The sequence below is a fragment of the Carassius gibelio genome, chromosome B21 (genome assembly GCF_023724105.1).
Source record: "Carassius gibelio isolate Cgi1373 ecotype wild population from Czech Republic chromosome B21, carGib1.2-hapl.c, whole genome shotgun sequence".
NCBI classification, from domain to species: Eukaryota; Metazoa; Chordata; class Actinopteri; order Cypriniformes; family Cyprinidae; genus Carassius; species Carassius gibelio.
Window position 1 is genome coordinate 20770610 of NC_068416.1, and position 144179 is coordinate 20914788.

General features: G+C 36.8%; 9 protein-coding genes across 26 annotated transcripts in view; all 9 read left to right on the top strand.

Moving 5' to 3' along the window:
- The first annotated feature begins 1775 nt into the window (after positions 1-1775).
- On the top strand, positions 1776-22420 carry LOC127985865 (serine/threonine-protein kinase ULK1). 5 transcript variants are annotated; one of them, XM_052588065.1, is made up of 29 exons: positions 1790-2051; positions 2164-2421; positions 2785-2877; positions 2974-3015; positions 7280-7312; positions 7770-7806; positions 9584-9757; positions 10527-10600; positions 10708-10809; positions 10951-11009; positions 11094-11176; positions 11297-11347; positions 11962-12050; positions 12670-12838; positions 12973-13033; positions 13494-13583; positions 15591-15725; positions 16351-16493; positions 16609-16686; positions 16908-17137; positions 17718-17860; positions 18048-18163; positions 18323-18445; positions 18539-18711; positions 18803-18981; positions 19118-19236; positions 19419-19576; positions 19683-19818; positions 19908-22420. In XM_052588065.1, the coding sequence occupies exons 2-29, from the start codon at positions 2332-2334 to the stop codon at positions 19961-19963; spliced, it is 3036 nt and encodes a 1011-aa protein (XP_052444025.1). In that variant the 5' UTR covers positions 1790-2051; positions 2164-2331; the 3' UTR covers positions 19964-22420. The 5 variants fall into 5 exon arrangements, with proteins under 5 accessions (XP_052444026.1, XP_052444029.1, XP_052444025.1 ...); XM_052588066.1 differs by having other exon boundaries at positions 1776-2421; XM_052588069.1 differs by having other exon boundaries at positions 1789-2421; positions 15594-15725; positions 18542-18711.
- A 472-nt stretch (positions 22421-22892) lies between these two features.
- pus1 (pseudouridine synthase 1) lies at positions 22893-25904 on the top strand. 2 transcript variants are annotated; one of them, XM_052588389.1, is made up of 7 exons: positions 22893-22988; positions 23086-23215; positions 23283-23512; positions 23591-23728; positions 24458-24560; positions 24941-25626; positions 25750-25904. In XM_052588389.1, exons 2-7 carry the CDS (start codon positions 23146-23148, stop codon positions 25780-25782), a joined length of 1260 nt encoding a protein of 419 aa, XP_052444349.1. In that variant the 5' UTR covers positions 22893-22988; positions 23086-23145; the 3' UTR covers positions 25783-25904. The 2 variants fall into 2 exon arrangements, with proteins under 2 accessions (XP_052444349.1, XP_052444350.1); XM_052588390.1 differs by having other exon boundaries at positions 23329-23512.
- A 574-nt stretch (positions 25905-26478) lies between these two features.
- On the top strand, positions 26479-30831 carry LOC127986150 (nucleolar complex protein 4 homolog). The gene is made up of 15 exons (XM_052588388.1): positions 26479-26648; positions 26753-26873; positions 27131-27237; positions 27722-27829; positions 27915-28064; positions 28155-28257; positions 28343-28377; positions 28449-28499; positions 28602-28713; positions 28800-28860; positions 28949-29059; positions 29178-29341; positions 30222-30304; positions 30400-30513; positions 30608-30831. Exons 1-15 carry the CDS (start codon positions 26508-26510, stop codon positions 30722-30724), a joined length of 1578 nt encoding a protein of 525 aa, XP_052444348.1. The 5' UTR covers positions 26479-26507; the 3' UTR covers positions 30725-30831.
- A 309-nt stretch (positions 30832-31140) lies between these two features.
- Positions 31141-32509, top strand: phpt1 (phosphohistidine phosphatase 1). Its single transcript, XM_052588391.1, has 3 exons — positions 31141-31403; positions 31814-31941; positions 32023-32509. Exons 1-3 carry the CDS (start codon positions 31259-31261, stop codon positions 32113-32115), a joined length of 366 nt encoding a protein of 121 aa, XP_052444351.1. The 5' UTR covers positions 31141-31258; the 3' UTR covers positions 32116-32509.
- Positions 32510-32654: 145 nt separating this feature from the next.
- On the top strand, positions 32655-45541 carry mamdc4 (MAM domain containing 4). Its single transcript, XM_052588387.1, has 27 exons — positions 32655-33181; positions 34296-34648; positions 35436-35561; positions 35643-35876; positions 36281-36406; positions 36535-36696; positions 37264-37364; positions 37492-37647; positions 37752-37842; positions 37983-38099; positions 38896-38994; positions 39090-39227; positions 39315-39454; positions 39561-39663; positions 39770-39874; positions 39983-40114; positions 40255-40382; positions 40593-40806; positions 41441-41578; positions 41658-41782; positions 41896-41986; positions 42164-42313; positions 42410-42535; positions 42989-43113; positions 43208-43307; positions 43461-43648; positions 44889-45541. The coding sequence occupies exons 2-27, from the start codon at positions 34507-34509 to the stop codon at positions 44922-44924; spliced, it is 3393 nt and encodes a 1130-aa protein (XP_052444347.1). The 5' UTR covers positions 32655-33181; positions 34296-34506; the 3' UTR covers positions 44925-45541.
- Positions 45542-50106: 4565 nt separating this feature from the next.
- LOC127986183 (glutamine synthetase-like) lies at positions 50107-54294 on the top strand. The gene is made up of 7 exons (XM_052588436.1): positions 50107-50244; positions 50654-50852; positions 50941-51102; positions 51544-51690; positions 51824-51951; positions 52027-52226; positions 52584-54294. Exons 2-7 carry the CDS (start codon positions 50684-50686, stop codon positions 52894-52896), a joined length of 1119 nt encoding a protein of 372 aa, XP_052444396.1. The 5' UTR covers positions 50107-50244; positions 50654-50683; the 3' UTR covers positions 52897-54294.
- A 1384-nt stretch (positions 54295-55678) lies between these two features.
- LOC127985910 (arrestin domain-containing protein 1) lies at positions 55679-88591 on the top strand. Of its 2 annotated transcripts, XM_052588116.1 has the most exons (9): positions 55790-55898; positions 63416-64389; positions 74616-74726; positions 82729-82779; positions 83529-83683; positions 83777-83959; positions 84104-84280; positions 85269-85734; positions 86097-88591. In XM_052588116.1, the coding sequence occupies exons 3-9, from the start codon at positions 74678-74680 to the stop codon at positions 86162-86164; spliced, it is 1149 nt and encodes a 382-aa protein (XP_052444076.1). In that variant the 5' UTR covers positions 55790-55898; positions 63416-64389; positions 74616-74677; the 3' UTR covers positions 86165-88591. The 2 variants fall into 2 exon arrangements, with proteins under 2 accessions (XP_052444075.1, XP_052444076.1); XM_052588115.1 differs by lacking the exon at positions 63416-64389 and having other exon boundaries at positions 55679-55898.
- Positions 88592-90738: 2147 nt separating this feature from the next.
- Positions 90739-124705, top strand: LOC127985727 (histone-lysine N-methyltransferase EHMT1). Of its 12 annotated transcripts, none has more exons than XM_052587803.1 (27): positions 90739-90806; positions 109649-109736; positions 110185-110675; positions 110846-111008; positions 112181-112344; positions 112559-112711; positions 112903-112977; positions 113148-113259; positions 113375-113512; positions 114127-114272; positions 114749-114892; positions 115070-115296; positions 115417-115611; positions 115723-115805; positions 115889-115995; positions 116211-116333; positions 116439-116540; positions 117193-117297; positions 117419-117573; positions 119043-119210; positions 119325-119469; positions 119639-119716; positions 120336-120451; positions 120746-120832; positions 120935-121013; positions 122594-122769; positions 122923-124705. In XM_052587803.1, the coding sequence occupies exons 1-27, from the start codon at positions 90786-90788 to the stop codon at positions 123104-123106; spliced, it is 3825 nt and encodes a 1274-aa protein (XP_052443763.1). In that variant the 5' UTR covers positions 90739-90785; the 3' UTR covers positions 123107-124705. The 12 variants fall into 12 exon arrangements, with proteins under 12 accessions (XP_052443763.1, XP_052443767.1, XP_052443762.1 ...); XM_052587807.1 differs by having other exon boundaries at positions 112208-112344; XM_052587802.1 differs by lacking the exon at positions 90739-90806 and adding an exon at positions 98246-98287.
- A 4575-nt stretch (positions 124706-129280) lies between these two features.
- LOC127985726 (voltage-dependent N-type calcium channel subunit alpha-1B-like) overlaps positions 129281-144179 on the top strand; it is a 105250-nt gene continuing 90351 nt past the window's right edge. The window contains exons 1-3 of the mRNA XM_052587797.1: positions 129281-129550; positions 132138-132243; positions 135085-135224. Of these exons, the coding sequence (XP_052443757.1) occupies positions 129297-129550; positions 132138-132243; positions 135085-135224 (500 nt within the window). The 5' untranslated portion in view covers positions 129281-129296. The remainder of the gene's footprint in view (positions 129551-132137; positions 132244-135084; positions 135225-144179) is intronic.

Sequence of the window (144179 nt, forward strand, 5' to 3'; positions counted from 1 at the left end):
CTGGCGTCTATAACATGGATTTCCATCTTGTTCAGGTGAAGTCTTTTTGATGCAAAGTGACTGATCATGAAAGACCCTCGAGTACAAAAATTTGACCGGACTGGGTCCCTAAACGTGAACAAACAGGGCTGTTGTTGAGATCAGGAGCAACAAGAATAAAAGGAACCGACACACAAGCAATTTTATGGCTTTCACCATTATGAAGTACTGCCAGCACTTGCCTTTCCACTCCATGAAGGGCAAGGGCCAAGCATATCAGATTCAAAACATGAAAGAGTTTTAAGTAACCTTGTTGAAATGGGTCACAATGCAGGATGCTACATGCTCTCAGCTAGATCTTCCAAATGACTCGTCCCCAGACCAATTCCAGCTGCCAAGCTTTTGCATTGAAGAAGTTGTTGTCCCCAAGGCTTTGAGTTTTTTGCAAGCCTGCAGCACCCTCTTGTGGTTTAACAAAAAAAGGAGTAGATTAAGGAGTAGATTATGATTGAGGCATTATGCTCACCAATACTGCATTTATTTGATCAGAAATAAAGCAAAACAGTAAAATTGTTAAATACTATTATGATTTAAGATAACAGTTTTCTATATTAATGATTTTTAAAATGAAATTTATACCTGTGATGGTAAAGCTGATTTTTCAGCAGCGTTATATTCTTCAGTGTCATGTTTATATGAAATCTGCAAATTTTGGAACAGTGTAAAAGCCATTATTTGCATTATTAAATGTGTTTTCTCCAAATAAAAGTATTAATTTCTTTAAAATTGAATGATTACCATATTCACGTTTTTTTTCCATAGTTATTTCCATTTTTATGTTGTATGCTTGCTGAGATGCTTACCTTCTAGTGAAGCAAAATACTTATCCTTGACTGTGTATTCAGTTTTCATCTTTGCAGTGAATGTACTTTCCAGGTAGAGTAAAAAAATGAAGACTACAAAGGTCATTTCTTTAAACTGCCCATTAACAGAGTCTATCTTACTGCTAAAATTGTAAACAAATATTCAGCAAATAGCCTCTATATATGTTTGTAGTATTGTATGGGTCAAAATTTTATTTTTTTTCTTTTATGCCCAACATCATTAGGATATTAAGTAAAGATCATGTTCTGAATATATTTTTTAAATTTCCTATTTTAAATATTTATATATATAAACATAATTTTTTATTAGTAATATGTGTTGCTAAGAGCTTTAAATTGGACAACTTTAAAGGCTATTTTCTCAATATTTAGATAAGTCTCATATGAGCGGTTTTAAAATTAAATCTTTTAAACAATGATGTCTCCACTTTAAACTATGCACTAAAAACTCTACAATTTACATAAAGCAGCATTAGCTGTTGTTTTATTTAATTTTTTTGCCCCTACATTTTTCTTTTGCCGTCTGTCTACGTTAGTATTTTCATGTCCGGCCAATCATTTTGCTATTCCATACTACTCCACACGATGGCACCTGAAGTACGCTATTCTGCAGAATAAAGTATTTCATGCCCAACGTTATAGTGTTACTGTTGATTTGACTTTTTTTTTCCAGTGAAAATTTAAAAAGCTGGAAAGTTTTACGTTAATGGATGATTTACTGATGATCTAGCCTATAATGCCGACTAAATTCCACTAACATAACAACCTGATTCTCTTGCAGTCTACTTTTTGATATTAATATAAATACAAAATTATTTACATCTCATTAATTCATTTCACTTAATTTCATGTGCGTTTGCTTTTTGTTTATTTTTGTGTTGCGTTACATTGACGCGAACGTGACATCGCTTCGTTGACGTCAACACCGATCCTGGGTGAAACGGTAGTGCGCATGCGCGGCGCTGCAGACCTCGACTAAACAGAGGTCTTTGTTGAGACAAACAGACAAATCTTGCGCGAGCTTTTTAGATATCTCAGGTATATTTAGTAAAAAGACAAGCGAGTTATATACAATCGCGACTCTGCGAGCCTGATGTACACACGAACGCGAGGATATTAGCACAGCTGACAACATCTCTGCTAACAACATCGGATGTACACAAACAAACCCATCGCTAGCGTTTTAAGGTGGTATTTTTTAGCATAGCTCGATTTTCTTTATTTTCCCACCACGACAGGTGGTTTGTCGGCATGGGGAAGTGTCATAATTAAAAGGAATAGATCTCCTCTTCACCTCCAGGATATCATGAAAGAGGAGAGGGGTATTTGTAAAGAAAGGCTGCCCATGGCACGCAGAAGTGGGGTTCAACTTTCCAGCAGCCTGGTCCAGACAGAGGAGAAGAGGGAAGCAGAAAGAGGTTATTTGTGGGCCTGCTTTAGTTCACATAAATAATCAAGGTGCAGGGAGATGGAGACTGTCGGGAAATTCGAATTCAGCAGGAAGGACCTCGTAGGACACGGTGCCTTCGCTGTGGTATTCAAAGGCAGGCATCGAGAGGTGAGAAAATATCATTTTAAAAAAGTATATTGCAAAATTTCCGTCTGCATGCAGTGGTGTCATTGTGCCTTATGTATACATACTGGTTGCAGAACTGGCATACCACCTTAAAGACCTCTAGCACAACAGATGGAGGCTAGAATAAAAGATTAAATGTCTAGTATTATAGATAGATACGCATTAAAACCCATTACATATAATTACATACATTTTCAAGCTTTTAATGTGTCATTTTAGTTTTTAGAGATGACTTCTAATCAGAGATTGTGAAACAACAGATCTGTGTCTATGGTCAGATATGTTAAATACAATGTAGACTGCAAAATGATTATGGTTAACAGCTAAAATCATTGTATTTTTCAGAAGCATGATTGGGAAGTTGCCGTCAAATGCATAAACAAGAAGAATCTGGCCAAATCTCAGACTCTTCTGGGGAAAGAGATAAAGATATTGAAGGTACATTTTGGTTGTCTTGGCTGGCAATGCACTGCGTTTCCATTACATAATAATAAAGCATTTGTGTGGAAATGAATTCTTATTTGTTTTCTTTAGGAACTGAAACATGAGAACATTGTTGCATTGCATGACTTCCAGGTTGGTTGATCTGTACATTACAGTTTTTAATGCAGTTGTCTAGAGAAAGTGGTTTTGTTACAACCTTACTTTTACTATTATACTATACTATTAAATACAAATATTGTAGTTGTTATAATGGGCTAAAGAGGGTTTGAATGTATGTTTTACCTCCCCAAGGCTGTATCATGACTTCCTTTGCATTGATTGGTTAAAAACAGTCACATGTTCTTCTATTGACATGACATGTGCACTTGTTTTAAATGGCTCTGTTGCATGGCATTGTGGGTACTGGAGTCTTGGTTACACATTTACATTTTATTATACATTTAGATCTAAAAATTACAATGATTTTATTGTGGAATGCTGAAAATGCTAAAAATGTGCAGTATAAGATGCTAACACTTTTTTTTTTTTTAATACCAGGAAGAGATATTGTTTACTCACTCGATTCAGCATTCAGGGTTCATTGGCACTTAGTAAAAGCCTTTCTTACAACGGTGCAAGTGAAACCAGTATAGCCAGACTGGTGAAATGGTTTTATTGAAGAGTTGACACGTTTTTTAAACACCTGGGTTCTCTGTATTTGCACTGCGCTGGGGTCATCTTGAGGTTAATGTGTCAGGCGTGTTTTATTGGTCTAAGTTCAAGCCAGTGGGAGTAAAAAAGACATGCTACTCGGACTTCTAACCAGTTGTAAATTATGTAAATGTTTGTTACTCACTACTGGAATTATTACCATAATCATTTGATTGACAATAGTTAATTCCCATGTTATTATAAATAGGTATAAATTATTATTATTAAATAATTTAAAATAAATTAATCAATAATAACAATTAATTATTATTAATAAGCCAAAACTTTTATTACATTTTGTTTGTTTGTTTTTATTATTAAAGGGTTAGTATGAAATTAAATTAACATTTCTGATCCTCATTTTGTTCATAACCCATAAGAGACCCAAAAATGAGTAGAATTTAACAGTTGTAAATTATATGATTTGTCTCTTAATACAATGTTTGTTACTCACAACTGGAATTATTACCATAATCATTTGATTGACAATAGTTAATTCCCATGTTATTAAAAATAGGATGAAAAAAAATAATAATAATTAATACCATGTAACTGAAGGATTTCCATATAAATGCAGTTTACATAGTACCATTGTACTTTTTTTTACAGTTTACATTTACAGTTTATACTGAGGTTTGATGTTGCTTTTGTCTCCACGTTATGTCAATTTGGTGAAAGAAGACTCACACTCTGGTGTTGCTTTCAAAAGGTACAGCTCAAGTGTCTCGGCACATTTCCACCACATGCTGACCTCTTCTCACATCTCCTGAATAGTCACACCACTTTCTACTGTGGTGTTGGCTGTCTGTGAATTGAATGCCATTGAAGTTTGAGTAGTTCTTGCACTATCCTGGAGAGAAGAGCCTGTGAGCTGCTTGGCTCCTTGCCACATGTGACAAAACTTGTGCTTTTTTGTGCAAGATGAACCTTGCAAGAGTTAATCTGGTCATCTTTTCCTTGCAAAAACAAAAACAAGATTTTGAGCACTGCTTATTTTTAGTGAATCAGGTTTATAACCACTTTAAAAAATAAAAGTAATGATTCCATCAAGAAACTTTAACATCCATGGGAACTTCTCATTTAAAAAAGGTTCTTTAGTTTGTAAAAATGTTCTTCACACTAAGAGTAAAAAACTGGTTCTTTTTAGAACTGTTCACTCAAAGGTTTGTTGGGGAACCAAAATTGGTTCTTCTATGGCATCTCTGCAAAAAAAACTAAAACTTTACATATAACTGTGTAAAAATAGGTTCTCAACAGGTTGAGTAACAGTTTAGGTCAAATATAACATTTAAAATATAACGGTTGTGTTGGAAGTGGGATGAGCAATAAAGTAATCGTGTAGTCATCTCAGAACCAGTTTAGTAGGGTCCCCACTGCGCCTGTGGTAGAATCCAACATCAGCAGATCTCATGGGTCTGCTGTGTTCATAAGCAAAGCTCACTTTATCACCCACATGAACATCAATCATCCAGGCACCAAACTGTCTGAGTGATGTTGGGCCTGTTGGATTTTCCCAACTGAATGGCCAAGCTCGTTCAAGCGCTAGTTGTCATTAAACAGTGATGTTTGGCTTAGTTTCAGTCTGGCTGCACAGTCGGTTAGAGTCTATCTTCAGTGGCATAAAGTAAAACTTCAGCAACGCTGAGTCAGCAGCATATGCCAGTCACAGATCAGTCTATTCGGCTCATTGGTTGAGGCGACCATGGCGAGGGGGGAGGTCATCTGTTGCTAAGTGATAAGGACGTTCTAAGTGGGCTACTCTGTATTTTTTCGAGAGGCCTCGGCCATGGGCTCGGGAAATAACAGGATTATGGTGCCATAAAAGCTAACTCAATAGCAAACGCAACCTGTGCTGTAGGACTGATAGTGATTGTCTGAATAGTTGAATATTTTACACTTTGGCCACTTCGAAGAAGCCTATCATGCATTTGGTTTGATTATTCAGTTCACATGTACGGAAGACAGTTCTGTACTAATAGCTAGTGTGTGTTTATAAAGTATTAGTTAATTATTTCCCTAAAGCTTATAGACTAGCATTGCTGCTTTGTAGTTGTCTGTTTAAGAATCAACAGGTTCAAAAGCATTTTGTATTTGTTGATTTTTCTATTGGTATGATACTTAAAGGAATAGTTCGTCCCGACTCCCAAAAGTGAAAATTGTTATCATTTATTTGTTCCATGCCTGCATGTATGGTTCTTTTTTTTCTGTGGAAAAAGCTTATTTACTTATATATGTATATATATATATATGTATGTATTTTGAAAAATGAATTTTGTCTCAATCAAAGACAGTAGTCACCTGAAATGTGTTATGCAGAAGAACATTTTTATAGTTAATAATTTTTTTAGATTATTCTTATGTTCTTTTATATATATATATATATATATATATATATATATATATATATACATATATATATACATATATATATACATATATATATACATATATATACATATATATATATATATATATATACATATATATATATATATATATATATATATACATATATATATATATATATATACATATATATATAGTGTACTGAGTAAATAAGCTTTCCATTGATGTATGGTTTGTGTCAGAAAAACACCTTTAAATTTGTCCAAATGAAGTTCTTAGCAATGCATATTACTTAACAAAAATGTAGTTTTTTATATTTTTAAGGTAGGAATTTTACAAAATATCTTCATGGAACTTGATCTTTACTTAATGATTGATTTTTTCTCTTATGCCAAAAATCATTAGAATATTTTGACCCATACAATGTATTTTTGGCTATTGCTACAAATATAGAATTAATTAAATATATAAATAAAGTTGTGCATGTTTATTGTTTTACATTCAGATCTGTCAATATCACTCAGTCTGGGTAATCTGATCTTTCGAATGATTTCATAACACACACATGAAATCTTAGAGAGGTCAAATTTTTTACAATGAATATCAAATTGCTGTACATGACAGAATTTTTGACAATTACATTAATTTGTTATATTACTAAATGTTTACTACTGTAAACTTTTTTTTATTATCTTTAAAAAAAAAAAGAAAAAAAAAACTTCCAGTCTGTAAATTTGCTAATGTTTGCCAGTATATGACAATAAAAATAAGCCAAAATTTCTATATTGGTTAACCTCTACTCAGTTCAATATTACATTTTGGCAGGTAATTTGTGAGCATGCTCTAGATTCACTCAAACCAGAGCAACTGCAAAGTAACACCCTGGGAATCACCCACAACACCCGAGCATAGTGTTTAGCACCACTCACATTTCACATTATCAGCAGTATTTATACTCTCTTGTGTCTGACTGAGGTTCAATAGTGTGCGCTGTGGCTGCCTTGAATAGAAATCTGTCACACCACTGCACAGTTTGCACATTGATCTTTGAAAATGTACAATGCTAACGAAGCCTATGACCTTTGCCCTCCCCCTGGCCTTTATTAGCCCATTATGACCCAGTGCAGAAAAAACACACTCACGCCATATGTGGATTAGTGTTTTACAATGCACTCAAATAAGCTGTTAACACTAGTTCCACTGCCCTCTGTAAACATGTTCCCACACATGATATGTTATGCACAGAATCTTTTGAATATATATTAAAGAACATGAATTAATTTGCTGCTCTGGCCACCTGTCTGTCTCAGTTTTGAATCTAATTACTTCTGTGTTTTTTTTTGTTTTTTTTTCTTTCTAGGAAACGGCAAGCTCTGTGTATCTAGTGATGGAGGTAAGTGGGCCTGTTTTCCCAGTGTCTTTTGTTGTTGATCTTGTCTGTCCTGTACCTGGTAATGCTTGCAATTAGCCATGCCCTGGGGCCAATGGAAGACAGCTGCAGTAGTTAATAACAACACCATTAGACAGAAACAGACTTTAAATCCGGTTGTTTTGTTTGACATGAGGAGGATTTGTAAAATCTTTCCCATTGCTATGAGACTCAGCCTCCTGTAGATGCCTTTCTATGGGGCTTTCAATGGGGCCACTGGGAAGCCCATCAGTGGTGCACAAAGGATAACAGGATAGGAAATAACAGCCCATCTTTTCTGAGTGAAGAGTTTTAATATGCATCTGAATTGTCTCTCTCTGTGAAGTGAACTAAGCCCCATTCAGATGCAGCTTTTGTCATTCAGCATTGTGTGGTGCTGTTATTCATAATAAAAAGATCAATGTTCTTTCTTTAACTGCAGTACTGCAATGGGGGAGATCTGGCTGACTACTTGCACTGTAAGTGGTACATTTAATTTATCATGCTTTGACCCTTTTTTTGTTTTTGTTTTTTTATTTGCTCTCTAGATTCTCAACACACCAGCCTTCTTTATTAAATTATGTGTTCACTCTTAATAATACATCATTTGAATTTGATTGGAGTAAAATTCTGCTTTGATAAAGTAGGGATGTTCGACTTGGCTTTAATTACTAAGGTTTTTTGCAGATTTTGTTTGCGTGATATAAAAAGTGATATCAGTTTATATCAAAAGCATGCAAAACCAAGCTCAGGAAGTTAGGCCAGAAGGGTTTAGGGTTTTGTGTGTTTGTGTATGAATGTTTTGTTAAAAGCGGGTCTGAGGAAGCTGCAACTGTTGACTGTAGGGTGTGAGCTTGTTTTCAGAGGAAGCAGTTGCTCTGAAAGTCCAGACACAACCGTTTTCTTTCTTATGGAATCTTGACATGAGAAAAAAAGAAGGCGAATCTCTACAGCATATTGCTTTGCTTGTATATGCAGTAGTATTTGAATTTATAGACGTTAGCTATGCAGTGCTTTCTTAGCACTATAAAAGGATTGCAGGTTGAATTTGCATTTGATTTGCCTGTAAAATTTGTAACTGGTTACAATATGTTACATAAACTGTAAAAATAGTGTAGTTAAGTCAAGGCCAGGTGACTTAATAGAAAACATTATCTCTGTGCTTTTTGATGGTATTCTATTTAGGAATTTGATCTGAAATTACTTAAATGGTTAAATACTTATTGTGAATGGGAAGACATAAATTCATTAACAATCTAGTTAAATGTCAAGATGCACTACCATTGAAAAGATTGGGGTCAGTTAGGCTAGATGTATTTTAAAAATAAATGAATAGTTAATTCAGCAAGGATGCATTCAATTATATTTGACATTTTAAAATGTTAAAAAAAAGTCTATATTTCAAACGAATAATTTTTCTTTGAACTTTGGTCATACTATGAATAGAGAAAAATGTATCATTTTCCCCAAAAAATATTAAGCAGCACAGCTGTGTTCAGCATTTGATAATACTAAGTACCACATTTTTCGGACTATAAGTCGCGCCTGAGTATAAGTCGCATCAGTCCATAAATAGGTCATGATGAGGAAAAAAAACATATAAGTCTCTCTGGACTATAAGTCGCATTTATTTAGAACCAAGAACCAAGAGAAAACATTACCGTCTGCAGCCGCGAGAGGGCGCTCTATGTCTTCAGTGTAGACTACAGGAGCACTGAGCAGCATAGAGCTCCCTCTGGTGGCTGGAGACGGTAATGTTTTCTATTGGTTCATGTCTCTTAGTTAATTTCTCTTTGTTCATGTCAAATTAATTTTTATAAATAAATCGCACCTGACAATAAGTCGCAGGACCAGCCAAACTATGAAAAAAAAGTGCCGGAAAATACGGTAATGTTTCTTGAGCATTATCTGAGTATGATTTCTGAAGGATCACATGACACTGGAAGACTGGAGTAACTGATACTAGCTAGTACAGTAATAAATTGCTTTTTAAAATATATTCAATATTAAAGTTATTTTAAATTGTAGTATTTCACTGTAATTTTAAGCATAAAAACAAAACAAATCAAACATTTGAACAGTATTGTTTATTGCCCACACTGTTAAATTACATTTAACTATTTTAATTTATGTCAACTGTAATAATGCTGCTTTGTTTTGTATCTCCAGCAAAATCGTATTAATATATTGTAAACATTCAATAGCTATATATTGCCCAGCCCCAGTGAACTCATCTTTACTCTAATGCTCTTTTAGCTAAGGGCACTTTAAGTGAAGACACCATCCGAGTATTCCTGCAGCAGATCGCGGGGGCCATGAGGGTCCTTCAGGCCAAGGGGATCATCCACAGAGACCTGAAACCCCAGAACATCCTGTTGTCCCTTCCTGCAGGCCGAAAGTCCAACTCCAATAACACTTGCATCAAGATAGGTGTGTGAGCCAGTGCCAGTGTTTTTTCTTCTAGTTTATCGTTTATACATTTTCAACTTTCAGAGCATTAGAAACTGTAGATACTGTGTCCATATGCTTAAGCAAGTCTGGCTTTTGCTAACCAAGCCTTATTTTTAACATTCTGTTTGTGTTCTGCTTAAAGAAAACGCCACTGATTTTCCATATTCCACTATGTTCTTCCCTCAACTTAGACGAGTTGATACATACCGCTCCCGTCTCAGTGCATATGATAATATATACATATTTAAACGTGCAAAAAATATAAAAATGTATACAAAAACAAATTAGAACATGAGTCATAATGAAGTCTGTTACAATAAAGAAGGATTAATATGCTTTTAATTTATACATTTAAGTTATTTTACGTTTGTTTACTTTATTTCTGTATCTGAAAACTGTTTAACCTACCTAAAAAGCACTTTTTATTTAATATGTATCTTTGTTCTGTTGTGTTTATGTAGGCCTGTTGAATGTTAAATGGATCCAATCCATGTTCATTAGAAATTATTTGATGATGCAGCAATAAAACTTAATGCAGGTGTTTTTGAACTGATTTAAAATATGATTAAAATACTATCTATTTTGATGGCAAAATTCAAATAAGAGAGGAAGTGGCAAATATCGGTAACAGAATAGACCAATAAGTGTTTGTTAAAATTTAAGTACTCTCTTTTATCTACACCTGTTTTGCCATTACCCATAGTCCACCAGCACAGCAGTTTGTAAAATCTTCTTTTGGTCTCCTCAGCTGACTTTGGCTTTGCACGGTACCTGCAGAACAACATGATGGCCGCCACACTCTGTGGATCCCCCATGTACATGGTACAAAATTTTTACATTTCCTTTTCAGACTTATCATATACATGTGCATCATTGTGATTATTCTCATTATATCTCATTTATTGTAACTCTGAAATGCTATTCGCCAGGCACCTGAGGTTATTATGTCACAGACCTATGATGCCAAGGCTGACCTGTGGAGTATAGGGACCATTGTGTTTCAGTGCCTGACTGGGAAAGCTCCATTTCAGGTTTTTACCATTCTAATTATAGTTTATTATATAGATGACGTCACTTTCAAGTCTGAGATATTACGGCATTAGGAAGAAAGCAATAATATAAAAAGTACTTGTTTTGCGATGTTAAGTTTGTTGTGATTGTCCATCCTTCAGGCCAGCAGTCCCCAGGACCTCAGATTGTTTTATGAGAAAAATAAAACTCTTAGCCCAAAGTATGTCCATTTCTTATTGATTCTGATAGTTAATGATACTTTTCAGATTAGTTTGGGAGTACAGATTCTGCTTTTTCTCTACAGCATTCCCAGAGAAACTTCCAGCCATCTCAGACACCTGCTGCTTGGCCTCCTGCAGAGGAACCATAAGGACCGTATGGACTTTGGTCAGTATCCTGAGTGTCTATGTCCACTATATGACGAGGCGATGTTTGCTATTTATAAGTTTAGTTTTGGCAATCATGCATTCTTCTTAAGCTGATTGTGAAATATTTGTGTTTTTATAGATGAATTCTTCAGGCACCCTTTCTTGGAGGCAAGCTCATCTATGAAGAAGTGTGAGTTATTGCACTGCCATTTAAAACTGTGTTTTGACCATTTTAAATGATCAGTAATGCTTAATCTTTAGAAAACGATTATTGTTAAATTAAATATTATTTAAGCTGTTTTATTTATTTTTTTCGGTTTTGCATCCTTGCTACTAAAATTTGTTTAATACCATGATTATTTTCTATTAATATTAAATAAACAGACTTTTTTCTAAACTTTGTAAATGAAAAAAAATGAATCCGTGTATATCAAAAAAAATGTAACTGTTAAAGCATAATTAATTAGAATAATTGCAACACCAGAATGTTAATTTAAGTCAGTAGGGGTAACACAATTGGGACTAAATGTTGGCTTGTAATTTCCATTTCACATTAAATAAACAAAAATATTAATGAATAGTTTTTTCATACAGGATGCCATAACATGGTCATAATGTGAGAATACATTTTTTGTGTTTTGGGTGTTTATTTATTTATTGGGTTACTAAATAGAGGAGACAGCTAAATATGATTTAACTCATTATTTGAGTTTTACTCCAGTGATTTGAATATAAACTAATTAGAAAGCAAAAATATATGATTGTCATTGTATTTCTGGAAATGTGTGTCTGTGTTCTTCACAGCTGCTCCAGTGACCGTGACTTGCTTTCCTAATTCAGCCTCTGCAAGCTCATGCAGCAGTTCGTCGACCTCACACCTGGCCTCTCCTCCTGTAAGTGTGTGTGTGTGTGTGTGTTCATGTCCATGTTCAGTGGTGATTCATTGTGTCAGCTGCACTAATAAATGTTGGAGTGTCAGGAGTTTGTCACAGACATGAAGATAAATAAGCACAGCAGCCAGCTGCCTTCTCAAACAAAGATGCACTTTCTTAACATTTTATGGTGGCTTGTAACCAATCCGTGATAGGAGCCACATGTTAATCAGCTCTGTGTTTTGTGGTATTTTATGGGTCTCATGGTATCAGAATGCTTTATAGAGGTCAGGGCTTTAACAGCAAAGAAATCATCTTCATCTTCAATCTTCATTTCAGTTATCATCAATTTAAATATTAATTGATTTAAAAAAAGCTTTTTTTTTTAGCATTTGCCTAAAGAAGAATACATACACTACTATTGCTGACGAACAATAAATGATATTTAAGTATATTCCATCAAGAGTATTATAATGTTTATATTTTTGTAAATATATGCTGTCTCAAATTGCCTTTTTAAAAAAGGCTATTTTTATGATCTCGTGTTCAGAAATGATACCTGGTTTTAGCTGGACTGGATATTAATGATTCAGCCAGGACTATGTCACTCTCAGAACTCATTCTCTTTTATATTTTGTAGCAATCCCTTGCAGAAATCCAGCAGGTCCGTGCAAAGGCGTTAGCCTCCCCTACCCAGGATTCTCCAGGATTCCTGCTGAAGGACTCGGGAGGTGGCGGAGGCGGCAGCAGTAGCAAGAACTCGTCTTGTGACACTGATGATTTTGTCATGGTTCCAGCTCATTTCCCCAGTAAGCCTGCGAGAACTTTGTCCTGCCAGCTATTATATTTCTTTTCTTTCTCCTCATTTAACAAACATTGTTACCGTCCTGTTAAAGTGGGATCTCTGGGCATTTATCATCTTTTTTCCCCTCTGTCTTTTTAGGTGAGCTTACCTGTGAGATGCCGACAGGAAAGGTTCTCCAGGACAGTCTGATGTATAGTGGGTAAGAGCTCACTTCAACTGTTCACAGAACCCACAAAATCTCTTTCCTGCTTGACTATAAAAGTTAATCTATAATACAAATTTAAAAACCAGGTTTGATTCCTGGGGCATTTTTTAATTCTTTGAGTAATAGAAAGTTCATTAGAATAGCATTTATTTGAAATAAAAACTTAACATTATAAATCACTCTTGATTAGTTCTGAAAAAAAGAGAACAATTTTCTTTCTTGGCAAAAAAACAAACAAACTTTGGAATGGTAATATATAAAATAAGAAACTGCACACACTTGGCATATTATTTATGGTTGGTTGTAAAGCCTGTACGGCTTGCATAATTAAATCTTCAGTTTGATACACTTCAATGGAGTAAATTTCCCTCACTAATTAACCATGCTTACATATTCTATAGTATCATTTTGCATGAATCCACTGCTAATGTTCTCCATCTCTCTCCTGCTTTAGGAGTTCTCTTCTGGCGTCTGGAGGTCAATGCAGTCAAGGAAAAACCCCGCCACGTTCTCCCTCCTACAGCAGCTCTCCAGGACCCAGCGGGTAAGAACACAGTCGGATGAAAAATGACTAACAAAATGACCTTTTCATGTCAGGGCATTTCAGCTGTTTTCTTCTAAGCAAACAGGATGAGTCATGATAGGTGTCCAGTCTTTTTTTTTTTTTACTTTTTACTTTTTACTTTTTGTATATTTATTTAAGTTTACATTTATTTATTTTATTTGTATCTATTTTTTATATAAATGTTTATTTAATTTGTTTATGTTTTAGTTGGTGCTTTAATTGGTGTATTGAAAGATTCAGAGAACCCACCAGTGCATTTAGAAAAATATGTAGTTTTGCACATCCCTACATGCAAGTTACGAGTAGAAACGAGTGTTGGGCCATATGGTCATTTTTCAAATCGTCATATCGTCAGCCTGTGGGATCGACGATACACGATATTATCGTGCATGGGTGGAGCAAGAGAGAGACTCTTTGTTCTTGTCATAGCATAACTATTTGGTGAACTATGGAATCACCAATAATTGAAAATATATACTTTCAAATACACTGATAAACTAATGATAAATATATAAAAATACCGTATTTAAAACAGCTAGTTCATATCGCGCATCCTGTGACAAATGTGCTGCATCTGCGAACGTAAGTTATCAGTCAAAATTATTCTGCAAAATCAGTCAACGGTGAAGATCAATAGAAGATTTCTTTTAAGTCCAACAGTTTAACACTAATATTGGACATAAATGAACACGTTAAATATAAAGTATTCAAAACCGGTAAGTTGATATATTTGGAGTAAAGTTGAATTGAACTGCATCAGTCATACAGCGCTCCGGACCGCGCACCTCATGACGAGACCGACTTACCACCACAGAAACAAGAATGAGATGCATACTAACATAACTGTGACATTAAACTCAGTTAGTGAGGGCTGGTTTAAAATATTGCACATATATAGGCCATTCACATTACATGTTAAAATGCATTGAAATACCTTATATCTGCAGACGATGTACATCTGTTTGTGGATGGAGACTTTGTAACGGCCAAAATTATGCATTTTGCATGCATCACATTATAGTGTGGTGTGTCCTTTAGGAGACTGATCACCTAACTTATAATGCACACTATGTGGTGATGACGTAGAAAGACTACATGAGAACCACTATGGATGATAAGTTCGGTCTTTACTTTATTTGTAACGCCAAGAAAGTGTTAATCTCTCATATATGAGAAGAGTGCGTTGCTGTATACCAGCAGTTAAATGTGTGGGACACCAACTCCTTGTTTTCTCTCTTTCATTTCATGGATTTAATGAGTTATCCGAGTCAAAGCGTTACATCTTCACCTACAGGCTCTAATCCTCTTATGAGCGCACACGCGGGCGAGCGTGTGTGTGTGTGTGTGTGTGAAATGTGGTGCTGAAATGAAATAGCTGGGCATTTTGATGGCCAAATTATTATAGGCCGCCTAATAAAAACAAGAATAGTTTTTATTATAATTTAATACATTAATAGGAGAATGAGCCTAATATCGACAGAGAGATCTGCTTCCGTCGATATCTCTGACTATCGTCGATACACGATACTATCGTCTATCAGCACAGGCCTTTTTAGGTCACAGTTTCTACATGTAGCAGCAAGACATAGAATGATTTTTCCTGTCTAGTAGCAAAGGCTAATCTTTTCACTCTTTGGTTTCTGGGTCATTGAAGTTCAGAGCTTTTGCCACAAGGGAAATGAGTCCTAGATTGGCTTGAGGATTGCATCTTTGATGGGCACAGATCGTCCTGTTGTCCTTCATTATTAAACACAGCCCATGAAACCCGCAGCCTCGCACAATAGGCAGTCATAGATCTCTCCCAGCCTCTGCTTCTCTCCAGAAATGAGATCTAAAATTATTTTATCTTATCGATCGGGTGCTAGAAGATACTGATGTTTGTGCTTTTGTGTTTTCCCTTTTTTCTGTCTGTTTCTCTTTCTATTTGTTCATTTGCTCCATATCTTTGGTCCTCCCTCTGTTTTTTTATTTCCACCTCATTCTTAGCAGGCCGAGTGAGATTTCTGGGAGTAACTATGGCAACTATGGGCAGTCCGTACCCATTCCAGTCCCCTCACAGATTCACAACTACCAGCGCATGGAGCAAAACCTCCAGTTCCCAGGTCAAGAGGGCTCTCCACAGTGAGTGAAAGACATTCCTGGTATTTCCTCCTTGAAATTCACTTGGCCATGCTCCACAAAAGTTGATTTGGAATGACAAAAAGAGGCATTGACTGAATTTTAATTCAAAGAAGGTCAACACTTTTACACAACAGAGGCATTTCTTGGGTGTAACACAAGTTTTGCCAAATGTAAAATAATATTCTTCTCAAGCGAAAAGATGTATTCCTCTAAACTTCTATATACTCAATGTTCTTTAAGTTCAGTGCTGTTAATTGAGCAATTAAAACTTAATTTAACCCTTAATTTTGCCAAACTGTATCACAATTTTTTTTAATGTAAATAGTTTTTGATAGTATTGTTACAACATGGTCTGTAAAACGGAAGTTAATTTATTAAAAATAATTAAATAAAATTTTCTAGAAATATTTTTTGTTTGTATTATAAAGTGGTAATTCATACCGAAAATTTTAAAATATTAAATACAAATAAAGTAGTACATGCTTTTCCTTGAATTTCTGTTTCCTTATTCAAATTTGAATTGTTTTGCATCTAACTTTTATTCAGTTCAGTTGGCAAATGTTGATTTAATTTTCTTCTCTTTTCTCTCTTTCTTTTCTTCCTTCCTTCTGTCTTTCTTTGGCAGGTATGGCACGGTCCAGAGATGTGGTAGCGGGAGCTTTCTGGCTAGTGGAAGGACAGGGCCTTCACCTCCTCAGTCTGGTTCTGCTCTCACTTCCCGCAGGCTGTCTACAGGAGGCGCGAAACCCTTCCAGCTCTCTCCACAGGGTGAGGGATGCTTTCTTTTGACCTAGTCATGTCACTAGCTAAAGATGATTTAAGAACCCTTGTGCTTCTTTACTTACTCTGTCTGTCCTTCTCTACTTTGCTTTCGTTTCGAAAGTGGGCACAATTCCTGAGTTGCCAGGCCAAGTTTGCCCAACAACTGCAGAAATGGGTCACAGGGGCTCTCGGGGTGGAGGTAAAATCATTTTTCCTCTGTTTGCATACTATTTTGTCATTTTTTTTAAATGGCTTGACAGTATTTCGTAGCCTAATTACTTTCCCTTTGGTAAATATTGTGCATGTCAAAAAAGTTGGGAAACAATTGCTTTCAGCTCTTCCCAGAATGTGAATGTTATTCATTAGGGTTTTTTTTTTTTTTTTGGATGACTCCTTTTGAACCCCTTCCTGTCTGTTTAGAAACCAAGGCTCGGCCACAGCAGCAGGGTCTGGGCACTCGGCTCAACAGTGCCCCCTGTTTGCTGGAGGCGGCTGGTGGGTGCAGGCAGAAGATCAGGAAGCAGCATTCAGACCCGGTGGTGGCCCCTCAGGGAAACATGATGCCCTTTAGGACCATGCACTCTTCACCCAGGCTCAGTGAACTTATGCAACGCAACCCCCTACCAACCATCCTGGGTTCTCCTTCCAGAGTAAGATTTCATGTCGGTTTGTATGTCCATGAGCTCTCAGTATAAACTCTTGATGAAAGTTGGGGGTTTCCAAGATTTTTTGTTTTATATATTTTTGAAAGAAGTCACTTATGCTCTCAAAGGCTGTATTTATTTGAAACAGTAAAAACAGTAATATTGTGCAATATTTTATTTTATTTTTATTTTATTTTTTTGCTGGTTTGCATTAATATATATTAAAATGTAATTTATTTTTGTTAAATGTTTTTCATCATCATTACTCTAGTCTTCGGGGTCACTTCTGATCCTTCAGAAATCATTCTAATGTGCTGATTTGGTGCACAAGAAAGATTTCTTATATTTAGCTTTTTTATTTTTTCATTTAAGGATTCTTTCAATAGGCAGGTTAAAATGAAATTAAAATGTTTTGTAACATTATACATGTCTTTATTGCCATTTTTGACTAATTTAATGCATTCTTGCTGAATAAATCACTTTTTTTATCTTCTTGATCCCAGATTTTTTAAATGCTGTTGTGAATACTATCTGATCAATGAAAACAAATAATGTACAAAAAAGTCCTCTTCTTTCTCCATCCCAGGCCATGCCCCCGTTTGAGTTTCCCAAGCCCCGGAGTTCCCCGAACATGGTCACGTTTCTGACCCACCAGGGCCTCAGACCAGCTCAGGGAGAGGCTAGTTTGTCACCTGCCTACCAGCCTGAGGAGAAGAAGGGCTTTAGGAGGTAAGAAAAAAAGAATTGGATGGATATTGAAGCTAGTCAGCTCTTCTAGTTTTGGAACGGAACCCTGGACTCAAGCTGATACAACCCTCGCTGTCCTTTGCATTACTTTCTCCTTTTATTTATTTATTTTTTCTCTTTTTTGCTTTCTCTATTATAATCTTCTTCACTCTTTTTCTTGTCGGGGCAGGTCTCAGAGTGCTAGCCGCCTATCTGATGTGCTGCTGATGGCAGCGTTTGGGGGGCAGCGAGGAGAAAGAGGCAGCATGGAGAATCTCAACACTGACAGAGCCATAGACATCACAGGTGATCTTGTTGACAAATGTATTAAATTTATAAATGTTTAAATTAACCTTTTTTATCATTTTAATATATTTTAGAATGTGAATGTGATTTTGTCAGCCGTAACTCCAGTCTTTAATAAGGTATATACAATGTAACACAGTCTTGTTGTTCCGCTCACAGCGCCACCTGGTGGTGGAGGCTTCGTGGTGGGCTCAGGTAGCCCTGCTCGAGTGGTGTTTACCGTTGGATCTCCTCCCAGTGGAGGAACACCTCCTCAGAGTTCTCGCACAAGGAAGTACTCAGGTGAGTTATATGTCCCCTCCAGTTTTGATTCTATTTAGATTTAACATGGATCCTCCGTTGTAATGCTGACCCAAGCCCCTCAATGTCTCACAGCAGGCTCTTCAAGCTCCATTAGTCCTATAGGGTCCCTCACCAGCCGCTACCCACAGACAGGCATTTGTATGGATGGCTATGAGGGGCCCTCAAGTCCCCGCTATGGGTTTACTGACCCCATCTCAGCCGTGACTTTTGAAGCCCCTGAACTACCAGAGGAGACCCTAATGGAGGTAAGCACTAAATTAGTGCATTACTTTTTGATAGGATCATGTTAGCAAGTTTATGTTTGAGTTCAACGCCACACTTCTCTCTCCACCGCAGCAAGAACACACGGAGACTCTGCGCAGGCTCAGGTTCATGCTGGACTTTGCTCGCTGTATGGTGGAGGTGGCAGGAGCCCGGGGTGGAGAGGATGCCCGGGCCGATCTCTCTTCCACCAGCCTGCTCCAGCAGCAAAGCCTGGTTGCCGACCAGATCAGCTCTCTGAGCCGAGAGTGGAGGTGAGAAGATCTCTCTAGCAATGGATCACAGTTGCTGTTTGTGCTATACATGTTAACAGCAGAAGGACAGTGTCACTAGTGTTGTCAAAAATCATTAAAACAGAAATGAAGACTTGCGTGTGCATTTATTTTACAGTTATGCTGAGCAGTTGGTGCTTTACATGAAGATTGCAGAGCTTCTGTCATCTTCTCTACAAACAGCCATGGAAGGCATCAAGCAGGGAAAACTCTACCCCTCGACCACCGTCAAACAAGGTCAGCAAACAAACCTGGTGTAGATACACTGACGCACAGTGTTTTATAGAGCTAAAATATAGTAGAATTGCATTGTCCAATGCACAAATACTTGATACTAACAGTAGTTTTCATGCAAGTCAATAAAAACGTCCATAAAGTGGAACTGAGGAGGTTTTTCATCATGATATTTTGTCTTTCAGTGGTGAGGAGGCTGAATGACCTGTATAAGTCCAGCGTGATGTCGTGCCGTTCTCTGAGCGCTCAGCTGGAGCGATTCTTCTCCCGTAAACACAAACTCATGGACCACATCAACAGCATCACCGCAGAGAGACTCCTTTTCAGCCACACTGTACAGATGGTAAGAAAACCATTGGGAAATTACGACTTCCAGGCTTTTTTCTGTCGTGAATTGTTGGCTTTAAACAGTTGCTCAAGTGTTTTTAAGAAGTGGCCTGGTTTTACAGGTGCAGACGGCTGCTCTAGATGAGATGTTTCATCAAGGGGAAGCATCAATTCAGCGCTACCATAAGGCCTTGCTGCTTATGGAGGGTCTGTCTCTGCTCTTCACAGATCAGGCTGACATCCTCAGCGTTAGCAAGTGTGAGTAATACAATAGACTTCAGCATGCTTTAACGTTTAAGATGTCACTTTAAGATCATTCGCATAACCAGTATGATATTTCTCTGTAGGTAAGCAATGCATCGAACGCCGTCTCAGCGCCTTGCAGTCGGGTCTCTGTGTGTAAAACCTCTCCACCATGCAGCTGTTACACCATCAAGATTCCCGTTTCTCCCTCATGCAATCTTTTTCCAGTGCTGTGGGGGAGTGAACAGCCCTCTGATTGGACCACGTTAACCTGATTGACAGCTGATGTCATTATGGTGGAGAGATGCGAAGATTTGGATGTGTTGCCGCTTCACATCATCACAAACACAGAAGGACAGAATAACACCTGTGACCTGTATCAACAATTATTCTCTCACTGAGTTTAAAGTGTAGTATAAACATGTTGCTCAATGCACTTGTTGGCTCACATAGGATTTGGTTGCATGTTATAAATGGGTTGTGCAATCTTAGATGAGGTTTATCCACTCCAGAACATCAGTTTCTTAGAGTTTCCTTAGTTTTGTAGTCAGGGACCTGGCCATTCACTACATTAACTAGCAGAGAGACGTTATAGAACACGATTAAGATGATTATAAGTGATTTAATAGTGTATTTGGGAGTGCTTTGTGTGATTGAAGTTAAAGTCATTTTGTTTGGTTGGTTGGTTTAATTCCAAATGTCCAGTTAGAAGTAGATACACTCTTTGGATGAATGTTGCGATCTGTGCACCATTTGAATGTTATAAGAGGCCCAAATACTCCCTCACTGGGGAGTTCAATCAGAAATTCAATGACCAAATTACAAGCCATTCAAAAAAGTGTTAGTTTTGCCAATTACTTAATAGACATTGTCATTGTTCCTGAGAAGGAAACTGTATAAAGCCAGCTAAATCATTTGTAGCACTTTAGTGAATGTTTACCAAGTAAGAGCATGTCAAGTCCCTGTTTCCTCCTTAAAATGTCTAGGAAATTATTATTGTGGCCTGTTCAGTTTCTTCTTTTTTTAAAAGCTATTATTGTGTTTTTATTTTGGTTTTGGCAATCATTTGTCTGAATGTAGGTGTTTTTTTTTTTTTTTTTTGCATTAGGGCAAGACAGAAATTTGCTGCGCAATTACAGAGGATTTTAGTTGTTATTCGGTCTAAATATTATGCCAAAAAATCTTTAGTGAATTTTTCTAGATTAGATAAAGGCGGTGTTAATGTCAGCCCGCTCAATATTGGTTGCCGTTGGCATCAAAAACTGCTGAATTTTTAAGGAACTCTTGATTATACCGAATCACATGTGTGCCCTGATGATCAGTCCTGTTCCTGATTTAGATTAAACTGGGACTTTAATGGCCATTTTTAGTGTTTTTTGTTTTGTTTTGTTTTTGTTTTTTTGAGGACAGAATGTACTTCCTTTTGGGTTGTGCATGCATGGTTGTTGCTGTTGCTGATGTGAGCTGTGTATAATCTGAAGCAGGTATTTAAAGAACAGATCTTAAGATAGTAGTCAATTCTAGATTGCACTGTTTGAAGACTCTTTTGTTAGGTAAGCAGAAGACATTCAAAATCGAACGGACCATTTAGTGTGAACACCACATTTCCTTACTTTCTTTGTAGAGTTATATAGTGAGTGCTTTTTAGCCTTATTTCAACTGTGTTGTACATGAAAAAAAATATTTAAAACATTTTTAAAATGTGCCTTTAAAGAAAAAAAGCAAAAACTGAAACACTGAAAAAAAATTATTTCTTTTTCTTTTTTTTGTACATTGTCAGAGTTGTGTTTCGATTGGTTGAATTTGACTGGGTTGGGATGCAGTGAGATTGATTTCGTTTTGCTTCACTTTTTAATGTGTGTGTGAATGTATTTGTGTGTTTAAATATCATACATACTAGATTTCTTTGAATAAACTGAAGTGCGGTGTCATGATAGTGAGACATAAGCTATTATTTCTGTTTTCAGTTCCAAAGGCCAGTTGCCATCAAAGTAACATGCATTTTTTGCTGTCATACATACCAGTTCAATTGCAGTTTTAACAACTTTGTTAAAAAAGCAATAGCATTTTTTTTTCTCTGATTATGCTGCATTAAATGTATTTCTTGTGCTTATTAAAAGGCATAAAATAAAAATTGTGTTAAATCCATCAACTGCTAAATGACCATTGGATGTATCGTGACACTTATAATCGCTGTTTACCGCATGAAGTGTTTGGTCATCTGATTTAAGCATCACTTTGTCATTAATCTACAGACACTAAAACTTGCAATATGTGAGCTCAGCAGTTCTGCATCACTACACTGATGTCTGACGTCCTCATTTTGTTCTCCAGTAATAAAGACATACATGTGTTTCACCTTGATCTTTCAGTATCGTGTAAATCTGAATTGTAAATTATCGCTTTAAAACTTGTACATTTAACAAACGCATGGAGATTTGCTTTACGTCACCCTCTCCCCACCAAAGATATGAACCTTCTTAGTTGTGACTGTTGATAAACATTTACAGTTGTTTGTTCTGTAAAAAGCCTTGTATACACTCTTTCATGTCTATATAGTGTGTAACTTTTTGCTTTAAACAGTACAACACCAATAAAAGAGAAAAGCTGAAATAAATGTCTTTGTTTTTACCTCCTTTTAGGTTTTTCTTTTTGCTTTTTTTTTTTTTAGCTGTAGTCCGATAAATATTTACAATTAATAGTGAAATATTTAATTTCATTTTAGAAGAAATGAATTAATGATTATATTTTTTATTAAAGATAATTGGAACGTTATCACAGTTATATTTATTAAAAGGAATATATAAGTATGATTAACTGTAAATCAGGGTTATTATAGTTAAAAATAAAAATAAAATCATGAAAAATCACTTAACTAAAACTAAATTAATTCAAAATGAATATGAACCACGGACATAAAAAGGACAAAACACAACAAAATAACTAAAACCTTAAGTAAAATGAAACTTTTAAATATAAAAATAAAAATTCTAAGTATTTCAGATTCAAAATATTAATAAAAACCTGTTAGATGAAGGTTGTAAAAGCATGGTCCCCTTCTTGTTAACTTTTTATAAAAAACCTGGCAACCCGATTTAGGTCTCGCGATATTCGGCGAGATGTGAAAGTTCAGCCACTCCACGTGGGTGTATGCATGGTACAGGGGAAGTAAATAAGTCGTTGAGGTAAATTATACTGATTATACTGCTGTCATAAATACATGAAAATTTTGTTTTCTAAATTAATTTAACTTATTGTAAAAAATGTCTGTTAATGTAACAGAAGTCCAGTCGGTTTTGTTCAAAAGATATTGCTGAGACCCTCACTGAAGAGTGTGGGGACATGCTGAGGTGCTGTCGGATCATTCATTTTTTATCGAGTCACACATTTATTCCAGCTCTCGTAAGCAAGGGTGAGTTTCTTAACCATGCATTATGCTGCAAATTAACAGATTCAGCGCTAACTGAAACGATTTTCAGGGTGGCCTGATCCTAAATTAAAATTCCGTGGATTTTGCATGTCCAGCAAGATGACTGAGGATTCATCAGACGCCCAAATCAAAGCGTTGAAGAGACCAGCAAATGACACGCGCACTGACACTGAGTCTGAAGACAAGAGGCTGAAAACAGACCAGGATGAAAGGAAATACCCCAAGAAAAAGGTGGCCCTGCTGATGGCATATTCAGGCAAAGGGTATTATGGGATGCAGGTTAGTTCTGATGATACAGCACAGTGATTTATATATTGCTGTTCTGCCCAAGCATTAATACTTGTCCGGTGCATCCAGAGAAATGCAAAGAACTCTCAGTTCAGAACCATTGAGGACGAACTGGTCACTGCTCTTGTGGGAGCAGGATGTATTCCAGAGGGCCATGGAGATGACATGAAGAAAATGTCTTTCCAGCGGTGTGCACGAACAGATAAGGTGAATATTTTAACCTGATGCTCAATTGTAAAAAAAAAAAAAAAAAAAAAAGAATATATAAATAATTTTATTTTATTACAGTGAGGGCTGTTATAGGCAATTAAAAATACAATGAAACCAGAAAACATTCAAACCAAAAACATTTTATAACATTTGAAATAAAATATGAATCATAATTATATATATATATATATATATATATATATATATATATATATATATATATAGTGCTGTCAAATGATTAATTTCCATAATTCCATTATTCTTCCAAAATAAAATACTAATTTGTTTACATAATATGTGTGTGTATACTGTGTATATTTATTGTGTATATATAAATACAACCACATGCACGGATGTATTTAAGAAATATGTTATGTTATATTATTATATATATAATAAAATATAAGAATATGTAAATGTATAAATGTAAATATTTTCAAAATATATACTGTATGTGTGTGTATTTATATATATACATAATATACATAATACACATACATATTATATAATGTAAACCTATTTTGGATGTGATTAATCATTTGATAGCACTTATGTGTTTGTGTGTGTGTGTGTGTGTGTGTGTGTATGTGTATATATATATATATATATATATATATATATATATATATATATATATATATATATATATATGTATGTATATAAATGTATGTATGTATGTATGTATTTTTAAGTATAATTTCTAATTTCTTCTCATTGCATTAACAGGGTGTTTCTGCTGTGGGTCAAGTTGTGTCTCTGAAGGTGTGGATGATTGACAACATCATGGACAAAATTAATGCACATCTGCCACCTCACATAAGAATTTTAGGTCTGACCTTATGGTTTATTATTTTCATATTTCCTGTTCAATCAGTGTTTTATTTTGTATTCTATCATCTTATATATTAATAGTTTGAATCCGCTTTTATTTTATATTTTCAGTTTACATTTTAGTTTTAGTAAAAACAAAAACAAAAATTCTATATAGCTTTTCCATGTTTATTTCAGTTCGTATTTTAGTCATTTTAATACTACAGTATTTATTTTGAGTTAGTCACCATGATTTTTTTTTCCTCTCGACTTAGGATTTATTATTTATTTCTTATTCATTTCAGCTTTATTTCAATTAACAAAACAAGATTTTTAATCGTGTTCGTTAACAACACTGATGGAAATCTGTACATCATTTAAATGTTCTCAAACTTGCAGGTTACAAGAGGGTCACAGGTGGCTTCAATTCCAAAAACAACTGTGATGCCAGGACGTATTCCTACATGCTTCCCACTGTGTCTTTCTCCCCAAAGGACTATAACCAGGAAGACATGTCATTCCGTCTGAGTTCAGAGACCCTTCAGAAGGTCAACCGCTTATTTGGCTTGTATAAAGGCACTCACAACTTCCACAACTTCACTTCACAAAAAGGTCCTCGGGACCCCAGCGCCAAGCGTTATATCACCCACATGTCCTGTGGAGAGCCGTTTGTGAGACAGGAGGCTGAGTTTGCCGTCATCACAGTAAGAGGCCAGAGCTTCATGATGCACCAGATCCGGAAGATGATCGGTCTCGTGATCGCTGTGGTCAAAGGGTATGTGGATGAAAGAGTGATCGAGAGGAGCTGGGGAGAGGACAAAGTTGACGTTCCCAAGGCTCCTGGGCTCGGGTTAGTGCTAGAGAGGGTGCACTTTGACCGCTACAACAAGCGCTTTGGAGGAGATGGCATCCATGAGACTCTGGAATGGGCTGAGGAAGAAGAAGCCATCGCCGCTTTTAAGGACAAGCACATTTATCCCAGTATTGTGGAGACTGAGCTCCATGAGAAGTCCATGGTAAACTGGATGGCTACACTATATATCCATGATTTTGAAGCAACGGCCACAGGAAACCAAGAGCGCAAAGTAGGTATTGTTTTAAAGAAATAAACTATATAAAAAATTCCTCCTCTTCCTTATTGTGGGTGGAATGAATATGAATTATAGACACTATATTTAATGTTTATCCAAATGCATTTTTTTTTTCAGGATGATGATGAAGATGGAAACGCATCTGACTGAGTCACTCAGTCTTCTTTTTTTCTTGTTTTGGTTTAATATTTTATTTTGGTTTTTACTTGTGCTAACATTAATTTCCAAAGATTCCACTGTAATTAAAATTCTGAAATAAATAGCTGATTTTATTAAGGCTTGTTGCAGTTTTCCTTCAACAGTTTATTTTCTATTAAACAGTTTTAATGTCTGTTTGCAAGAAAGTGTACGGTCCATTTGTCAGACCATTTATTCTATTAGATTATTACTATTTTATAAATGGGTTATACTTTCGTGTATTATAAATACTGGGTGCATTACAAAATGTTTTCTCCATACAGCTGTCTCAAAATAAAAATAATCTCTCTCATTGGAGACACTAGAAAGTTCCGTCTTTTATATAAACTACAGATTGTGTCCATGACGACCCGATTTAAGTAGAACCTGAGATCCAAACTCTGAAATCACAAACAACTCTGATTGGTCCGGTCTGATGAAAGAAACTCGTGTCACGTGACGAAACATGTCTGACACTGCTGGTCTATGGTCTTAAATCACTGCTTATTTTAATAATTCACACATTAAAGAAATTTGAAAAGCTCAAGATGAAAATACAGAGTGTAAGGTTATAATACAGTAGATAAATGATCTCAATTGATCAGTAACTGATATCGGCTTCCTGCAGTTCCTCCGGCTGACCGCTAGGGGCTCATCTTTAGACGTGAAAACACAACATTTTTTTTAGTGAAACAATCATGGCGCCGTCCACGGACAGCAACGTGAAAGATAAAAATAGTCAGGTTTCATATAAGAAAGATATAAATACTAAAACAGGTCGTATACTACAAAACAAGAAACATTCTAACGACATATTCGACGTTATTGAATATTTGCAGGTATATGATTTTCTTTCATAGTAACGTTAGACTCAGCACCTTATATTCTGCTCTGTAACGTTAAATACTCCTGTTATAAAACACTTTTTTTCCCTTATTTTCAGTCCGAAAAGGATAAAGAAATCATTTTTGCCACCGATGCTTGTAGAAGGGTTTTCTGTCAGTTGTTCGACAGAGGAGATCTTTATGTCGGTGATCTGCCTCAGGAAGAGGACCTCATGAGTGGTAAAGTACTGCATCTGAAGATCATTGGATAAACAAAGTTCATGTAACGTTATTAGACTGACATCTGATTGTCCGATTTATCTGTATTTCACAAAGAGGAACGTATAAGTTACATAGGGCGCGTTTCTATCTCGTTATACGCTTAATTATCCACCATTTATAGTTTGTTTAATAATTAATAAAAAAAAAAAATATATATATATATATATATAGTCAAGTCCAATCTAAAAAGTCAATTTAAACTGTAAACTTCCCAGGTGATCGTGGTGCTGAAGAGAAATACCGTATATTCATGAGACACCGTTACAACAACTGTGTGGAGCTTCTGCTGGAAAACATGGACCATGAAGCTTTCCAAGTGAAGGTGAGGGAAAGAAACAGAACGGTTTAGTTTTTATAAACGTGGTCTATTATGTAGTTTACCTATGCAGTAGATTGGAATATAGATAAAATAAGATATCCAATAACTAACAGACTAGTGTTTTTTTTATATTATTATTATTATTATTATTTCTATATTAATTATATATATATATATATACACACACACACACACACACACATGCATTTCATAAATTTTATGTCAGTTGTGTCATTTTAGCACTTCTAATTTTGTTTTAGTAATGTTTGTGCATTTCAAACTTATTTATGTACAGTTGTACTTTTATGTTGATATTTATATTTTTATATTTTTCAGTTTTGATAACAATTTGAACATTTGGTATGTTCTTTTTTAAAATATTCATATATAGCTTTAGTGTTATGTCAGTTAGTGTCAGTACATAAACTCAGGTTTTAGTTGTTTTGTTATATATATATTATATATATATATATAAATAATATTCCAGGAGGCATCCCTCTGTGCGCTGATGAAGTTTGTTGCAGCAGAAGGCAGACACCCTCTCCAGAATCTGGACTTGATTGAGCACTACAGCTTTCCCAGGGAGCTCTTACGGGTTGGTTTTCTTCACATCTACACATACTGACGTGTTGCACACTAAAGTCATATATGAAGTAAGCTTCTTCCTCTCATGTACACAGACCCTGGTGGAGCATCTTCTCTCAACGAAAGAAGACATGTCACTGCTCATCTCCAGGTTTCAAGAGTTCTTGGAGATGGACGACGTGCGCTACTACGTCATGAGTTCAGTGCGAGACAACATTTACAGAGTCATGGGCCGAAACAAAAAGGTGAGTGTGGTGGTGTTTACATTGCCAGTTTTTCTGCATATTTATTCTGTATTATCAATTATACAACCTTGTTTTTCTCTTTTTCCTTAGGCTGTGATTCCTATATATCAAAATAATGTGTACACACTCCTCTCAACCATCAACGTACCCAGCCAAGGATCAAAATTGAAACATTTCCTTGTCAAACAAGCATGTAAGTTTGCTTTATTACCATGGTATTATCCCTACAAGATCTCCCATTGTGCTTCATGAACACTTTTTCTCCCTGTGCTTTATAGACAATCCTGAAGAATGGAAAGCAGCCAAACTAAAGGTACATACTTTATTATTTTACATTTCTAAAGTGTATGCTGACATTATAAATACATCATTGTTTCCACTTAGGAGCATAAACGAGCTTTTGAGCAAATGTGGCTGCAGTTTCTCAAGTTCAAGGTAAAACAACCCTCACTATAGTCCCACACTATACTCACTGTCTATAAAGACCTTTCCTAAGGTTTTTTTTGAGGTTCGTAACTGGTGTTTGGGCTCCTGTAGTTACCTAGCAGCATGTACAAGAAGATCCTGGTGATCCTTCATGAGTCCATAATGCCACAGATGAGTGATCCCTCACTTCTGATCGACTTCCTGAGCGCTGCCTATGACATTGGTGAGTCCAGGGTGTATTAAAGAGTTGTTATCCATGACATTAAATGTTATACGGTTATGTATCTGTAATGCATCTGTTTTTCTCAGGTGGGGCGATCAGTTTGTTGGCTCTCAATGGTTTGTTCATCCTCATCCATAAGCATAATTTGTAAGTATTAAACCAGGCGATTATTCTAATCGACATGAACATTTTAAATTTTTTTTTTTTAAGCTATATTTGTGGGTTGGTTGTGTAGGGACTACCCAGATTTTTATAAGAAGCTGTACAGTCTGCTGGATCCCTCCATCTTCCATGTCAAGTACAGAGCACGTTTCTTCCACCTGATGAACATCTTCCTCTCTTCAACGTAAGTTTGCTCTCTCTCTACACTTTTATTTTGGTTAAAGAGCAGTATGCGAATGAGTACATAAATGTCGTGTTTTGTTCTTAAATGCAGTGGAATAGTAACCCGTTTGCTCTGACAGGCATCTGCCAGCCTATCTTGTGGCAGCGTTTGTGAAGCGTTTCGCTCGCCTGTCTCTCACAGCGCCACCTACAGCTCTCCTCATACTTCTGCCGTTCATCTGTAATCTTATTCGCCGGCACCCATCGTGTAGAGTTCTCATCCACAGACCCAGCGCTACAGAAGGTATGTCACTGATAGAATGATCAAATTATTCTTCATTTATAATAAATACATATTTATTTTTATTATTATTTTGGATTTTATTTAATATTTGTAGCTGTGTGTATTTTTATTATATATATTTATAAATGTATACATTTAATATATATATTTATAAATATGTATATTTAAATTATTTGTCTTATTTTGTATTGATTTAAATATATGTATTTACATGTATTTTATAAATAACTTACCGGTATTTAAATATATTTTATTTATTTATTATAAATTACTGATTTAAATAGTTTATTTTGTTTTAATTACTAGTTATTCTATTTATTTAAATATATACATTATTATTTTGTGTTTATTTAATGTTTCTAAATATACATATTTTATTCATTTGAAATATGTACACTTACAAGTGTATACATTTTATTTTTGTATTTATTAATTATTTGTATATATACATACATACATATATAAATACATATACACACACACACGCATCTGTTTACTTATTGTTTTATTCATTTATTTGTTTATTTTTTTAAATTTTGTATTAATTACCATTTATTGTAAAAATTGATGTATTAATACATATTTATTTTTGTTGATTGAAATTATATGCATTTACATAGACATGTTTTATTTATTTATTGTCTATTTATTATGTATTTATATTTTTTGTTTTGATTTAAAAATCAATGCATTTATTTATTTATTAAATAAATTTTATATATATATATTTTTTTTTTTTTTTTTTTTTTTGTATCACTGTTTATTCTAAAAATAAAAATAAAATCATTTATTTATTTAATTTATTATTCATGGAATTCAGGGACACTTGTCATTTTTCTGTCTTTATTATGAAAATGTTATTTTCAATTGTTTTAATTAGAGCCTTGTGATGACCCGTTTGTGATGGAAGAGGAAGATCCAGCTCAGTGTCATGCTCTGGAGAGCAGCCTATGGGAGATCAAGGTAAAACTAAATCCAAGACTCTTCCTGCCATTGAGATTCTGACTGCCTCACCATCAACAAACTCCACAAAGAATTCACCTCTGAATATCTCTTAGACTTTGCAGAAGCATTACCACCCTGATGTGGCCAAGGCTGCCATGAAGATCAACGAGCCACTGACTGAACAAGAGGAAGATATCAGTGAGATTCTGGAGCTCTCAACATTTGAGGTAAATAGCAACATTTGGGAGTTTTGATAGTTATATTTGCCATGTGTTTAATCATTTAAATTAATCATTATCCCCTCCACATTTTGTATGGCAGCTCATGGAGCGAGAACTCAAAGCTGAAAGGAAGACGATACCACTAGAGTTTGACACAGCCACAGAGCTCCTGAAGAGCCCTAGAGAGGTGCTCGGAGTGCACTTTTCTTTAGAGTAACCACTCTTATTTGAAAATATGATCTTTCCAAAATGTATTCTTTGTATTAAAAAAAGTTTGTGCAGTCCATTCCCTGTGCTGAAAATAAAATAAATGTTTGCAAAAAATTAGCATGTACTGTATATATGGTGTTCTCTAGTCAGTGTTGATCAGACTGTTAAAACAGCAGTACAAATAAATAATTTAAAGAATATATATGTATATATACGTTTCCCTCTTTTAACCCTTATTAAGCCTCTTCAAATAACAGATAAATCCAAATACCATACATTACATGACAAAAAAAAAACTTATCTCTAATAAAAAATAGCATTACACAAAAATTCAGCCGCTTTGTTTTGCATACACATACCATCCTTGATTTAATCGAAGTATGTCGTTTTGCTCCAGCCCTCTAGGTGTCGCTGATGTAAGAACGTTCACTCCATTACGTCAAACCGCAGCAGTGGCCGGTGGTAAATAAAGTGCTTCTCTGTTGTTGCACTGAACTTGGATTGTAGTGTTGTAAAGTTATTACCCCTCGCTTTTGCAATAATGTCCGCCGATCGACTCGCTAAAATCCCAGAGGTTGATTTAGATCCCAACGGCGTCTTCAAATACGTCCTCATACGGGTGCACAGCAAAGACGACGATTCACATGTTGATATTGTGAGAGGATACGCGTGGGCCGAGTATCATGGTAGGAATCCGTTCAAGGTTTTGAATGAATGACAGGTGTTGGGCACATTTATTGAATGCAATTGGTTGTTAAATGTTTAGCATATTGAATTGTTGTCATTGTTCTCCTTTTTTTCATATTGCTTTGTGATTGGTCTTCTATTTCTTACAACAATTAATCATCTATTTTGCATATTACTATTATTTTCTCTTTCTTATTTTCTCTTTCTCCACCGTATAAGATTCATCTGTAATCTTTCATTTTACTACAGTTTTAAAGCACTTGAGTTTGCTTAGATACAAACTAGTTTATTAGTCTTTCTACATATGTATTACAGTCTTTAGGAACTTTCTCCACACATTTGATTGGAGAACAAGTGTTTCTTTGAAGGTCTTAGCTACAAAACCTTCATAATATGTTATCTCCTCAAGCTGATATCTACGACCGTGTGGCCGGAGAACTGGAGAGAGGTGGAGGACTGGATTGTGAATGTCTCGGAGGTGGAAGAATCAAACATGACAGCGCTGCAAAAAAGATCCACGTCTACGGTTATTCCATGGTACGCATGATGCTCTGTTAAACCATTTATATTTCTTTAATTTGATTATCCATTAATCAGTTCATTTTTTTTCTCATTCAGGGATTTGGGAGAGCAAAGCATTTGGTTTCTACAGAGAAGATAAAAACCCATTACCCAGACTATGAGGTGACCTGGGCGGATGAAGGGTATTGAATGGGTTAAATGACAGCTGTGTATAAAGATGCTATTTCAAACCAAACTGTCTTAACATAGCATTCAAGTCTTGATGTGCCAAGGCTAAGAAAGAACAGAACTTTAATAGATTTCTGATATGGATGGACGGATGGATGAGACATTTGCTCCAAAACTAAAGGAGAGGCCATCCTCAATATATTTGATTGGTTTTAACTTCATGTGTAGTTTAACACATTGCAACAAAGAGAAAGGAAAGCAATTATGTTTATAGCCATTGGTCTTTAAATATAGGAAATGATGAAATAAAGCAGGTTAAGTCCTTCATCCAAACCATAAAATGTTATGAAGTGCAACACTAACATCCTGAAATGATAATAAAGTCCAGAGAAGTGCTCGAATCATTTTTTTGAAACCGTTTTCTGTCATTCATTGAAGTTGGAAGAAATGTTTGTTTGTGTCACAACAATGAGGGAAATATCTTTTAAAAGCAAATTACTGTGGTTAACTACAACAATGATTGAATGATTTCTAAAGCACCATGCTAAAAATCTGGACCCTCAGACCTGATCGGTGGTTGTAAACCTTGCCCGATAAACTGAACAATCCACATCCGTTTGTCAGCATTTTTAATAGAACATGCCATTAGGAGCAATGACCTTCTTTACATTATGACCTAACAACATCCAGCGAATGTATTTACGTTTTGTATTTGCAATATTTAATAAAAGCTGCATTAAGTTGGCACATTTTTGCAAGATTAAAATGAAGTGAAGTATCTGGAGTTGAGGCCGAAGTAAACTGAACTGTCTGCTGCATATCTTCAGAAGGGCAGCTTTAAAGGAAGGATCTGGCACACGTCTGGGGGTTAAAATGTAAAGTCCAGGTATTATCTCTGTGTGGAAGCAGGAGGGAGGGACACAGGTGAGGTTAATAACTTCATATGTGGCAGGACGGTTCTTTTACTCACTGTACGCTGAAGAAGTGCCCTTGTTCCGTCTTCTGGTGGCAAAAGTAACCACTGGTTTAATGGCTACCTGCCACTGGATTCTCCTTGTGTGTTTCACACTCAATTTCTGTCAGAGGGGTGAGATCTGGTGTTTTTCTGTTTATTTGTTGTTGACGTTTTCAGCTCATTTGCTCTACATGTTAAACGCCACTTTGGGACATGTGTGCACTATTGAAGATTAGTCTTTTTTTTTTTTTTTTTTTCAGGTTTAATTTTTTTCTTTTTAGTGCTTTTAATTATATATTTTAGTAGATGATATTTTTAATTATATTATAAATAGTTGTATGGATCTGCACTATATTCTCAGTTTATGCAATCTCTGGCATTTTACCTAATTTATTCTTTTTTAAATTATTTGTATTTTTGATGAATTGTTTAAGAATTATCGGCCGTGTACTGTATGTGGGAATCCGGCCTCATATCTGACATTTGTGTATCAGAGACCTTTGACTGCGTGTGATTACTAAAAAGACAGACCTTTGTGACTTGAACAAGAGGAGGTTTAGGAATCCAAGTGTTTTGAATATTTTCAAGGCTAAACCCAGGTTAAATTGCACTTTCAAGCTCTTGCAGCATGATTTAATAGTTTCTTGAGCAGCAAATCAACATACTAAAAAGATTTCTGAAGGATCATGTGACGCTGAAGCCTAGAATAATGCTGCTGAAAATTCATAGTTGGAATAAATTGCGTTTTCAAATATATAAAAAATAGATATTATGTTAAATGTTAATATTACAGTTTTTATTTAAATTTCTGATTAAATAAATTCAGTCAAGAGACTTCTTTTTTTCTTTTTCCTTTTTCTTTTTTTTAAATCTAATTGACCCCAAAGGTTTGAATAGAAGCATATGATTTTTTTTTTTTCATTCCTTAAATAGGTTCTTTATTATTTGTGCAGTAAGTCCCAGCAAAGACATCCTATATTGACATGACATAATTTTAAATTAATTAATTGGTTTATTTAAAATCCTCAAATTGAGTTATTTTTCATGTAATTGCTAAATTTTATGTGATAGTAATTTATGAAATATTGCATAAATGTTTTGTTCAGTTGGAATTAAATAATTGCTCAAAGCTTTCATAATGCCTCTTTAATAGTACAGTTATAGAAGGGTTAGAATTGTTGTGGATTTTATACACACAACTGTGACAGGCCAATCGTGTGTCTTCATCATTCCTCATATTCGCTAGCTGTGGCTCTGGAGCGAAATGACTGCAACGGTTCTCCAGAAGACAGATGTGATTTTGTTTGTGACTGCCAAGACTGTGGTAAGACACTGGATGTCTATACTATATATTTCCACCTTCTGGTATCTGGTTGATGTATTTATGTGTCCTTTTCTTGCCATGTTTCCTGTTCTCATTAATTGGTTGAATTTTAGGTTACCAGGGATGGGACTTTATGTGTGATTTTGAGCACGAGGAGAAGTGCGGATGGACTGTCCAGTCAGATGATGATGAGTACATGTGGCAGAGACATCAGAGAGGGAACACGCTTCCTGACAGCGGGCCGTCCTCGGACTACACCACTGGCACTTCAACAGGTACCCTCCCTGCAGGAGCTTTATATATATATATATATATATATATATATATATATATATATAAAAGAAAGGATGCATTAAATTGATCAAAAGTGACAGTAAAGACATTAATAATGTTACAAAGGTTTTCTATTTGAAACAAATAATGATTTTGAAAAAAAAAGCAATATGTACGAATCTTATCGAAATTGATTATGATGATAAATATGTATCTTGATCACAAATATAGCATATTAATAGAATTTTGTGACATTGAAGATATTCAGCTTTTCTATCACAGGAGTAAATTACATTGTAAAATATATATATATATATATATATATATATATATATATATATATTATTATTATTTTTTTTTTTTTTTAAATAGCAAAGACATCAACAAATCAAAAACATGAAATAAATAAATATATATATATATATATAAATATATATATATATTTGTATTATTATTATGATTATTATTATTATTATTATATTAATGAAAATATATTCTTACTGACCCCAAACTGTTAAACGGTGCTGTATATTTTAGGTGATGTAATTGGTTATAATTATATGCACATATTTTATTCAATTTTGTCTACTTTGGTTAATTTAATTTTACTTGCATCTATAATAACTGTTCAAAAATTACAAAAAGGTGTTTGAAATAGTTTTGTTTAAAAAATGTTTTTATTTTAAATCATAAATGTTAGCTAATGCCTTAGTTGCGATCTTAAATGCCTAACAACATACTGAAGCTTCATCACGGTTTCTCTTCATGTGATGTGTCTGTTGTCTTCAGGCTGGTTCATGGCAGTGACGGCTGTGACTTCAGATACTCCCAAAACCACTGTGCTTGTGTCCCCTACAATAAAACATTCCTCTCCTACCTGTCGCCTCCGGCTCAGATACTTCATCTGGGACTCAGGTTCACACACATACTAACAATATGAATAGCAGAATTAAATGAAGATGGGGACACATCTAACCCTGTAGGTGTGTGTTTTAGGTCACACAGGGTTGGGTGACACCCCACTGTGGGGATCGGTGTGGCAAATTGATGGCAGGAAAGCAGTTGTGTGGAGGCCAGAGAGCTCCAGCATCCGCAGCTGGAGGGAGGCCACCATCTACCTGGGAAGTAACTCGGGCCCTTTCCATATCCAGCTTCATTCGAGACGCAGTAAAGGGAAGCAGGGAGATGTGTCCATTGATCAGATGGAATTCCTAGATTGTGCCCTGCCAGGTAAAGAGAAAAAAAAGTAAAAAAAAAAAAAATAATAATATATATATATATATATATATATATATATATATATATATATATATATATATATATATATATATATATATATATATATATATATATAATTTTTTTTTTTTTTTTTATTAATTATTATAATTTTTTTATTATTAATTTTTTTTTGTGGGGGCACCAATGAAAGACCAGTTTATTTGTATTTTATTATTATTTTATTATGTTTTTTTCTCTCTCTCTCCAGGACAATGGTCAATTACAATTTAGTATTATTTAATAAAAAAATATAAATATATATATATACATACATCATGGCCCTTCAGGGATCAATGCATTAGATGGATCGCAGTTTTAGTGATATTAACGATGTTTGGATTCTCTTTTTCGTCCAGTTCCCCCTGAAAGTGGAGCATGCAGTCCTGGATTTGTGACATGTAAGCATTTAGGATGTGTGGAGGACTTTAAAGTGTGTGACCGCACGGATGACTGTGGTGATGGAACAGATGAAGAGAACTGTGGTGAGAGCCCAGGAATCAGTGTTAATGATGATTTCATTGATTTAGTCTTCAGTGCATTTGATTCCTGTGTTAGATCGCTGGTCTGGAGTCATAATCACTGCTGTTTTGTTATGTTGATGTGTAATTAGAATATACAGAGGACATGAGCTGTGACTTTGAAGATGGCCCTTGTGGATGGGACCTACGAACGATATCATCCTTGAAATGGACAAGGACCAATCAGATGAATATATCACTTTCGGAGCCTCTAAAAGGACCTGGAAGAGATCACACAACTAATACGGCGGAAGGTTTGTGCGGCCCGGTCTGAACTTACTGTATATTGTTTCTTGTACAAAAGTTCAAGTTTTTTAATACATGTACTATTCCATTCAAAAGTTTGGGGTCAGTAACATTTCTTTTTTAAGAAAGAAAGAAATGATATTTTTATACAGTGAGGATGCATTAAAATGATTGCATTAAAGTGACTAATGAAATTTATAATTTTGCAAACTTCTATTTCAAAGTTCTCTTTGGAACCTTTTATTCATTAAAGAATCCTGAAAAAATAAATATAACAGTTTCCACAAAAAGAAACCATTTTCAATATAATAAAAAAAATTATTGTGCACCAAATCACTATATTAGAATTATTTATGAAGAGTCTTGTGGCTAATATTAAAGTTTAATAATATCATTGATTTATCACCATTTTTATTTTACTTTAGTGAACTATATAGAGCCATTAAAATGTATTTAAGGGTTGTATTTTATTCAGTTTTTTGCCAGTTTTTATTTTTATTTCTGTTCTCATTTTAGTTTTTGTTAAAGAAGTGCACTGACATAGCCTCAAAATAAGCATCAATGAATTATTTCAGGACATTTCTTGTATGTGACCAAACCCGATGCCATGAAGAGTGATTGGACGTCTTTTCAGAGCCGTCCCCTGGCACCCACCAATGACACACATCCTTGTCGGGTAAGTATATAGTACCAAATGCCTTACTTAATGCACTTCTTTTATCAAAAATCTATCCACACAATCAGGTTGAGATGGGCGGTACGATGTCTATAGTGGTTATTACACCCATTTTTCATAATTACAGATGGTAATGTACACACATCAGTTTGGGCGGGTGTCTGGCGGACTTTCTGTGTTGGTGGCCGGGGAGCAGATCTATCCTGTATGGGAACGTGGAGGTGCTCTCGGAGACTTGTGGGTAAAGGCTGAGGTGGAGTTTGTTGTCAACAGCACATTCCAGGTACATGAACTCATCGCTCAACTGACAACATCACACAAGGTTGTCACTTTTTATTACACTGCTGTCAGAAAAGCTGTCTAATTTATTGATCTTGTTCCAATCAGATTCTGTTTGTCGCTGCCATTCGAGACCAAGCTTACGGAGGGATCGCTGTCGATGATATTGTGCTGTCCCCTGAGTGCCACTTATCCAATGGTACTCTCTAGTCTCTAGTTTTACGCCTGTCTACATTGATTATAAACCACAACTGTACGCTTGCCTGCATATTGTCTGTAATTTTATTTTTAAAAAAATGATTCAATAGCCTCTCTCTCTTGCATTTCCCCTGCGTGTAGAATCAATGCCGCTTCCAGAATATCCAAACCCTCCCGCTCACCCTTGCACAGATGACGATCTGAAGATATGTGACTTTAAGGAGGACTGTCCTGCTGGAGAAGATGAGGCTCAGTGTGGTGAGGTCCCCCATTATTTATATGTTCACTTTCAATGTATTTTCATGTCTTTTTTAATTGTATTTAAATGGGGAAGTCATGGCCTAATGGTTAGAGGGTTGGACTCCCAATCGAAGGGTTGTAGGTTCTGGTCTCGGGCCGGCAGGAATTGTGGGTGGGGGGAGTGCATGTACAGTTCTCTCTCCACCTTCAATACCACGACTTAGGTGCCCTTGTGCAAGGCATCGAACCCCCAACTGCTCTCCGGGCCCCGCAGCATAAATGGCTGCCCACTGCTCCGGGTGTGTGCTCACAGTGTGTGTGTTCACTGCTCTGTGTGTTTGCATTTCGGATGGGTTAAATGCAGAGCACAAATTCTGAGTATGGGTCACCATACTTGGCTGAATGTCACTTCACTCACTCACTCATGTGTAAAAAGTTTGTGCTCTGCATTTAACCCATCCAAAGTGCACACACACAGGGCATTGAACACACACACACACACACACACACTGTGAACCCACACACCCAGAGCAGTGGGCAGCCATTTATGCAGCGGCGCCTGGGGAGCAGTTGGGGGTTCGATGCCTTGCTCAAGGGCACCTAAGTCGGGGTATTGCCAGCCTGAGATTCAAACCCACAACCCTAGGGTTAGGGGTCAAACTCTCTAACCACTAGGCCACGACTATTTTGCTATTTATATAAGTTAGATCATATCATACATTTCTTCCCAATGGCTCATTTTCTATTTATTTATACATTCCCGAATGATTTTATGATAGGAAATAATCATTTTCAAACGATGTTATGTACATAGGGGACTTCTCGTATGAGATGGGAAGCTCTGGCTGGACTGATACCAGTATAGGGAACCAAGCTTGGGATCTAAAACTGGAGTATAATGACACCACGAAAGGTGAAAAATCAGTTTCTATTATGATGGAACCAGGAAATGATTTTATGAGGTAAGTGAAATTGGTTTCATTTGTGTGTGTGTGCGTGTGTCATTAGAGGAGTTCCTGACTGTGACTGGCGCTCCTGGGCAGCAGTTAAGTGAAGCCCAAACTCGTACCCCTCTCTTGGGTCCGTCAGGTCCAGCATGCATCCTTCAGTTCTCCTACAGTCTCAGCGGCAGTAACCCACACATAGGTACAACATCAGCTGTAATACCCCGTCTCACCTCTGTAAGTCGGCGTGATGGATGCTAGACTATAGATTCTCTTGCTCTGTCTGCAGGTGATCTGGCAGTGTATGTTGTAGACAGTGTGTTAGGAACTCATCCTGTGCTGTGGAAGTTTTCTGGAAGGACCAATGAGATGGCAGGGATTTGGATAAAGGAGGAAGTCTATGTTGGAGCCAGAGATCATCGCTTTCAGGTAGACTGTCTAGTTGTGTGTCTGTCTTATTGTGTTGTCTATCTGTCGTTCTATCTATTGTCCTATCGTTCTTTCTGTCATTCTATCTGTCTTTTGTCATTCTCAGTTAGAGTTCAGGGCCCGTGCTGAAGAGCTCTCCCCAAGTAACCAGATTGCGATGAAGGATGTGCACTTTGTCGACTGTTCTGCTCTGTTTGTGCCCTCTGGTGGTGAGAAGCAACAAAAAATTATGATTTTTATTTATTTTCATTCTTTTACTTGGCTGTTTTTCATTCTGTCTTCCTCATCCTCATACATTTTTTCCCCTCTTAACAGAAATATCATGCAATTTTGAGGTAAATTTGTGCGGATGGTACCAGGACCAGACGGATAATTATGACTGGATGCTTCACAGTGGAATGGACCACACTGTCCATGATGGTCAGGATACTTCTGATGCTGGCTGAATTGGGAAATGGGTTTATTATGTTTGAAAACATCCGCATTCTAATACAAACTTCTTTCTTTTCCTATCTCTTTCTTTCTCAGGTAGGAGTCTGGTGGTGGATATGTGGGACCCTTCCCTGCGGGGTCTTTCTGGACGTCTCCTGTCAATCAGACAGTATAGTAACTCAGAGCACTGTTTGTCCTTCTTCTACAAACTCTATGGGCCAAACACAGGTGAATCTATACACCTTATTCCCAGTTTCTTTAAATATCAGTTTAGTTAAGCTGATGTGTGATCTTACAGCTTATGCAGAGTATCTGATTCCAACATGACACTTCATTTTAATTCATGCGTTTCATCATCTCTTTCCCAGGCGCTCTCAGTGTAAAGATGCTGTTTGCTGACAGCTCAGAAAAGCTTTTGTGGACGCGCAGTGGTGCCCATGGAAATGTTTGGCATGAGGGCCGTTGCTCTGTGCCACCTCAGCTCACCACGTTCCAGGTGCACACACAAGTTGTTTACATGCCTACAGAATAATTGTCAGCAAAAGCACTAGAAAAATACATAATGACTTCATGAATGACCACTGATAATGGCTACATAAACTGACTACATTAAGCATCTTATGGGATGTTTAACATTTTTTTTATGTTAACAGTTGCTTTAATCTTCTTATGCTCGTTTCTGTCTCTCTTTGTCTCTCATATGTAGCTGGTGTTTGAGGCCACTCGCTCTGGTTTTGACGGTCAGTTGGCTTTAGATGATGTGGCGTTTGTGGCAGGATCATGTTCTTTGCCGACTATGTGCTCGTTTGAGGGTCAGACTTGTGGCTACACCAGTTCTGGAAGAGCCAGGTGGATACACCAGAGCTGGGCTTCAACCCAAACTGGACCCAAGACGGACCATAGCTTAGAGACAGAAAATGGTGAGGGAAATTAGAAAATTAAAGGAATTCGAGCTGAGTTTTGATCAAACATCTTTTGTATTCAGTGATTTTGTATCTCATTCACTAACAGCTCACAATCCAGCTCAAACAAATAGTTTTTTTTTTTTTTTATGTACTCACCCTCAGGCCATCGAAGATGTGAATGAGTTTGTTACTTCATCTGAACAGATTTGGAGATATTTAGCATTGCATCACTTTCTCACCAATGGATCCTCTGCAGTGAATGGGTGCCGTCAGAATGAGAGTCTAAACAGTTGACAAAAACATCACAAGACTCCAGTCCATCAATTAATGTCTTATGAAGTGAAAGGCTGTGTGTTTGTAATGTGGACTGCAGTCATGTGGATTACTTGTATTATTGTGGTGTTTTATCAGCTGTTTGGACTCCCATTCTGACGGCACCCATTCACTGCAGAGGATCCATTTGTGAGCAAGTGATGCAATGCTAAATTTCAAGTAAAAAACTCTTCTACATCTTCGATGGCCTGAGCGTGAGTACATCTTTAGAAAATGTTTCTTTTTGGGTGAACTATTCCTTTAACCTGTTTTACCAGGTTTTCTCTTTTAGCAGGATTAGTTCAAGTGAATGATATGAATGGTATGTTGTGACCAGGTTTCTACATGCTGGCCCACAGCAGTTCTGACGTCCTTCCCAAGGGCAGTGTGACCACCTTGACTTCCCCCGTGTGTAGAGGTTTGTCTCACACCGAATGTGTACACTTCTGGTACCATACAGGAGGAGACAAACCAGGTAAGAGAACATCATCTCATGATTGTGTGTGTACAGTTATTCATTCACAGGTAAAAACCATATGTGTGTCCCCACACAGGCACGCTGAATGTCTATGTAAAGCCAACTGATGGAAACAAGATACAGTTATTCTCCAGTAGCATCAGGCAGGGACATGCTTGGCGTCATGGCCAAGGGAATGTCAGCTGGCATGGGGATTGGCAAGTAAGTTATCTGATGCCTTGCCTTGTTTATTAATGTAATGCAGTGAAACCTATTTTGTTAGTTTATAGTGTTTAGTCTGAGTGTGAGGTTTTATGTTATTTTTTGGGATTCAGCTGGAGTTTGAGGTGAAGGGTGAAGGAGACCTATTCAGTTTTATCGCCATTGATGACATCACCTACTCGACTCACAGCTGCCCCACACCAGGTCAATCCGAATTTACACCATTTACTTTCTCAATACCCTTTCCTGTTCTTATTGTGAATGAATTAGTGTATGCTATTTAAAATAAAATAAAAAATCTTCATAATCTTGCTCCTACATCTTATTTATTATTATTAATATTACATTTTTTTTAAATAATGAATTATGTGTGGATTTCAGATAGCGTCTGTGATTTCGAGAAAGGTCTGTGTGGTTGGTCCAATACTCAGAACCCATCTGTAGACTGGTTAGACTGGGACCTGACCAGTGTGCAAGCAGAGATGTTCTACAGCACACCACCATATGACCACACACTGTACACAGAAGAAGGTGATTTATGCTCCTTAACTCATAATAAAGATATTGTCACCAGCTCCTGTATTTTTGAGGAACTGGGTGTAATTTAGTCTTTTTTTCTGACCCTAGGACACTTCTTGGTCCTTCCTAACTCCCAGCGTGACACCGCTACCCAGAATGCCTGTCTGCTGAGCCCTCACCTGGCACCAACCAAAGGAACCTGTCTGAGCTTCTGGGTTTATCAGCCAACCATGTGTATGTATATATGTGTCTATATCATCAAATGGTTAATTTTGGATGTTTATTATCGAAGTTGTTTAGCATGTCAGTGACGAAGTTTGGAATCATGAAGGAAGGATTTTTTTAAAAATATTCTTCTATTCAGCAAGGAAGCATTAAAATAACAAAAGTGATGTTCATATATTTGTTAAAAAAAGTTTAAAATAAACTGTTCTTTTATCAACATATTAGACTTAAGGATCATGTGATATAAATAATGGAGTAATGGCTGCTGAAAATTCAGCTTTCCCATCACAGAAATACATTTAAAGTAAAAAAAAAAACTTTTTACAAAAAAACTTACATTCTTATCAACCCATACTTCTAACATATTTGTCAAAATATGCTATTACATATCCTGTGAAATGCACTTGTTAGACACTTTGGATTTCATTTATTAATGATTATTCTATTGCTTTCTTGGTGAAGATGACACTAAACTTACAGTGTGGAGGCTGTCTGAAGGGACCAGACATGAATTGCTGATGCTCTATGAAGGAGGTGGAAACTGGAAACACTTCAGTGTCAATATCACCTCAGAAACCGAGTACCAGGTTACCAAAGTCTACTGTACTCTGGTCATATAGGTTTTTAAATGATCATTTGAGTGTGATTTATATTGATTGTCTGTGTTTTAACGGGAGGCAGATTGTACTAGAAGGATTTAAAGGCGAGAAGGGTGTTCTTGCTTTGGATGACATACGCTACACAGTCGGGGTGAACTGTGCTGGGCAGAAGACAGACCAAAGTAAGAGTTCTTCCTATACCAAGATTTATTTTACTTATGAGTCATTTACATTTTTATGTAATCTTGTTACCATCATACCTATGATTCTTTTTGGACTAGACATGAATGAGATGGGTGTGAAAACTTTAAGTAAATCTTTTTATGTATTTTCAGCCTCATCTGACAACACAGGAACCATTGTGGCCTCTGTTGTAGTCGTCATTGTGCACTTAGTGCTTCTCGCTGCCTTGGTGGTGTACCTAAAGAGTAAACAAAAAGCCAATGCTTTAATACAGGAATCAAACGTGTCATATGTAAACAGCGTTGGCTATGGGAATGCCATATATGAATCTGGAATTGCTGTAAGTTATCTAACTATATATGGTCTTGTTTTGTGTTGAAGGGATTCGGATATTATTTACTCACCCCTCTTTGTATTCCAAACCCATATTGATTTCTGTTGTGGAGATCTAAAACATGCATTTTATGTTTGTTTTACACTAAATGTACTTTCATGTATGGATTTAAAAGTCATGTTTGAAGGCTTGAGAAGTCACGTACCGTATTTTTCAGACTATAAGTCGCACCTGAATATAAGTCTCATCAGTCCAAAAATACGTCATAATGTGGAAAAAAAACATATATAAGTCACACTGGACTATAAGTCGCATTTATTTAGAACCAAGAACCAAGAGAAAACATTACCATCTACAGCCACAAGAGGGCGCTCTATGCTGCTCAGTGTATGCTACAATCGAGCGCCAACCTCTCGCTCTCTCTCTGAGGCCAATAAGGAAGTGACTAAAACTGCAATTCATCGACTGGCCGCTTGAGGCTGGCTGCAAAAGGGAGTCAGTCCCATATACTCCCCATGTTAAAATGCCCAACTTTACAGCAGAAAAAAAACATGTTTACAGCCTGGTTCAAAAAATGATTTGGTCTAAATAGCTAATTTTGCCCTTCATGTCAACTGTGAGGATGGTGATTTTTTTTTTATTTTTTATAACTCATCCGTTTAAATTATATTAAGACTTAAAGTTCCGTATAATTAAGGGCGTGGCCACTTGAGTGACAGGTGGATTGCCGCTGCTGACACTACCGTCGCGCTAAGTGCTTCAGCAAGTAGCTCCCACCTTTTTGCCCATTTTCAGTTGTCCGGGAGAGTCACGCAGTAACGCGCTGCCAAGATGGCGACGGCTCACTCTGCACACTTTAGGCTTCAAAAACACACTTCAGGAGCCTACGGGTGACATCACGGACACTACGTCCATGTTTTTATACAGTCTATGGCTACAATGCAATGAGCAGCATAGAGCGCCCTCTCGCGGCTGTAGATGGTAATGTTTTCTCTTGGTTCATTTCTCTTGGTTCATGTCAAATTAATTTTGATAAATAAGTCGCACCTGACTGTAAGTCGCAGGACTAGCAAATTTCTGATTTATTGTAATTGCATGGAAAAGAACAAACAGTATAGTCTTCAGAATGTCACGTTTTGTGTTGCACAGATAAAAGAAGAAAGTCATAATGGTTTACTATAATATCTTATAATATAAACTGCGCTCCAATATTTCAATATCTTTTTGTGTGCATGCTTGTTTACAGGAATTGGAGGAGGAGAATGAAAATACAGGACCTTAGGAGTTTGTTGTGGTGACTTGGCCACCAACTGGCAGTCTTTCAGTAAAACAGTGACATCACAGAAGGAGAACTGCTTGTGTGGCTGTGGCAGGACTAGCCCAGTCATAACATGCAAATATACTACACGATATAGAGTTTTCTTTATAAAGAATGAATTATTGGGGTCAAGTAACTTCACTATTGGCTGTTCTATATGCCATCTCAGGATATAAATTAACGTCTTCAAACAAGTAAACCAATCCGATATAGTACAATTTAATGTATGATCTACAGTAAACAGAACAGCAGTGCAAACAATCAACAAGCCCTGTAGTATTAGATGTCTATGATGTACAGTATATTGTTAGAGCTTTTGTGGTATAAATGGATTGGGTTCACCATGGCCATCACTGAGAAAGATGTAACTAGTGGATGATCTTTCAACTTTATGGATTCTCTATTAAACAGATGCTCCAAAAGAATGCACTACATTTTCAAGGGTACAGTTCATAGTTTTTGTTATGGGAGAGGGGAAAAGTAAAGTAAATTATCCATTTGAGATGTTAAGTGTATCGTATTGTATTGTATTACCATTCTGCATATGAAAATGTAACATTAAATTGAGAATTTATTTACAAGTGTCTCATCTGCAATTAATAGGAGTATTATACAACTACATTATGCAACCTGAATATTCTCTTAAATAATATCTTAGTGTAAATAAATTGTACAATAGAATATGTCGATAGATGGATGGATGGATAGATGTGACTGCCTTAAAATTTGTTTTGTCCATTAACAAGGTGTTTATTAAATCCGACTGTCTTATATATGTATATATATATATATATATATATATATATATATATATATATATATATATAATATTTGTATGTATGTATATGTGTACGTGTGTATGTATATCTGTGTATATGTATATGTGTGTGTATATATATATATGTGTGTGTGTGTGTGTGTGTGTGTATATATATATATATATATATATATATATATATAATGTGTGTGTGTGTGTATATATACATATATAAAATATATATATATATATAATGTTTATATATAAACGAATTAAACATTTTCTCGTTTATAATTATGATGGATTTTCTTTTCAAACTTGAGATTACAGACAGATCCGAAACCGAATTACGACGTCTCTTGGCAACGGCGATGTCTCCAGGGAAACACCCTCTTCTGGCTTCAGGAAAGCTTCAGGAAATTTCAAGCAACAAAATCCTCATCCTTCGTCAACCGTAAAATATGAAAAGCTTTGCTGTGTTCAAAAACGAAAGCTCAGATTATAAAACAAAAAGTGCAGCAAAACATCACTGTTCACAAATAGTTTTTGAGAAGTTACTCGTGGAGGGGTGACTGACACGAGCACGTGACAGTGATGCCGTGACCCTCCTCCCAAATTCACTGTTATCTATCACTGCAACCTGCATTTCTGTCTAAAAACCTGTCAAACAGTGAATACTTGCACTTCAACAGTCAGGATGGACCCCGGTGTGATCATGTTCTTAGTTTATGTCTTGATAGCTCTCACGCTGGTGTGTGGACTGATGCAGTACACGAGACAAGGGTAAGATGAATTTGTGTATTTTACCTCACAAATTCGTTCAAAATATCCCTTAGGTTGACTCAATTTGACCAACTTCTTTCTTGGACACCCACAAATATAAATGTATTCCTTAAATGTCTTGTAAGTGACCTAAATATTATTATGCCACCATCTAAATTAACATTACTTCATGTGACTGAAGCAACTTTAACTGTTTCTTAAAATCCACAGTGTTCACTTTTCTGAAAAAAATCAGTCATTGTCAAGATAGAAGTATTTCAGTAAAATATTGCTTTTAAAACAATAGAAGCTAATTAAATATCTTCATGTTTCTATGTTTTAATAACTGTATGGGCTTTATACCCACAGGAGAGCCAGTGGCCAGGCAGTGCCGACAGGAAGAGGAGACTTGAAGAGAGCTGCGCATAGGGTCAGGAAATAGTGACATGAGGGCCGCTGTGGACATACCGACCCATAAATGTGGTTCCTAATTCTCCTTTCTGCACTGTGTTCATTCACTGACGCTATGCTGGACTGCTCACTGCCACTTCATGATCATATAATCTCAACTCTGATGCTTTAGTTTTAGTTTTCCAATTCACGGACATTGTGGACAACTTTGGAGGTTAATTTCTAGCTATAGTTCACTTAGAAATTGAAATTGTGTCAGCATTTACTCACCCTCACTGTCGTTGCAGACATGTATGAGAAATTTTGAAAAATGTATTTACTGTATTTTATTTTTCTGCACTTACAAGGTTTTAAAATAAGTGATCAGCCACATGATAGCTGTGCGTGAGGAGCAGATCATTTTTTTTTGTTCAATAGAGAAAAAAAAAAAATGAGTCACACACATTTGGAATAACATAAGGTTGAGAAATCAATGGCAGAATTTTAATTAAGAGTGAACTAACCTTTGAAGAATGTTTGTAGAACCAGATTTTTTGCTAGTGCTATTTTTATATAAACTTAATATGAGTTTAGCCGAACGCAATGTTCAGTCACAAGCTGAGGTTCTTCAAGATCTCTTTTCACATTTACAATGTAATGCCACTGTGTATTTTAATATCGCAATATAATCACTGAAATTAATCCTAGATTGCAGCGTTTATTCTACATTGCTTTTGATGAAATTCTTCTGCTACATTTCTAAACATGATTTGTATATTTCCTGTTCAATTTGTTGTTTACATTTTGTAAATGAATTGCAAATTCTTCTTTTAGATTCTTCCTTCTAAACCTGTGTACCCGACTGTGTATTGAGATTCATTAAATATGCATTTTAACATCAGCTATGATGTAGTGATATTTTTTGATTTGAGGTGTCATTGTATCAGCAGGTTTGGGATTTTTGGAGTTTAGCATGCACTTTCACTTTCAAGTCTCGTCTTCCTGAACTGGGTATAAAGGCCATACAGTTATTTCAGTGTTGAAACAGCATTTTCAAATATAAATTTTTGATCTGTCTCATCAGAAAGATTTTAACTCTGTCTTTAAAGGAAACGTTCATGAGAAAAATGAAAATTTGCTTAATATTTTGCATTAAATCACTTGCTCACCAGTGGATCCACTGCAGTGAATGGGTGCCGTCAGAATGAGAGTCCAAACAGCTGATAAAAACTTCACAATAATCCATTCAACTCCATCAGTTAATATCTTGTGTATTTTTGTAAGAAGCAAATCCGCCATAAAGAAATTGATTCAGCGTTTTAGCTAAAATACGTGTTCTCTATCCATAATATTGCTTTCTCCATTGGAAAGTCATCTTGTCTGTATCAGGACAGAAATATGAACAGATCAAGCACTTGTTACAAATCAAACAGTTCTAAACAAATATGTTGGTTGATTTTGTGAGAGGAAAACAGAGGATGGACTTTTTCACGGGAGGAAGTGCTATTATGGATTATGGACTTGTAACGTATTTTGGCAATGTTTAAAAGTTAAAATGCCTTACTGATTGATTTGTTCCTTACAAGCACAAGATGTTAAATGATGGACTGGAGTGGTGTGGATAAATGTTTTTATCAGCTGTTTGGAATCTCATTCTGACTGCACCCATTTACTGCAGAAAACCTTTTCTGGTTGAGCAAGTGACGTCATACGAAATGTATCTCTGTTCCGGTTCCTTTAACACATAACCTCGTTCAGGTGATTGTGGTTTGCCTTTTTTTGGTTTTACTTTGTCTCACAAACAGTATCATGATCCACCCAAATCTAAACAAGAATGCAGATGGGTGAGGAGAACTGGTTAAAGGTTGCCTGTCATCATCTTGATCTTATAGTATCTTTTCTTACCTGCCAGTAAATACTTTTTGTTCACTACAATAATTTAGGTGCCTTGGGAGAACAGGTTACATGTTCTATTGATTTGGCCAAATGTGGACACCCAAACACTGCACCCATAGGCAACGTACAACTCACTTTTTAATATCAAAACTACTGACATTTAAAGAGATGGGGTGGCTTTCTATTGAATGCTGGAACATGGAATGGGAGATTTGCTTTCATTCAAACACAAAAGTGTCGGTAAAGTTTAGTGACAAAGTCTGGCATCCCGGAAGTGTTCAGCGGGGTTCAGATTTTTGTCTTGTTTTCCAGTACAAATAACATTCTTAAATCAAGACACATTCACTTAAGAAGCAAAATGACCGAAGATATTAAGATAAGTATTTTATTCTGTAAAATCTTTTAAAATTAAGTTTTTGCTTAAAAAAATTAAAAATATCCACTAGTTGAGTAAAAAAATATATATAGTTTTCTCTTGAATTTATTTTCTTACCAGATTTTAATTAACTTTATTATTTATTTTTAAGAATCAAGTCATTTCAATGTTCTTTCTTTCTGAAGTCATTTCAAGTAAATGTGTATTTAATTCAAATCTTTGTTATTTTTCCACTTTTGCAGTGTGTGTTTATATATATTGCCACTTATGTCTAAACCTGTGGCTTTTTTTGAAGGGGTCTGGCTCAAACCTTTGATCCTAAGACAAAGATTGTAGCTGATACTAGACTTTCCATTTACTTTGACTTGTTTGGGTTTGTTTATGTTTAGTTGGAAATATCTTCATGTTGCTCATGACAGTTTTGCTTGTGTATACTTTAGTGTAGGCTACTAAAATTGCATCTATGTGCTAAGATGCAAACGGGCAGTTTCTGTTTAAATCGTAGCTGTTTTTGCTTCATCTACATTTTTGCAAATCTGTATGACCAGGTTATTTACAGCAATCACTGTTTCAGCAGGTTTGGGACTCTTGTGTGTTTATTGGCACATCAGAGGCTAATTGAACTGTAAAAAACTCTTTGTGCTTTGTTTGTGCTGATGTCTCTTTGAAGTGGAAAAAAAAATCTCTCAGTAAGTATACGTGTAATTGAGTGTTCAGGGGAGCTGAGGTGAAAAAACGGTTGTGTAGGTTTATCTTTCACCCAACACACTGGTCATGCACAAGTCTTTAATATTGCCTCAAGAGACGTTAGACTCGATAACAAAGTGATGCATCCCAACAAACAATCATTGACTCACTGTTTTTTTTTTTTTAAAGGCATTGTAACAGCAGTGCAGATGGTTTGGCTGAACAGGTTTTATTAGTTAAATGTTTATTGACTCATACTGTTTTGGTATCTCAGGTGAGGGAAGGATGGACATCAAGCACATTATCTACGTCACTCTATACAACATAACTTCAGTGACAGGCTGCCTTAAATTTGACTGTTTAAGCGAACTGGGTTTCAATTGTCATGTGAAGTGGAGCCAAAGATCCATCTCTGAGTAAGTCATCTTTAATATGGTACATTAATGAGCACTGAAATTTGAAGTTTGTTGCTTGTTATCCATTATCATCAATGACAATGTAATAATTATTTAAAATATTTTCATAATAATACGATATCATTTATATCACTGCATTTTATTGAATATATAAATCTGTTTCATTGTTTTCAGTTCTGTGTTTTCTCTAATATCCTACATCACTGAAAGTTGTCTAGAGATGTTTCTCTCTAATTTCATTTTGAGGAATTCATAACAATCAAATGTAATTTTTCTAATGAATTGTCATGCTATTTTATTAAGTAACTAGCTTGATGTTATCTATCATATAAAAAGATCATCTTTTTCTAAAACGTTTTTAGAAATTCACTACATTAACACAATGTTCTGTCTTGTATCATTTCTCTAGGTTCATTGCTTACTGTAAATCAGATCCAGTATGTCTTACGTATCAGACAGCTCAAGTCTCAACAAAGCCCTGCGGCAGCAGTACCTCAATCTGCCCCAGGGACACTTCTGTCAGGTCACTTATGTCTGGATCGATGGCTCTGGAGAGGGTCTGCGAAACAAGACTCGAACCATGGATTCAGAGCCAAAGAGCATTGCTGGTAGAGAAGCGTTAACTGGTTTCATTTTTCTTTATTTTAAATGTTTTATTTGTTCTTATTTAGTTTTGCTGTTGTTGTTCTTTGACAGACCTACCAGAATGGAATTTTGATGGTTCCAGCACAGGTCAGTCTACAGGACACAACAGTGACATGCTACTGATTCCGGTCTGCATGTTTAAGGACCCCTTCCTCTTGGACCCGAACAAACTGGTGCTGTGTGAGGTGCTGAAGCACACCCGAGAACCTGCAGGTAAACATTTACCACTATAAAAATGATATTAGATCAGTTAAATAATGCTGAAAAAAAAAAACATTATTCATCCATTCCAAATTCCAAAAAAACAACAACTTTAAAATCATGAAATATTATGTATTATATGTTTTTTTAAAGTCAAAGAATCAAGTATAGCTGGTGAGTCCCATCCGCCTTCTTCCCAGCATACACTGGGGCATAAATAATGTTAATCTTTTGCTAGTTTTATGTACAGTCACACATGTATAACATGTATAACAAGTTGATTAAAAAATAGATACTTTAAAAAGCCATTAAAACTACAACCTTCTTTAGTTAAAGTTCTACAAACACCACATTTTGTAGTTAAAATATGCAGAGATTTATTTGAGTTATAAAATTCCTCACAGTGATCATACAAACTTGTGTAGAACTAACAAACATTTCTTTTTCTTTTAGAATCGAACCACCGTAACCACTGTAACAAGGTCATGGAAAAGGTCAAAGACCTTCACCCCTGGTTCGGCATGGAGCAGGAATATACTCTCCTAGGAATGGATGGACACCCTTATGGCTGGCCCAGACTGGGATACCCCAAACCACAAGGTTAAATCTTGTGTCATTTCTTGTGTTCCATAAGGATTCAAATTTTTATATTGATATTCCATTTTTATGTATGTATGTATTTATGTATAAAATTGCAGTTTTTGTTCTGAATTCTGTGTCTATTTTCTGTCAGGTCCGTATTACTGCAGTGTCGGTGCCGACCGAGCTTTTGGCAGAGACATCGTGGAGTGTCATTATAAAGCCTGTCTGTATGCTGGCATTAAAATCAGTGGCACTAACGCAGAAGTCATGCCCTCTCAGGTAACAACGGTTACACTGTAGTTATTAGACATCATGTTCTGTATAGCCAGTCTGGACAGTTTGCTCTGTCTGCAGTGGGAGTTCCAGGTGGGTCCGTGTGAAGGAATTGAGATGGGAGATCAGCTGTGGATGGCACGGTTCCTGCTCCACAGGGTGTGTGAAGACTTTGGAGTCGTGGCCACCCTGGATCCAAAACCCATGACAGGAAACTGGAACGGAACTGGTTGCCACATTAATGTGAGCACAGTGCAGATGAGAGAACAAGGAGGAATTGAGTATGTACTAAGTTATGCACACACTCATAAATCATAAGACCAACTAAAACATCAAACAAACAGAGAGTGTTAAAGTCCATTCACACCAAGAATACCTATATTAGCATCCAGACCCACGCATGATAACATTCTGTTTATCTGTCGCTCTTAATGCTCAAGCTTTTTAAAGCAGTATGGATTCTGATATCATCCATCAGATGGAAATAAATCCTACGTGTAGTGATTCCAATGATATTGTTCCTCTCTGTCTTATCATTACAGTTGTGGTGTGAACTTCCATTATTGTTATAGTCGTCCTTGGTGTGAACCGTGTCTGGTCATGTTATCTGATCTCCGTGATTCTTTTCTCTGCATCAGGCACATTGAGAAAGCCATCGAGAAACTGAGGAAGCGTCATGCAGAGCATATTCAGGCCTACGACCCACACGGTGGAGAAGATAACAAACGTCGCCTCACGGGTTGCCACGAGACCTCCAGCATCAATGATTTCTCAGCAGGCGTCGCTAACCGTGGGGCCAGCATCCGTATCCCGCGCCAGGTGGGTCAGGATAAATGTGGTTACTTTGAGGACCGTCGTCCGGCCGCCAACTGTGACCCATATGCCGTGACCTGCATAATGGCCGTCACATCCATGCTGGAAGAGGAGAAAAATACCCATGAACTTAAATAACACACTTTTGGTAACTAATAATTGTATAGAATATTATATAGAGGGCACTTTAACCTGTTATATTTGTTAATTTTGTTTGTAAATCATAATCTATACATATTAAACTCTTCTTAAAGGATTGTTTTATGACACATGATTTGCAGACAAGTTTGATATGTCATATTGAATGATCATATACATACATACACTCACTGGCCACTTTATTAGGTACACCTTGCTACAACCGCTACTACCCCTTTTGCCTTCAGAACTGCCTTAATTCTTCGTGGTATAGATTCAAAAAGAGATTTTGGTCCATATTGACATGATAGCATCACACAGTTGCTACAGATTTGTCGGCTGCACATCCATGATGTGAATCTCCCGTTCCACCACATCCCAAAGGTGCTCTATTGGATTGAGATCTGGTGACTGTGGAGGCCGTTTGAGTACAGTGAACTCATTGTCATGTTCAAGAGACCAGTCTGAGATGATTTGAGCTTTGTGACATGGTGCATTATCCTGCTGGAAGTAGCCATCAGAAGATGGGTACACTGTGGTCATAAAGGGATGGACATGGTCAGCAACAATACTCATGTAGGCTGTGGCATTTAAACAATGCTCAGTTGGTTGGTACTAAGATCTAGATGCCTAAATGCATTGAGTTGCTGCCATGTGATTGTTTGATTAGCAGTTTGTGTTACCAAACAATTGAACAGGTGTACCTAATAAAGTGGCCAGTGAGTGTGTATATATACACAGTGTATATGATGTGAATGATAATCATAGTTCAACCATGATTCAAACTGAGGACACCTTCACATGCAGTATTTACAGATAAACACATTTTGTTTGGATTTAAAACAGTGGAGTCTTTTAATATTTGATTAGGTGTTTTTGCAGTATTAATATATACATTTGCAAACATATACTGTACATATATGTACCCTGAGGAGCCAAAACATTATGACCAGTCACAGCTGAAGCGAATCTCCTAACAAGGCCACATATTAAGATTAGGGTAGATTATATGGTAAACATACAACCTGTTCTTGAAATCAACATGTTGGATGCAGAGGAAATGGGCAAGAATAAAGATCTGAGTGACTTTGACAAGGGCCAAATTGTTATGGGATCAGCATTTGTATCCCCTATCGGGTGGCTGAAAACAAATATGGTTACTTTGAGGACCGCCGTCCTGCCGCCAACTGTGACCCATATGTCATGACCTGCACAATGGCCTGCACATGCATGCTTGAGGAGGAGGAAGAATTGAAATAATGCAATTCTGCAAACAAATGTGGTTGTTGAGAAGAATATAAGAATGAATACTAATTTATTATGACATACTTATCATATTTGTTTAAATGTAAGAAAATTGCATCATAAACCAATGTGTATGATTTTAATATCACAACACATAGCTACTATTTGTAACATCAAGAAGCATGACAGTTTATTTATTTATTTACATGTAAAATTAAGTTGCTGGAAACGAATGACAACGAAAGTCTCGCACATTTAAGGAATCCGTGTTATATGTACACAAGTGTCAAAAATTGGTATGATTGCTGTTCTTTTGGATGTCCATAAGGGGGCGTAACAGGCAAGTGATTGGCACACACTAATGTTTGTAATAACGTATCTGTTACAAAGGTTATTTTTTAAACTCATATATTTTCATACCTTGATTTTATTAATCATTACTTTTAGTCTTAAGAATCTGAAAGAAGATGTTAATACTGCTTGTTGCTAATGTTGGTTGCAACCACTGACTTTCTGCTACTTTCACACAAGTGTATTAAAACAAAAACGTGAAGACATAGTTCTTATAAATCTTGAGTCATGTTTATATAAAATTGTTATTTTGTTCTATTACATCCGAATTAAATCGGGACTACACAAAAGAAGACCTCTCTGAATAAAAAGCTGATGTCAAAAGGCACATGAGATGGCTTTAAATTGGCTTCTATTTTCAGCAGATGACTGATGTGTGGAGGGCAGGAGTGTGTTCAGTCCCCATCATGAGGTGCATTTATTATTCCCAGAACAATGGCAGAAGGGATGTCTGTTCAGTTTTATCAATGCTCGTGTCGCCAGACAGATTTAGGTATGGATTTTTGCTTAATTTCCTGGTTGGTTATGGAGAAAGGTCAGCGTGGTGCTCCTTGCACATTTACATCACAGCCTTCTGACGTAACATACTTTTTTATGTTAGTTATTCAAACATACACAAACTCAATGTTGTTCATACAGAATATATCTTGAATACACCTCAGCTATAAGCAACATGTTTTCAAATTCAAATTTTTTTATTTTTGAGGTGCAACAGTCAAGAAAGTAATAATAATAATAAAAAAAAACGTTTAAATTGGCATAGTCATAATTGTATTATTTATAAATATTATAGCCTTAATATAAAATACGTCTTTTGAAGCAGTTGTGCATATTTATTGTATATAAATATAATTTATATACATATATATGTCAATGTAATGCAATTTTAATAGCTTACTAGCAAATCAAAATGATATGTTAATAAAAATAAAATAAAAATAAAAATGTTTAAATAATTATAAATATAATATCGTTACTGTAGGTCATGTATTGGATGTGCATGAGAATCTTTCAAGAATGATTGCAGTTTTAAGAATGAACGTCCTTGCATTAATTCTTGTAAGTTTATCAGCATTCAAATGAAATATTAAATCCACTATGTCATCAATACTATTATTTGGATCATAAAGAGCAGGGGAGTCTGACTATCCCGATGACGTCAGCGCTCGTGGATGAGGATGGGCGGAGATGAGAGCCGCAGGTGGGACGTAAAACTGGACGCTTTTAGCTGTTAGTTTTACTGTCGAGCTCATTTTCCTTGAGCGCTTGAGTGGTGCTTCTGAACGACATGGGGAAGCTTCAGGAATTCGAGATTACTTTAACTAATAACAAAGTGGTCTACAACCCCGGGGAGTCCATATCAGGAACTGTGAGAATTAAAACAAGCCACTCCTTACAGTTTAAAGGTAAGCGACGCTGTGTATCTTACATATGCTTACAATAGGAAAAAATAATTTGAAGGGACAGCACAGCTGGTAAGCTTTGGGGTTTCCCCGTTCTAGTAAAATTAGGGTGCTTAAATAATGCATTTCAACATGGACGTGTTGCGTGTTTGCATGTTGATATTCAGCATCCGTTGCTCCTCCATTTCATATACAGTACAGTACTGGTTCGTATATATGTATTATTTATGTGAAATGGGAGCTGTGATAGGCAGACATAAACGTCTACGCTCTTGCCTTCATGAACGTCAGTGAACATCCTGTTTCTCGTGTGCTGCTGCTGGTTTCTGTTCGATTGCACAATCACACCCGAGCTGCTCCTGGACCGTTGAAACACATTGTATGTCGTGTGCGTTCCAACAAGTGTGTTTTGATGTTTGTCATCACTTGATTTCCATCTTTAAACGTCCACAAATGAGTGTACCTGCAGAACCGACAAACGAAAGGATCCTAGCGTTCATTCAAAACAAAAACGGCTAAACGCAACGCGTATTAAAACGCGACGCGCTTATGATGACCAGCTGAACGCATCTGTTCTCTTAACCAAAAACGAAAGAACGCTTGAACGACCGCTAATTATCGCAAACATGTTTTTAAGAAGTTAACTGAATTTTGTCAGTGGTTTGGTCATATGAATGTCACGCATATAAAAAGATGCTGACCTTTTTAAAGTCGTCCGAAATGTGCGATGGATTCCAAGAAATTCAGCGACTCCAGTTACATTTCTGAAGCAGGACAGTGGCACCCCTAAACAATAAGTTTACCGTCAGATATCCCTTAAATTAAATGTTTTGTTACATGTAAATCTATAATTACAACAGTATGCTAAATAATAATAGTAGCCTATTCATGTTTTGCTACCCTCAAGCGGCCCACACAACTAATGTTCTACTGTTTGCAAGCATTCACTCTGACTGATTTATAACCTAACTTTTGTTGTTACCTAAATGAAAATGAGGTTTAAGCATTATGTAATAAATAATGTATAAGTGTATAAAATCCACATATGCATCTAGACATACCTCGCCCCCTCCCAAAACCTTTTTTTTTTTTTACTCTAGGGGCTTTACCAACCTAACAAGGGGGTAATGACCCAGTTCCCTTAAGTTTATAAAAAAAGTAAAAGAAAAGTTATAATTGTTAGAAAATAAACACCTCCTGCAACCCACTCCCCACTAGCCACAATTTTGCATATTGCTGGTCTTTGGGGAAAGAGATAAGAAAGTAGGTTAGACACACTGTGTGAATGTTTAGCTACAAAGAATGTATTGTAAGTGTTTTCACTGAACTGTTGGGTTTTAGTGTGTAGGCGAGACTCACGGACTGACACTCGAGAGAAAGAAAGATTCCAATGAAACAACTCTTTTATTTTTCCTTTGCACTGTTACATTCACACTTGAGACTGATCAGATGCATCTGAAGTTGTAGTGTTTTTCACTCAGTTTCTAGGACCCCGCCCATTTTGTGACACTTCTGAAAAATGATCGACACTGTGGTCATGTTTCTGTTCCTCTCAGTTTTTCCTGTCAATAGCGAGAATGCGCCTCTTTGCGTTCGAACGCTGTGGATTGGCACAAGGTTTTTAAGCCTGCTGTTGTGTTTATCAGTGGATTGCGTGACAGATGACAGCACTATTATAAGGGACAATAAGGTCGTGTGACTAGTCATTCTCTGCTGGCACTTACATTTTTTAGGTCTTCCTGCATTTCCAATTTAAGTACTTTGGGAACTGGTTCTGAGCACCCTTCACCTTGACTTAATGTGGAAAAAGCTCCTCTAATGTGGCAGACATTGTGCATTAGCATAACTAAACTGTGTGGGTTAGCTATATTGTTTTGTTTTTTTAAAGGAATAGCTCATCTTATATGTAAATTCTGTTTTCATTGATATATTATATTGCAGAATGGACCTGGATACTTTCTTCAGAGTCTTCTTGATACAAAGTGGAGGATGTGATGTTGTTACTCCGAGAATAGCTGTGCTTTTCAATCCACATTGCTCAATAGGTTTTATTTAAAAAAAAAGCAGCTGACTCATGCTTTGGCTTTCTTATCTGTCTTTTTTGAGTCTGGCCGCTTTGATAAGTAGTCCTATCGTTGTCCTGATGAGCGTGAGAGACAATGGCATTTTTTAGCCTTGTTCCCCATAACTCATTGGCTGAAAATGAAAAGCATGGCATGAATATTAAAACCTGAGTCTCTTTCAGTGCAGAGACACCCTCCTGTTGAAAGACGTTCTCTTATTTACATCGCAGCCGGCGTTCAGTGTATAGGGTTACTGGTTAACAGACTGAACAGGCAAGACAGCCTCAGCTTTGGCAGAAGTCGTGTATAATCCCTTAAAACTATGGAAGAAGGACTTTAGCCTGGTTTTAATCAGTCAGAAACTCTAGAGAAGACATGATTGCTTAAATCTCAAATAGAAATAATCTGTACAGTCTAGAAGGACATTAAAGGGATAGTTCACCCAAAAATACAATTCTGCCATCATTTACTCACACTCATGTCATTAAAAACCACTTTGAGCAACCAAATAGTTGCCGGTAGCCACTGAGTTCCACATTTATTTTTCCCCTACTATGAAAGTCAGTGGTTACCTGTTTGACCTCTTTAAAATATCTTCTTTTGTGTTCAGCAGAAGAAACCGGTTAATACAGGTTTCGAACAACTTGAGGTTGAATAAACTATGACACAATTTTCATTTTGGGATGAACTCTCCCTGAACTAATACGTTTTTATTTTGTGTGATTTGTGGAGAGAAAATATCCTTAGTGCATCACGATATAAATATTGACTTTTGTCCCATGGAAAATGTATTATAAGGCTGAAACACTGAAAATACTCAAAAAGCATCATGAAAACCCCCATGTTTACAAGTTGCTTGGCAAAATATGTTTTAAGCTGACATAGGTCCGTTTAAAGGAGTGCTTTTCTTTCAGGAAAATGGAGACTTGTTTTGTTTGCAGAGGAGTATGCAAATTTCTGTCCAATCAAATTTTCTAAAACGACACCAGTAGATAACCAGAAGTTGTTTTTTTCCATGATATATGACTCAAGCTAGACTATAAGCTATTAAAAAAGACAAGACCTTCTAACTAGGCTGTCCAACTAGGGCTGCAAAATGTAATAGTTTTTTATTTTATTGTATTTTTTACAAATCTAATAAAACATTTTTTTTAATAAATATATAAATATACAAATCTCTAGGTTTTGTGTGCTGAACAGCTTGGCCATAAATGTTGTGACTATATATCAATACTGACTATATAATAATTATAATAATGAATGTGTGGAGCAGCATTTACTTTGAACCGAGCTGCTCTGAGACTCTGTTAATGCATGTGTGTAAATGAACACAGTGCTGTGCTGCACCCTAAAAACATGCAACGCATACATTTATTTCATTAAATTGAAGCCTTTGTGATTGGATAATGAGATTTCGGTTTTATTTTGATTAATCATGCAGCCTTGCATTCGACTTCTTGTTTCAATAGGAAATATGTCAACAGATCATGATAGAAAGCATGTTCACGTTACATCCAGCTTGGTATCAAATGCATACTAATGATTGTGATAAGCTTGTTTGTAGTGCTCTAGAGCCTTTTGTCTCTCTGTATTTCAAGAGACAAGCCCGTCTATTCATTAGTAGTGGACTGACTGGCCTGTAAGGCAACACCGCTGATATCAACATGATGCCACTCTGTCCCACGCTGGCTCTGTGGGAGTGTTTGTGAAGAACTCACTCCTGTCCCTCATTATAACAGGGCATTCAGCACATTTACAGGCAGTACAGTACCTATGCCCTTGTTTGTGTCGAAATATTTTGCACACTATTAAACACAAATATAAAGTTAAGCCTGAGGCTGTTTGTCCCTTTAGTAACAGGAATTATAGGCCTCAAATGTCATTATTTATTAATGGAGCACACTTTTTTAGGCGGAAGGAAGGTATTTTTTGTGTATTCATCCAGTATGATGCCTCATTACTCAAGTATTCAGGATGAGTTTAGACCAGGTCACTTGAGAAACCTTTAGGGACAAAACCTATTATGTTAAGTCTCAAATGGAAGTTTGTGTTTGCAAAGCTATTTTAGGGAAGTCAACCTCCCAAAATTTACAATGGAAGTGAAAGGGGACAATTTTGTGAAGAATTTAAAACTGAAATGTGGGGCTTATAATTTTATAAAAGTAATAACTAATTATTCTCTTAAAACTTGAAGTAAAAATGTTTTTTATTTACCATAGTTCAAGTCTCCTGTGTGTTCATGTACAGTGCTGTGAAAAAGTTTCCTGTTTTTATTTTGTCTTTTTTGCATATTTCTCACACCTAAAAACTTCGGAACATCAAACTAATTTTCATATTACACAGAGATAATTCAGGTAAATACAAAAAGCAGTTTTTAAATGATGATTTCATTTATTAAGGGACAAAACTGTCCAAACCTACCTGATCCTATGCGAAAAATGAATTGTTAAATCATGAAAGGACTGTTATTAACCACGTTATTTTAGAAAGCTGAGTTAAATTTCACTAGCCACACCCAGGACTGAGTACTGCAAGACCTGTTAAATCAAGAAATCACTTTAATAGATTCTCTCTGACAAAGTGAAACATGCTTAAAGAGCAACATATCATGCCGCCATCTAAAGAAATTCAGGAACAGATGAGAAACAAAATAGTTGACATGTATCAGTCTGGAAAGGATTATGAAGCTATTTCTAAGGCTCTGGGACTCCAGCGAACCACGGTCAGAACCATTATCCACAAATGGAGAAAACTTGTTTGAACAGTGGTGAACCTTCCCAGGAGTGGCCGGCCTATCAAAATTACTCCAAGAGCACAACGACAACTCATCGAGGAGAACATAAAAAATCCCAGAAAAACATATAAAGAACTGGACAACATATAAAGGTCTGACTTGCCTCAATTAAGGTCAGTGTTCATGATTCAACAATAAGAGAGACTGGGGAAAAACGGCATCCATAGTAAGGCAAAAGCCATATTTGGTCAAAAAGAACACAAAAGCTCTTCTCACATTGGCCAAAAATTATCTTGATTATGCCCAAGACTTTTGGGCAAATATTCTGTGGACTGATGTGACAAAAGTTGAACTTCTTGGAAGGTGTGTGTCCCTTTACATCTGGCGTAAATCCAACACAGCATTTCATAAAAAGAACACCATACTAACAGTCAAACATGGTGGTGGTAGTGTGATGGTCTGGGGCTGCTTTGCTGCTTCAGGATCTGGATGACTTGCCAAAATTGATGGAACCATGAATTCTGCACCTTGTCAGAAAATCTTAAAGCAGTACGTCCGGCTGTCAGTTTGTGACCTCAAGCTCATACGCACTTGGGTTATGCAGCAAGAAAATGTTCCCAAACACACCAGCAAGTCCACCTCTGAATGGATCAAGACATAATTAAGGTTTTGGAGTGGTCAAGTGAGAGTCCAGACTTAAATCCGACTGCGATGCTGTGGCATGATCTTAAACCGTGCTTTCATGCCTGAAAACACTCCAATGTGCCTGAATTAAAACAAAGAGTGGGCCAAAATTCATCCACAGTGATGTGAAAGACTCATTGCCAGTTATCACAAACGATTGATTGCAGTTGTTACAGTAAAGGGTGGCACAACCATTTATTAGATATGGGGGGGGGGGGGGGTATTACTTTTTCACATAGGGCCAGGCAGGTTTGGACCGCTTTTTTCCCTTAAATGAAATCATTTTCAAAACCGCATTTTGTATTTACTGTTTAATGTTTGTATTTATATAATTACCTTTGTGTAATAATTATGGTCTGAATCTTTTAAGTGTGACAAATGCAAAAAATAAACCGAAACATCAAAAGTGCAAAAACTTTTTAATGGCACCGTATATTCAAATATAAGTACCGTTTGACCAGTCTGCCATCATTGAGCCCAAACCTGCCTTGAAATATCTTGATAAATTCCTGACCTCATTATCAGTTTTAATTTCAGTTTCTTAATGAAAACTATTAAATGAACCGTTCTGTTTAAACAAGCCATGCCCTCATTGGCTCATTGTGCTTTTGAATAAAAAATGTCTCTGTTTGTTCAAGGCCGGAGACTCTGACGTTGCCGCATGTCCCGGCAGCTATATAGGCTATCACAGAGTTAACAAGAACTCGCATGACCACATCTGCCAGCTGCAAATAGCAAATGAGTCATAGTGAGAGTATGCTTGGGGCATCCAACCCCTAATGTGTCTAGACTTGGGGATATTTTTCAAAATAGAAATACCTTTTAATTAATGACATGCAAACTGCAATCACGAATAGAAAGTAAAGTGTCTTTGTGAAAGTAAAATAATTTGGCTTTTCTAAAGATAGTCACCTGAACAACTGTCCTTTTGTATTTTTTACTTCTGCACAGTGTATTAAAGCAATATTTGTCGTGATAACCCCCAAACATATTTGTACGTTTCCCTCCTTTCTTTTAAAAAAAGCAACAATTGTTACAGTGAGGAACTTACGATGCAATTCAAGAAAGAAAAGTGAAGCTTCTTTTTTTAATTTTTTTAACTTAAATTAAGCCAATTTTTTTATTGTTTGATCTCTAGTAGATGTTTTAATATATGTCTTTTAAGGGGTTTTATGGCATTGCATTTTCATGGTGACAAAGTTGCAAAATGGTTAAGAGTTAAGTAAGTATTCTTTTCATGTTAAAATCCATTAACGCAATTGAAAATTTACTCACCCTTAGGCCATCCAACTTGAGTTAGTTTCATAACATAAATTTGGTATTATATCACTTTAGGGTAGTCAAAAGCAAACGTTTGAAGTTAAAAACATCTTGATGGATTAGTTTATTACAAACATGCAAAACCGCTTTTTTTTTTTGCAAGACGTGAATTGCTGAAATGGAGTGGTGTGGATTATTGTGATGTTTTTATCAGCTGTTTAGACTTTCATTATGACGGCACCCATTTACTGCAAAGGATCCTTTGGTGTGCAAGTAATGTAATGCTAAATTTCTCTATTATCTGTTCTGATGAAATATACATCTTAAACGGCCTGAAGGTGGGTACATTTTCATCCGTTTTTTATTTTTGCTGATCTGTTCCTTTAAAGAAAAAGAGTGACAAGTGTTACTTATTTTTGTGGTAATCAAATGCTGTCGAATGACCTTGACTTCACAAAAACCTGGAATATTCCTTAGAAATAAGTGTGTGAAGAATAAAAGCTTGTCTAACACTAGAGAGATTCCTTGTAAATGTTTAACCTCTGGGTTTGTTTGACCTTTCAGTGATTCTTATAGTGAGATATCAAGATTGGCAGTTTATTTGCCACTGGCACTCGTGTTGGCACCTCATACCTTGCATTTTCCTGATTTCGCCTTCCAGCATGCCAGCTACCCTTAATGGGGCTCTTTTTTTATAGTCACAGCATCATGTGCCTGAAGAAATGCGTTCTCTCGTTCTCTTTATGTGTCTCTTCCTTTCTCTTTCTCTTTCTCTCCAGGTCATCAGAGTGAGGAAGATGTCTATTTCTGGGTTTTAGATAAGACAGATTTCTCCACAATGTCTAGCTGAATGAGGGATGCAGCTGTAGCATTTGAAACGGAGCTAAGGATGGGACAAATTTACTCTCTTTTATGTTTGTGACTAATGATGCTCTCGACTCTTTTAATGACTGTTTTTAAGTGTACGCTTTCAGCTCGTTCTCAAGCAGTAATGAGTAATGTAGGACATGCAGTACATCTGGCCTCGCTGAATTTATCTGGTGAAATTTTAGAGCACTCACATTGTCTTAATACTCTCAAAGGGAAGCAACGAACCTTTCTGTTCCATAACGAGAATATTTCATGACACTGATCACATGCGAGAACAAAGGCCTTCCAGTCTCTCAAAGTTCCGTTTTCTGTATTAGTTCCTACTGTTTTTGCATTCCTACTTCCAATTTTACATTCAATCTTCAGAAACCTTGTTCATTTAAAGGGACAGTTCACACTAAAATGAAAAACCTGTATGACTTTCTTTCTTCTGTTTCAGTTGTTTTTGTCCATATGATGAAATTCAATAAAACGACATTGGAACTCACTGACTTTGATTGAATGGAAGAAGCAAAAAACATACACAAAATATCTTCTTTTGTGTTGCACACAAGAAAGGAAGTCATAACTATCCCTTAATGTATATTATGTCTCAGTAGTGCTCAAAGACAAAGATGAAAATGGTTTCCGCATGCTTTTACAGTACTACCTCTTGGAAATTTTATGTTTGACCTTAATGACCTTTCTTTGTTCTCTTCTGTTTGTCTGAATAGCCCCAACTCGATGACTGTGAGAGGCCACACTTCTCACATTATTCCATGCCTTGCGTGGAGGCTTGAATATCACACATTCCTCACAAATGGTTCCAAATCTCCAGCTCTTCAAATATTCTTAAACTGTCCAATCATGGCTCTGGTTTAGTTGGTAACCAAAAGCCTTTGTGGTGAGCTTTGGAATGTTGGAATTTCCTCTGTGATTTGTTTGTTTGTAAGTGTGTGTATTGGTTCGAGAGTGTTTTATTGAGGTTAGCTTTCACCTGGCAGCAGGTTTATGCCCATTACTGGGGATATCTTATCGGAATGTGGTTGCTAGGCCACCGGCATTCAGAAATACTGGTCCCAGGAGACGTATGGGGTTTCCCAACCCTATGCCCTTTGTGTGCAGGTGCCCTCTCGTATTCATGCTCTCTCGGAGGACAAAGACGCCTTTACCTTCCCAACAGAGCGAGCTGGATTGATTGTGCGGGAATTTAAGAGGCCTGTGGTTTCGAGAGGACAGCACATGTTTTAGTGCAGTTTAATTAGTTAATGTTCAGAATAGATCAGGTGAGTTTAGGCTAAGATCCTTTGGAAAATTAAGTGTCAAGTTTATTGTTTGTATGTTAATTTTCAGTTGAGTGAATATATTTCAACACGCAGTAGTATAGTTAAACTCAATCACAGGTTTTCAATGAATTCTGCATAGACCTGCATAGAATGGAACATTTTTCGTTCTCTTTTAAAAACTACAGTACAGTTTCAGTACTGAATTCATGACTGATATTGAAATTTGGTAAATAAATCAAAAATAAAATCAATCATTTTCAATTGGTACAAGTAAATGAAAATCTCACTATATTATAAGATAAAGTATGTATGTAAAAGAAAAAAGATATTAAATTATGGTTTGGTTACCAGCATTCTTCAGATATCTTCTTTTGTGTTTAACAGCAGAAAGAGACTCATGCAGGTTTGGTACAAGTGAAGAGTGAGTAAATGATGAGAAAGTTTTCAATTTTGGATGAACTATCTATTTAAATATTCAATATTAGACAGCATAAAAATAGAAAGGTAGAAAAGTAATAACTCAATTCTTTTTGATAAGTTCGAAACACCTGGGTGGCGTTGTTTCAGTTTATCTGAAGCATCTCAACTTATCATGTGCTCTCAAACACTGTCATTAATTAAATCAGGTAGATAAGAAGTGCTACCTGCCCTCCCAGCCCTGAGGATATTATAAAGTAAAGAGAGGGGCCGATTTGTCTGTCTCGTTGAGAATTTAATTACAGTTCTTCCATCAGGTCGCTGAGAAAGGCTCTTTTCTCCTCCTCTGAGTGCAGAAGAACTCTCGTGATTTTCATTATATATTGAGTTCTTCAATATTACTTAATTACGCGGCTTTATCTGTCTGTAAATTCAGGAGCATTGCAGGCCAAACAAAATATAAATATATTTGGAATTCCGTTTTTCTGCTAAAAGATCATTTTCCATTAGCAACATCACATTCACAATTACATAAAATACCAAAAATATAATTTGTGGTGATGAATGATATTTCAATGCATTTCACAGAAATAAGGACAAAATAGGCCTGTTTTTTGATTCTCTGTATTCGTTAGAAGCTCATCACCCTTTGAAGGAAGGACTGTACTTCCTCTCTTTGTAAGTCCACTTAAAACAGGCTGCAGTGAGCTTAACGGATGTTTCGGTAAATTATGTAAGATTAGTTTCTAGAAAGAATTTACCCTCCAAATGAAAATCGCCCTACTGACTAAGAAACCTTGTAAATACCATTATACTGAATATTTATACATTCTGTACAACAATTTGAAATTATGGTTTTATCATACTGCAAACATACTTGTAAGAGATGGGTTTGCCACTGTCTTGCATCATAGTTGTTGCATTGTAACAGTTCAGTGTTTCATGTATATTGAAATATGCATTTTATTCATTTGAGGAAGTGTATATAAATTAAGTTATCTTAAATAAATTATGTATTTTTATATCTAGTATTGTGTGTGTGTGCGTGTGTGTGTAAAATGTATGTAAAATATACAAAAGTTGATTAAATGAAATGATGCAGCTCTCTTCCAGTAGTATTTTGACTTTGAGTGATTATGATGTGAAATAGGCAGCACAAGCTTTTACTGTAATCCTGATGATACGATCCTGTACAGCGAGTAAACGAAAGCCTGATAAGTTATTTATGTCTCTTTATTGAAATATAAATTAATCCACCTACGGCTTCTATGTCTGTGCTGTTTATTGAGTATCTTGTAAGAACCTGGTTTTTACTAAGCGATAGCAACCATAAATATAGGGAGAAAGATCTTGTTTAAACCAAGGTGACCTGCCTCAGTTGAAATTCTCAGTTTGCTTGCTGTAATCTGCCTGTTCCCTATCAAAGCCGATGTGTTGTTACCGTCCCTGGAGTAAATCTCCCTCTGAATACACGACCGGCTCCCTATGATTTAGCGTTTGCTCATAAATTCTCATGTTTATGTAAAATATTCATGTATGTGGTAAACAACCAATTCGTTTATTTGTTATCTCATTGACAGACACCTCTACACCTTTACAGCTTCATTCGACATGTTGTGATGCAACATAGAACGTAAATTAATAATCGAATGAAATTTAAAGAAATTTTCACGTTTTCTGTGAACGCCAGTCACTGACTTTGGTGGGAATCTTGAGGTACTGTGTGAGTAGAACAAGGACTGAATGTCACCTATAAATTCCTGTCCTAGGGAAGGGATGTTCTCGAAGGTTCTCGAACAGATAATTAACCCTTTCTTTTAGATCTGAATGACCAGAGCATGTTGCATAATGCAGTCTGGATAATCTCCTTATACATAAATGTGATAGATAGATAGACAGATAGATAGATAGATAGATATTCTTATTTTATAGGGTTTGGTAATGCATGCTTTTAAATTCCATTTATCGGTCACATTTAAAAACGGTAATGCTTAACAAGTCAGTAATGTAAAATTCAAATATTTGAATTGTCAGTAATTGATATTCCATGTTTTTATTTGTTTATGAGAATTGTTATAAGATGCGCTCAGCTTTTCTACTTGGAAAAAAATAGTGATTCAATTCGGAAACAAATGCATTAACTTTTCCCATTATGATGTATTTGTATTCTTCTTTACTCATATTTTGCAATACTTTTGATTATCTTTATGACTATAGTCATTGGCTTTAATGACTGTATGCCATGGCTATTATCGTTAACTAAAACTAAATCTAAATACCATTTTCATTACTCAAAATAAAATCTAGTTCAAAACATTAACAGAAACTCTATGAGTCATACTAAAACAAAACTGCTGTATGTATTAAACACGACACACACACACACACACACACACACACACACACACATATTACTTTAAAAGCATATTTAAGTTTACATATAAGTGGGGAAAAAAATAGAAATACATTAATAATGGCAGATATTTACATATTACTCCCATTAAGCAATGCTGTGGATTTCTTGCTTTGGTCTAGTCTCTTTATATCTCATATATTAGCTTGCAGTCCATACTGATCTCATTTTTATTCTTTACCATGCAGCTGAAGGTGTGACCAATGATGTGAATGGCAGATGTATTATAGTTGAATTGAGCTTTGTAATCTGTGGGGCCAGTGGATTAAATGCTGTAATAAGCTCATAAAGTGAGTCGACGGGGTCAGGAGCGAGGTTAGACTGAAGAGAGAAAGCAAGAGAGTCTAATTGCTCTTGAAGTTTTAATGAGGACATGAGAGTTGAGTTACCCTCGAGCATCAAGGATGATGGAGCTCCTCAGTCGATGATGTCACGGTCGTGATGAAATGTAGTGTTAGAGTTCAGCCTCAGCATTCATTTCTATTGGCAAAATATTAAACGTTACTCAAAGGTGTAGTTTGTTAGAAAAGGAAATATCTGTCATTATTTATTCATCCTGATGTTGTTCAAAACCATTATGATTTTCTTGAAGATTTTGTCTCTACATTCTTTTCTTTTAATGAAGTCTAGTGTTGCACATTATTTGGATGGGCGAAAATAATAAAGTTCCACCAATCTGGGGTGAAATTTGCATCTTTGTGAGAAGCGTAATGTTTTATAAGTCATCCATTGTGTGTGGTGTGGTAATGTAGTAAATGTTTCAGTGGGTGAAATAAACCAGTTCATTGCTTCCAGCTGTTGAAACCCAATAATTTTCAAGTCTGATCTCCAACAGACATTTGAAGGGTTATATTGAAACTTCTGTTGTACGTCATAGTCAGATGAATTACTTTTTGAATTAAGCATGTTTATGGAACTTCCTTCTCTCAGTCAATTCATTGCATTCTATTAATCTCATTAATCACACTCTTGACCAATTGAAATTGACCCTGTGCTTGCTGTGATACAGTCCTTCTCTGTGTTTTGGCCTAGAGATCAAGGACTTCTTCTGTGTGCATTGTCGAAAGAAAAACCTGACTGTAGACAAGCACACTGTAGCACTTTTGTGTGTCTCTTCTCCAGCTGAACTGTATCCAGCCCAACAGTAAACAAGGAAATATCAGTCTTTCCCAAAACCCAGCTGTCCGTTTCAATGCCCGTGCAGGCGGACCTTCACTGTGCTGACTCACTGTTGCATTGCATTGCTCCAGTGTCACAGGGTCAAATTCTCTCTGATGGGTTTCAGAATTCATCACCAAGTGGACACACAGCTGCCAGTTACTAATGCCTTTAATTTGTTTTGTTGTATGCCCGATGAAATGTTTACAATTATGAAAATAAAACAATATAATAAATAAATAAATAAATATTTTAAATACAAATGAAAAATTGATTAAGATTTTTTGATTTCTTAAAAGAAAACAGACTGGTAGACAGACAGATAGACAGACAGATAGATGGACAAAACGACAGAGACAAATAGACAGAATGACAGATAGACAGAACGACACAGATAGATAGATAGATAGATAGATAGATAGATAGATAGATAGATAGATAGATAGATAGATAGATAGATAGATAGATAGATAGACAGAATGACAGATAGACAGAATGACAGATAGATAGAACGACACAGATAGATAGATAGATAGATAGATAGATAGATAGATAGATAGATAGATAGATAGATAGACAGACAAACATATATAGATAGACAGAATGACAGATAGACAGAACGACAGACAGACAGACAGACAGATAGATAGATAGATAGATAGATAGATAGATAGATAGATAGATAGATAGATAGATAGATAGATAGATAGATAGATAGATAGATAGAATGACAGACTGACAGACAGACAGATAGATAGACAGAATGGCAGACAGACAGAACGACGGATAGATAGATAGATAGATAGATAGATAGATAGATAGATAGATAGATAGAATGACAGACAGACATACAGATAGATAGACAGATTGACAGACAGACAGAACGACAGACAGACAGACAGATGGACCAAACTAAAGACAGACAAATAGACAGAATGACAGATAGACAGACAGAACGACAGACAGATAGATAGAATGACAGACAGATATACAGAATGACAGACAGACAGACAAATAGATAGACAGATAGATTTATTAAGTTTATTGTTTTTTATTTAGAAATGTAATTTGTGCATGATTGTTAAAAATCATATTGTTTAAATGTATTTTTCAAGTGAATGTTTTTTAAGTTAAAATAAGGAAGTCAGTTAAACAGCCTTGTTATCTTTTCATTCAAAATGCACAGTTTTTTATGTGTTTCTTGAAGGAGGTTTTATGGTCTAAAACATTGCAGAGCTGAGCTTTCAGAGCCAGTTATGCATAAACCTGAAACTCTTAACTGTGTAATGTCAGCTATAAATTCCTGTCCTAGGGAAGGGACGTTCACGCAGGACATGGGTGGGAATGGTATTTCAAACAGATAATGAACCTTTCTTTTAGATCTGAGGTTTTTAGGAGACTTCTTTTTATTCTTTTTTCGTTAACATTAAGGTTTGTGTGTTTGAATATAGCATTGGAACAGTACTTGAATAGGTCTTTGTATGTAGTATTCTTAGATGTAACTCATTGATAATAGATGGGTGCGCAGTTTCTCACAGTCGTCTGATGACTGGCAAAAGTGTTGCTTAAGCTGCGTGTGTTAGGAAGCAGGTTCAGCCCACGCTGTCTTCCCATGTGGAAGGGTTGTGATAAACACAGGAGACGCTCCGGACGCCTACTGCGGTGTTTCTCTGACACATGCGCTGAACCGTATAAGCTGCCAAGAGGCCTGGGCCAGCTCCAGCGTGTCCCCCTGTAGACTTTGAGTCAGATCCCAGCACACAGTGTTCATCCAATACATTCATATCATCATTTACTCACCCTGATGCTGACTTTCTTTCCTCTATAAAACACAAAGAGGGTTTTTTGTAATGGAATGTCATTTTCAGTGAATAACGGCTTAAATTTTATTTGGTTTCTTACTCAGAGCTGTGACTTATAATATTCAGCATGAATCATAGTGAGTTTGCATTCCATATGAACCTTGAACGCACCAGTGAACATTCAGAATTCTTCAGAATTATAGACTTAAAATTTAGTTTTCTATAATGCTAAAGTAATGCAATGTGAAATTTGCTTTTAATGGAAGACAGAAAACATGACAGAAATGTGATATTGTAAGAGTAACACCATAAACCAGACACATGCCACAATTTCACTTTATAATCACTCCGAGGCTGGGAGGCTCATTTCCATTTCATGAAAGCTTCATTTCCATCTTGGTCTTTTGTCCGTATGAAGCTACAATGAAACCAGCTGGCCTCCCCATGTTGCGCAAGAACTATTTTAATTTTAATAGCCGCATTCAGTGTCAACATGACCTTTTACTTATAGACTAACAAACGGAGGTAAAACCATCTCTACATCCTCTCTTTGGTCGTGTTGTTTCCTGTAATAGTTGAGTGTTTCAGTCATGGCTGATACAGTACACTTGTCATGGTGTGAATCAGTTTTACAAGGGTTTACTGCAGCTGCTCACTTGTTAAAAAAGACAACAGAACATTTGGCAATGCAATGCTTATGTTTCTTCTTTCTTATTTACCTATATTTGATACTTTATATGTTTTTTCTTTGTAAGCATGTGATCTGCGTATTCCCATGGTCACGTATCTGAAAAATACATTTAAAAACTTTACATAATTATTTTTACGTCATAATTATTTTTTTTTTTTTTCGTGAAAAGAAAAACTTGCTATAGCAAAATGTAGGAATTCCTTCGAAAGCTGCAGCTGTGTTTCTTTCATTCTTTTTAATGAATCAAAAGAGTCATGTTGAAAGACAAGTGAATTAGTTTAAATGGTTGTTGATATTATATTTTCGCAAAAAACTCATGGAAAGTCCTGTACCCAAAGCAAAATCATTTAAACACAATGTACTGTTTTCATTTTCATTACTGCTTTTTTTTAAAATATATATAGGGGTAGAATATAGTCAGCATAAAGTTTCCTTATGCCAGCAGAAGTGCCCAGATGGTACACAGCAGATGGCACCGGTGCTTAAATGCCTATTTATTATGAGTCGTCTGATACTCCGAGGACCGTCTCTCCTTTGGATTTAGTTTTTTTTATTTGTGCTAGAGATGGAAGGGCTCTCATGCCAGTGTGCCAGGGAGGGCTCTTGCCCGGTCCAGTGATATGCTGCCATCTGCCACCAGTGTTTTGTTTCTGTGGTGAACTGGTGCTCATTTAGACTGTGTGCTGGCCACACACTAACAGGCTTTAACATTCCCCAGCCGTGTGTTATGCCTGCCCTGATTCGAACCCCCCTTCTACCTCTGTCTGAAAATGCAAACTGACAGTTTTTCTCTGAGAAAATTATGCCTGGTTTCATTCATGATGGGTCTTTTGTGGCCACACTTACCCCAAGCAGTTTATCTGTCTATTTGGAGTTTGACTTGCATACTAAAAAAGTAGCTTGGACCAGGACAGAGTATCTCAATAACTGCAATTTTTAAACGGTACAATACGTTTGTTTTGCTAATTTTGGTATGTGATAAAATTGCTGGCGGGTCATTGATTATATGCTGCATGCGTGGTAAACTGTATACTCTTATAAACACTGACGAAAGTAGCTTTCAGCAGATGTATGCATTTAAAATGAGTGGTCGTTGTCTTTTGGGAGAACAAATGAGAATACTGATGACTTATCTTGTACTCATTCAAGGGTTTATGCAAAAATTTAGCCAATCCAATTTTGAATGTACCTCCTCTTCTAGTATTATTTGTCATTGACTGGTAATAACACAGCAAATCATTCACAATTGGTGTGTACAGTAAACGCTATTGCCTATCAATAATTTTAATGTGTTCCACCCCAATTTCCGGTTTCAGTAAGAAATATCATAATTCTGTTATGTATCTTATGAAGGGACATGTTGGTGATGAAAAAATTAGATGGAAGAAAAAATTATATATCAGTGCTTCAGTGTTCAAACTGTTTTCTTTCCCCAGAAAAACTTTGCATTTGCTTTCAAAACTTTTGCATTCGCTTGCAAGTATTAGCAAGGAATTCCTCGATAAACTTTTGTGTTCATTTGCAAGACTTTGGTACTATTAATTTTGCACTTGTTTGCAGAAGTTCTGTGATGGAAATAATTACACTTTTTATTTTTTTAGTGTGTATTTCAATTATTGGTTTAGTATTTTTGAAACATATTCAAAACTTTGTCAGTTTTATCAAAGTATGAATTCAAAGATCCTTTTGTACTGAAATGTGGTATTAACCCAGCCCTACTAAGAAGTGCCACTGACATCTGTTGTTTTTTGTCTATCACATTCTGCTTTATCTCTATTAATCTCATGCTTTTTTTAAAGTACTGCTTTATTGCTTTTTGAATGTGAATATTTAATGCACAAGATTGCATGCTTGCAGAAAACCATGAGGGTTGTTTAAATGTTTCGGATATGGTTGTTTCCTGTTTTACCATATATGTGAGAGTGCAATGATGGCGTTCGTTTTAAATCAATCTAGTTGAGATTTCTTGGGCTTTACCAACCACTCACCCATTACATAATCAGATCAGCATGTGGTCACATGGCAGTCAGTTTGTGTCTTTTCACTCAAATTCAGATTTGTGCTCACTGTATATTTGTGAACTGACTGACAGGGTCATGTGAGGTGTATATGTTTGTCCAAGCATTGGAGACTGCTCAAACATTCATCTCTAGCCTTTATTAGTGCCACAGTAATGGCAAAAGCACCAATGCTAAAAGCCATACACATGCAAATGTCTTTGTCTGTATGACCTTGACCTTTAGGTCTGATTTCAACCTAAATTTTGGTCTTTGAAGGGTTTGACGTTGATTCGTCTGTTTAGGTTTTTTACGTTCAGGTGTCTTTATGTGTCTGGGTACACCCTGATAAAGCCTGTGTGGATAGCTTAGCATCACACAATTATAATGCAAATAAGGATGGCTGTTTCTCCTCGATGCTCCAGACAAAGGGGCTTTTCCGTCTGGGTGAATGTTTAATTCGTACGGAATGTCTGTTGTGTGGGTTTGTAGAAATCAGACAGGTTTTTCGATGAAAGGAAAACAATCAACATTCCTATTCAACATTTGCTATGTTGCTCTAGCCATCAAGATGACATCAGATCAGTTTACTGTGGAAAATCCAAAGCGATTAGACCTATCAGACCTGTCCTTGCATCATTTCTTGAATGTGGAGGAAGGTTCGCCAACATGTTTCGCAAACAGCCTTATCTGTTTAAATGGAATGACAGGGTGTGTCAGATAGGAATAATTTTTTTTTAATGTTTTTTTTTATTTATAATTAATACTTTTAAAAACATTTTTGACATGGAATGCTATAGGGGACAATATCCAGGATACAAAAATAGGTCATTTAAAATAAATATTTACATTATATGCATACTATATAATATAGAAATAATATATATATATATATATATATATATATATATATATATATATATATATATTTTTTATATATATATATATATATATATATATATATATATATATATATATATATATATATATATATAAATGTTAAATGTTTTTTTTTACTTCCTGAATTACATGACTGAACTTTGAACTTTGAAAATTACTTGGTTCTGGAAATATTTTTTCCATAGGGACTTTTTAGAGAAGTCTTACGAGCCATAAACCAAACCAACCTGTGAAGTGAATCGCAACATTATAAACATTGATATGAAGCAAAAAAAGTATCTGAAAATCACCCAAAAAGATAAAGGTATCATATTATAGTCTATCCTACTATAATCTGGGGCTGAATGCTGACAGGATATATAGAACTATTGCTAAAAAAAAAAAAACTGAATGTGTATTTTGGGAGTGGACAAGTTCTTTTGCCGCAATTTGCTTGACACAGTTCTTTCTTTTTGTCTTTTCACAGCCATTAAAGTCAACTGTGTGGGGTCGTGTGGCATCTCGTCCAAGCTGAATGATGCATCATGGATGCTTGAGGAGAAGTACTTGAGCAGCACACTGTCTATAGCTGATAAAGGTAAGGATCTCTTTCAGTTTCAGCTTTTCTTCAGTTCAGAAATCCAATCATTCTTAATATTATTAGTCAAAATATAATTTAAACAGCTTTTAATGGCTCCCATCTACAATAGAAAACTTTGCTCACTTTGAAGGACTTCATTGTTTACTTCTCTAATTTGTATTACTTGATCAACTGTTTGTGTCTGAAGAGTTTCCTGTTCTGAGTATGTGTCTTTCTGGTTTCTTCCTGTCTCTCTGAATGTGTCAAGTATCACATAACCCTTACAGGAGGTTAGATTTGAGTTATTCCTTTAAACCAGAAACTTTTCATCTGTCTCATTCGAGCAGTCTACATTATAATGATAATAACCGATCTGTCTACATAGAACTAATGTTTGGAGAACATGAATGTACAGTTATTTCTGATAAAACTGATCGTCGTAGTGTCCAAACAATGATCCTTCTAGCGAATCAGCTGTATGGTTAGCTGTAGTCTGTTCACTCAGAAGCCATATTTGCAATTTTTAAATGGGGGAGTCTTGAAATCTCAAAAAATGTTTGCTGAACTCACAATTAAATTACATATTTCAAATCAGCAACAAAATCTGAAATGAACTACCCCATGAATGTTGTTTCTTATGCTAAAATAACGTTTAAAAAGTGTATTTTTCAGGCTAGTCCAGCCAATGCGCATGTGCACTCATTAACGCGCTTAAGACTGTGCATGCACATTGGCTGGACTAGCCTCAGGTTTCTATGGGAACCAGAGCTTCTAATGGTTGCTGCAGTGACGCAATGATTTACCAATCAGCGATTGGCTCTTTAATTAAAAGGCGGGACTATTCCGCCATATTGTGCATTGCAGTTTTTCCTATTCATAAGTATAGGAAAGAACCGTATTTGTATTTCTGTAGTCTTTAGTATGGTATGATAGGAAATGTCTGTAGATTGAGAAAAACAACTTGTGACAGACCTAGGCCAATGAGAAAATTTTAGGCAGTTATCTGCCAATCATGTACAGTAAATTTAGGATAGGATTATATGTTTGTTTAAAGGGGTGGTTGATGAGATTTCACTTTTTAAATATTAGTTAGTTTGAAACGTTGCTGTTTGAACATAAACAATATCTGAAAAATTGCAGCGCTGAAAGTTCAATGCAAACGGAGATAAAGTCTTTTAAAATTCTGTCAGTTTAATGCCTACAGAAATGGTTGGTAAGGGACTACAACGAGCTTCTTCCCAGGTCTGTTATGTCACGAACCCAGTCAAACCCTGCCTCTGGGAACAAAGGGGGCAAGGCCATGTTGTGCTGCTTTAGTTTAGAGAAGACTAAGAGAAAATAAAGCCCCTTTCACACTGCCATTCCGGCAAATACACGGGTAAAGTGTTCCAGCAACTGTTCCCGGGCTGCTAGATTTTGCACTTTCACACTGCCAGTGATGACCCGGGATATTCAGTTCAATTCAGTTCAATTCAAGTTTATTTGTATAGCGCTTTTTACAATACAAATCGTTACAAAGCAACTTTACAGAAAGTTATGTTTCTACAAAATTTAGTAGTAGCTTATGGTGGTGACTGTCAGTTTGTGCACGTTTGACAGGATTAAAAAAAAAAAAAATTAATACAAGACGTAGTCAGCTAGATGATGAACATTATCAATATTATTAATTAATAGTTATTATATGATGCAGTCACACATGTAGCAATAATTGTTAGTTCTGTTGTTGATTCAGGGTTAGCATCATCTGAGGTCCTCTGAGGGTCAGCATCATCTCTTCTCAGGTGTTCTGGATCCAGACTAGAGCTTGTGTAAATCCTAGTTACCATGGGATGTAAATCCCGTGGCAAAACATAGAAACAAAATAGAGACATCATTAGCATAGCTACTGATCCAACAAAGTAAAATTAGTTTAAAGTTAATGAATAAAAAATGCACATTTGATCAGATGCAACTACACTCACAATTTAAGAGATACATTATTCGAATGCTTGGCGAAAGAGATGCGTTTTTAATCTAGATTTAAACAGTGAAAGTGTTGCTGTGTCTGAAATCGCTCACTCATTCACTCATTCACTTATCCCTATATAGTGTATGGCAGTTGAGTTCACTATATCAGGAAGGAGTGAACAAAAAAATAAGTGAAAGGATTCGGACAGTGACGTATCTACACTGCGCGTGAGACTTGTATTTTCTAATAATATTATCAAGGGGGCAACATGTATATTGAAAATAGAAGGGGACCTAGGACGGATCCTTGTGGCACTCCATATTTTACTGATGATAAAGGAGATGACACCCCATTTAAGTAAACAAAATGGTAGCGATCGGACAGGTAGGATCTAAACCATTTTAGAGCCTGCCCTTGAATACCTGTATAGTTTTGTAATCGATCTATGAGTATGTCATGATCTATGGTGTCGAACGCAGCACTAAGATCAAGTAAGACTAAAAATGAAATTCAGCCTTGATCTGATGCAAGGAGCAGGTCATTTGTAATTTTAACAAGTGCAGTTTCTGTACTATGGTTGGGCCTAAAATCTGACTGATATTGAGAAGCGGTTCTTCGGCTACAGGTAACCTCTTTCAGTAATTTAGTGGGTACAGGATCTAATAAACATGTTGTTGGTTTAGATACAGTGATAAGTTTATTTAGCTCTTCCTGTCCTATATTTGTAAAGCACTGCAGTTTATCTTTGGGTGCGATGGATGAAACTGAAGTATTAGACGCTGTAGAATCTACATTCACTATTGTATTCTAATGTTATCTATTTTATCAGTGAAGAAATTCATAAAGTCATTACTATTTAACGTTGGTGGAATATTTGAATCAGGTGGCATCTGGTAATTTGTTAACTTAGCCACTGTGCCATTTTCAATGAGTTTGTGGATATGCTCTGCCCTAGCAGTTTTTAGAGCCTTTCTATAGCTGGACATACTGTTTTTCCATGCAATAGACACAGTGCAGTGCAAGTGAACGCGGCGCGCTGGTGCTTCCATGTCACGGTTATCATTGTATGCTATATTTGCTTTTTATTTACTAAAATACATGCAATTGGTTGATGAAACATTTATTAAAATTAAGATAAAATTTGTACAAAATGAAATTCGTTTTTAAGAAAGGTTTTCTACAAAGCAAAATTTAATGAAGTGGTAAATATCATGTCTGACGATTTACAAAACTTCATTAAGTGGTAAAAACCATGTCTCCCGATATATTGCGCATCTTATGATCCTATCTACAAAATGAAAATAATTTTTGATAAAAAATGTTTGTAAAAAATATTTTAATGACACGGTTTTGGCGGTTTTAGAGTTCTAATGACGGTGTTCAACTATAACCGCCAGTCGCACGGTTATATACTAACCGTCACACCCCTAATCTAGTGTACGATTAAAACGATGAGTGGGCCCGGTGACATTTTGTTTGACTCCAAAGGAGTTTATTAGGTCAGTAAACGCAAGTCCTAATGCATCATTTGCATTATCAATGTGAATATTAAAATCTCCCATGATTAGCGCCTTATCAACTATAACTAGAAGGTCTGAGAGGAAATCTGCAACTTCTTTTAGGAATTCTGTATATGGCCTGGTGGTCTATACACAGTAGCCAGAGGAAGAGATACATTAGATTTCTTTTGCATGTCTGACAGTGTAACATTTAGCAGAAGTATTTCAGAAGAGTTAAACCTGTATCCTGTTTTCTGGGTAACATGGAGAATATCACTATATATTGTTGCAACACCTCCGCCACGACCATTCTGACGGGGCTCATGCTTATAACAGTAGTTTGGTGGAGTAGACCAAAATTCATTTAGACCAAAATAATAATTTGGTTTTAGCCAGGTTTCAGTCAAGCAGAGTACATCAAAACTATTATCTGTGATCATTTCATTTACAATAACTGCTTTGGGTGTGATTGATCTAATATTTATGATTCCAAACTTTAAAAATTGTTTTTATTAATTTACTTAAAATTTTTCTGGTTTAATTACGATAAGATTTTTTCTAGATCCTACATTAAATTTATATTTTGACCTCACTATTCGGGGAACAGACACAGTCTTAATAGTTTTTACAGCGCAAGTACTTTTATCATTTAAGCAGGTGGAACAAAACTCATCATAATGGTTATTTGAGAATATGTGCATGCTTTCACACACAACCCGTGAAGATCCCATAATGACACGTGACATCAGGCCGTGACGTGCAATGTACGAGTCGAATATACTTTCACTGAAGCAAGCGAACGATCTATGCGTCAGCACGGAAAGTGAGGAACTAACTGACCTCTGCTTCATTACAGTTTGCACATATTTTTCCGTCGCGAACGTTGATCTTCCTTCAAAACAGCCGGTAAAAGAGTCGCGCGATAACTTGCGTCATCACTTCGACACGGCATTAGATCTGGCTTTTTTTTTTTTACAGCGCTCGTCCTGGGGTGAACCCGGCAATGTTACTAGGTCCCCGACCCGGGTTCAATGCGGGAATCAATCCCGGGACGTGTTTGCTTTCACACAGAAGGCGACCCGGCAATGTTCCGGCAATATGCCGGGTCCGACGTGCAGTGTGAAAGGAGCTTAGGAGTCCATGTTGAAATCTGTGCATTTACAAATCACAATTCTGTCTTCTAATGATTCATGATTAATGATTAATGATTCAGATCATCAGATCAGCTCCAACAAACTGTTCCATTTATACACTTATTATAAGCGTTATACATGGACACTTTATAATTAAAGCTTTAATCAGAATAAAACTGTATATTAAAAGCTAACAGAAGCAGTAGCATTTACAAACAACAGCGTATCTAGAAGTATGAGACAACAACAAACAGTAAACCACCCCTTTAAACCGATAGATTGACTGTGTAGAACCAGCTTATTTTTGCTAAAATAAGCAAAAATTACTCTCCATCTACTTTTTAGCTATTTTGTTTAGCTATTAGGTCTATATCTTTATCAGGTGTAATGTGATAAGTTATCAAGTTGAGCTTGAACTTGACATGGTCACAGCCAATTAAAAGACCTAATGTATAAGATTTTACAGTTCTACCCAACAGAACACCACAAAATGCAATAGCTCCCGCTCACTTGGTACTGGAAATATTTTTTCCATAGGGACTTTTTAAAGAAGTCTTATGAGCCATAAACCAAACCAACCTGTGAAGTGAATCACAACATTATAAACAATGATATGAAGCAAAAAAGGATTTGAAAATCACCCAAAAAGATAAAGGTATCAGGTCTATCATTCTATAATCTGGGGCTGAATGCTGACAGGATATATAAAACTATTGATTAAAAAAAACTAAATGTGTATTTTCACAGTGTTTCATGGGAGTGGACAAGTTCTTTTGCCGCGATTTGCTTGACACAATTCTGATGGAGATTTATTAGCAGAATTATGGATACTGTAGTTTTTCTCCAGGATTTCCGCTGTTAAACATGATTATTTCAAGATTAAGTTGAAGTTATGTGGGCTGACTGCTTTAACAAAAATATAAAACAGCGATTAACAATTTCATAGCTTACAGAGAGCCTGACTTTAACGGTTTATAAGTTATCGTTAAAAATCAGTTACCCAATTCAGAAAATGAATGGTATTTTTACTTCCAGAACTGACTGTTGCACTCCATATAAACCAACCGTTACAGTAGCTGCTAATTAGTAAAACCAATATTAAGATTTACACAAAAGCGTTCTTGCGTCACGCCTGATTATTAAAGAGTGTTTTCAGATTGCACAAAATTGCAAAAAATATCTGTCTCTCACCTCTGTGTTCAGGTCACACAGAGTCATTATGTTCTGCTGTGTCAGGTGAAGTGTGAGCTCTTGGCATATGTGTCCCGGCAGGTCTTTTCCTGTCAGAGTGCTTGTTAGTTCACATGGCCAGGCTTGTCCTACGACCTCTTTCCAGGAGTCCCTTTAGCAGCCCGGCCGTCTGAATCAGATGTGCTGGGGAACAGTGCTCATCTGACCCCGCAGGCCAACAGAGGCGCTGAGTGTCTGTTGTTCTGGCTGCCAGGAAGTAACGCTCTCTGCCCGTTAAGGGGTTGTGTTCCACTCTCCATTGCTCAGCAGCACCGAGAGACAGGGCGGTGGTGGTGGTTTGCAATGCTTTTAGTCCTCTGAGAATTGAAAATTGGGTGGTACTGTTGTAAATGATATAGTTGGATGTGTTTCATAGCATTCCGACAAAGACATAAAAGAACTGAGACACGGGCAAGGTGTGGTTCTGTTGAAATTAAAGGGATATTTCACCCTAAAATGAGCAATTCTGAGCCATTTATTTTTTTATACAAAAGAAGATATTTTGAAAAAAGACCCCCCTTTTTTGGGGGGTCATATAATGAGAGGGAATGGGGTCCAGTGTTGTTTTGGGTCACGCTGACTTTCTTTCATGGATAAAAACAGTCAAATCATTCTTCATAATATCTTCTTTTTTGTTCCTCAGAAGAATTAAAGTCATGCAGGTTTAAATTGGAATTGACATGAGGGTGAGCAAATGATTCAGAATTTCCATTTCTGGGCGTATTAATCAGCCGTGAGAGAGTTTTCAATCATCTCCCTTTTGACAGCACTTTATGAAAGTACAACATCTCCCCGTTTGACCTCTCGCTGCTGACGACATGGAGATCTGTATCTTTGGATTTCTGTTAACTCTTTGAAGGCATGTACTGAGCAGGAAAAGGTGACATCTCTCCACACCTGAGCGGTTAAACACATATTCCACTTGTCACAAACTTTATATGGAAAAATGAATGCATGTGTCACTACTCATAAATTCATTTAGAACAGGTTTTGTTTCACAGAATTGTGTTCATAGTGTCAAAACAATACCTGGTTTGCATGCATAACAATAAACTGATGACTATTGAAAATAAACCCGATAACGCAATAGATATTGTTTACTGCAGACTTAAATGTGTTTTTTTCATTGGAAGACTGTGTAGTACAAAAAGTAATGAATATAAGCTAAGCTAGTTTTGCCTTAATTAACTTTGTATCCTGTTGAATGTCTCTTTTTTTTAGGACTTCCTTCCTTACAAACACTGCAAGTATAGCTAGCTAAGACTGATAGTTGATATGTCTGCTCTGCTCTCCAAGCTGCTTGTGTCAGTGAATTTCCCATCATTTTCTCTAAGAGCCCTTTTCCTGTCTTACAGACTGTGACTTCTAAACACGAACATATTTATACAGTAATGATGGCTGATGTTAACTCGTTTTCTCCTCACACATGAACTTTTTTAAATCAGACAACACCCTTAGATGCGATTTTACTGCCAAATTTGAAAGTTTTGATAAACAAGCACAGGCGGCGTATGCTGTAGCTCGTGCGAATTCACACACAGGGTGCCAAATTACAAACTTTTAAAAAAAAGGATCACAGCAGGGGCACACATTTCCAGTGCTTTATTCAAGATATATATATATATAGACTTCCAGATCTTTGAATAACCTCTGGGCTAGTGGAAATCCCCAGTTAGAAAGAACAGGAGAGATCATTGTTACAGCTGTCAGGGTGCTTATCTGCCCAGATACACCGTCCTGTTTGAGTCACTCTGACTTACCAGACTTCCACTCCCACAATACACTGTTTCTCATGATAGGGAAGTACTTTTCGAAGTCTTCTATGCTTATGTGTTAATATTATGGCATATTAAATATGTACACTTTCTGTAAGACTTACAATAATAGCATATTGTTGTCACACATTGTGACGTGTGCGTGTGGGTTCTTGTTTATGCTGTATTGTAGGGACCAAATGTCCCCACAAGGATAGTAAAACCTAACATTTTTTACATTGAAATTGATTTAAAAAAAAATAGTAAATGATGTTTATCTGAAAGTGTAAGAATGCAAACATGTTTTCTGTAAGTATAGTCACAGAAATTTCAGATTTGTGGTCAGTTTAAGAGTAATAGAAGTCTATGGAAAGTTCCCACAGTAACAAACGTGTGTGTGTGTGTGTGTGTGTGTGCATATGTACATAATTTTTTCTTTTTTCTCTGCCATTACAGGTAATCTGTCAGCTGGCGAGCACAGTTTTCCCTTTCAGTTCGTCATTCCAGGTGACTTTCTAGAATTTTACGATTAGCATTTCAAAGCAGTTAAAGCACATTTTCATTCAGAGCAACTTAATGTTAGTCGTTAAATGAGGATGTTGTGTTGTGTACCGTAGATGGAGAGCACTCAAGTGTGAAGTTGAACTATGCCGAGTGCCTCTGAGAGGGTAGAAGAAGAGTTTAATTTTAACCTTGAACTAATAGCAGCTGTATAAAGTCTTTTTGTTATGGAACCGCCCCTTTCTGCACTAACACATGTCCCATCATGAGCTATTAAAGGGAAGGTATAGCAGCAACATTCCTGGCTGCTTAATTAGTGACCGCTTGCAGCCTGAAGCTGCGCCCCTCGCAGGTAGACTGTATGAACAGCTATTGAAGAAGCATCTGATAAATCTAGGGACTTTCCACCCCATAAAACAGAAATGCATTTTGACATAAGACATGCAAATACAAAGACAGAGATATAGAGATTAAACTAGTCAATATCTGTGGGCTGTTGGTGTGCTTTTATTTATCACATTTTCAGAGCTCCTGAGCCTTCCGATTCTATTCTGCTTTTAAAACAGGTTCAGAATGACAGCACTATTGATTCGTTTTATTGATTGTGAGCTCTAACATCATCTTGTCATCATCCAATATTCTGGTCCTTGAATGATTTTGTTTGTTTTGTCAAAGACACGATTAGTTTATAAGTTTGCTTGAATAGGAAAGCTTTTGACAAATCCCAAATAACATATTTTTTATGTCTGTTGTAGCATCCGTGCCAACCTCATTTGAAGGCCCATTTGGGAAGGTTTTGTACAAAATTAGGGCTTTTATTGACACGCCACGTTTCTCAAAGGACTACAAGACCCAGCGACCCTTTTACCTTCTCAATGTGCTCAACCTCAATGAGTTGCCAGATATAGAGGTGAGACCTGGCAACGTGGAAAAAAAACCTAATACTAATTCTATTCTATTATAGTTGCTCTCCAGTTCCTAATGTCTGCCCTTCTTTTCCCAGCAACCCAGCTGTGCTTTGACAACAAAAAAGTTTAACTACCTCCTGGTAAAATCAGGCACGCTCATGCTGAAGGCCTGCAGTGATCTAAGAGGATACACTCCTGGACAGGTTATCAAACTATCCACCGAGATCCATAACAAGTCTGGTAAAGACACCGGCTATGTGATGGCTAGCCTTATTCAGGTATGAAGAAAATTCAAAATAGACTCTCCTGATGTTTAGTTTCATGAAAATACCACATTTTTCATGCAATCTGGTTGACAATGGGTGATGTACTTGTAGATGTAAATTGTCAGATAATGCTAATGCTCATTACAATCTGTGCAGAGAGTGGCGTATAAAACAAAGCGGCCAGTGTTTGATCTGCGGCCCATAGCAGAGGTGGAGGGTGCCGGGGTGAAGGCTGGCAAACATGCAGAGTGGAAAGAACAGATCATCGTCCCTCCTCTTCCTCAGTCAGGCCTCACTGGCTGCAGCCTCATAGATATTGAGTATTTTATCCAGGTATGGGACAAGAAATGTGAATCTTAACATTGCAAGAAGTAAACTCATTTGCTCACTAAAATGTCTCCTTTTTTTGAACAGATTGATTCATGAATGAATCATTAAGAGTTATTTTACAAACTGAATTCAACCAGTTAATTTAAAATATCAGATGAATTGAGCTGAAATATAGAACCGAATCTGATTCATGAAAGAATCATTTCCGTTTGTGAACAAGATCATCTAATTTTTTGAAAATATCTGACTTTCTGAGTTGAATTTAGGTCAAGTGAGCTTTATAGTCATTTTACTGTATGTGGAAACATTCAAAGGAATTAGATTGTGTTCCTCACAAGAGTTTTCTGAACAGGATACATTGAAAATATTGCATTAAAGAGAAAACTAAAGAAGTCTGAATCATAAAATTATCATTCAGAGCATTTTTTTTAACAGGACCGACTGATGCGTTGAAAAAAATCTAACTCTGTGAATATACTTCAAAAACCGAATAAATCTGATTCATTAAAGAATCATTCAGAACAATTTTGTGAACTGGATCAACTTGTTCATTGTAAATATCTGATTCAGTTGATTTAAAGAAGTGAATTAATGATTCATAAAAGAATCATTCAGAACACTTTTGACTCAATTAAAGAACCAAATCGGTATAACTCATGAATGAATAATTCAGAGTAGTTTTGAGACGTGGATCAACCAGTTCCTAGAAAAGATTGGACTCTTTTGACTATCCAAATCCAAAATAATTAGATTTTCCAACTAACCAAATAAAATTAATAAACGAATCATTCAGATCAGTTTCGCCAATAGATCTACTGATTCATTTTAACGATCAAACTCAAAGAAAGATTTGTTTACAAAACCCACGAACGTGATTTTCTTGTTGCATGAACCTTTAAGGTCCTTTCTTAAATGCATTGCTGAAGTCTTTCAAATTAAGATTTACTTAATGTCAAGAAGTGTATATGAGAAATTCTTTCTTTCCTCACAGGTTTCACTAAAATCTCCAGAGGCTGTGGTCACGTTACCCATCTATATTGGGAACATTGCTGTAAACTTGACTCCCTCCATTCCTCGCCCCATCGCTCAAGGTGCACCAATGCCTGCCATGCCAAGCCTCAGCCCTGCACCCGTAGTCCCCAGCGCACCTCCTGTGGAGGACGACCTGGAGGGTGCGGTGGGTGCAGGAGGAGTAGACAGCGAGGAGATCCCCACCAAGAGTCATTCTCAGCAGGACCCGTCCGGTGTTCCTCTCTCCATGTCTCCCAGTGCGTTCGGTCAAGCGTCTGGTCCAGTCGCACCGCAGCCCGCCCAGTCCTCCAGCGGCTCTGCTCCTCTCTTCTGTTTGTCCACAGGGGCAACTATACCTTTCTTCACAGATGGAAATACAACTCCTGTGCCCACTTCCTGTCCCCTCATCCTGCCCCCTGAATACAGCACCTGGGAATACCCACATGGTAAACATGACTAGTTGTTGTAACCCAATAGGTTTGCCATTTTATTCCAGACATTACTTCTGTTATTTAGTTTTTATAAAGTGTTACATTTCAACTTAGGATGAAATTACAACCCTCAAATGATTACGAGTGCGCAACAAGCTGTAACTTGTCATGTTGCCATGTGTAGAGTAAGTGCAAATGAAATCATTTAGGCAATTCAACTCTGACCCAAAAAAAGTATCACAGTAAATGTAAATCTTATATTTTTATAAAAGAGGTTTGCCTCTGTCACCGTGTGAATGTAACTGATTACATACTTGAATGAAATGCAGATTTATTTAAATGTGTTTGTTTATGGGTTGTTCATGTTATTTTTTCAGAGCCGCCTCCCACTTATGAGGAAAGCTGCAGTAGCAACAACTCCAGCTTCAACAGTAGCATGAGGTAGACTACTTCATGCCATTCATCTGGTGCCCCCTGCTGGACGGTACAGACATTGCTGCCACGCCATAAACAAAAAACATCCCCTCAGATTACCATTTCAACATTGGAGAAAACCACCCTGAAACTGTACAGGGAGAATGTTTCAGTGCCTAAGAAAATGTAGCACTCTTGAGCAACCCCAAGATAAGACAAACACAGAGTTCTTGTGAAACGAATACCAGCATCTCTAACATTTTGAAGTGAAAGTTACACTGAGGATACATTTTCATTCAACCAAGGCTGGCCTTAAATAAAGCTCATCACAAAACATGCTCCGTAAAATCTGAATTTAAGCAGAAATATATTTCAGTTCGATTTAAAGTCTTGTTGGAAATAAATACTCCTTTCCTTGTGATGATCATTGTGAATCATAATGCATAGTGCTTATGCCAGCAGGAATGGCTCTTGACGAAGATTCTGGGCCACAGAGAAAGAGCCTCTGGAAAGAACAAGTTTTATTTATTGATGAAGATTAATGTTGGAAGTTTTCATTTGATTATGTGGATATGTAGTCGACCGTCTTTGGGCACATACGTCGTCATCACTTGGCCAAATGGTAGCCGGTGTTCCCTGAATGCTTAAGGGAACAACATATTTTATACCATTTTTAAAAGAAAATGACATTCATTTTGTTTCACAGGCTGTCAAGAGATTTTAGGATGACACTTTGGACTCCTGACTCTGTATTTTTGTTACCTTATTTTACACAAAACAAAGCAAAATAATCCAATTTTTCTTTTCTGGGGTTCATCTTTTCACCCTAGAATTATTCTTTCAAAGTATTTCATAGAACTGTCATTCAGACTGTGAATTTGTTTTTGTTTTTTTCAGACTGTAAATAATATCAGTGCTGGCGATACGTTAGATGTCAGAAATCTCTGATATGCATCTGATACAAACTGTACGTGTCTTTATATGTGACATGTTTGGATTTATACATCGATATTTCTCATCTTAGCCCACAGCGATTGGAGATTTCAGATGGATTTCCGGTGAGGCCTTAGGCTGTACTTGGATTGGTGTGTACAGTCCTTTAATATGGCAAACCCTTTTCCCAAAACACCTGTTCAGACCTTTGAACTGCTGAAGAAATTGAAAAATTGAAGCACAAAAGGCACTTTTATATGTTTGTGTGTGTGTGTTTCTGTGTTTGAGAATGTTTTCTCAATTTCTTCTCCAAAATCCAAAATCAAAGTTTAAAATTTGATTCAGAACAGACCACCTATATTATGCTCTCTATGATTTTGCATGAAGCAAATTAGAAGACATGTTTTCAGTACTAAATTATGTGATGTTCTTTATCTAAGTGTTTGTTTAAAATGTATAGAGCAGTATGAACCATTTACAGTGCTGACAGAAAAATCATTTAGGTCATTCAACAAAAAGGGTGTAAAACAGTGAATAGCTGATGTGCTAATATGCATATTTCTTAAAAAGTAATCCAGTAGCTTTATTTTAGTTTATTTTCATTGATTTTCTAACCTGTGTACATTTTGATGAAAATATATATATAAAAAGCTAGCAATTATTATAGTAGCATGAAATGGATCAATGCAATTTATTACTAGTTAAACTTTGTTTAGCAGACATAATACAAAAAAAACTTACTTTTGAATCATCTTATTAGACTGCAGAAGGTGCTGATTTATTAGAATGACCCATTCACACTCATTTCAAGGGATTTGGACTTTGCTGATTGTATCCCAGCAGGCCACTGTGACTTCTGACAGTGCAGCTATAAGATTAAATTGAGATTGTGTTTCTTCACTGTGAGCAGCACTGTTGAACTCTCAGCCATTGCACAAATGTTAAGAACATTTAAATGCAAAAAAAAAAAGAACATTCAAATTCACATTTGCATCGTTCATCATCAGCATCCAGTAAAGAAACCCCCGACTTGAATGCCTGTTCTGTATTTTAAACCACATTTTGCCTTAAATGAGATATTGATGCATCCCTGGTCCCACTGTAACTGTATAGAAAACAAATACTTTGAAATAACATTGCATTGCTATTACTGTTCTATATTTGCCTCTCAAGCCTCTTTGACTTTCTGTTTGCAGCAGAAAAAGTCAAAAGGGATACTAGATAGTTATTTTAGCACTGAAGGTAAAAAACTATTATAAATGTGCAAGTCCTCTGGAAATGCTAACATTGCAGTATGGACAAACACTTATTCCTTGTTTATTTACATGTGCTATGTTCTGTCTTTTCTTTTTCACCAAAGTTTCAATAGCTTTATCAAGTTTCATTTCATCGTTGTGTGGTACTTTTCCTTCCCTGGATTTACCAGCAGGTTTTGAAATAAAGTAGCACCATTGTGGATCAGTGTTCTATGTAAAGATGTGAGAGAATGAAACTTGTACAGCAAATAAAGTCATTCAATTCTCAATTTTTCACCCTCAGATGCTGCTTATTTGAATTTCGCATTTTAAAACGACTCACACCTGTTCACTCATAACGAGTGATTAAAACGTTAATTTTTTCATTCATCAGTTCAGTGTGAAATCAGAATTGATCTATTTTAAGGAATTATTTCCCTTAAAATTGAAATTTGCTGAAAATGAACTCATCCTTACACCATTCGAGATGATGATGAGTTTGTTTTCTTCATCAGAGCAGATTTGGAGAAATTTAGCATTACATCACTTGCTCGCCAGTGGATCCTCTGCAGTGAATGGGTGCCATCAGAATGAGAGCTCTAACAGCTGATAAAGACATCGCAATAATTAATTAATCCACGTGATTAGTCCATCAATTAATGTCTTGTGAAGTGAAAGGCTATGTTTAAATAAAACAATTCATTCCTAAAGGATTTTTTTTTTTTACTTTAAACCATTGCTTCCAGTCAAAATGCAAGGGGATAAAAAGTCTGGTGAAATCTGTATTGATAAATAACTCCTTTTTTTGATATGATCCAAGTGGGGAGCAAGTGGTGCAATTCTAGATTTCTTTAAATCTCCAAAGAAACACTCATCTGCATCTTGGATGGCCTGAGGGGGAGTGAATTTTCAGCAAATTGTGATTTTAAGGTGAACTTTTTTTATTAATACATGTTCACCGAGATAACTAATGGACAACTGATGAAAAAAAATAGGCATGTTCCTTCGCGACTTTCATTTTTAATTATAAGTAATGACAGAAATCAGTAATGATTATGAAACAATTTGTTGTGTCACACTGTGTCATTCTGCAGTCCTAAATACATACACCTAAATAAGCATAATTCAGAATATCCTTTGATTATGTTGGTTTCAACATGATTCTCACTCGAACACAGTTTTCTGGATGGCAACAGAAGGAAATTAGGGGGTAAAAGATCAAGGCGACCAGCTACACCCCCAGCACTGCCTGCTGCCTCTTTCATGTTGCCATAGAAACTGTATCCCAATCCATCATTATCACAGTGCCACATAAGGACATGGACATTGGTGTGTAGTCGGCATGGATGGTAGATGCTCTTGAACGCCTGGGAAAGGGAAGAGGCGGTGACAACCAGAAAGAAATGTGTATGGAGAATGTTGATGGGTGGTCAGAAATAAATTCTCTTGGCTAAAGTAAAATGTGAATGCTGGTTTTGTGATCTTGGTTGACATGTTGGCTGTTGTCAAAGGGGTTTAAGGAAGTTTTCAACTCCGCTAAAATGGCAGGCTAGCTTCAACCCAGCTGGTTTTAAAATGGCATGGTTAGAAACAAGAGATATCCACTATTCATTCCATAGGGCCTATAGATAATGAGCATAGGTTAGCCCTGTCCAAATTGGGAACGAATCTATCGTTTGATTTGAATTCAAATCTTTTAAATGAATCTATCTTTAAATGAATCGATTGATATCTGACAAACTGGTGTGAACAATTACGAATTGAACTGAATCGGTCCAACTCACTGCTGACTCACACATATCGGATTCGCAATGAATCGAGATCAGATGAGCAAGGTTATTTTAAAACAGAAGTTTTAAACGTGACACATACTGGAAGTATACATTTAATCGACATATTTTCAGTCTTAAAGTTTGCCTAGTGAGCTGCATCGTGGCTGCAGCAAATTGAACTGGGACATAAAGCAATAAAAACGCAATTTAAAAACGCAATAAAGTAACGTTCTAATTTAGATCATTTAATATGTCACTGAGGGTGTTTTTTTTTTAATTGGATTCAAAGATTTAGTAATACAGCTAGGGATTAGGCCTACAATCAATCAATTAAAAAAAATTATTTTACAGCTTTGTGATTTTAGTTTTAAGGTGTCAAATAATTTCTGGATCTCTCTCAGAAATTTGACCAAAACCAAACCAAATGAGTACAGCTCCAAAATAATATATTTTTTATTTGATTTATGTATTTATTAGTTTCAAAATTGAATACGTTCATTTTGGTTTTAATATTTAAAAGCTTGCTTGGTCACGTAGATGGCGTAATTAGGTGAAGACGAAAAAAGAATCGTGGATCCGTGTTTTTGAACTTCTGAAACCGTTTGAAAGAACCGATTCTCAGAAATGAGTTGGAGTTCACTAACGTTACTTCACCGAAAGAAAGCGAATCGGTGACGTAAACAACTGGGGGCGGGGTCTCGGGTGAGGAGCCATGGCTTCAATGAAAACTGAGGTAAGAGAGCAGAGCAACGAGAACGATTCTACGTTGTAATTTTGTTTATCTGTGTATTCGTTTTGGTCAGTTTGACTCAACGACTGATTGACTGACCGTGTGAGGCATACTGAGCTGGCGGATGAGGGTTTGAGCGGCTATACTGAGTAGGTTTCGTCACGGGTCTTTCAAAGAGCCCGCCTGACGGTCTGTTTCAGTGCGAAAACTCGGTGCTTTTGTGCCACTGAGTGTGTGAAGCTTTGTGAGGGAAATAATGGGGCGGCCTCCCCTTTTGCAGTGCGGCTGCTGTCGCCCGGAAACCTGAATACAGTTTCTCTGTGATCTTAGTACACGGCAAGGTGATTGTTGTTATGCTGGTTCCAGGGCACTATCCGGCTTCAGATGCTGCTGCTGTGTTGCTATTGTAAATACAGCGGCAGTGCATATTGTCATATTATTGTCCTTCATTCACAAACACTTCCCTTCGTAACTCAACTCAACCATACACCCAGCGGATTTCCCTTGTGTTTGGGAATATTTTATTAATCTCAGTAGTGTGTAGTGTATTACATGCAGGAAGCTATAGCTAAAAGTTGTTGGTACTAAAACACCTGTCAACATTAGTTTTGTGTGGCTAAAATGAAGTTACACTGGTTACAAGTAAAAGGATTTTAGATACTCGTTTGTTCTTTGGAGCTCTGTTATGTCCTTAATTAAAATTCTCAAGGGAATCAGTTTGGAATTTCTGTAATCATTCTGACAATCCTAAAGACCCTAACGTAATTTTTCTTCAACATATAAACATAAAATATGAAGAATTATTTCAGAATTATGAAAGGAATTCCCATAAAAATCTGTATTTCTGTATAACCTGTATTCATTTTTCACTTATGATTTTTTGACAGGGGCCTCCTTGTAAAGTCATGTTCATAGGAACGGGTATACAGTGATGGTTTTTTTTTTTTTTTTTTTTTTCCATGACTCAGATATTTAGTATATTGGATAAAATTGAATGCATTGCAGTTTTATTACTGACAGCCATGTCTGCAGGGTGTTTAGGTGCTCACTATGGAGTACTATAAGGAAATCATAGGTTATCCATAGGAGAGAACTTGCACTTGTTCACCGACAGGGGGTGCCTTGTGATTGGCTCTTTTCAACTGTTTCAAGTGTCTCTTGCGGTAGGCTATGAAGAATAAAGGACATGAAAGTGCAGGATAGTATATATATATATATATATATATATATATATATATATATATATATATATATATATTGTTTTTGCTGCAAATACATTAAGGACTACATTCAGTGATTGACTCAAGCTGATTTTGTTGTCTTGGAAAACTGATCTGTACTGATGTCTTTAGCTTATGAAGACAAGGAAGGTGGGCAATGGGCATGATGAAAAAAAGTCAATGGAAAAGAAAATGACTTGTTTGGCTAGGAAGAAACCTGATGAGAAGTGGTGGCAATCTTTAGACACCTAACAATCTGATTGTCAATTAAAGGGATTTCACCCAAAAGTAAAAGTACGGTCAGAAAGAATTAGTTTAGTCCTTAAAATGAAAGTCAGGACTTTGAAGTCATTGCAGTGTTTTGTAATTGTGTGATCAAAATGATTTCAAATTTACAAAGAAATTGTGGGAATCTGATTGGCTCAGCAAAACAGATAACAATATATTTCAATGTGATTAATTATATAAGTGATAGTTAACCTGCAAAATATGTACTTTGAATGTCTAAATAAAATTTTATAACATAATTTTGCATAAAAAATTTTTGGGTTCTTGATAAATACACAAATATTGGGCCCTATTTTAAAGATTTAAGCACATAGTCTAAAGTGTAAGGCGCAGGTTTACTTAGAATGTGTCCAAATCCACTTTTGCTAGTTAAAGGATGGGGAAAATGGTTGGCGTGTCTGGTGCATGGTCTAAAAGGGGTTTTCCTATTCTCATTAAAGAGTAATGGGTGTGTTTCTGGCATAACAAACAATAAACCAATCAGAGTCTCATCTCCCATTCCCTTTAAGACCCAGTTTCGCTTGTGCCATGGTGGATTTGCTAATTACACGGCGGAATTTGCAAGTGCAAAGACGGAATGCATCTCCAAACAGAAAACGATCTGCTCGTGCACGAGCAAATAAGTAGCCTAATTCTGATACATGTAATGAATATACATTATGATATGTAGGCATTTTTATATTTATGTAGCCTACACAATAATAATTCTAGCTACTACTCTCTGTTTATGTTTATTACGTTTCCACCAGTACCAGTCTGAAATAGTCTGAATATAAAAATGTATTATAGGTCTACTGTAGTGATTCTGGATAAGCCAAAAGAGAGAGAAGTAGCTACGACTACAATGCTCTTCCACAAGATGCACACAGGTCTGTTTATTAACTGCAAGAGTGCCAAAAGCTACAGACTACAGCTTTAAGTAAACATAAACAGTTGAGGAAGAAAATGAGTATCAATTCAACCAATGTGTGCTTTAGGTCTTAAAGTGACTGCAGCCTAATGTACTTGCTCTTGTCTATGTCATTAATGTTATTCAAACAAGAAATGACAGAGAAAATAATTAGCCATTCTTGATCAAATAACATTTGTAGCTTTAACAAAGAGTAATCTTTATTTGCTTTATACAGTACAGTACAGTTGATTTCTGTACCTGAATGCTATTGTTGCAGCAACCTGAAAATGGTATCTTTGTTGCATTGTTTTTATTTGCTTTATTGCTTGTAATTTGTTTATTTTATTTATTTTGTTTGTTACTGATTTTTCACCTAACTAGTTGGCCGTAGTGCCAAAATGTCAAAACACAGAAAATTAAGAATTTTATTTAGTTATTTTTAACTTTTATTATTATTATTATTATTAATTTAGTTATTTTAGTATGGCAAGGCTAGTAAAAATGTTGGCAATTGAAATGTATTTAAAATTTTCTGTGCTGATGTGCTCCCCCCGAAATCACCCAACTAAGTGGAAAGTGATTCATTCTTTTCAAATGAATCTATTCTGGTTATCAAATTATAATTCCTGTATTTTTCAATATCATAAAATTTTGTAAAAAAACAATATGCTTTGTTGAATCTACATAAATGCAATGAAAAAATCTGCTAAGAAAACTGGCTAGTGGGACACTGCATGGCGTTAGGCAACAATTTATTGCATCAAAATGCCAACTCGACTCTAGTTAGATCAGGCCATCCTTACAAATTAACAATCGCAGTAGGGCAGTTATCAGAGAAAGTTACAAAGAGAATGTATGTCTTGTTTGAATGGGACAGTTTGTCCATAAATTTTATCGGCCACTTCTTGAAAAGGTCAACATTCAGTCATGTCAAGATGTATAAAAGTTTTAGTGATGGATTGAGACTGAAGTTGAACTCTTTGGCCTGAATGGAAAGTGCTATGTTAGTATATTTGGTGCAAACTAGTAAGTTTGACTACCAGCACAGTTATCTTGTTTGTGGTTAGTAACCACCCATCTGGCAAACACTATCTGTGTGTCTTGTATTGTTTAGTGACTGATAAATCTCAAACAGACACTACAACAATAACAGTAACTCATTTAATTGATCGTGAGTCCGTTTGGAATGAGTAGGAGCTCACTGATCATTGCCACGGCCACAAGATCCCGCCCCACCAACTGCCAGTTGTGTTATCATACATCCTGTCTGAGTGTCAAGCTGGGTCATTAACTTAACAGGAAGTTAACTGGGGCTGTTAACTTTCAGGTTGAGACGTGGGCTTGCACACTAACCATCTTAATGTTTTGACTTTAAATAAACATAGAACTGGAAATCATGAAACAATTTTAAGTTGTGAAACAAATGTATCAAATTACGTGCTCTGCATCATTATCAAGATCTTTTTGATTAATAACCATATATTTAGTTAGTAGATGCTATAACTACATTGGCCCACAAAGAATAGTTTTTCATTGATGGCCAACATTATTTCTGTATTGTGGCAAATAATTTTTTAAAAAGACAAATAAGTAAAGTCAGGCTGGGACTTTAAATAATGTTCTGTGCTGTCAGTGTAGACAAAAGCAGAACAGTTATCTTGCTTTGCTCGAACTTTCGATCATTTCGTACCAGGGATGGAAATTAACTTTTTTGGCCTCCGGATTTCAAAATCTACCAGCCACTCAATGTTTTTCCCAGCCACTCTCTTGTTTTTAACCAACAATGTGTAACTGCGTGTGAAAATTAACACTACAAGATCTACAATACTTAAGCAGTCTATTTAATCTCAAGTCTCAATGAAATACTGACATTTTCTCTTTGTGCTCAAAAATGCTGCCTTTCTAGGCAGCTTACTAGGTTTTGAAACAGCTGACTCTTGCTTTAACTTTAACTTTTTTAATGCACAGAAACATTTTTGCGATATTCTGAACAGTTTTTGTACACATTAATAATGTAGTATTTAATTCCAAAGGAAAGGATTCACCATAAGTGTTTTTTTGTTTTGTTTTTGTTTTTTGTGGTTGAGGGAACGTGGGGGAAAGTCCCCTGTTCAACACTGTATCACTGAAAGAAATCTCGGCTCGACAAACGAATGCACGCCATTTTTAATACATCGTTTTTACACCTCTCATTACCCCAGAGCTGTCAAACATGTGTAGCGATACAATGTTGTTTCTGCAAACAAAAATGAACAGCGTAACAACTCTAGCCACAGAGCTAACTTCTGAAAAAGTACTTGAAGACTGGAAATTAAATGCATCCCCCGGACAGCAGTTATTAGACACTGATAATACTGTTGGATAGTTTGCTTATTATGCCATTAAAAACAATAAGATAAACCCAAACTGTATTTGTGTATTTATCTATTTATCTATAATCTGCGGTATATGAATACTCTCATCTACTACTCATCTCTCTAGTCACTCTCAATGCTCTCAAGGCGGGCTTATGTAAATTCTTTGGTAAATGATGCAATGCATTGTGGGGGAAAGGAGACCGCTGTAAAATAGTACCTACTTTTTCGTATTATATTCCATTTTGTGATACCCAACAACATAAAATACAATGGATAACAGTTTAAATGTTTATTACCAACAAGCAAATTGCACAAATTCGTAAAAAAATTAACCTTGCAACACGGCCTTTAACAAAACAAAGCACATTAAAAAAATCTATATTTAGTTGAAAACAGTGTTGTTTAAATGACCCCATAATACGGCTGAACAATCATTCGAAAATAAATCGAAACCGAATTTTTTTTTTCCCAAGTCGGTTAATTATTATTATTATTTTTAATCCTATTGTAATAATAAAAGCTTCATATTCATCCGGAAGAAGGAGGCGGGAACCGGCGCACAATCAAAATGAAACTTTAATAATCACAAATAAACACAAAACAGCGCATCAGCCCCTCACGGACGACTGATGCGCGCAAATAAAAAGCAAAACATAAATTAAAGCCCAGGCCTGGTCCTCTCTCGTCCTTCACTGTCGTCGCTCCAGTTTTATATCCTTCCATCTCCTACGTGGGACTCGAGACCGGCAGTGGGTCACAGGTGTCACTGATTTCCCAATCATTCCACCGGCCTCACTCCTCGTTCCCACGTCCCTCGGCCCCGCCCCACTCGTCACACCTATTAATACTTTTCCTACATACTACGGCGTGTTTGATGCTATATGACCATTGCTATAGCATTGCAGCACGTGAGTGGCATGTTAAATAATTGAAAATTTTACACACAGAGCCCCTCATCAATGTATGTTCTAAAACAGTGGAGCAATCAGAAGACCCCTTGGTTTGCATGGTAACTTTTGTATTTGATGGCAACATGACGGAGTTGGCATTCTGTGCTGCAACATTCCTGAGCGCTGCGTCTGCATCGCGGTTTTAAATGCAAAGACGTGTTCTGTGTATTAAGAAACTAAAGTAAATTCTTGCGCAAATAGTGTGACAAGACAAGATCCCTGAGATGGTGCCCTGTTCTTTCCCTTTATCAGCAGTTCTGTTTACATTCATTATTTAAAACATTTGTTTACAGGATATGCAAGTTATTGTTTTCCGCTTTCCACTTGACAATATTTAAAATGTATTTTGTTTGCAAGGGATGCTGGTTATTTTCTGCTTTGGACATGAAAATATTCTTTTCTTTTTTTTTACAATTTACAATAAAACTAAAATGTTAATTTTTCTTAAGACGTCTTCATTTCAAGCAGGCTTTTATTTTATTGTCTTAAATAATGAAACAAATAACAATAAATGGTTAGTTTTTATTGTTTTAAAATTGCCAAGATAAGAAATACACTTGAAAAAAACAATTCCCACCTTTAATTGAGTACAGTTCAAACCTTTAATGATCTATGAGGGCAAAAAATATGTAATCGTAATTTAGGTAAGTGTTCAATTAAACAAGGTTTTGATTTTAGATCAAATCGTCCAGCCCTACCCCCTAATGTTCACAGAATCATATCACTCAGTCTACAGCACTAACATTTTTTTTTTTTACATTTTGTCAAATTCCATGACATTCCCTACTCTAGCTTTATTTTTGTCGGTCATGATGTAGCTTATCCACGTTGTGTGCAAGAAATAGACACTGCACAGTCAAAATGTGTTGTCAGAGGAGCTCTTTTTTTGGTTATTGATTTCCGGCCTTTAAAAAAAGATAAATTATTTATTTATTTGTTGTTTTATGGTTTGCTTCTAGTTAAGACTTCATGTTTTTTTTTGTAGATCTTCTCAAACCACTTACCGTGGTCTAAACCTGAGTTCCCCTGCTAAAAAAACATATTTAGTCTGACTATTTATTAGTGGTTTTCATATTCAGTTGAGTTCATTATTAACCATTTCAAATTGATCTCTAATTTAAAAGTCCTGTTGACATTAAAATTTCAAAGCAGATGGATAAAAATGATAGATACGTAAAAAATAAATAAAATAGAAATTAAGACCCAAATATTCACATTGTTTCCTTTGTACATTTTTTAAAAATTGTTTCGGTTTGGCTCAAGGATGTTTTGCTTAAATCCAAACCACATTGGCCTTTTGTTTTATTATATTGCAGGAAACAAAGTTTGATGCTTAATAATTCATGTTTATTAAGTGTGTAAATGCACAGGTTTGACACTTCAAAAACCAATGACACATTGATAAATATGCACATTCAAAAATGTGCTGTTAATGTATTGCTTCTCATTCTAGTCAGAATCCTTCGAAATATCACAAGGGTATTAGATTGAGCTACAGGAACAGTGTTAAACACAACAAAGAGCCTATTAATTGTAGCTGGAGCCCGTTCCATGAAATGGCTGCAGTGTTGTTTTTTTTCTGCTCTTCCTTCTTCGTGAAGAACAGTAGAGCTCCATCTGAGCATGCTCAGTGTGGCACATGTCAGAGCTTTTTACAGCGAGCTGATCATGTGACCTCTGCTCAGGGACGGTGCATGTGTGGGAAGATAGCTAGTCGTTTGGAGAGTGTAAATTTGTTTTCCCCTCCCCCATGAATGAAGACCACTGCTTAAGACAGGTACAGCCATATTGCTGGAGGGTTTGACCTCTGATGAAGCAGGATTATTTCTATCTCCATTTTTGCTTTTGTGGTCAAAGGAATAAGTGTTTCCAGATAGCTGCTCCCAACTGGTTTGCTGTAGGTTTTTGAAAGAAATGGACTGGGTACTCCAAAAATCCACCGTTTTGATGCTTGGAAATTAGTTTTTGTTCTTTTGGATTTCATTTCATTTCACTCATTGGATTTATCCGTCTTCTTTCTGAAGAACTGATTAAGCTCACGCTCCAGGATCTGAAGAGTGGGCCTGCTTCAAGTTGGACAGGAACTTGCAGCAATCTCAGATTTGTGAGACATTGTCCTGTGCACATCCCAAATCTGAACTCCGAATGTTTTCCTTGGAAGGATTTTTTTTTGGGGGTGTAGCTGTACCCCAGAACCATATTTAATTAGCCTACCATGCCTCTTCAACAGCTTTGACATATTTGAAAGTCTTCTTAATCTACTTAAAGGATAGATTTACTTCATCACTCATTCAAGTCCATCAATTTAGAAAAACCTGCAGCCTCTCAAATGCAAAACTTAGACAAGAACGTAATTGGCATTTTTAGATGGTTTACTCCAACGTTTTTGCATTTGTCTTCAATGGCAGAGAAGAAGAACTTGCAAATTGGATCAACTTGAGCAGCCAAGCAAATCGAGACGATTATGCAGGCAATCCTTGATGCTTTTCCTGATACCCGAGTGCTGACATCGGCCGCCTATAATCAGCAGTGCAAAACATAGACTGCTGCTACTCTGGCTAGCAATGAGCTTGGTTTCGCTGGCTGGTCCTGTTGTAGATTCCTTTGAGGTGAATATCCCTCAAGCTTGTTTGCATGCCTGGAGCCGTCTGGAATTATATTCTCAAAACCCAACTCTGCATCTGTGTGTTTGTTTCATAGTGATATTTCTTTTGTGATGGGGTTGATAGAAATCTGTAGGTTCTGGAGAAATGCAAAGAAACGAGTCGTGAATAGCCATACTATCGCTCTCTTTTCTTTTTGTTTGTAACTCTCCCTCCTTCCCTCTCATTGTTCTCCACCACTGTGCTGTAGAAATACAGGAAAGCATAGAAGATATTTTCCCAGCCGGAAGATATGAAACTACATTGTCGCTCTTAGTATGATAATCATGGCTTCTGGGAAAGAGGTTTCTCTGACTCTCTGTGTCAGTGGTATGAGGTGACTATAAAATGGCTGAGTGAAACTCCTGGTATGCAGGGTTCAGTTGAAGTCCTGTTCTGTGTTGGTGTCAGTAGTACCATTTGTTGGCAGAATGAAAATCAAGCAACGTTTCTGCCCCTGCTAAGGTTGCAAGATGGGGCCTTGACGTGTTGAGAAATGATTCTTGCAAAATCAAAAGGAATTTCATACTCCGCATCAATTTCATTGCTACGAAAGTTTAGCTGTCGTGCAGAGCATTCATAGTCCTCTTATAATCATAAACCTATATTGCATCTGTTTTGGAGAAATGAATTAGGACTGTAAAAGAATTTAGAGCAATGGAACAGTTATGTATACCCACAGATTTTGTTAACAATATCAGTATGATTAGTATGAGAGCACTAGATTACTTTCTGAGTGCAATCTACAAGCTACAGAGCTGTATTATATAAACTGATTAGGCCTCCTGCTTTGTACTGCTCTGAAAAATATGGAGATATAGGCTTGATTTGTGTCATGAAGATGAAAAGCTGTGGAGATCTGTTGTTGTTTTTTTAGAATTACTACATGGTTCCTGGCAGTTTTGGAGGAAATACATTTACTCTCATATACACACTACCACTCAAAAGTTGAGCTCATATTTTTTTTAATTAAATAATACTTTTTATTTCATTTTCATTTAAATTATAAATTGACCAAAAGTGACAGACAATTGTTGGCGCCAATAGCCTTGTGGGCAGTGTGCCAACATACAGTGGTGTTGCGCTTACGGGTGTGCTGAGTTCGAATCCCAACTCAAGGAACTTTCCCGATCCTGCCCCCGTCTCTCTCCCACTTCCTGTCAATGCTAAAGCCATCCTATCATCATAAAAAAAACTAAAAAATCTAAATAAAAAAAGTGACATTTGGATCGTTTCAAAAAATGAAAGATAATGAAACGACAATAATGCTGTTCTTTTGTACCGTTTATCCAAGAATCCTAAAAGAAATTGTATCATGATTTCGACAAAAATTTTGCACTTATTTGCAATTAGTATTGCAATTAATGGGCTAGGTGCACAAGATGGCGCCAGTGAGCTTCAGCGACAGGAGTGTGTGCAAACTTATTTCCGGTCCTGCGACGCTCGCATTTACTATAAGAGAAACTTACATACGAAACTTGGCTAGATGGATATAATTAATGTTTTTCAAATTAAACAGCGAAAAGCGGTATATCAAAGACACGAGGAAACATCCTCCCTACATTTTTGCGTACCTCTGTGTGGAAATTAATCAATATACAACGCGGAGATTGCTTCTTCTGTTGATTAAGCGGATCAACGTCAGCTTCAGGTCAATCAATCCACAGGGATTTATTTTTTATCAAACACAAATCACTCAAATTTGCAATACTTTACATTTTCGGAGAGCTGATTTTGTTCTGACTGTTATCTATAAGATCATAAGGTTTCTGACTTTCAAACGAGATAGATATTTCTGATAAAGTATGTATGTTTTATTAACTTTATTTGAACAGTTTATAACGGTGTACAATTTAACGTAATGCTATTATGGTAGGTTTGCATTAATTAAAAGATCACTGTTTGCATTCATGTGTGTTTTTATCAATGTTTTGTTAAATATCTTCAGCATAAATAATTTTGTCTATAAGCAGCGCATGTGTTTTGTTACGAATTCTTCTGATAAAACAAATATTAAAATTAGTCATGTGTTGTATTATTTTACAGCCCGTTTATTTTTTTCATTTCAAAATGTTTGATGCAAAGTTGACTATGTCAAATAATAAAATATGTTGTGTAAATGATGATGAAAAACATGAAAAACAACTAATGTATGTGCACAATTGAGAAATGTGAAGATAAATCACAGCCCATCTCTTAAGGTGAACATTTCATTAAACAAAAAAATAATAATCATTGTAATACAAAAATTTTCGAGAAATAAGTAATTTTTACATTTACATAATTGGTAAGGTAGAAATAAATTATGTGTCTGTGTGTACACACCATGAGTAAAATTTTCATTTCGTGAACAGTATAGGAACATTAGTGTATTTAATTCATTCACCGGACCCAAACATACACTGTTTCAAATGCATTGGCTCAGTTAACATTTATAGAATAGTAATAATAGCAGTGTAAATCTTATTTGCATTTGAAGTGATTATTATAAATCCTGTAAACATATATAGAAGGTAATATTTGGATCTCTCCGGTTCTCTGCACTGGCGTTTAGCACAACCGGAAATATCTACGCACACACTCGCAAGACCGGAAATCCAAGATGGCGGAGATATGCAACTAGCCCATTGTGTTTAACATTTAATAATAATCAGAAATGTTTCTTGAGCAGCAAGTCATCATGTGACTCTAAGGACAGGGGTAATGATGCTGAAAATACAGCTTTTCATAACAGGAATAAGTTGCATTTTAAAATAAAGTGTAATGAATTTTTTTTACATTTTGATCAAATAAATGCAGACTTGCAAAAGTCCAAGTCCAAGACCGCAAACTTTTTAACGGTAGTGTATACCACTTAAAGGTGCTGTATGTAAGTCTTTGACTCTACTAACGCATAAAAATACCATAACATGCCAAGTCAACATATTTGTTTATCTGAAAAACAATGCTACAGTCAGTTATTCTCCTTTGGAAATGTGCGTTCAGGGCCGGAATGTCGGTCTCTGTTTTTGTTTTTGAAACCCGCCCGCTGCCAGTTTACCCAACTGTATTTCAGCACCCTGGGTTGCTAGTTGTCGGAAAACACAGTGAATTTCATTTCATTCATTGTCAAGTGCGTTGGTTCCTGTTGATGTCGTCAATCTGGCAACCTGCCTGTGCGTCAAGTCTGAGGAGGAGGGGCCAGGTGAAAAAAACCCTCTCTAGTATTTTGAATTTGGACTGCAATACCTAGTTCAATCAATCATACATACAGCACCTTTAAACAAGGACTTTTCGTGGAAAGAATTGAAGAGCTTCTCACCTTTAATTTTTTATTTATTTATAAAAATAGCCAAAAGCCTTAGCTGTGAATCAAGATTTTTTTACTTGATATCACTTTTTAGGCATTTTTATTGTACAGTGTTTGATTAGACAAAAAAAAAGGTGTAGGGGTGGATGAGTTATTAATTGTTGGTTTGTTTTCCTTGAAATTAATGTATTAATCGTAAATACACATATTTACTAAAAATCCCAGAGCAAAAAGCTCATAACATGATCTTAAAGCCATTTTTGATTTATTATTTCATTGGATATTTAAATTACTTTTTCATTGGAAAGAATGAAATTAAATGACAACAGTTTAAATAGATTTGTCTTAAGCTAGTCTGTTTCCTCTTGGTTACTAAATATTCGGTTGAAATATACCCCGATTGTACTGTTGAAATTGTATCTGTGAAATACGCTCTTTTGAAGGAGTCAGTTTACCTTCATGGCCTCCAGTACAAGACCCTTGTTTAATATACGTAATTTAAATACAGAGAAGCTGATTTAATAAAGACTACATCCAATCTTCAATGTTTTTCATTAGCCTAAGCTAGCCTTTACATGACCACCAACCAATATATAAATCATGTTGAATTCTGCATCTGATAAATATACAAATGTACCAAGCAGCTTGTTTTCAGTAATGTTTTAGCCTCTGGTTTCTCTGGGCCTTGTGTCTCTTTTGACATCTGTGCCCTACTAAGAGACTTCGAAGAGAATAAGACCTCTTGAGAGACGACAGCAGATTAAAGATAACAGATAAATTGCTTCTGGTTCCTGTGGTAGACAGCAGAGCGGCATGTTTCATAGCTTCACCATACCTTTCCTGCTCCTTTCCAGCAATGAAATGGCTGCCTGAATTTGTTGTTGCCCTGCTCTCAATAGAAAAAAATTGAAATTTGTACTGACTGAGCATGCTCAGGGTGAGCTTTAGCTAGCTCAGCCGATAGAGGGAGCTTCTAGGTCACATGATCAACAAGCCGGTTGAATGCTTGCATGCGGGAGGAGAAAAGAAAAGCAAAGCAGTCAGCTCGAAGCTCTTTCTCCCTCAACGGAGGCCATCGTTGTGAAAGCAGGTATGAAACCAATGGAGGAACACCTTCAGTGATTAAGTGCTTGGGTTCTTCATCATGCTGGTTCTTAATGTTCATCATTTGAGGCTCGTCATCTTGATTCCTTGTGTTTTGTCATTACTCATCTCACCATGGTGTTCAGAGGAGAGGAAGGCTTTGAGAAATGAGTGAAATATGGCACCCAGTCTCCCTCTTAAGCTTTCAGCCAGTGCTGTAGTCAACGGCCCTTTCAGCTGAAACAAGAGCATGCAGTGTCAAAATCCGCTTGAGCTTGAAGCCTTCAACAGTGGCTTTCCTTCCTTCACAGAGGTCTGAGTCAACGTTTGAAGTCTTGAAAAAAAATCCTGGGGATTAATAGCATCTGTGGTCAGATGGTTGCTGCTTCTGCTGGAACAAGTCTTTAGAAAAATGTAAAGCAAAGGAAGAGGAGGGATTTCTGAATGCTGGGAAGCAAGCAAGTGGTGGTTCATTTTTATCATCTGTTTTGACATCCTGGACCTTTCTTTAGTTTGTATTTTACTCGTTCTGCCTGTTTTGACATCTTCGTTGATCTGGATCCTGAGAGTTTTAGATGCCTTTAGAGAGTGGAGACCTAGCAAGCATCCCAAAACGTTCTGCGCACTGTTCTACATTTTTCGATTCTGATTTATCTGTGTACATCGTTATTTTATGTTTTTATTTTTTTATTTTCGTGCCATCTTTAATCAAAAATTGCCATCATAATGATATCTGTTCTCCAGTGATATATCGCAGTGATTCAATTATGTGAACAATCCAAACAATCCCAAATGGGCCAAATCAAGTACTGTCCTACATTTTTCTGTTTCACTTGGATATACATCACAGAAAAACGATCACAGCTTCTGCCTTAATGCTGACTTTAAATAGCATTGGAAACCAATGGACATTATACAAGTATAAACACTTTAGTTGGCTATGTTTTCAGATTTCACACACATTTTTAATTAAACTAGTGCCATACAGTTTAAAAAAAATATATGGTTACTTTGCAATTTAAATCTGAATTTGTCTGAAAAAAAAATATGTTTTGATTTCTGGCAGTCAGATCAAATATCGATGTTGAAAACGGTAAGTCAATTGTAGAGGCATTGCATTGAGGGAGACAGTATGTCTTATTGTGTGCTCTGTCGTATTTCTTCTTTTTCCCACATGTTGTTAGTAATTTCTCAGTAGGCATATAATATACTGCAGAAATGGTAAGAGTGGTGTGGTTGGTAATATGCTATTTCCAAACATAGACATATTGTTGAGGAAGAAAAATTTTGCAGGCCCAGGCCTGTTGTGTGATCCTTGGCTGCCAGTGTGATGAGACTAGACCACAGTAAATCTGAAATCATGCTTTTTGGATGTTTCCTGAGAGAGCTGTTTGAAACCGTCCAGTTGCAGAGAGGCTTTAATGAGAAACGGGTTCTGTGACGACAAGACTGATGACACAGTTTAGTGGTTAGTCTTTGCTGCAAGAGCTAAAGAATGAGGCCTGTTGGTTTTTTTCCCCTGATCTTTTTATTTCCCCGCATTTTTATTCTCCAAATGTGAACTGACCAAACATAGTGGGACAAGGTTTTTTGGCTTCGTTTTTTAATGTATGGTGTAATCATTTTGTTTTGTCAAATGGTTTCAGCCCTTGTTTAGTGTATTTACTGCTTTTGAATGGATTGGTCACATTGCCCTCTGCCTTGGCTTGCATTTAGGTGTCTTCATTGATTGCCATTCATGCATGAGTCACAGCCGCAGCTGACACACCGTACGGTTCCTTCAGCTCTGACGTTTGGTTGCACAAATAATTGGACGTTAAACTGAAATGAAGGTGTGAATCATTTTTAGCACTCTCATATTTCATACGTCCTCATTAAGACATTGCGCTCATGGCTTGCGGTGTGTGTTGAAACTATTAGGAAGGTGAGGTCAACGAAATCCTGATGGGGTTTTGTCTGCACTTTGATCTCGGCCGCAAAATGGCATGATACAAACCCCAGTCACCGTTTACTTCAGAATCCACAGCTCAGATTTATAAAGTCAAGTCTTAAAAATCCCCACTGGGTGGCTGATTAATTCTTAGCAGATACCTGAGAAGCTGATTGTATGCATATGGAATGGAAAAACCTGTTTGTTTTAGGAGAGTTGAAAAGTAATCCTGCATTTGCACTTTCCATAGACACCAAAATAGGTAATTAGAGGAAAAACTATATCCCATCCAGCTTTAATAAAATGGTAAGATGGTTTAGTCTTCTCTATTGTAACAGATATTTATTTATGAGTAAAATTACATCATGGAGTAATATCCAGAGAATGGCTAAGATTTTTATTTTATTTTACGAACACCAGTATAGTCTTATGTGGATGTATAATATTACGCAGCATAAAATTGAGTTATTTGAAATAGATTCAGTTCTCAATCATATATTATATCTCAGTTTTTTTTTTAAGTAAACTTTAAATGTGTTGGTCTGCTCTCCCCAGTCAAGCCAAATCCCAATCCACCACCCCATATTCCGTGGAAAACATTCCCTGTCTGGCTTGTCGTATCAGTAAACACTGTGGTTACAACATGGTGGAACGGAGCAGAAGGCCCTTCCCTCCTCTCTCCTCTACTGAGCATGTTCCCTCTTTGGCCTATAGGGGGAGATCCAGGGAAACAACTGGATAATCGCAGTCAAATGCTTTTCTCTCAATGAGAGGAATGTGGGAGTTGATATCCGGGATTCATTTCAGCTGGTTTCCTTGGAAAATGTCTTGGCGATGAAAAGATCACTGGAGGCAGTGCTCAAGGTGACATGGCATGAAAGAGCTTGACATGATTTTGGGAGGTTCTTCTGTGTATGGAAAATGATTGGAAATGCTGATTTATTGGTTCTTGATAATTTCTGGTATTGCTGTGCCAAGTTGTTCTTCCTTTTGAAACGGTGAATTGTAGTACTGAAAACAGCCATGCATGCTAGGTATGCAAGTAGATTGGGATATACTAGCTGTGGTTATTGGGTCAGAGCATCTGTGACCTTGTGCAACATGGTGATGGTGCCAGATTGTTGAAATCAGCTACAGATTTGACTTTGTTCATATTCTTGCATCCTAGGCTTCTGAACTGCCAAAGTCTAGACTGGTTTTTTAGTTTTCGAAGCAGTAGGGAACTTTGTGTTCCCGTAAGTTCCCTTTTAATATTTAAAGCTAGTGCACACTTTGTGTTTGTGTTTGTGGCTGAATGAATTTCTTCCAGTTGTCCAATAAAACAAAGTGTTGTGTCATGAAATGACAGAGGGAGATTGAGTGAGGGTTCATATTAATCACTCTATTCTGATAGCAGTTCTCCATAAGAGAACTTTTATCATACAAACTTTCTAACAGTTAAGGAATAGCAGTCTAATTAAATATGGAAGCTAAGAACAAAAGAAGACAAAATGGGATACTCTAGTCAACCTAGCTAATTGACTAGTCTGTTATTAGTTTAGTTTCCATTGAGGGCTACTAGACAACACTGTGTCAGTCCATGTATTATGGACTCTTATATACTTTTGTTGGATATTTGAAACCATTTATCTTTGTAAGCTAACGTGAGACATTTATTTTCCAGAGACCCTTTTTCTCGTGTGCTAAGAATGTCTCTTCAGCTGTTCTCTCTTTGCTTAAGGAATGTTTTTCTAAAATAAGGAAAATAATTCTCTGAACAAATTTAAGAAATTTAAAAAGTGATCCAAACCAGGGGTACTTAATCCGTTTCTATGGGACACCTGAAAGATTTTGCTGTATTAAACCTATTAAACAGGGATTATGACTTCAGATAGACATGTTAGGACTGTTAACTGGTTTTAAAAATATGATAAAATATTCTGATTAATGCTTGTTACTTATTAAACAAAGCAATTCAATTTAGTAGTAAAGCATTCATAGACTGTCATATATATAGACTTCAGTAGCAGATTTCTTTACTCTTCTTCTCATTAACGTTTCTACTAATGAGAGTGCGTTTTGTTTGTATAAATTGAGCTTTGGTGCTAACTGCATGCCATTATACAAAGAGTGCAAATTACTTGTTAATCTGGGTTTCATTCATGAATACATTTGTGAAAGGAGGGGTACTTGAGCCTTATTGATGGGGCAGTTGAGGCACATAAGACAAAATGGTTGGGAAACACAGCTCTAGATCAAGGATTTGCTTAGAAGTTGTTGCACTCAAATAAAATACCTTTTTGCAGTAACCAAGATATGAGTAGATCAGAGGTGCAGCTGAATGCTGGGAAAACAATGATCCCACCATAGCAGTCCTCAGAGTTACCCTCAATCTAATGGACTGATTTGATAAGGTGTGATGGGGTCTTTGTAGTGTCAGTGGGGCAGATCTTGCCTGGTTTGGACAAGGAATAGGGGGACTCTTATTATGAAGTGGCTCCCCTTGTGGCGAGAGAGAGGAACAGAAAGCCACACGACCTCCTTTGTTGCAAGAGCAGCTCCAACGAACGAGCGGCAGACATTTTCTGGCTGTGGAACGGAAGGCAGTCAGTGGGTCTGCCAATCAGATGAGGTCTGGGGATCGGGGCTGGGGTGGGGGAGGGGACAGACAGTGAGAGAAAGCTTGGATTTGCTTGTAATTACTGCACCCTGTGACCTACCTCTTCCTTTCTGAGCCTCGCTGCAGAGATTCACTCCAGTAGTTGGAGGCTTGTATGTGAGTGAGACTGGATGCACCACTTCAGTTGCATGGCTCGAGGACGTCTGAATTGCTTCCAGACAAAAAAGAAAAATCAACAAGTCTATCTCATCACCTCATGCCTTGCTGTTTCTTCCCTATCAGGGGTTGATTTTAAACATGTTTCTTCAATGACAAGCGAATTGAGTGAAGCTGGAATCCTTGATGCAGGTGATCACCTGACGTTGATGCAGGTTTCTCCATGCTACTTGGGATGTGGTAGTAAGATGAGTAGTAGCTCAAAGGATTACGCATGTTCTCAGGTGCTTTCCTAGGCCAAAGTGAGCTTGATCTGCTCTGTCCGACTGTATGGGAGTCCTGTAGATGCACACTGTCTTTAGGAACGAGACCTCTGGACTTCAGGCACTCTTTCTAGAGTTGTGCTTTTTTGTTGTTGATTTTGTTAGAACTCAAGGATGTGGCATATTTGATGGAACCAGCATAAGGATGTTGGCACATTTTTTGTATATTTTGTTGTATCCATCAAGGGCAGTTTTTTGGACTCTCAATGCACCTTTTCCGTGAAGTTTCAAATTTGTCTTTGTTTTTGCAGGGAGATTTGAATCTACTTGCTGAAACATGGATTTGTTGCCAGTGGGTTGTTTTTTATTGCATTACAGTAGCAGGAGAGATGTTCCACATGGGCGTTGGGTCAGGCTGTCTACTTCCAGTGGACCAATAGCCAAGAACGAAAGTAACCAATTCTAACAGAACATAAAAAATGAGAGAGAGAGAGGGACAAGGGTGCATTAGGAGGCAAGTCCATGCTCGGCCTCATTGTCCAGTGTGTTTGCTTTTCCTGTTCATTTTCTCATGTTGTTGGTGTTGTTGCAAATGCTATGATATTATTAGGCCTAGTCATTTTGATTATTGAATGGAGATTTTAGGTGTAATTAACCTGTAGAAAGGCTTTTGCTGAAACCAGTTATTGGGAGATATTGAATCTCTTGAAAATATTAACTTGACTCAGGAGTGATTGACAGCTCAAAGCCTAGCCAATCAAAGACCTTGTTATTCAGATGTTGTTTAGACTGAACCTTTGGGATAAGCCTCTCACGTTCCCAAAGGGTGTCTAAATGTTTTTCTTTTTTCTTTCTCGCCATTGCTTGTGTTTTGTTGCCGGTAGCCATAAATGCTGTTGTTTTAGAAACACTGGGTCCTTTAATTTAGATCCAAACTTTAATTTGATCCGCTTTCATTCTCATTACCTCTTTAATTGTTTTAGACCGGTTATTCCTGCCACCAGCCTGGCTTGGATATTGTAAAGTTTGATCAATTGGCTTTATGCATTCTCCCCTCTCCTTAAAAGAAAAAATATTGCTAACTGCATTGATACACCATAGTTTGCACTTACACATTTTACACAGTATTACATATGTTATGGAAATCCAGTAATTCAACTGTGTGCTTGTTTTCAGCTCTCCAGTTTGGCCAATGGGAATTCGGGCAAGAGGGAAACCATGAAGTCCGAGGGGACAAAAGAGTCTCGCAGTGATCCAGAAGAGGGTAAATACTGAATTTATTTTGATACATGAGCATTTATGATATAATGTTTATGGCAACATTTTGGTTGTTTATGGACTCATTTCACTCTTGATAGCCATGTCTTAACACATATTGACTTGTTCTTTAGTGTTTAGTGAGTTAACTTTTTTTTTTTTCTAATTCTATTTTTTTTTTTTTTTGGTGCAAAATTTGAAATATTATACCTAGACCAGATGTCCAACATAAACAAGGATGATTGGGAAAACTATTATATTATTTTTTTTTCTCCAGAAGTATTGATTTATTATTTAAGTGTTTAATAAAACACATTAGCTTTAAAAATACTGGCCTTCTGGTCTCTGGCACTGGTAACTTCCATTGTAAGTGTCTTACTTTTATGTTTTATGTTGTGCCAAGTTACTTTGAACCTGAAACAATCTCGTAACTTTTTCTGTTATTTTTCTTATAGGAGGAGATGAAGATCACTCGAATGGGGAAGTCAACCCTCTCAAAGAGGCCAATGAGCTGAATGGGACCTATGAAAACACGGACACAAAGAGAACTGAACAGAGCCTTTCTGCAGGGTCACCAGCCCGATCCTCAACCACGGAGAACGGACTGTCTGAGACTGAGCCGCCCCATGGCTCTACAGTGGGCAGTAATGGATATATTCTAAGCAAACAACAGGAAGACACAGTGTCAGCCCCACATAGGACTAACTGGTCCCCTGTATGGGGTTCCACATTGGGGCATGGGACTAAAAGCTCGCCAACTTCAGCTTCTACATTGCGACCCCCTGACCAGTGTTCTTCAAACAGTGCTGCAAGCCCAGGACCGAGTCCAATAGAGAGACAAGCGGATACAGAGACTAAAAATGGCATAGTATCAAATACACCTCCTCCAACGATACATCGCGCACGCAAAACTATGTCAAGGCCGGCCTCAAACCAGACACTAAAGGTAATGAGGATCTACCGCAGTGAAACCCTCTTCTACATCAGCTGCACTAGTCATGACAGCAGTGCATTCAACACTGAACATCCCACAATGCCGTGTTTTGGTCTTTTTTTAGATCTGCTCATGACTCATGGTCATGGATACATATAATCGCATTTCTGTTCCTCCTTCAGCTTTTGAATAGGGAAAATAAGGAGCCAGTCGTGGTGAAAGATGACAGTCTGGGCAAACCAGAGACAGTGCAGCCTCAGTCATCTCCAATCCAGAATCAGCTACCTCAAAGCCAAACTGACGCCACATCTGTACTGAACACCACACCAGCCAAGCCACAAACAGGTTATACACTGTATTACCTTTCTTTGCATCCAATAAAACTGATTGCTCTAAAGCTGTTTTGATGGGGCTTTACATTATATTTACATATATTGATCTATATATCTATCTATCTATCTATCTATCTATCTATATATATATATATATATATATATATATATATATATATATATATATATATATATATATATATATATATATATATATATATATATATATTCTGATAAAACAAAATAATGTTATTAAAAATATATATATTTATCTATACTGATTGATTTATACTAGTTGTTGGATACTTTATTGTGCTGATTTCAACAAATTATTTATAAATCACTAAATGTTATAATTTAATATTAATGAATTTAATCTTTAGCAAGTCAATGTGTTTTTCATTCTGTTTGTATTAGTGTTATGAAATTATTACATTTTAAAACTAAGTATGCAGTGATGGCCAAGATTATTAGAACACTTACTAAGCATATTTAAGAGGTTTTTGTTGAATTGGCCATTACAATACCCATAAACAAACTACCTGCGACAGAAGGCTTCTGCTGGAACATTGAAAATGATGGACTGGCCCCCTCAAAGAGGCTTTACTCCACTCTTTGGCTCTCAGGAAATATATTGACACTATGCCAGAGAGATGTGCTGCTGTAATTGCAGCAAAATGTGGACAAACCAAATATTAAAGTTAAAAGTGGATAAAAACAGTATGACTCACTTAATCTTATATCTGTGCTCAGAGCATCCATCTGAATGCTTCATGAACATTATGAAATTAAATCATGTTTTTGAGGCAATAAAAACTCTCAACATTTTTTTTTTTCAGATCTGTCAGGTGTTCTAATAATTTTGGCACCACTATATATATGTATTTGGGGCACTGCCATATTATATTTATATATATATATGGAAAAATGGAAATTTCTGGTAAAATTGTAATTACCGTAGCTTACACATTGTGTTTGTTGAAGAACTGTTGATGGCCAAATTTGCAGCAACATGTTCATCAATTATATTAACATTGTCAAACATGGTTCAAGTTCAAATTGAAATGCAGATAATTTTTTAACTGTTTGACAGTTTTTCATAAAAATGATCATATTGCTTTTACAAAGAAACGAGTGCTTGAAAACAGGCTTGTATACCAGAATTCTCCCTTTATGCATTGACAGTTGAACCCAGACCTGTCTCTCCCTCAGTAGCAGCCATGTCAAGGAAGAAGAAAAGAAAGATGGGAACTTATAGTCTCGTGCCCAAGAAGAAAAATAAAGTCTTAAAACAACGCACAGTTCTGGAGATGTTTCAGCGTATGTCCCAGTCTCCACCCAACCCTCAGGTGAGAGATCGGACCTCCAGATTTGAACCTAAAGAGTGAAAACCCGCCTTTTATATTGTGTTGTGAAAATAATCTTTGAGGAGTCTTTACCCCATAAGGAACCTTATCTAAATATTTTTGGATTGGTAATTGGTTAACCTTTTCTGTACTTTGTAAGCCAAGGCATGTGGACGTAGACATCTAATGCCACCCTTTTTATTCCTTGGTTTCACAGTTGGCGAAGGAATCAGTTCATGTAAATGGCGAAAATGAGTCTGATGAAGAAGAGTCAGAGGAAGGAGAAGACACGGACGAGGATCAGGAGCTGGTCAGAGAGGGTGGAGCCAAAGCCTCTCTGGAGGGACCCAAGTTAGCTTCAGTTTCTCAGGTGGGAATTGAGCTATTTTCAGCCAATGGAAAATGGTCTCATCCATTACTTTCTTCCATCTTGTCAGTTATTTCCTTGATAATTTTTTTTTTTTTGGCCAAACGGCTTGTTCACTGAATCTGTGAACAAGTAAAGTAACGCCTACAACACATTACATTCCCCTGTTTATTTGTTAATTTTTCATTCAAAAGCCTCTTGAAGAAGAACATGAGTCTGAGGAGTCACCGGAGGGCGAAGGTGAAGAGGAAGGGGATGAATCAGACTTGGTGAGTCCCCAAGCATTCTCTAATACCGAGTATCAATAAATACAGTATAATCAAGGGACATCTAGATAAAATGCTTGGAGACTAGTGAGTTTCACAGATTTGATTTGAGGTTTCTGAGATAATGCTTTGTTTCAGTCTGTGGACTGTAAGTTACTTCTGTTTCTCCTCAGAGTTCAGAGTCCAGTTTGAAAAAGAAATGCAAAAAGAAAGTCAAGGGGGACCACGCCTGGCTCCGACCATCAAGGAAACGCAAGAGGAAATCGAAAGCGAAAACTCTTTCAGGTACGGTAAATGTTAAAATCCATGCTTTCCTCAAATATCTGCTGAATCCCAATGACTTGGCTGTTAATGATTTTCATTTACAAATCTCTTTATGTCTGTTCAATCATAACCCCAGGAATGGAGTCCCAGTCTCAATCTGAGAGCCAGGGATCTCTATCAGCCCCTTCTGACAACAGGACAGAGTATAAAGAAGTCCCACTCGACTCCCTCAACCTAGCGGCACAGGAAGCCTTACTGTCATCTAAGAGTACAGGTGAAATTCAATCCTTTGGCCATATTGGTTAGATAATAATAATAATAATAATAATAATAATAATAATTATTATTATTATTATAAGAATATTTTGCTATTTAACTTGGGAAAGCATTGAATGATGCAATGGTTTGCTTTTTGACTATGAGGAAATGCAAAGGGAAGTCTTGTTTCTTGTTAAATGCTATATATAATTGTTGTCTTTTCAAGCTGCAATTTAAGTTCTTTAAACCAAGAGTTTTTGCTAGTTGAAATTGGCTACTTTATCTGCTTACAAATCAAATTTGTGGCAGACTGTTCCATTTGATTGGTTTCGAGCTCAGCATCTTGAAAGACGCATTTGTGTAAAGTTCAGAGCTGGATTACTGCAGGGCCTTTGTGGTGGCCTCCATCTTGGATAAAATGAGTCATCGAGACTCAGCTGATATTGTGCCCCCTGGTGGTCATGTGTCTATCGAAGAGAAATCCTGAAGCAGTTTGTGCTATCTGTGCAATGTTTGTCATCCATGTACATCTCATTATGAAGTAACATCGATTTCCCGCCATTGGTTTCCAAAATGATGGTCTTTCAGCTCTTTCTTGATTATTAGAGTCTTACAGATGGTGTTTCTCAGCTGTTTCAGGGTCAGTGAAGAGCACAGACGCCGACATGGTGCAGGAACTGCCCCTTTGCAGCTGTCGAATGGAGATGCCCAAGAGCCGAGAGATTCTGACGCTTGCGGACAGGAAGTGTATGGCGACTGAGAGCATTGACGGTCAGGTGAGATGGTTACCATTGTGAATATCTAGAACAATCATGGTGACAGTGATAGCATTTTCAGGAACACTTTACCTTGCTATGTACCATGGTTACTCAACTCTGGCCAATCTCGAGGTCCTCACTTTCTGATCACGCTAACCTGCCTCTCTGGTAATCCTGAAGATTTTTATTACTTTGTTCAAGTGTGTTTGATTGTGGCTTGAGCTAAACTCTTCAGAAAACTGGACCTTGAGGGCCAGAGTTAAGAACGCCTACTATATACCATCTGAATATAGGTCCTAATTTTTGGAATGAAATGAGGTGAATAATTCGATTCAGTACAGAAGTTCCTAGGATTCATCTTACCGCTGAATACTTGGCATCTTCTTTTTCTGTAATGTCTTGGTTGATGCTACGATACACTTTTTTTTTAACTCTTTTTAAAAGTCGAGGTTCTGAACTCTATTCTAATTGGTTCCCTGTTGTTCTGGGGGTAGCTGAGCCGTTGTCAGAGTGCAGTGCTGAAGCACGAGATGATGAGGCCTTCAAACTCTGTCCAACTGCTGGTTCTGTGTGAGGACCATCGCACTGGCATGGTCAAACATCAGTGCTGCCCAGGCTGTGGCTTCTTTTGCAGAGCCGTGAGTCTTTGGCTTTAACCATGCGAATATTTTTAGGTCTTTGATTGGGTTTAAGCATGACGAGCCAATGGCCAAGAAATTCTTGACTGAGTGCATGTGTCTGAAAAGCTTCAGAGTTTTTACTTCAGCCACGTTGGAGCAAAACACTCAAAGGTACTTCATGTGGCCCTCGTGTAGGGTGTCTTCATGGAGTGTCAGCCAGAGGTGAACATCTCCCACCGGTTTCATCGAGCCTGTGCCTCGGTGCTCAACGGTCAGAGCTTTTGTCCACACTGCGGGGAGGAGGTCAGCAAGGCGAAAGAGGTCACCATTGCCAAGGCTGATACAACGTCTACCGTCCCTCTCATCCATGGCCCCTGCACGCCCAGCACCTCAGAGGGCAAAGCGGACACCACCACTGGAGGGTATGTGCAAGCTGTTTCATTTATGTATCTAGGTAGGACATTCTGTATATACGCTTTTACGATTTTTTGTTGTTTTTTTCTCCAACTTTTGTATTTCAATTGTTTTGTTGGTCATTAAAGGTCCACTCGGCTCTCTGTTCTTGGAGAGGGCAAAGCAGATAGCACCTTATCCAGACCTACACAGTCACAGGACACATCTGTGTCCCCTTTGGGCTCGAAAACTGGGCCTGTTGGAGCTGGATTTGGAACCGTACTTCAACCGGGACCAACTAAAGAAACTCTAGAAAGTGTCCTGCTGGCTCTAGATGCAGAGAAGTAAGAAAACCAATTATGGCCTTTGATTTAGCAATATTATTCATACTAACATGGGGTTCAATCATTATGAATACTTTGTGAACATTATCATCTCTTCATTTCTTCTCCAAGACCCAAAAAGCTTCGATTTCACCCAAAACAGCTGTATATTTCTGCTAAACAAGGAGAGCTGCAGAAGGTCCTACTGATGCTGGGTAAGAGAGAGGGATAACATTGTTGTATTATTCATGGTTGTCTGCTCTGTGCTGGAAACTTCTCATTTCTTTCTCATTCTCAGTGGATGGGATAGACCCTAACTTTCAAATGGAGAGCCAAAACAAACGCACACCACTCCATGTAGCAGCTGAAGCGGGTCATCAGGAAGTCTGCCATATGCTGGTGCAGGTGAGGGCAAATGCTAGTGAACTAGTATTAACTTCACCACTTTTATCAAAACTTATCACCCTGTATTAATTTTTCTTCTTTAAAGCACAACAGATAAGTCTGTCATAGTTCTCAGATCTCATTTGCATATACAATTGTTACTTATTAAGATGTGTCATGCCTAGTTTAACTTCAGTGATTTTGTTGTCATTAAAATCAATGATCTCATTCCTCAGGCTGGCGCAAACCTTGACATGTGTGATGAGGACCAGCGGACGCCCCTGATGGAGGCCTGTGAGAACGATAATCTTGACACAGTGCGCTATCTTCTGAGGGCTGGAGCCATAGTCTCTAACAAGGTCAGCTGCCACGAGCAAGAGGGTTGATACAACACTCAATAATCAATTGTTTTTAGATGAACATTCGCTCTGTTTGAGGACTGATCACATCCTTTGTTTTTTTAGGATGTTGAGGGTTCAACATGTCTCCATCTTGCTGCTAAGACTGGGCATTTCAGCATTGTACAACATTTGCTGTCTACAGGAATTGTAGATATTAACTGCCAGGTTTCCACCTTCTGTGTTTTTGGGGATTTCCATTATTTGAGTCGTTAGACTCTGCCAAACATAGTTCAGGAATTTCACAAAACAACCTCATCAATAGTCCTCCATTCCACTGATAACTACTGATAACTACTCCTACTGATTCTTGTAATGAGTTTCATAAATCTTACAAGGAATGTTAATGATGCACTTCCAATTTTTTAATTTGTGTAGGTTTTTAATTTTTTTTATTTACAGTAATATAATACCTTATTGCATTTTTCTTTGGCTTTTAATAACTACAACAAAATAACTTTTCACTTTTTTTATTTAAAAGTTTTTGTCAGTTTTATCTACAATTGTTGTTATTATTATTATTATTATTATTTAATGATTCAAGGTATATACCTGTAGTTCTCAACGCAAGGGCCTGAAAATGTCAAAAATTAACCAGGTTGCATATGTTTTTTTTTAAATGGTTTCTAGACCTGCGAAAGCCATGCAAATTAATAAAATCTTAAAACACCATCAGCATTTTTCCAAACTGCACTATTATAATATTTAATTGCATATAAATTGTGAGTAAATGGTATTAATGGTGCTTTCAGTATTGTTGTGGACAATAGGAGCCATTGGAGTCAAAAAGATTGACATGTAGTTGTATTTCTTGTTCCAGGATGATGGAGGTTGGACAGCCATGATTTGGGCCACGGAGTACAAACATGTGGACCAAGTAAAACTCTTGCTCTCAAAAGGGGCTGATATCAACATACGAGACAAGGTCTGCGTGCTGTGTTTTGTACTCTGGAAACTGCAGTTTAATATATCAGAATTACATCATGACTTAGACGGTTGAAAATGCAGTGTAATTGATCTGTTGCAATCATCAACTTTGATTGTAGGAGGGAAATATCTGTCTGCACTGGGCGGCATTCTCTGGGTGTTTGGAGATAGCTGAGATCCTGCTGGATGCAAAGTGTGATCTCAACGTCATCAACATCCACGGAGACTCGCCTTTGCACATAGCATCACGGGAGAGCCGGCTGGAATGTGTGAAGTGAGTAAACCTCCACTTGGTTTTATTGATCCAGACTGATTGATTGGGAAACTTCCTTTCAGTCTTACAGGTCTGTAGTGAGCTAGGCTTATTTACATCCTCCTAAAAGATAACTGTACTGCAGGATTACACGCATATCCGATGTACTGCAGTCTAATCAGATGCTTGTGTAGATCCTAATCAGCTTAAAGCTGCATTTTTTTTATTGGAGACTGGATCAATGTCATGTAGATTCATTGGAGCTGAACGCTAGCTATAAAGGCTTGCGCTCGTCATTTCCTGGACAAATTTTATTATGGATCCGTTGGCAGGCAGTTACAGTGATGGGTTGGAGTCTTGAATGTAGTATTGCAACAGGAGAAGATAGATTACAAATATATTTTTCATCCTAAATTGGTTTGTTTCAGGTCCACCTCCAAATCCAAACAAAACCTTTAAATTGAGGATGATTTTGTTTAAGACAAAAAATTTTTTTTTGTTTTGGAAAATGGTATAGTTCACATGTTGTTGTTGTTCTTGTCTTAGTAGTTATTGTAGTAGGGGTGGGCGCAGTAAATGGTCAAATTAGGTCAAATTATAATTTGGCAGTTTTTTTACTCATCCTCAAGGCATCATATGTGTATATGACTTTTATCGTTCAGACGAATCCAATCTGAGTTATAAATAAAAATAAAAAAATCCTGGCTATTCCAAGTGTTATTATTGCAGTGGGTAGGTGTTTGTCTTTAACGGTCTAAAACATGGTAATACGTGCATCCATAATCAAATGTGCCTCACACAGCTCCGGGGCATGAATAAAGGCCTCTTGTAGCAATTCCATGCGTTTTTGTAAGAAAAATATCCATATTTCAAACATAATAAAAACGTTTCTCTTACTTCTGTTGACTGTTGTATGTGGAAGCCGTTCTGGCGGATGATGTAGGATGAATACATCGCGCACACACCTCTGAGATATGCTAGTCTCATGATTTCGTTTACAGAAGCAAAAGATTGCATTCGTCTGAAAAAAGTAATTTATATATATAACTAGGATGGCTTGAGGGTGAATAAAACACAGGCTTATTTTCATTTTTGGGTGAACTAACCCTCTTAAGTGAAAGCGAACAGCTGAGAAAGAAAACGTGTAACAGTATTAGACTGCTCTTAAAGTGACAGCAGTCTAATATTTCTGTCATCCATGTTAATCAAACAACAAAAGATATAAAATCTTTCAGTACTTTTGAATAAATCACTTTAATATGAAGAAATATGTATTTAATCTACAGTGAAAAATATGCAGCTTTTTATACATTTGATTACTTTATATAATCAATATTATGTAGTATAAATTATTTTTTTGTCATATATATCATTACTGTAAAATAAAATTACACTTTTTTTTATCATATTGCTCACCCCTAAGTAGTAGTAGTAGTAGTAATAATAAAAATAGTTGTTTGTCCTAACCTTCAAGAATGCATTTTTTATAGCTTGTTTCTGTCGCGGGGTGCTGACATAAGCTTCGAGAACAAAGAAGGAGAGACCCCCATGGATTGCTGCAGCCAGAACTCGAAGGTTTGGAACGCACTTCAAGCCAGCAAAAAGCAGAGAGAAGCTAACAGCAACCAGACTGGCACAGTAGAGAAGCTTCTCAACAGGTAGATCCACTTAATTCATATCTCACCATCCTCCAGATCACAGTATTGAACTGTTTATCGACCCCAGAACTAAGACCTAAATTATTCTATAAATTACTGTGTAACCGTGTTTAGGGACATCGCCAGAGGCTACGAGAAAGTCCCCATCCCGTGTGTGAATGCAGTGGATAGCGAACCCTGTCCTGACAACTACAAATACGTCCCCGATAGCTGTGTGACGTCCCCCATGAACATTGACAAAAATATCACCCACTTGCAGGTAAATAAGCTAAAGAATACTTTTATTGTAACACTTTTCAAATCTCATTGATTAATTGTTTTGGCAGTGTAGACAAATAAGCGTTGGCTGGTTAGCTAAACTTTGAATAAGTGATATATACCTCCAAACTTAGGAAGATGATGTATAATGGTGTTATTTCATTCCACAGTACTGCGTCTGTAAAGATGATTGCTCCTCAGCTAGCTGCATGTGTGGCCAACTCAGCCTGCGATGCTGGTATGATAAAGTAAGTCCATTTCTGAACACTTCCATTTTTAGGATCTAATAACTAAGCTGCTAGAGATGTTATGTGTAAATTCAGAATGTACTGGTGATTCTGAAGCATAGTTATATGAATTACTAGCCCTAACCTGTTGTTATATAATTTGATTTGCCAAACATCTCCACCTAGAGGAGGAATAAGCTAAGTACAAGACCGTGTGAGATGGTCTAGGCAAAATTATTAGTGTCGCTAAATCAAATATCACTATTACTAAAACCCACACTTAGAGGTAGGCGTTTGTTAATTGTATTTTAAGTAATAAACTGCCTTACCATAATATTGATATCTTTGTCTAAGCAATAAAACTGATAAATAATAGGCGACCTGAGCATTATCTATGAATACATAATATCATAAAGACTCTTTTGTTTAAGGCTAGTAATGTAGCTATGTAGAAACCACCCAGAACACAGTAGAAACTGCATAACAGTGGCATGAGAACCACTCAAAATAATCTAGCATCATCGTGGAAACTTATGAATGCAGAGCAATACAGACATTTTTTTTTTTTAAGATCGTTACATTTTTGTTGAAATGTGCTTTTTAGTATTGGAGTTCAAATGCTTTGTGTTTGTGGCATCAGGAGAGCCGTCTGCTGCCTGAGTTCTGTAATGAGGAGCCACCTCTTATATTTGAGTGCAACCATGCCTGCTCCTGCTGCAGAACCTGCAAGAACCGTGTGGTACAGAACGGACTGAGGTACCTCACTTACACAGTACACTCTTATATTATGTAAACAAAAATGTTTATTTTGGATGCGATTAATTGTTATGAACACAAAATATATTGAAAAGTTTATTTTACTAAAAATTTTGGAATATTGCAGTAAAAATATAATAATTCAAACAGGAAATGTGCACTCCAAAAATAATACAAAATAAAATGTGAAAAAAGCAGTCTGACCAACCCTTTAGTATTCAGATATACTTGTTGTTCTATTGTAGTACTGTATATGATCTGGATTGAGTGGGATCCTCTTAAATGATTTCTTAGGATAAGACTGCAGTTGTTCAGGACGCAGATGATGGGATGGGGTGTCAAGACATTACAGGATATCCCGCAAGGAACATTTGTTTGCGAGTGAGTTTCTTATGTTACAAGTGATGTTTGTTTAAGTGTGTATGTATGGATATGGTCATGTGCTTAGTGTTTGTACCCTAATGTCTCATTTCATTCCAACAGATACGTGGGTGAGATCATCTCTGACGCCGAAGCAGATGTCAGAGAGAATGACTCCTATCTTTTCAGTCTGGACAGTAAGGTATCGCCATCTTAGGATGACTCCCCTTCAAAATCACATTACCTCTCCTCTCTGCTCCCGTCAGTAGTGGATTATCTGCATGCCTGCAAGCAAATTTCACCTATATATATATATATATATATATATATATATATATATATATATATATATATATATATATATTAGGGGTGTAACGATACGCGTATTCGTATTGAACCGTTCGGTACGACGCTTTCGGTTCGGTACGCGGTACGCATTATGTATACCGAACGGTTCGTTGGAGTAATTAATTATATTTGAAAAAAAAAAAAAGAGAGAGAAAGAAATATAATGATATGCGTTCAACAAGGTAGCCCAATAACCCAAACAACGTAACAGGCAACGCCCCTGACACTCCCGAAGAAGAAAAAAACACCATCTTATATGTTTATGTTAGGCTACTCAGCAGGCCCTCGCTCACTCAGTACGCGCTGAAGGCTCGTTGCAAAATAGCCAATGCGTTTAACAGACTAGAAATGAGAAGATCCTCCAATAACCAACAGGTCTGGTGTTTGGGTGCACTTTGGCTTCCCTTTAAGCTATAATGGTGATGGCAAGAGAGTGGTGGATAAATAAACAACGGTATGTCGCATCTGCAACATGACAGGGTACACCAGCGGGATTACAAAAAAAAAAAAAAAAAAAAACAGCGGGAATATCTGGGATATATGCGTCAGTACTATCTGGGAAAAGACGAAAAAAAGGAGAAACATGCACGCAGCAAACTATCCCTGCAGCATTTAGACACTATAGCTTACAGGGAATCCAACCCAAACACCAGACCTGTTGGTTATTTTAGGATCTTATATTTCTGGTCTGTTAAATGCATTAGACATTTTGCAACGAGCCTTCAGCGCGTGCTGAGTGAGCGAGCGCCTTAGGGGCCGTTCACATATCGTGCCTAAAAACGCATGGAAAACGCTAAGCGCGTCTTTCTCCTCCTTTCCAAAGCGCTCGGGCAGAAGCGCTCATGAGGCGTCTGTCTTTGCTAAGCAACAATGACGTGCTCTCTCCATGAGACGCGGAAATTTCAGCGAAGGATAAATGGATTTGCAGCTCTAAAAATCGCTTGCAGTAGCTCTGCTACTGAATTTATTTCAAAATTGCAATCCATATACAACTATGATCAGCTGTTCCTTCATCTTGGCTGAGCTCTCAACGTTGTTACGGGAAAGGATGAAGCTGATTGGTTGGTTCTTGTCACATGACCCGCGGTGCGCTTGCGGCATTCTGAAAAGTTGAGATGTTTTTACATTTTGCTGTATCTAAAACGTATCGAACCGAACCGAACCGAACCGTGACATCAGTGTATCGTATCGAACCGAAACGTGAATTTTGTGAACCGTTACACCCCTAATATATATATATATATATATCCTTTAGATATATATATATATATATATATATATATATATATATATATATCCTTTAGTCCAATTTTACCAAAAATATTATATATAATTGTTTTTCTGTACATATTTATTGCTGAATAAAATTTCACATCCCATTTTCTCCAGTCTGGCATCACTCTACAAATGTATTTTCTGTTGTTGCTGTTGCAGATGGGTGATATGTACTGCGTAGATGCACGTTTCTACGGCAACATCAGCCGCTTCATAAACCATCACTGTGAGCCGAATCTATTCCCCTGTCGAGTGTTCACCTCTCACCAGGACCTCAGATTTCCTCACATCGCGTTCTTCGCCTGCAAGAACATCAGTGCCGGAGACGAACTTGGGTCTGATTCACATTAATATCCATCTACTTGCTAATTCTCAATTTAGATTGACTCCATATGTTAGCTTCCCGTCATGAACTTTATGAAAGCATTCATTGATGCTCATTTCTTTTTTATTAGAACCGAAATTTAGAATTCCTCTCCCCTTCTCAGGTTTGATTACGGTGATCACTTCTGGGATGTAAAAGGGAAGCTGTTTAGCTGCCAGTGTGGCTCGTCCAAATGCAAGCACTCAGCCGCCACCATCGCACAGACACAGGCAGACAGTACTCCAGGAGACCAGCATCCCAGCGTCCTGCCCGATACCAGCTCATCCACCCCCTCCAGCCCCAGCTAAACCCATCTTTCTAGCGTAAAACATCCGGTTCTCCTTCTTCTACCAGCCTGTCACCTCCCATCACCAGCACAGGCGCACCTCTGCCATCTCTAATCAGCTCCGGTTACCAACACGGGCCACTTGATGCTACACCCTCAGTGCCATGTTTAGCTCTGGTGGTCTGAAAGCCTGATTGGTTGAAGCAGTTTAAGGGTTTAAAGTCTTGAAGGCGAGAGGTGCACAACTGGACTGGTTTTTCAGGTGTTTGGTATGCACATTTTGTATAGGTTTTTTATTATCAGACAGCCCCTTTGGACCACGTTCTTGTCTGACATCATCAAAAGAGCTCAAAATGGAGTTTTTTTTTTATTATTGTGAGAATGAACCAGTTTGAACCAATGAATGGATTTTGCAACAGGTTTCTTTTGAAAACGACCTTATTCTTGTCGCACAGTGTTCTCCTGCCCGACTCGAACTTCTGCGTCATTTCTTGTCATCCTTCATGAACTTTATTCTTCAAAGTTTTACGTTACCCAGTCAAGGTCAGCAAAAACTGAATGATCGATTCCCAAATCCCAAATGAGTTTCAAATAATGTTCATTTATGCATCCGTTCGTTTTACTGTACTTCTGATTTTAGTTTTTGGAACATCACGGAATATGGAGAAAATTTTGTAAAGGTATTCAAAGACCAACCTCCCTTTTTTTTTAGTAGCCTTTTCTCAGTCCTTCAGCTGTATTAACTTGAGACGAGTTCGTCATTAGCGCCCGTCGCGCGTGTCCTCTGATTGGTTCACAGACGCAGGACGTCACGTCAGTGCTACCAAAATCATGAAAAGGCCTCTGAACAGGACATTTTTGGCCTATATATTCAGCCCAGAGTATAAATGCGTTTTAATGGCGATTCACCATTAGAAGTGCAAATGAATCCTGGACGAGTCTCAAAACAAGCCCTATGGGTTATTTCCTGCATGTTACAGGCCTGGATTGACACAGCTGTTGATAAATGCATATTACTTGCACCCCCATCAATGCAAATGAAAACTGTAAAATATCTCTGTATGTACTTTCGGTCACAATGATGGAACCTTTCAGCATGCTTTCGAGACACGTGCTCTAGGAATAGGACTGGAACGAATGAAATGCGGTTGGGTATAGGAAAACGCAAATGGTGCTGAAAAGGGTTTTTGTTATGTTTATTTTTTTATTACTCACTAAGTGAATACAAGTTGTAAAATACGATGAAGAAGCAAGTGTTTCTTTTTTTTTTTCTTTTTCATCTGTATTTTTTTATTTGGCCTCTAAGCTGTAGTTTGACAAAATTAGCCTGTATCAGTTTTGTCCCATAAGTTCATGTCGTTAGTGAAACTATTACAGTCTTTTTAAGCGTTGATAGTGTAGTCATGTCCTTTGTGCAAATCCAGACATAGAGATACAAAACACTGCAAACCGAGGAGGGGAAGAAAACTGTAACATATTTCTGGACCGTGAAACATGATGCACAATCTTACTGGTTGTGTTTTTCTTTTTCAATAAATTTACTACTAATAAAAGAGAAACATCTCTGTCACTATTATGCAAAAATAACGATGCAAATCTGAAATAAACGATCTCTGCTGTTCATCGCATAACACTTTTTTTTAAGGAAGGAGACAAGTCACTTTAAACCCGTGTGGCCACAAATGAGACCAAAGGAGTTTTTGGAAGCAAAGCAGGAAGTCTTTTGATTATTTATAAAGAAGTGTGCTTTTGTTTTGTTTTATAAACTTCCTGATTATTTGAGTTTCTTGGTTTTAATTGATCAAATGAACTGGGAGCTGATGATTGAGGCTTTCTGACTTGACGGTAAGGCTTTTAACTAATGAGACAGGAAACCGCCTTTCCGCATTCCACTGCTGCAAACTTTAAAACCTGAGTATGTCTCACTATTCCAGTGGTCAGCACAAGTATGAGGATCACGCACTGTGGATACACTGTGTTACGGCTGAGAAACCTGATCGTGACAAGTAGGTTAACAAGTAGACCGGGCCATGATGAGATCAGCACGGCGTAGCTCTGACTGGAAGGAGAGGAAATCAGCTGTCATCTATGGTAGGATGTTCATTGGGTTAGTCTTTCGAGGTTGCTGTGTCATTAACTGGGTTGTGGATTGTTATTCATCCCTCACAGTGAACCCTTCACTTATTTTAATGATAGATGAAGATTATGTAAATAACTTGTTTTAGTGGCATTTAGGTTTAGTGACATTAAATGATGAGCTGAGGTTAAATGTCTTTTTGTGGGCGAATCTCACAAAAACATGTCCACAACGGGAAACAAAATGTAAAAAAAAAAAAAAAAAAAAGTTCATTCCAGCCTAAATTGTACGATTTAGGAGAAAAAACATTCTCAATTGTGAGATGTAACCTCATAATTATGAGAAGAAAAGTCTGAATTATGCAAATTTTCATCCCGTGGCAGAACAGGCTCACCTCAAATTCCAAAAACAATAACAACATTTTTTTTGCTTGGTGATATTTATTTTGATAACAATAATAAGGACATGTAAAAATCATTAATCCTTTTCATTCCTATTATTCTTAAGGTTATTAATAACAATTTTTATTACTAAAGAATTACAGTACACAATGATAATACAATGCAAAAAAATACATTTTTGTATTTAAATCAATGTATAAATATAAACAGCAGCGTATTATTAATAAAAAGTTGTATTTAAATATTTATTTTGTTTATCTATATATTTATTTATTTGCATTATGGTAATAAGATTTATTTTTTCTTAATAGTAACAAGTATTTATGAAAACTCACAATACAGAAGTGCTTATAGATCCTAAACATTCGTTTTGTAAGAGTTGTTACACTAGTAAGAATTATATAAAATAGAATGTACAATACGGGTCCAATACAACTCCTTTAAAACTGGCCCTATACCAAGCATGCACTTGTCTCCCTCCTTTAATTTCCTTATAATGTGTCAGTCTGTTTATCATATCTCATTTCAAAAATCAAGCCGCCCGACTGGCCACACTTGGAACATGGCGGATGTTAACTCTGGGCACAGAGTTCAGTTCCTGGGCTCAGTCTTCTGAGCCACCTGACAATCGGAGGAACAGAAGAGCCGCTTTTACAGAACTATCCAGCAAAGAGAGTCAAGCAGCCGGAGATGACCAGAACACTGCAGAATGTAGCAAATTTGAGACCGTGGTAGAGCTGGTGAGGCCCAGAGACCTGAGGAACACCGATATCATCAGCGCCCATGAAATGTGTCAAGAGCAAGTAGCACCATGGGAGGAGAGGTGAGCAGCAGGGAACAGAAGTCATTTGTAATGTAACCCACACTAAAGGTTATTAACTACTTTATCACGGTCTGCTGTAAAGCTAAAGCTCAATGCTGTTAAAGGTCAATAGTGAGTACTTTACACAGAAAAATTTACATTTATCACTTTTAGTTCATTATACTAGCCACTAGGGGGCCTAAAGTTTCAACAGGAGAAATATATGTAAACTGCACAGTGGCCTTAGAAAGTATTTGGACACATTAACTGATTTATGCAAGATAAAATATTGAACCATGTAATCAGATTTTTTTTTTTTTTTTTTTTTTTATTATTATTTTTTTTTTATAGGACTAACATTTTATTCATTTGTAAATCGTCCCCTTGGAATTATAAGGTTCTATCTGCGTTCTGAGTAGTTTTGAGATATTGAGCTTTAAAGTTTTTGTGTTCCATAGACTTCTGTAGATAGAACTATTCTATTCTGTAGATAGAACTGTTTTTTCAATAAAAAATCCCACAATGTACACAACTTAAAATAAAACATCACATAACGTAAATAAATTGTCACAGAATAAGAATATGTGAATAACTCAATTTTGACAAAAATGTCAGATAGAACCTTATAATTCCAAGGGGACGAAATTGCTTTTAATATACTGTAATATGCTGAACTGATGCTCAATTATTATTGCTTATTACTACTTGTTTAATTATTAATAGTAATTATTATTATCAATGTGCAAGAAAGTTTTTGCTGCTCAATATTTTTGTGGGAACAGTCATTTATTTATGTATTTGTTTTATTTGGATAAAATGTCAAATCAACCAGATTTATTAGAAATGAAATTATTTTGTAAAATGAAAAAAAGTCGATATCCTTGCTGAATAACCCCCTCCCCAAATCGTATTTACCTCAAACACCTGAAAGGTAGTGTCACGGTGTCCACAAAAATATTAAGCAGCTCAACTGTTTTCAACATTGATAATAATAATAATAAAATAAAATTCATAGGAATCAAATCAGCATTATTTCTGAAGGATCATGTGACAATAAAAACTGGAGTAATGGCTGCTGAAAATTCATATAAAAATATATTACACAACATTAATGCTTTTACTTTATTTGGATCAAATACATGCAACTGTGGTGAGCATAACTTTGGTGTGTGTGTTTATATATATATATATATATATATATATATATATATATATATATATATATATATATATATATATATATTATATATGAGTGAATTCATTTGACAGTTAATGCAATGGAATATTTATAAACCTTAAAATATGGATAAAGTGTCCAAATAATTTTTGGGAGCAGTGTAGTGTAAAATGGAAAAAATCACAATGCTGATGTTATCTTGTCAATGGAAAAAAAAAACTTGAAAGATACAGAGATCCAAAAACAGTCCTGCGATTGAAAACTGATTTCCTTTGTGCAGTATCTTCCACTTGGTAACGTGTGTGTGCATGTCTTGAATCCTTTGCACTGCAGTGCTCTAGGGTGTTGTAGGATGGAGCTCTGGTATGCCACACATCCAGAGATTAGCTCAACAGCCTGGAGTCTGTCATGAGATTTTGTGCCTCTGGGTCTGGACTGGCTGCATGCACACAGAAAATCCTTCACACTTACTGACTGTAATGCCTTGAGCTTTACATCTGGGCATGCTGGATACATTTCTTTCAAGAATCTTTCCTTCTTTGGAGAGGTGGAGATGCCCTGGGTGGAGTCACGTTTTGCCTATGTGGAAACCAAACATAAAGATCAGCTAAATTAGTGTAGTTTCTGTGAGTGTTAATGAATGTAAAATGTAAAAAAAAAAGAAAAGAAAAAAAATTGGTATGTAATATATAATAATATATAAATACATAATTTGTTATTACATAATGATATGATACAACATGATTTAAGACACAAGGAACATATTTCAAAATGTGACCTTGTGGTTGTGATTAATAACACATTTGCTTATCTTGAATATGTCTTATTCGTTTTCCCCCTTAACCATTAAAACTATGAAAATGTGTATATGCGACCGATGATAATATTATGCATAACAATAATTAAATAAAGGCACACAATGCAGCTTCATCATTTACTGACTGACAACAAGAGGCAACCAACGGTTCGCTTATGCTTAAATGTAATGATGCCACTGATTGTAGATTTGTACGTGCTATTATCAACAATTCAACAATATTTTATGATTCAAATTTAATAAAAACGAAGAGCTTTTGCTTTGTGAATTTTAGTTTAATGGATGTTATTCAAACAATAAGACACACCGTATTAAATAAATATAATTCATTGATGATCAATTAAGACACCCTCCCCCTCACGCGCTTTCCAGCAGGTGGTCCTGTCTATAGGGCCGTTTGCGTCACGTGTGAGAGGCTCTCGCACACCAGCGTCCACTCGTTTGGCACCATTCGTACCGTGCGCGTCTCCAAGTGCAAATGTTGTGTGGAAGCGGAAAGCAAATCATTGCTAAACAGAACAAACATTTGCGCGTGCATATGGAATAAATTTATTTGCGCTTTTGATTCCATCAACTCGCTTTTTCTGTATAGCATGACGCGTAAGTGATGGTGCACATTTTGGTTTCGTGACCTGTCAGCTGGATCAGGTTGTGTTGTTGGACGAATGTGGCACGAATTGAATGGTTACACATTTTCCTTTGTTTGAAATGCATTCAATGGGAATGACATTTCTATGACAAGTTTCTATTTTGTGCAAATGGAGTAAGGTGAGGGCGCACGGGGAGCTGGTTAAAAGGGACTTTTATATTTTTATTTCACTTCACGTAGACTGATGGGGACTCTAAGTGATAACAGATGTCGGTACTGTAATGTGCACTCTTCATCTCCTGTTTAATGCCAGTCTGGATTTTACCTGTTGGATATCTGCATTTCTAGGATGGCTCGCTTTGGAGACGATCTGTCCACCCGCTATGGAGGTCCAGCGGGCGCCGGGAGAGGGGGAGCCCGGGCAGGAGGTCCCTCGGGCGGTCAAAGAATGTACAAACAGTCGATGGCTCAGAGAGCCAGGACAATGGCTTTATATAATCCTAAACAAACCAAACAGAACTGCTTCACTGTCAACCGCTCTTTGTTCATCTTCAGTGAGGACAATGTCTTCAGGAAATACGCCAAAAGAATAACCGAATGGCCATATCCTTAATCTTCCAGATGTATGCAAAATGGATATAGCATCTCCACTTCTACATATGAAATCATTTTTATTTAGAAAGCATGTAAATACACGCTTTTAGATCTACCAATGTCAAATGAACTGTTGCGTGCTGAAATTTTGATTGACACGCCTTTTGAAATGCCTTTTGTTTTCACGTGTTCACGCACTTTAAGGCATTTGGCAGCTGGTTGTCGTGTCGGGGTGTTGGCTGATCAGCCCTTTTATTTTCTAATTCAAATGTGGGAAAGTCAAGCACTCGATAGGGCTTTTCATACTGCACCTGGCTAAGGTGTGTGTTTAAACCTGGCTTACAGACTAGTTTTAATCATCGGGTAAGGAACGTTTCAAAAGGGGTTTGGCACCACCAAATGTATCGTACACTGTGAAACGAGGAGTAAGGACATCACGGCTAATTGATAAGCAACAGACAACCAATTAAAAATTGGCACTGCGCTTCCTTATTGAATATTCATGTGTTTGGTTTAGTCGCATAAACTTTCACGCGCTGCTTAGTTTCAGTATCTAACCGGTTAAAACGTCAAACGATGAAGATTCACCACTGTGTTTCAGAGCGGTTGTAAGTTTACTAAGACTGACAAGCATTTTCAGATCGTGTGTTGTATTTTTCTGTTATTGTCACTATAAACGAGAAAAAACTAACGGTTGCGTTGGTTTCGAAATGTTTTGGCGGTAACAGTAATGGAAATGTAAAACAGTTGCCTTCAGTAAGCTACTATCTAATATAAGCCTACTTTTACTAGTGGAGTAGTAGTCATCATAATTTTTCTGCAAAAAAGAAATTGGTTATTAGCATATGGTTCTTTAATAAACTAATGTATGAACCCAGGTAATTTTTCATGTTATTATACAATGGTTGTGAAAAGCTGTAGCGCTATCCAGGGTCCTGAAATCTCACCAGTGATGTTTCAGTTACCAATTTTAAAGCACTGTGAAGTCAGATATCCTGCCTTTATTTTGATAACCTCATCTAGTTTGTTGCCCATTTAAATGCTTCTTTATGCATTTCAGGCATTCATAGAATTATGTTTCTATAACATGTGGAGATCCCTCTAGGGGGTGACAAGAACGTGATTGAAGCAGCCATTGGACCTTTCCTTTCCAATCCGTTGCCTCCATGAATGGCGATTCCATAAAGACCTATAGCTGTAGGCAACAGGCAAAGAAAATGAATTGGAAAAATGGATCCTATCCTAAGAATGCACTATAATGGCTGACCATCCATAAAGATGTTAGCAGCCTTTCAGTGTTTCCTTTAAAAATGATGAAAAAGATTTTAATAATGACAATACTGGTGGGCTTACACAAATATTTCACAGATGCAATAAGGTTGCACAAATGTCTGTGCTGAGAGAGAAAGCATCATGCCAGTCTAATGGGTAGTCATGATCTCTGCACTGCAATGTTCCAGTATCGAAAGCATGTCTCGCTTTTATGCGCAGACCTCTGCATGTCATTTCCAGCATAGAGCGAGGTGGTGTAAATGCATTCAGCATTACTGCTAGTTGGTTTAAACAAGGTCGTCTAGGAATACCAAGGACACAAAGTTGAATCTCAGTTGTTTGATTAAGCTTGGGGGTGTGTAGGTTGGGCTCTGCTGGGGTTGTTTTGTCCTCATCTCCTAATGATTTAGTGATTGAGTGTTTACATGACACAATCCTTTGTTCCTTGTGGTGGAAACTCACAAGTAGTTATTCCTGAGGAATACTTTTAAAATTATACTTTGACTTTGACTTTCATATGACTTTGTATTGATTTTATTTTATTTGCAGTCTGGATGGGTCGACACTAGTTGCTGAAAGTTGAAGCTTTTTTGCTGATTTTGGGCAATCAGAGTTCACAGATTTTGCAGAAAGTCACAAAATATATGATGGACACAGACACAGCTTTTATAGATTTAGAATATGATTACATCCTGTTGGAGGATGTCATGTTTGATATTATGAGACTATTTTAGAACACAGGTTGTGTACAAAATCTGTTTAGTTTGGTTTGTAACTTACTTTGCGTCTGTTAAAAATTTATATTTTAGTATAGTAGTGTAGTATATATAGTATAAAAAAAATCCACCATGTTGTTACTGTTACCTGACCTACACAAATCCACTGCCTTGACCTCATGGATTAGTGAAGTGTCCACTGAATGTGCACTTCAGGATCTCAGGGGAAAGTGGGTCATCTGTGAGCACTTTGCCTAGAATGAATGCTATTGGTTTGGACATATTAGTTTTTTTCGCATTCTGTTTTTTTGATATTCTAGAAGTAGGCATATTCAGATTAAGCGTTTATTCTTTGCAATTGTTGTTCGTCGAAACCATACTTTCATTGCATGATATAAAAACATTTGGAATGACATCAGGATGTATAATGATCATTTTTGGTTCTCTGTCCCTTTAAGCCATTTTCTTATATTGGCACAATTCCTGTCAAATTTACAGTGGCCTATTGATATACAATGCTCCTATTTTGGTCTTCCTCTTCTGAATATTTTTTGAATTTATGTTTCTTGGTTTTATTTTTATTCTGGTGTTTTCCTTGACTCTTCCACTCCATTTGAGTACCTGATCCTCACTACCATCATCGCCAACTGCATTGTACTGGCCCTTGAACAGCATCTCCCCGCCATGGACAAGACGCCCATGTCTGAACGCCTGGTGAGCATCAGAATTCTCTGTTTTCTCGTCATTCACTCTTGATTATTAAGGTTTCACATGTCTATCACATATCAGATTATTAATTTTTTACTGAATAAGACTGCAACCATATCTCTCAGGAGAGAAAAACAGCAATGACAATGCATTCTAGAAAAGCAGAGCAAGTGAGAGATAACTGTGTATTTGGCTTGCTTTTCTTTCCACCCACACACCCGACATCCCCGCTGGAGTATATTGATTGATCATTTTAGTGGTCTTGCACTGGTTGGCGTGGGTGATCAGTGAGCCCGTTGGAGCGGAGGCTGTTATCCCACTCTCAGAGCTCCCATCCAGGGCCACTGAGAACCACCCAAGCACTCCACACAGGAGCCACGTCTCTGTCTCATTAAAACCCTGCCTGCTGGGAACCATTGACGAATGTGTGCATAACGCTGCTTCTCCATGATCCGACCTTAACCCATGCAGAGCAAGCTTTGATCCACTGTCTTGCTCTTATTCCCCTACTTGCAATTGTAGTTGTGGCTGTTGAGTCAAAATGAAATAAGGAAGCAGCTTCAAAGTGTGCTGTTGCACAATTAAACTAGGAACCGGACATGTTGGCGGCTTAAGGCTGTAATAGTCTCTTTGTGAAGCTGAATATGCAGGCGGTGATGTCGGATTCCACATTCCTAGGAGGAGCACTGCAATCACAGAAAGGAAAACAGCATGAGCCTATAAGGTCAATGGGGTCCTCTCGAAAACAACTCCCAGATGCTAAAAAGGCAACTTTTGCAGGGTTTATGGGTTATGGAACACAAAATGTGTGTTTATGATGTGCTTTTTCATGATAAATTTTTTTTTTCTGTCAATTTTATTTCAACCTTCACCTTTTTTTAAAGATGTTATTTTTGCCATTTTTGCTTTATTATAATAGGCCAGTCATTTCACAGTAAGCAAATTGGGATAGAGAGGGGGTTGGGATCAGGAAAGGTTCTTGAGCTGGGACTTGAACTCGGGACGCCCAAAGTGCAATGACGTTATATATAGAGCGGCTATTGGCGCTGACCACCCTTCACCTTCGAACTAACTAAATAAATAATGCTTATTTGAAACATTTATTATTATCAAACTTAAAAATGGTTGTGCTGCTTGATATTTTTGGGAAACTACATTTATTATAAATACAAATTTATTATGAAATCAGTATAAAAGTATTTACTTTGAATGAGTTCAATGCATCCTTTCTAAATCAAAGTATTAATTAAATTCATATACAAATATGTATACATGCACGTGTTTGGAATATAAAAAAAAATCTATATGTGCATTGGAGAGCTTTTACGAAGGGGATGATTCTCACTTAAATTTGGTCTGTTCTTCCCATAAAATATATTACATAAGAATATAGGCCACTAAGCATATGAATAACTGCTTTCTAGGTGTTTTTCCACAACAATTCTGTGGAAAAGAGCAGCATGGCTATTTTTACACATTTGTGAGGAAGTTATATGGGTTTGAAATGACATTACAAGGGTGAATAAATAAGGACAGAATATTCATACTGGAATTAACTGTTCCTTTAAGGTCCTATGTGTGATTTGAGACAGAGACAGTCCTTAGCTGAAGAGCTATTGCAGTTTTCATTGTTCCCTGTAGCAAGGGTTCAACCTCAACCTGTCAAATTCATCAACAGCCTGTCTGGTTAGCACTGTGACGCAACCAATTCCCTAACCGTTGCAGAGCTAAACTCCCCCCCCCCCCCCCGATACCCAAACACTACAGACAGGATGTTCATTATGAATAAACTCTATGGATCTATACATAATAGATTGAAATATGCTGTCTGCCGCCGCGCTCTCTCATTTCTCCGCTCCCATAAATCATCCGTTACGCACAGCCGCACATGCCAAGTGATTTCATAGAGACAACACGACAGGTGCTGTCTAGCACCAAAGCGATAATTAGACTATTATTGAGAAAATTTACACCAATAGAGTATGATTTCACTTTGGGCACCTTAAGGGAGTGTTCGACACAAATTTAGGTTTTGTTTGTTTAATTAGTTTTGTGTTTGATAATGAAAAATTATGTAATGCATTACTAAAGGCACAGTTATTTTTTACAGATAGTAGAGAGCTTTAACACTGCAGCGTTTTCCTTGCTGTACCAAGCTATAATCATAAAACGGCATCATGCTGTTGTTATTGAAGAATTCTATTGCTAGGGCAAGGTTTCCATCAAAAAAGGGCTATAAGAAGACTTATTTGCAAGTGGGGTTGATAATCGCACTCATAAAGTGGGAGGGATTTCTGAGAGCAGAGCACTGGAGAGGTTAGTCCGGTGTAAGTGCCTGTAGAGCCGTAGGGCTCTGGTGACATTAATGGGAATGAGTTCAAAAGCAAATGTGACACGCTGTAGCCAGGACTGAATCTGTTTAAGTACATTCATCTAACAGATTCCATGACACATACTTGGTCTTTTTTTTCCAGTTTCACGAGGTTTCAGAATTTTGAGACTTCCTGCGAGATGCAATGTTCTGGTACTAGCATGATCTGAAAATTTGTACATATTTTATATTGAGGGGAAAATATATACAGTAATATAATGATAGTCTGTTTAATTATAACATATTTTCAATCCCATAGAATGTGATTTTTACATCATGTCAGATCCCTGCCTTCCTCAACACAACGCAAATCCATGCATCTTGCCCTATTCTATGTGTGTTGTGCGAAAAAGCGAAAAGCTTCAACCTATATTCGCTATTCTGCTTACTATCTTTCTTCTATGCATCAATAGGCACTCTCTTCTTTCAAAAGCACAAAAACAAGTTATCTTTCTTTTTGCTCTCTCTTCCTGCAGGACGACACAGAGCCCTACTTTATCGGAATATTCTGTTTCGAGGCCGGCATTAAGATCATCGCCTTGGGCTTTGTGTTTCACAAAGGCTCTTACCTACGCAATGGCTGGAACGTAATGGACTTTGTGGTCGTTCTGACAGGGTGAGTCCACAGCTGAGCAGGGAGAAACAGTTTCAAAATGGATGTATATGTGTGTGTTCTATGTCTTCAGGAAAATAAGCGATCGGATTTGTGTCTTTGTGACAGTGTCTGTTACAAAGTGTGTTAGTCTGGTCCCCTTCTATATCTGTGTAAACATTGCACTCTGGCCAATCTTGTACTCTTAAAAAAAAAAGTTTTTAGGTTTTAGAGCTCTTTAGCACTATTTGTGCAGGATTCCTTTTTCAAATGATGTTTGTGACATGCCATGCTTGTCTGAAGTTTAAAATCATTGGTTACCCATAAGCCAATCACATAACGTTTGGTTATGACGTGTGAATTTAACTTTTCCCAAAACCTGTCGGGACTCGGGAATAGGGCCACAATTTCACCTTCATTCAAAATGTGAAACAAACACTCTTCTTGTTCGGGCTTCAGTTGGCAAAAATCTTATATTAAACTATTGAACGGTAGTGTCATCTTGGGTTCATATTTGCCATTTTCTTATTTAAGTTTTGTAATGGACTGAAGGCTTTTTTTAGTGAATGCCCCACATAATTACCACTGGTTATATTATTGAAAGTAATACGGAATTCAATTATGGGTCTTGTGCAGATTTGGTTGTTACCTAATTTCTGTTTTGGTAAGAGCTCAATGCTAATATCACTGGGCACACAGTGCTAAGTTTTAAGAGTAAGGTGCAAGTAATAATGCATATAATAAAAATTTCTAAATGCATCAGTTTACATTTCTGTGCATTATTTGTGCTGTATCAGGGGATTTTTGTGATTAAATGCAGCAAGAAAAAGTTGCTCAGTTTTACTTGCTCACTTATCATTCAGTTTTCAAGTGGTAAAATATTCATTGTTCAGTGTTTCTAGGTGCTTCAGGAGGCGAGAGGGAAATGTTTAACTTGCATCTCTGTGTGAAACCGCTATGAGCCAGTGCACTGCTGAGGCACAATCTCTCTTCTTCTGTCTGGACCACCGATCCAGAGCTGCTATCTAAGTGCTGCCCAAGATGATGAAGTAGAGCAAATTAAATGTTTCAAGTCTCTACTTAATAGTAATAGACTTGTAAGATAGGCACCCATTTAAATGTGGCAAATTAATTTCACAGAGACGATTAGCAGTTCAAATCTCTCATGTGTAATACTCAGTGACTGACACTATGTAAAAATGCTTGTAGCAACATTTTTATATGTAAGCTGCTCTCGGTCTGTGAATAACTCACCTCCGTGTTGTTACAATTATTATTATTATAATTTTTATTTTTGCATGCATGGCAAATTTCATTTTGGGTATCCATCCCTTTAAAAGGGACCCGTTTTTTCTGTCAGATTTGTAACTGTAGTGCAATTGCATTGTTTATCTCCAGGTGTCTGAGCTCCCAACACCTGCTCTTTATATTGTGGTCCATTTCAGTACACAGTTTATGTTTGTCAAGCTTCCAATTACACTTTCTGAAACTGTGGATTTATGGAGCAGATAATGGCCATCCTGAAAATGGTCTCGACAGATAAATCAGAGATGGGCAGGGATTATAAACGGATGGAGTTAGAGGAGTATGACAGACTGTGATCATTTAAAAAAAAAAAAAAAGAGGAAGAAGAGAGTGACAGCATAGAATGGATATAGATGGGTTTTGGGGAACAAGATTTTAGTTGGAGATCTGAAGTTTTGTGAGATGCATTTAAACCTTATTAGACTGGCTTATGAATATTTATGAGGTGTTTGTCCAGTACTGATTTGCTGAATGGGCCCTAGCCAAATTAGGATTACCACTAAGGGCTCATGCACAGACATTCTTTCTAGCAAAGTGGTGACTCAAGCCCGTGACTCAACGACTAAATTTCACACTATTCCTATTAGTAGCAAGAAAACCGTAATTAACTCTTGTGGCTGTTGTAGTAAAAATGCAGTACATTTTTGAAAGAGTTCCACAGTTCATAAACAGAGTTCATAAGCGCTCCTAATTAGAAGTATGGGAAGATGATTGGCACATCTTGCATTCCCACAAGCAACTTAAACTCAGAGCAGATGCAGAGATGGAGTTTGTGTGGAGCAGCGTTTACTTCAAAATAGAGCTAGATACAAATCACTTTTAATTCTCACAAATATTTATTTTATTAAATTGCAGCCTTTGTGATTTAGGATTTTGATTAAGCGTGCAGCCCTACTTCTTACCCTTTATTGGCATGTTTGTAATATCCACAGGCATTATAAACAAGATACTTTTTCTTGGTCTAACAGTCATTGTTTTATGCAGATTAGCAAAACAAGATAATTTTTTGCACAGTTTATTCATTTTAAATGGCATTGCCATTCCCATCCCCAGACATTGTGCTGTTATTACCATTGGCCACCGTTACCTCGACAACAGCAGTCTAGCCCATGCTGTCCTGAGGCAACCCGGTTAGGCCTTGAGACAATGGCATGCTCTGTTCTTTTATATTTTTCAACTGTGATCGTCCACGTCTGCCGCCCACTGCTCCGATTCCGATTCCTGCGAGACACTGCAAATTTCACTCCCTTTTTACATGGATGCATCATAATGGCTCCAGCACCATTAGCTGTGGAGCCACGTTCACATTGACAGTGTTTTTTGTTTTGCTGGAAGCCACTGTATTGTTTGTTGTTAGTAGGCGTTTGTGCCACAAAATGCCCTAATGCTGTTGACCTACCGATAATCTAAAAACAAATGAAATATTATAGATGTACACTCATATAGAAAGAGAAAAAACATTTTGGTTTCCCCAAAGAACTTTCAGAACTGTTTCTTTAATATGCAGAACATGTAATGATCTAAAGAACCTTTTTTCCACTTTAACAGTACCGTACTTTTGTCATTTAATCCTTTCATCTTAGTCTCATTGTTTTTCCACATAGTTCTGGTCGCATGTACTTTATCTGTTCATTAATATTTTTTATTTAAAAAATGTTGGCGGTGGGGGGGGGGGGGGGTTATTCCTTTATTATCTTGGCTCAAGCTGAAATCTCAAAGTGCTTTAGATTCATACAAAATGATTGTTTAGCTCCTACACAGTCATCACTGGATGATATTTTCATGAGATGCTGCCTTGGCAGAAGTGATGGAGAGGACATCACCGTAAGGGACTGTAGGAAGCTTTTAAAAAGAACGACATTTCCTGAGCTCAGTTAAAAAGGAGCCAGTTTGGACAAATGGGAAAAATGCAGACGCCAGAGATATATTGAAAGGCCACGTCTGTCAATTTCACTACAACTGACGTACAATTGTGAATGTGCTCGGGCTCTTAGTGAATTACATTTCTTTGGTATTTGAACTTGAGACTTTTGTATGTTTTGTGTTTTGTAAAAAGGCTTGTCCATTGTTCAGGAGAGCATTAGGCAGTTTTGAGTTGAGACATGGAGAATGCTGAACTACAGAGTTGCTTCATTAGGTTTGCAATAAGCACAGTGTTTCAGAGCTTTCTGTGAATTTGACATACACAGAGATCATATAATAGCACAGCACACTATAGATTTTCCAGATCGAGTATTATCAATTATTTGACACTAGAGTGCATGTATATGGGTGCATGGGTGTGTGCAGTGGTTTCCACATCAGAAGAATAAAGGATGTGATGTTTGCCCATGCCTTTTCTCTCCTCTCCGCTTTATTTCTCAGTAAGTGTCAGCCTGAGCTAGCCTAACCCTGACTTAACTCAATATTCAGTTGTTTAATGAATAGGTCGGTGTAACGGTGTTGCTCTGGGCAGCAGCAGACCTTTAATCTACAGCCATCACACAGCAAAAGCCTCTAATAGGAGAATAAATCTCCTCCCCTCCCCACTCGGAGGTTCAGATCAATAGTACAATGTCCAGCAGGAACAAAGCGAGAAAAGCAGACAAGTGAGAAAGATGAAGATAGAGTAGTCTTCCGGCGGAAATAAACTGCAGAGCATTTGTAGTTGTGATTTTGATTGTTTTTGTTTACTTTTTTGTTTCTGTTTTGTGTTTTGGTTTTGTTTCGTGTTTTAGTTTTGTTTCATGTTTTTGTTTTGTGTTTTAGTTTTGTTTCATGTTTTTGTTTTGTGTTTTAGTTTTGTTTCATGTTTCAGTGTAGTTTGGTTTAGTTTTTGATAGAGTTGTTCCGATTCCGATACTAGTATCGGAAATATCTCCGATACCACAACAAATTCTGGCATCGGCATCGGCGAGTACATGAACCCATATACCGATCCGATACCATTTTCTTAAAAAAGACCTAGTTATGACCGCAAGCTTTGCCTAACCGCTGCACGGTTCTTCTTCGCTGCTCAAAATGCATTGAAAACACAGGAAGTTGTGCTGTGTTGCCACAAGCAACCCCTGTTTAGAGCAGCGAAGAAGAAATGAAAACGCGTTAGCAGCCCTTATCTATATATGACTGGATCACTCATCACATTCTAAACTGCCAAAAGACAGTGAAGCCGCTACTATATTATAGATCAGTGGTTAGCAGTATGTCTCTGTAGTACCGGTAGTTACAGACTCTCGAGTATATTCAGTACCGGCAGCTGCGTTCAGTCGCTTCCGTGTAAGTCAAAGCGCAGGGCTCCAGACAGTAGCCGAATATATACTAGTGTCTGTGAATATTAAACTGCAAAATACTATTTAAATATTACTCCCGCAAAATCTACATCTCTGTGGGTGACTCTCACAGATGCGCGAGAGCTCGCTGTTTTGTAGTCTCTGCTGTGTGTCATGAGGACACGAACGCATAAACCGTCACTTCATGAGAATTTACCGTTTCATTTGAGAATACTGTCATATCATAAACACAGACACTCAAAGATCTTCATGGCAGCCCATTAAAATAAATGTTTGGTTTACATGAGTAAATTGACAATATATAAAGCTACTGTTGTAGCCTACAGTAATAATAATACATCTCTATAATAATAATAATTATGCCTAGATGGTTGCTTGTTTTTTACTTGTTTTTTACTTGTTAGAGATTATCTGATTAATAGATCTTTTTTTATATTCCTAGACTTATTTGTTGCAGTTTTTTTATACAGTTATATTGTAAAACTTAAATACCTTTTTTAGTTTGCGGTGTTAGATTTTTGGCTGCATTTGAAGTTCTTTTTTGCATAAGAAAATAAATAATACTGTCAAATTCATGTTAGATAATAAAAATACTGTAATAAATACAGTAGTTCACCATGTATTTGTTCATGTTTTATTGAGGGATCTGTCTGAAGCACACCATAAAAAAATTCTAGCAATTTACACAGGGCTAGTAGTATATACAGCTGTATATACAGATATACACCCAGGTATCGGATCAGTACTCGGTATCGGCCGATACCCTGAGCCCAGGTATCGGAATCGGTATCGGGAAGAGAAAAAGGGTATCGGAACATCTCTAGTTTTTGCTTTGCTTTTATTTTATATAGGTGAAACACACCAATATTATTTATTTTGAAGCTTGGTCACCTTTTTACAACTGATTCACAGGATCCCTGAGGTAATGCCCCTAGAATTAGAAGTGTAGCATTTGTTGCTCATATGGGTCATACAGGTTTGAATCAATCCAGTGATACCTCCTGATCCCATTTCTCACTAATTTCCTGTCTTTTCTCTACTTTTTTTTGTCAATAATAGTGTCAGAAAGCCCCCTAAATTAGAGCTTTATTTTTTTATATAATTTATGTATTATCAATGTAAATCAATTTGATACTATTCATTATCACTGATTTAAACTGAGGCAAACATGATAGATTCCCAGCTATATCAAATTTCTATCTCTTTTTGCACTCGTTTAGACAAACTCAGTACTTAAACTGTAGGAAAAGATATGCATGCAAAAAAAAAAGAACAATAATAATCAGTCCAATATCATGAGAAAGAGAGAAAAATAAAATGTGCTTTCTATTGGTATGTGTGTTAGCACTTTGATTTACCTTGCTCTGAATGGGCAGAATGTTACGCTTGATGGAATGTTGCACCTATGGCGAAATCCTCAGTGGTCAACACAAGTTCATTTGAGCCAATCCAAACGAACCCTCGGGTCAAATAGGTTCGTCTCTAGTTCAGTTCAGAAACCTGGTACTCCAGTAACTACAGTGGATGCTTTGCCTCAGCTTGTTACCATGGTTACAAGCCCACCTCCCCCTTTCTGTGGTCACAGGCGGTTGAACATTCAGCCAGTAAGTAACAACTAAAGCCGCGGTTCACCTCCTCTGACCTTTAACACCACTGTGATGTCTTTGTGAAAGTCATTTAAAAATGCCATTAATCGTCCTGACAGCACCCAAGGCTCGAATGGCGCGCAAGTACTATTAGCCACCTTTGCCTTAACGATTATTGTTTGGCTTCTTTAATTAGCTTGTTTTACAGCTCCAGGGCCTGGTAGAGAGGATGTTTCCATGTTATCTCTTTCTGTCTCACATCTGTCTGTGTTGACGTCAACTCTCTTAGGATGAGGCTGAGCGGATTGAGTTGATGGCATAGTCTCTGCTTCTTGGTTCTTCATCCCACTCAGAATATTCAGGACTCCGATCAGGGCTGAGGCTGCTTATCCAGGAACACAAAGTGCTGACTTCAAAGAGTCATCTTCAAACCTGCTGTCTTTCATGTGTGTTGGATGCAGCAAGACAATGAGTGGCTTCAAAGTGGTAGAGACCTGGCCTTGCTTTGTGTGTGCCGGAGTCAAAGAGATTGATAATGGAGTACCATTTGAACGTGTGCCAGTGCCTCTTGTTGCGCAGACAGACAAACAGCAGGTCCTGGTCACACTTTAAAGGTTATTAAAATGCTTGTGTATGCATTTTAAAGACGTTTCACTCATAATGAAGTCTTTAAAGAGATTAAATTGCCCTATTTTCAAATTCTACACTTTTGTAAAAAACAAAACAAAAAACAATGAATCGGAGTGCAATCTAGCTGTCAATCTGTCTGGCATCCAGTCTGTCATTCTATAAGTTTTGTTTGTTGTTCTATTGGTAGTTCTACCATTCTCTGTCATTCTTGTTGTCATGTCTTCTTCTGTGTTGTTTAGTCTATCATTGTATTATTTTTTCTGTTGTTCTGTCATACTGTCAATATCATTCTATAATTCTGTCTGTCATTCTATCAATAATTATATCGTTCTGTCTGTTTTTCAGTTATCTATCTATCTATCTATCTATCTATCTATCTATCTATCTATCTATCTATCTATCTATCTATCTATCTATCTATCTATCTATCTATCTATCTATCTGTCTTGTCTGTCTGTCTTTCCATCTATCATTTTATTATTCTATCTATCGTTCTTTCTATCAATCCATCATCGTTCTATCATTCTATCTATAGTCATATCTATCGTTCTATCATTCTATCTGTCGTTCTGTCATTCTATTGTTTTCTCATTCCTTAAGGCCTCCAAATATTACATTTTCAAGTCCTTTCCCCCCCTAAACCTACGAGTAAGGCTTTGTCTAGCCAGCATATGTCTTGACAGACTTTGCTCTTCTTAGTTGTATGTTTTTGGTTTCCTCACTGTGTGTTGATCAGTGAAGCACAGTGTGGATTTTCAAACTGTTGCAGGAAGGTAGCAGCTTGTCCCAGCCATTCCTCTATCAAGTGAAGCCCTAGGAGAATGTCTCTCCCTCTCTCTCTGTGTATTTTTATTTTGCTCTCTTTGACTGTACTTTTCACCTTTTGTGTTTTTATTTTTTATTTTTAGCATCGTTATTGCTTCATATCTCTCTTGCCTGATGCCAGCCGTGTTTCCAGAATGTTATGACAATCAGTAAAAAGATCAGAGTGAAGTTCCTGTTAGTGAAAATAGTAGTGTGGCAACGTTTAATAAAAAAGAAAAGTACAGTAAAGTCTTCCTGTGTTATTTTCTTGACACATTTCTTTTTTTTTCGGAAACACAATGCTCCCAGGCCATGAGAAAGGCAGTTTTGACTGGCATTTGATATGGCAGGTGTCTGCAGGCCTGGTGCATGTTCCTTTTCTCTGCCTCTCCACAGCAGGGTGCAGAAGAGATTCGGCTTCACTTGAAAACTATTTGTGACCCTGGACCACAAAACCAGTCATAAAGGTACATTTTTTTGAAACTAAGATTTATACATCATCTGAAAGCTGAATAAATAAGCCATTGATGTATCATTTGTTATGATACAATATTTGGCTTAGATACAACTATCTGAAAATCTGAGGTTGCAAAAAATCTAAATATTGAGAAAATCGCCTTTAAAGTTGTCCAAATGAAATTCAATCCATATTACTAATTAAAAATTGACGTTAGGAAATTTACTAAATATCTAAATATCTTTACCTAATACCCTAATGATTTTTGGCATCAAAGAAAAATCTATATTTTTACCCATGCAGTGTATTTTTGGTTACTGATACAAATACACCCATGCGACTTATGACTGGTTTCATGGTCCAGGGTCCCATTTCTGCTGTAATCTCACAGTTTCTCCTCTCTGTTTTCGGTATATTTGCATTTCTCCTCCAGGTGTTTGTTTTTCCTCAAAGGGCTTTACTTAAGGCTTTAGTTCAATCTCCAGTCAATATCATGTGTCAGAGAATAGATGTGTCCATGTGTGCAGATCTGCACAGGGCATAGTAAAAATTTGCATGGGTTATCATTGATTCTCTCATTGATCTTCCAAAAACTGTCCAAAAACCTTTTTGCTGGATTAGCTGGACTAAAGTGCGTATTTCATCTCACTTAGGAAGAATGCCAAGTGGCTTATGGACATCATTTATGTACTGTCCAACTTAATCATTTCTATCATTTGTGTTGCTGGCCAGATTGCACACTTGCCCTGGACTTCTCAAGCAGAGAAGCTTTCAGTCTCTCATTCTCTTTTTCATTTCAGAATTCACATCTTTGAGGGTCACATCATTTTTTAGGTCACACTATTATATTACATTATTTAGTATAATTTTTTTTTATACTAATTAATGCTTTTCAAATAAAAATATTGGTTCTATTTTATATATTGCT

Bases quoted from the DNA above. Each gene is read 5' to 3' on its own strand.
- LOC127985910 (XM_052588115.1), top strand. From the start codon at position 55,781: ATGGGGAAGCTTCAGGAATTCGAGATTACTTTAACTAATAACAAAGTG. The intron at 82,780-83,528 runs GTGACTTTCTAG...TGTCTGTTGTAG, and splicing joins CTTTCAGTTCGTCATTCCAG to CATCCGTGCCAACCTCATTT. The intron at 83,960-84,103 runs GTATGAAGAAAA...CAATCTGTGCAG, and splicing joins TGATGGCTAGCCTTATTCAG to AGAGTGGCGTATAAAACAAA.
- pus1 (XM_052588389.1), top strand. From the start codon at position 23,146: ATGCTGAGGTGCTGTCGGATCATTCATTTTTTATCGAGTCACACATTT. The intron at 23,216-23,282 runs GTGAGTTTCTTA...AACGATTTTCAG, and splicing joins TCCAGCTCTCGTAAGCAAGG to GGTGGCCTGATCCTAAATTA. The intron at 23,513-23,590 runs GTTAGTTCTGAT...CGGTGCATCCAG, and splicing joins AAGGGTATTATGGGATGCAG to AGAAATGCAAAGAACTCTCA.
- phpt1 (XM_052588391.1), top strand. From the start codon at position 31,259: ATGTCCGCCGATCGACTCGCTAAAATCCCAGAGGTTGATTTAGATCCC. The intron at 31,404-31,813 runs GTAGGAATCCGT...TATCTCCTCAAG, and splicing joins CGCGTGGGCCGAGTATCATG to CTGATATCTACGACCGTGTG. The intron at 31,942-32,022 runs GTACGCATGATG...TTTCTCATTCAG, and splicing joins ACGTCTACGGTTATTCCATG to GGATTTGGGAGAGCAAAGCA.
- LOC127986183 (XM_052588436.1), top strand. From the start codon at position 50,684: ATGTCTTACGTATCAGACAGCTCAAGTCTCAACAAAGCCCTGCGGCAG. The intron at 51,103-51,543 runs GTAAACATTTAC...TTTTTCTTTTAG, and splicing joins GCACACCCGAGAACCTGCAG to AATCGAACCACCGTAACCAC. The intron at 51,952-52,026 runs GTAACAACGGTT...CTCTGTCTGCAG, and splicing joins CAGAAGTCATGCCCTCTCAG to TGGGAGTTCCAGGTGGGTCC.
- LOC127985727 (XM_052587798.1), top strand. From the start codon at position 107,922: ATGAAGTGGCTCCCCTTGTGGCGAGAGAGAGGAACAGAAAGCCACACG. The intron at 114,893-115,069 runs GTGAGTCTTTGG...GCCCTCGTGTAG, and splicing joins GTGGCTTCTTTTGCAGAGCC to GGTGTCTTCATGGAGTGTCA. The intron at 121,014-122,593 runs GTATCGCCATCT...TTGCTGTTGCAG, and splicing joins TTTTCAGTCTGGACAGTAAG to ATGGGTGATATGTACTGCGT.
- mamdc4 (XM_052588387.1), top strand. From the start codon at position 34,507: ATGTGTGATTTTGAGCACGAGGAGAAGTGCGGATGGACTGTCCAGTCA. The intron at 39,875-39,982 runs GTCAGGATACTT...TTTCTTTCTCAG, and splicing joins GGACCACACTGTCCATGATG to GTAGGAGTCTGGTGGTGGAT. The intron at 40,383-40,592 runs GTGCACACACAA...TCTCATATGTAG, and splicing joins CTCAGCTCACCACGTTCCAG to CTGGTGTTTGAGGCCACTCG.
- LOC127986150 (XM_052588388.1), top strand. From the start codon at position 26,508: ATGGCGCCGTCCACGGACAGCAACGTGAAAGATAAAAATAGTCAGGTT. The intron at 28,258-28,342 runs GTAAGTTTGCTT...TGTGCTTTATAG, and splicing joins TTTCCTTGTCAAACAAGCAT to ACAATCCTGAAGAATGGAAA. The intron at 28,714-28,799 runs GTGAGTCCAGGG...TGTTTTTCTCAG, and splicing joins GAGCGCTGCCTATGACATTG to GTGGGGCGATCAGTTTGTTG.
- LOC127985865 (XM_052588066.1), top strand. From the start codon at position 2,332: ATGGAGACTGTCGGGAAATTCGAATTCAGCAGGAAGGACCTCGTAGGA. The intron at 7,807-9,583 runs GTAAGTGGTACA...ATGCTCTTTTAG, and splicing joins TCTGGCTGACTACTTGCACT to CTAAGGGCACTTTAAGTGAA. The intron at 12,839-12,972 runs GTAAGCCTGCGA...CTGTCTTTTTAG, and splicing joins GGTTCCAGCTCATTTCCCCA to GTGAGCTTACCTGTGAGATG.